At 42.2% G+C, this 144,179-nt stretch overlaps 3 protein-coding genes across 6 annotated transcripts in view; 1 reads left to right on the top strand and 2 right to left on the bottom strand.

Annotated features, from left to right (window-relative positions):
- The window catches only part of URI1 (URI1 prefoldin like chaperone), a 59,521-nt gene extending 55,320 nt beyond the window's left edge, over positions 1-4,201 (bottom strand). The window contains exon 1 of one of the 2 annotated variants that reach the window (XM_039503204.1): positions 3,817-4,201. In XM_039503204.1, coding sequence (XP_039359138.1) covers positions 3,817-3,888 — 72 coding nt within the window. In that variant the 5' untranslated portion in view covers positions 3,889-4,201. The remainder of the gene's footprint in view (positions 1-3,816) is intronic. The other variant, XM_039503202.1, reaches the window with a different exon arrangement.
- A 77,653-nt stretch (positions 4,202-81,854) lies between these two features.
- On the bottom strand, positions 81,855-95,981 carry CCNE1 (cyclin E1). Its single transcript, XM_039502530.1, has 12 exons — positions 95,781-95,981; positions 95,412-95,462; positions 95,191-95,281; positions 94,815-94,883; positions 88,033-88,175; positions 87,812-87,947; positions 86,245-86,391; positions 84,838-84,933; positions 84,350-84,484; positions 84,135-84,246; positions 83,896-84,053; positions 81,855-82,537 (listed from the first exon to the last, which is right to left on the bottom strand). The coding sequence occupies exons 2-12, from the start codon at positions 95,423-95,425 to the stop codon at positions 82,415-82,417; spliced, it is 1,224 nt and encodes a 407-aa protein (XP_039358464.1). The 5' UTR covers positions 95,426-95,462; positions 95,781-95,981; the 3' UTR covers positions 81,855-82,414.
- Positions 95,982-96,196: 215 nt separating this feature from the next.
- On the top strand, positions 96,197-140,410 carry LOC120384609 (uncharacterized protein F13E9.13, mitochondrial-like). 3 transcript variants are annotated; one of them, XM_039503574.1, is made up of 8 exons: positions 96,197-96,302; positions 96,609-96,684; positions 98,408-98,490; positions 111,130-111,310; positions 125,283-125,433; positions 127,709-127,836; positions 135,899-136,072; positions 140,360-140,410. In XM_039503574.1, the coding sequence occupies exons 2-8, from the start codon at positions 96,612-96,614 to the stop codon at positions 140,371-140,373; spliced, it is 804 nt and encodes a 267-aa protein (XP_039359508.1). In that variant the 5' UTR covers positions 96,197-96,302; positions 96,609-96,611; the 3' UTR covers positions 140,374-140,410. The 3 variants fall into 3 exon arrangements, with proteins under 3 accessions (XP_039359508.1, XP_039359506.1, XP_039359507.1); XM_039503572.1 differs by lacking the exon at positions 140,360-140,410 and adding an exon at positions 138,620-140,320; XM_039503573.1 differs by lacking the exon at positions 140,360-140,410 and having other exon boundaries at positions 135,899-136,256.
- The last annotated feature ends 3,769 nt before the right edge of the window (positions 140,411-144,179 follow it).

Raw genomic sequence — 144,179 nt, 5'->3', positions numbered from 1 at the left:
ACAGCTCACTTCTTCAGATGGATAGAATGGAATGAACAGACAGGAGATATTTATACATACAGAGAACATGAAAAGGTGGAAGTATGCATACCAACAGGAAGAGTCTAATCAATTGAGATGAGCTATCATCAGCAGGAGAAAAAAAACCTTTTGAAGTGATAATTAAGATGACCCATAGAAGGTGTGAGGAGAACTTAACATAGGGAAATAGATTCAATTAGTGTAATGACCCAACCATTCCCAGTCTCTGACAACAAAAATTACTACACAACCGGGTGGGGGAGAGATGGGGACGACCAAGCCCCACTGTCCCAGACGGGGAAGCCAAAGCTGAAGCCTGAGCCTCACCGCCCAGGGCTTTAGCCCCAGGTAGGGGGCCTGTAAGCTGATCCCCACCATCCAGAGCTGATGGGTGGACTTTGGCTCTGGGCAGTGGGGGTTGGGCTTTGGCCCTGGGCCCCAGCAAGTCTAAGCCAGCCCTGGCGACCCCATTAAAATGGGCTCGCAACCCACTTTGGGGTCCAAACTCACAGTTTGAGAACCGTTGCTCTAGAGCATGAGATTCTGCCTCTTTAAATATCTGTATTGTACTTCCTACACTTACAAGCAGTGGTTTTAACATAGTATTTCCAGCTAACAGGTAGCAATCAGTGATACATGAGCTATATTTTTTTACACTAACACTCAAAACTTTAAGCAGACATGATGCTTTCAGTGACAGTCTTTATCATGAAAATTACTAGATATTCTTCAATAATTTATCCCCAAGATACACATTCTAAGACATGTTTTTCTACCAAATACCTTTAGTAGATGTCCTGAAAATTGCTTTTAACATTTTCGCCTGATTATCACTACAAACTAACAAGATGAAAACCATTCAACAGGCAAATTGCTATTCTAACCAAGAATTAAAATCATTCTCCAACGGAGTTCCTAAACTGGGATGTTGCAGCCCCAAGCAGTTGTCATGAACTTCCTGCTCTTTCTACATTGATAAATAGGAGAGAGGTCCTAGGCAGATGAAAGGGGACTCCTGTTATTGAGAAAATTGAGAACTACTCACTACACTTTAAAAGTCAAAACTCATGCCTAAATCAGTAAAAGAATGCAACACGTATCCACTTTAGCAGAGCACAATGCATACTAAAAATCAATCCTGATTCAAATAAAAATATTTCTATGTCAGCAGGTAATTAATAGTGTATTTCATTATTTCAAAGCCTAGAGGGAAAAAGGAAACAATATGGTATAAGCTTCAGTCTAGTGGGACTAAAGCTAAATAATTTCTTTTTACTCAACCAAGGTTCAGTCCTAAAAGGGGCATATCTGGATAAACGGGGGGCAGAGAGGGGGTGGTGCATTTGTGTAAATCTAAGCATATCAGAACGAGAGTCAAAGCTGGGTGAAAATAAAAATATATCAATTAAATATTTTTTTAAAGTGAGAAATTTTCAAGTTATTTGACAAATATTATTTGACCACTTCTTTTGAGAATATATACAGAAAATGTTGTAGAGTATTAGAACACAGGCTGTGAAAGATATTTATGATGATGATTACTAGATTAACAAAAGCACTGTGCAAAATTTTATAGCAATAATATCTAATTTCAAGATTGCCTCCAAGTGGAGTTTGCTCAAATTTATGAAAACTATGAATATCTGAAAAGGAGGGTGATGGTAGAAATGAAATGGTCTCCTCAACCTTAAAATGTAATATTTTCATAATCAAAAACATTATTGTAATGCAATTATATACAGCTTCCAATTCTCTATTCCAGAGAGGCAGAGTCCACTATCTCTTCATCCTGACACTCCATTGTAACTAAGATATTTAGCTCCTCAGGATCATTTCATAATGAAGCTGAAGGGTTCAAATATTTTTAGCCAATCTGCAGAAATTATGTAAAGTTTCCTTATGATAAAATACAATTTTGGTACAGCAGCCTAACTGAGGCTTAATTAATGGCCTCTTGGGTCTCTTTTCCACTGGAGCAGATCTGTTTGAGAACAATCTTGAACTTGCTTACTGAAGGGCCTTGCCTTGAACTGGGAATAATTCTACATGCTCCTGACAGACATGCACTTACACTCCATGACCAATTGACACTAAAGCACCACAGAAGCGTAATTCTCCATCACAGTCAACTAGCCAGGAAAGTAACTGGACTGTGGAGAAGGGGAACAGTTTACTCTCATCTGATGTTCTTATAAAAAGAGACCACTCAGAGTATCCCACCAGATTATCCTAATTTTCATCCATGTTAACAACCCATCAATTTAGGTAGATCTTTTGGTAATTATGTGGGTCTTTTCCTCCAAAGCCAGACATCTTGTTTATACAATATTCCAGAAGATGCTCATCGTCTGTATCATGTATGCATTACTTAGGCTCCTTACCCTCAGTTAAAGTGATGTTGGTGGAAGCACCATACAGTAAAGGAACTACTAAGAGTTTTCTTTTATACCTAGGGAGCTACTTTTAAGATGCATACACAATTTTTAACCTTATGAAGAGACCAAGAGGACAACTGAAAAGGTATGCAGATTATTGGCATAAAATACTCATGCTGATGGTATGCTAAATATGGCTCTGATCATGCAATTAATTTCATGTAGGTAGACACCTGTACCTACGCAGAGCTAATCGCAGGATAGGGACCTATCAGCCCAAAAATCACATCAATCACCTAATAAGTGGATATGACTAATCTTAAAACCGAGAGATCTCCAGTTTTGCACTAAACCCATATATAGTATGGAGTAAGAGAAGGCATTCAGTATTCTAAGGCAGGAAACTTTTTTAACTTTTTAAAAATAGCTTGGCTATTTTAAATACAACTCTAAAGTAATCAATCTTTAAAAGAAGGTTCATGACTGATTAGTCCCTAATGCCCTACCTAGGCAAGTTGGTTCACATGGGCAGAGACCCTATGGCCCACATAAAGCTCCACTGAACTCAGTGGGGCTCTGTGTGGCCCAACTTGCAGACCTAAAAGCATAATCACCTCTCCTATTAAAAAAGATTAAGCATCTGAGAGAATAATAATTTGAAAAACTGGTACTACTATGCATGTACATTTACACCCTGACATAAAACCTTAAGGATGTTTGTTACACATTAAGCAAGTATTTACACAACGGATTGCAATGACCCCTAGGGAGCCCCACATGGTGCATCAGTAAACACATGGGTATCTTCCAACTTTTCTAAAAGGTATGACTTGAATTTAGAAGAAAGGATGGTATCTGAGTAACATGGCTGCGCCACAGGGCCAGAAGCCAGGACACTAAGCCTTAGGGCTGACAGATCATCTTTAACCAGTCTGCTGGGTTACACCAGGTTAAGCAGAGCTAGCACATTGACACTGTTTATTTCAGCTCCACTCCACAAGCTGGGACAGGGTCCCTTTCTGAAGCAGCCCTGTGTTAAAGCACCCACACGCCTCTACCCTGGGCCACAACCGGCTTTGGGGCTCAGCCTTTTTACCCCCAGCCCCGGTGTTGCTGGGGGGCCGATGACGTCAGTGGCACTACGGGGGGCGGGGGCGCACCCATGCTCCAGCCCGGGCCTGCCTGGGGCCGGGCTCCGGCCTGAGGCGACTCCAGACGCTCAGCGGGCGGCGGCCACCCCCCAGCTCCGCGGTGCCTGACGCGCCGGGGTGAGGCGCTCCCCGCAGGCGCGAACAACCGTTACAGGCCCCACGGCCCGGGCCTCCCCGGGCCCCTGCCCCGCTTCCCCCCAGCCGGGCCCGGCGCTCCGTGCCTCGCTGCGGAGCGGCCCAAGCCCCCGGCGCTGCTGCTCGGCCTTTACCTTTCCCTGCTCCTCCCGCAGGCGGCCCACCTGGGCGGCGCTGAGCGGCGAGGCTGTGCCGGGGGCCTGCATGGCGCGGGCCGGGGCCGGGGCTGGAGCCGGAGCCGGGGCCGGGCCGCTCTCCTCAGCAGGGCGAATGAGTCCTATAGAAATGTTTGTGCAGCGTGAAGCGCCGGCTCCGGAGCCGCATCCACGCGGGGACCGCCGCCGCCTGGGCCCGGGGAGCCGCTGCCGGGGGAAGCATCTCACACTCGCATTCTGGGCCGCGCCGCCGCCTGCGCCCGGGACCAGCTGCGCCGAGGGGCCGCGGAGCACGAGCAGACCGAGCCCAGCCGCTGCCGCGCCGCCTCCTCCCGCTGCCTGCTGCACTCTGGGTAGCCAGCCACAGCGCCCGCCGCAGGCTCCGCGCCGAGCGAGCGAGCGGAAAGGCGGGTGCTGCCCACCCCCTGCGCTTCGCCGGGGCTCCAAACACGAGCCCAGCTCCCAAAGCCCCGGGACCCCATCGCCATGGGCCCACACAGCCCCTGCCCCCGGGACCCCATCGCCATGGGCCCACACAGCCCCTGGACCCCATCGCCATGGGCCCACACAGCCCCTGCCCCCGGGACCCCATCGCCATGGGCCCACACAGACCCTGCCCCCGGGACCCCATCGCCATGGGCCCACACAGACCCTGGATCCCATCGCCATGGGCCCACACAGACCCTGTCCCCTGGACCCCATCGCCATGGGCCCACACAGACCCTGGACCCCATCGCCATGGGCCCACACAGACCCTGCCCCCTGGACCCCATCGCCATGGGACCACACAGCCCCTGGACCCCATCGCCATGGGACCACACAGCCTCTGCCCCCTGGACCCTATCGCCATGGGACCACACAGTCTCTGCCCCCTGGACCCCATCGCCATGGGACCACACAGCCCCTGGATCCCATCGCCATGGAACCACACAGCCCCTGCCCCCTGGACCCCAGCTCCCAAAGCACCTAGCCCCTGGATGCCATTGCCATGACCCCACACAGCCTCTGCCCCCTGGACCCCATCACCATGGGACCACACAGCCCCTGGATCCCATCGCCATGGGACCACACAGCCCCTGCCCCCTGGACCCCAGCTCCCAAAGCACCTAGCCCCTGACTCCCATCGACATGGGACCACACAGCCTCTGCCCCCTGGACCCCATCGCCATGGCCCACATAGCCCCTGCCCCCTGGACCCCATCGCCATGGGACCACACCCTCTGCCCCCTGGACCCCATCGCCATGGGCCCACACAGCCCCTGCCCCCTAGATCCCAGCTCCCAAAGCACCCAGCCCCTGGACCCCATCACCATGGGCCTACACAGCCCCTGCCCCCTGGACCCCAGTTCCTAAAGGACCCAGTCCCTGGACCCCATCGCCATGGGACCACACAGCCTCTGGACCCCAGCTCCTAAAAGACCCAGTCCCTGGACCCCATCGCCATAGGACCACACAGCTCCTGCCCCCTGGGTCCCATCGCCAGGGGACCACACAGCACCCACTCCCTCAATCCCAGCTGCTGGAGCACACAGCCCCTGGATCCCATTGCCATGGGATCATACAACACCCAGTCCCTGGATCCCACCTCCCAAAGCACACAGCTTTGGATCCCATTGCCATGGGATCACACAGCCACTGGAATCCATAGCCATCAGATCACAAAGCATAGAGCCACTTGAACCAAGCTCCCAAAGCACAAAGACAATGGATCCCATAGTCATGGGCTCCCAAAGCTCAGAGCCACTGAATCCGAACGCCCAAAGCACTTAGCCAATGAATCACATCGCCATCAGGTCACAACTCACATGGACCCTAGATCGTATAGCCATGGGACCACAAAGCATTGAGACACTAGATCCAATTGCCATTACAGCACAAAGCCACAATCCCATAGGTCTCAGATCACAAATTCCAGGTTCACTGGATTCCATGGCCATCAAATCCCTCAGCACAGACTCACTTGCTTCCATAACCATCAGATCACAAAGCACAGACCAATTGGATTCAATACTCAGATTCAAAATGCCTCACTGTATTTCAGGCCCATTAGTTGTCAAAATACAGAACCATCAGAACCTCCTGCCTCTGAGAGCCATCAGATTCAAAGTCTCAGACCCCAAACACAGAATCACTAGATCCTATACCTGCAGCATCCCAAATTACAGATCCATTAGATACCAGAACACAGACCCAATAGGGTTCAAATCTTACATCCTGTAAGATTATAAATCACAAACCCACTTGATCCTACAATGACAACAGCCCAAATAATGACTATTTGGGCTCCAGGCCTACTGGATTCTACATCAGAAACTTGCTTTGTGGATATAGACAAATGGGGGCTTGCAAGGGCTTTAGCCTCCTCTCCCCAACAGACAAATTTAGGTATTTCATTAATAAAGGAAACACTGACTTGGGAACAGCGATTCATTTATCTCACTTTGTTAAAAATGAATAAATTTAGTCACAGTACCAAACTATTCACTGAAGCAATATTCAACAGCTATTACTTTATTATTTTTTAGCCTGCCTGCCCCCACACCTAAAAAAAGTTGTCTACACCACTACACTGGATTCATAATAGATGTTCTAGTAATAGAAAAATAAGAATCTAGTTTTATTAATTTCAGATCCACAGTATCGTGGTATAGTGCCCACGATAAATCCCTTATACTACACCATAGATTAATTAGATCCCAGATCAGAGACTCATTAGATCAGTTATTCTACATGTTTTTCATTCTGCAGTTCACTTTTTAAGCAAAATATCGATTAATGGGCCCAATTCTTTCTAATGCCCAAATCTACACTTTGGTTCTTAAACATTGCATTGTATGGACCACCAGGAAGAGCTCTTGCAGATCACAGTTTGAGAAACACTGCATTACATTATTCACTCCAGTCCCCTAAACAACCCCTACAGGTTTCTTTAGTTTCTTATCCCCCACCCTGCCCTCTCTCTCTCTCAATCTCTCTATATCATGCATAGACATATGCACATACAGCTTTTGCACTTAATTATTGTAAAAGACAAAACAGCGTGTCTCTAAAGAGACTTGAGGGATTTTGATATAATAATACTATCTTCCATGTATACATTGTTATGTGTGTTTTATCCTATCTGTGCACAGTGCTTTACACCAGGTATATCATGCTCAACACCACCAACAAAATCAGAATTCCTACCCAGTGGGAGTTTTGGCACTGACATGAATGGGGCCCAAATTTCAACCTCCGTAAATTAAAAAGTGTGGCTATTATGGCCCAAAGCAGCACAACACATTTTACAAATCCACTGGGATCATTTAATCCACCGCTGAAACAAAGTCACCTGTTGCTAATAGGATGGGGTGGCAGTTCAGCAGCCCACAATAGCACTACACAGCCGTTGAAGAATAGTGTAACCATTTATCTGAAATGGAATTTGGCCAAAACACCGGGATTAACCCCCACCCTTATTTTTATTGTAATCTCACATTCTGTGCTATACACGCTCCATAGCTGGAGGACTCAATAACATAGCTACATGCTCTTTCAATTTTCATGCTTGGGATGGTCTTAAGTTAGATTATTAATGTGTTTTTAACATTTTTAAAAATTCATTTTCCTTGCTATTCTATTTTTCTAACATGCATATTTTGAAGTGCATTCTGGAGCCAGCACAGCTCTTTTATTTATTTTTACATTGTTTAGCTTTTCCAGGCATTCTGTAGTGTGTTTGTTCCATATTACGTATCCTACAGTGTTTCATTTGCCTTTTTTTAAAATTAGTGAATTATTTAGTAAGATTTTTAAATAGACATCCATAGTATATCAATAAGACTAAAAGCCACAGCTTCATTTGCAAGGATAAAATCATGAGGGCTATCCTATACCTTGCTCAGGGAACCAGTGAGTAAAAGGGCAAGATCTTCATTATTTTACAAGCAGATGACAAAGGGCTTTCATCGCAATTTTTCCCCCCTTAGGCTCAGTGGCTGACTCCCCTTTTGCCGTTTCTTTTTTGTAATGGGTGTCAACTGGCTCTAGCTTCTCGACCATCTTCTGATTCTGAACCACAGTCAAGCCAAGCATTTGCATCACTTCCATTTCTGCCCCTTTTCCCTTCCCAAAAGTCTTGTTGTTCCTCTCCTTTGGCTCCTCTCAGATGCTGTCACACAGCAAGGAAGTTTGGAAACACCACAAGAGCTTCACAAGAAGGGAGCTAACTTTGGATATCCCATGAAGCAACAATTTTTAGGAATGTGTTCCATTACTATGTTTGGTTGGTAGGTTTGGTTTTCATTTTAGTTTGTTTACAGTAAGCTTTTATTGTGTTTTATTTAGATTGCTGAAGTGCCAAACATGTGCTAGGCCCTGGGTTCTTAACCTGGGGCTTGCAATCACTTTCTCTCTTTTTTTTTTATGTGTAGATGAGAAGAGGGTCCAAAACTTGTTTCTGTTGTTACATGAGGTACGGAAAAGATTGAGAACCAATGTAGTAGGAACATTCCAAACACAGAGGAAGACACTGTTCCTGCCCAAAGAACATACAATTTAAAAACAGATTATTCCCAAGAATATGGATCAACATTTTCCTGTTCTAGATATGCAGAATTTAAAATAATTATTCAGGAGGAAAACCTCAATTTTTATCCAGGAAGACCTCAATTTATTTTTTGGCCTCCAGTATTCCAAGTGCAATCAGATAATTGGAATTCTAAAAGGGTTGAGCTCACAGTATGGAAGGCCACTTGAAATTTAGGCTGGAACCTACATATATTTTGGCAGCTATGGATGGATTTCTTGGAGCCCCTTGAATGACCATGATGCTTACATACATAGTCTTCAGAAAGCAGCTCAGTAGCAAAAAGATCTGTTCTTTCTAGTTTTAAATACTTTATGTAAATCTTGTATCCTTTCTAAATGCTCATACTAAATAGCTTCCTTTTAATCTGTTTAGTACCTCTCTTGAACGTTATTAGAAATATCCCAATTAAGTAATCAACATTCTCATCAGGGGCTCACTGATACACAACACAAAAAAACTATGGATATGGACAATTTTTAAATTCCTAAGAAAGATCCCTTTTTATTTCACAACTTAAGGCAAACCAGAGCATTACAACATTTCTAAAATATAACATTTCAATCTTTCTTCAGTCATAATAGAGAACAAAAGCAGCATGAAGTAAGCAGAGGAGCCACAGAATGGGAAATGTATGTCACCAAACACCATTTTACATCTGTTAAATACAGTGAAAAAGCATGCAAACAGCTCCATGTGTGCCAATTATGCAGACTTTTTACTAGTAGGTGTGCCATTAATCCATTGTTTAGAGTCCTCAAAATGTATTGCATTGAATGGTTTTGGCAACTGGGCCAATTAAAAGGGCATGTCACTTGTCAGAGTAGTAACTACACAGATTCTATTGTATTAACTGAAATGTGGGATGGTTTGCTGGACCCTTTTGCATTTTGCATTTCATATGCCAAAGAAAAATGTTTTAATAGTGACAAACAGATGGTATGCATCATTTGCCAAAGAGGAACAAGAAACATGTCTCTGGGCCAAACTCTGTGTGGATTTATAAGCTGTGCAAAACCACTGTCATCAGTGGGACTGCATGGGGTATAATATAAGCACTCTAATTGCAGAATCTCTGTTACTGATGACTCGGGTCAAGTCTTTTGGGGGTTGCCTTCACTGCATTGTTAGCGCAAGCAGTAACTCCCATCCACACACCAAAATGTTTAGCTCGAGTTAAGTGGTGATTTAAACTCAGTCTAGCTGGTCCATTTATGTGGTAGGTTGAAGTCTGAATGCTGCTGGTGTTAACACCAGTAATGCGGTTGGAATGTAGCAAGTTACAAACACTCATCAACTGCTAAACCAATCCCTCTGTGCTACTAATCCAGTCATTGTGTAACTGGAGTGCTTTTCCACATCAAATTGAAATGAATATGTCTTAACATTGTGCTGCAAGATCCCAAACACAACAGCTTACATGCTCACAATGGCTTCTATCAAATTAAGCAAGAGATTTCCACATGCCTCTCTTCACATAATTAGGCCCCAATCTCACAAAGATTTATGTGTATGATCAATTTTACATGCTATGAGTAGTCCCAGTCGTACTCAGTGAGTAAAGTTAATACAGAATATAGAAGTCAAAATAATGCTGTTCCTTAGGGTATGTCTACACTACAATACTATTTCGAATCAACTTAAGTCGAATTTGTGGAATCGACCTTATGAAGTCGAATTTGTGTATCCACACTAAATACACTAATTTGACTGTGTGAGTCCACAGTAATGGGGCAAGCGTCGACTTTGGCAAGCACTGTGGGAAGCTATCCCACAGTTCCCACACTCCCCACTGCCCATTGGAATTCTGGGATTTCCCCCCAATGCATGCTGGGGGAAAAAATGTGTTGAGGGTGGTTTTGGGTAACTGTCATCATTGAACCGTCAATCACGCCCTCCCTCCCTCCCTCCCTCCCCGAAAGCGCCTGCAGGCAATCTGTTCGTGCACTTTTCTGCTCAGTGACAGCGCGGGCGCCACATCACTGCGAGCACGGAGCCCCGCTGCAGTTATGTCCGTTGTCAACTCCTCGCACCTTATCGTTCACCTCTTCCACAGTCAGCTGCTGAGAAATAGGGCTACTTTTCAATGGTGCTGCAAGCACTGGTGGACCATGGGGGACGTTTTACCAACAGCAACGTCGGGTGGCCAGGCAAAGTTCATGACGCGCGTGTTTTCAGGAACTCTGCTCTGTTTAGACGCCTGCAGGAAGGTAGTTTCTTCCCAGACCACAAAATAACTCTTGGGGATGTGCAGATGCCTATAGTGATCCTCGGGGACCCAGCCTACCCGCTAATGCCCTGGCTCGTGAAGCCCTATGCAGGCGCCTTGCACAGCGACAAGGAACTCTTCAAGTACCAGCGAGCAGCGAGCAGCGTGACCTGTGACTGTTCAGTTTCTTTACAGAGAAGCTGAACCTGCCCCTGTTTTTTTACCAAGTTACTGTTGACTAGCATCTGCAGTTACATACCCCGTCCACCCCGCTTCCCCCACTTCCAACACACGTTTAAAAATAAAATACATGTTCCACTGTAACTTTACAAAGGTTTCTTTATTGATGACTTTGCATTAAAGGGTTGAAACTGGGACGCAGACTGTGCTGGGTAGGGTGTGCGGTGATGTAAAGACCGCCTCTAAACTTGAGGAATGACAGGCTCCTGCTCCCAGAGTGGTCTGCAGTGCCGGACTGGTTGTTTTCAACGGAGCCTGCCATCCCTCCTTTTTGGGACTCTGTGTGCGGGGGCCAAGTGGCCTTGTGGCGGGGGAGGAAGGATACAGATTCCTCTGCTGCGTGGCTCTGTGGTCCAGGACAGGGACCGTTGCATGAGATCTGTAACCCCCCTCCCCCGCTACAAAGTCACGTACCCCCCCACCCACACAGAACCTGCAAACCACCTCCCATACCGACCAGGGTGCCTACTGACTGCACTGTGTGTGTGACCTGCTGCTGATCCTGCCCCCGTCTCTGTACCCTGCTAAAGGTGTCGTCCCATGTCTTTTTCTTTCGCCGCCTAATCTTTGCCAGCCTCTGTGAGGGGGATGCTGTGGCAGGTCTGGAGACAGTCGAAGCTGTGTGATGGGAGAAAGGGAGTGAATTCCTTGCAAAGATACATTTTTGCGAACAATTAACACAGTCTATTCTGTGTCTGTGAACAACACCATGCACAGCACCTATCTTGTCCGCACTCCTGCAGCAGGCAATCCTGAAAGCATAAACTCTGCCCCTGTTCTACCCCATCGCAGTGTCCCCCGACCCTTGCACTTCTGGGTTGAGATCCCAGTGCCTGATGGTGCAAATTTCATTGTCGCGGGTGGTTCTGGGTAAATGTAGTCAGTCATTCCTTCCTCCGGGAAAGCAACGCCAGACAATCATTTCGAGCCCGTTTTCCCTGGATTGCCCTGGCATACGCCATAGCGTGGCAACCATGGAGCATGTTTTGCCTTTTGTCACTGTCACCGTATGTGTACTAGATGCCGCGTACAGAGGCGATTCAGCAGCGCTACACAGCAGCATTCATTTGCTCTTGCATGACAGCAGAGATGGTTATCAGCCATACTGTACCATCTACCATGCCATTGTAAATTGGCAAGGTGATGATGGTTACCAGTCGTATTGCATTATACCTTCTATTGCTGTCATAGGTGCCCCTGGCCGAGATCAGCCGGGGGCGCAAAAGACAAAACTGGGAATGACTCCCCGAGTCAATTCCTCCTTTATGGTATCTAAAAATAGAATAATTCCTGCATAGAATATGGGGCTAGTGTAGTAGAGATCCAGTGTTTCAGAGAACCAGAGAGCACAGCCGCTCTGTGTCAGATTATTCAGGAATGATGAGCTGCATAGCATTCACAGGGGGTGCTCCTGCAACAACCCCACCTGTTGCTTCCCTCCTCCCCCAGCCTTCCCGGGCTACCATTGCAGTGTCCCCTGATTTGTGTGCTGAAGTAATACAGAATGCAGGAATAAGAAACAGTGACTTGTTACTGAAATGAAATAAGGGGAAGGCAGCCTCCAGCTGCTATGATTGTCCAGACAGGACATTAAGCAGTGTGTGGGAGAGGAAAACAGCATCCTGCTGCTATGACAGTCCAGGCAGTACAGAATCTTTTCTTTACACATGAAGGGCGGGGGCTGATGGAGCTCAGCCCCCTGTTACTATGATGAAGACGGTTAGCAGGCCGTCTACTTATGGGCTGATGACGAGGACGGGTACCAGTCGTATTGCACTTCACCATCTACAGCAAGGCTGATGATGATGACGACGGATATCAGTCATACTGCACCATCAGCCACCCATGAGGCGGGGGGGACGAGAGGATGCTACAGTACAGTGCTGCAGCATCGCGTCTACCAGCAGCATTCAGTACACATAGGGTGACATTTAAAAGAGTCAAGAGACGATTTTTTTTCCTTTTCCTTCTGGGGGTGCGGGAGGGGGGTACATTGATGAGCTATGCCCTGAACTGCCGCGGACAATGTGTTTGACCTTACAGGTATTGGGAGATCAGCCAAGAATGCAAATGCTTTTCGGAGACTGCAGGAACTGTGGGATACCTTGCGTCCTCAGTCCCCCCTCCCTCCATGAGCGTCCATTTGATTCTTTGGCTTTCCGTTATGCTTGTCACGCAGCAGCATGCTGAGTCTCTGCTACGCCGTCTGTCCGGAGATTTTTTTAAAATACTTTGGACCAGGCGTAACATTACAGTAATTCCCCTAATTAGATGCAGGAGTCTCCGAGCGAGATCACCCTGAGGACGGTCACTGAAGGAGATAGAGAGCGCATGCTGCGTGAAAGCCAGCACAAACCAGGGCCCTATGCAGCCGCGCTCGGGGAGGCAATGCTCCCTGAGTACCTCATGAAAGCCTGCCACGGAAAAGTGTGCTACCACGGAGCACCCAATAAGGCAGCTCTCCCCAAGAACCTCCTGCGGAGGCTTTTTGATTACCTCCAGGAGAGCTTCGTGGAGATCTCCCAGGAGGATTTCTGTTCTATCCCCATATATATAGAGACCTCCTTTTCACATACTTCAGATTCCTGTTATATTAAGAATAAAAGTTTACATGTTTAAAGCACTTACCGACTGCTCCTTCCCCTGATTCAGGGTCCGGGTTAACGGCCGGGGAGGGTTGGTAGGGGATCTCCGTGACGGTGATGAAGAGATCCTGGCTGTCGGGGAAACCAGCGTTGTAAGCGCTGTCGCCTGCCTCGTCCTCCACAAACCCTTCTTCATCTTCCCCGTCCGTGAACATCGCCGAGGAACTGTCCGTCGACACTGTCCCATCGTCAGAGTCCATGGTCACTGGTGGGGCAGTGGTGGCAGGCTCCATAGCGTCCGTTTGCCCCTTTGATTTTTTGGTAGCCTTGTCTGTGGTCCTTGATTTTCACGCGGCACTGCGTTGCATCCCGGCTGTATCCTCTGTCTCTCATGGCTTTGGAGACCTTCTCGTAGGTCTTTGCATTCCGTTTTTTGGAGCGCAGCTCCGAAAGCGCAGACTCCTCGCCCCACACACCGATCAGATCCAAGACTTTCTGGTCAGTCTATGCTGGGTCCCTCTTTCTATTCAGAGATTACATGAACTCCTCTGCTGGAGAGCTCTGCATTGCTGCCGGTGCTGCTGAGCTCGCCCCGATGTCCAACCACGAAATGAGATTCAAACTGTCCAGACAGGAAAAGGAATTCAAATTTTCCCAGAGCTTTTCCTGTGTGGCTGGTCAGAATATCGAAGCTCGGACTGCTGTCCAGAGCATCAACAGAGTGGTGCACTGTGGGATAGCTCCCGGAGCTACTAAGTTCGATTTGCATCCACACCTAGCCTAATTCGACATAGCCATGTCGTATTTAGCGCTACTCCCCTCATCGGGGAGGAGTACAGAATTCAAACTAAAGAGCCCTCTATGTCGAATTAAATGGCTTCCTGGTGTGGACGGGTGCACGGTTAATTCGAATTAACGCTGCTAAATTCGAATTAAAGTCCTAGTGTAGACCAGGCCTTAGGTCCAGCTCTGAATTCTGCAAAAGTGCCTCTTGTTTCATGTTTCTTTAAACATTACCACTGCCACATATTCCATTTCTATCTAGGTAGTAGATATTGTAGTAGATACTGACTGCAGTATCCTAACTTTGCACTGATTTTAAGTGGAATGAAGAACCAGTACCTAAAGGGTTACAGCTGTCTCACAATTGAGATTGGTCATCAGACTCACTGTGACCCAGAATCTTAATCGTATTCTGGTGTTAGCTCTTCTAATGAGGCCTCTTTTTGACCTCTTAAGGAGATTCTCTTGGTGGTTTTACTACTTTAAAAAAAATCTTCCTAGTTGCTGTTACATGCTAGAAGAGTCAGTGAACTGGTATACTTTGTAAAAATAACTGCCGTAGCTTTGCTAACAGTTACAGGATTTCTCCCCAACCCTCTCAGTTTCACTTTATAACATATTATTCTCTCTCCTTTCTGTCCTTCTTCTGAGAATCCTAAGGGTCTCAAATGGCACAACTTGGGTTTGAGATCAATCCTAAAGGGCCACCGTCAAGTTTGTTCATTCTAAAAATTTGGCCTACCTTGGGAGTGGCCACATAGTGAATGTTCCTACTCTTAGGATTCCAGGAATGTGCTTTCTCTATTCTACTTCCCCCGTGACTACTTATGTGTGTGAAGTTACCCATGCGTGCTTGAGTGTTTTCAGGATTGAGGCCTAGATTTGTATCTCCTTCAACTTTTCCTTATTGTAGCTGTCAATATTTTTGCCATGTTTGTGGGATGACAGTAGAATGGGACTACTCAGGAAGCTTCCATTGACCAGGAGTCTCTAGGCAATAAATGATCAAGTGGTCATCATATAGAAGAAGAAAAGGGAACTGAAGCATCAACACATAATGTTGTCATTGGCACATTCAGTGCTGCCCTTTAAAGCCCTTTGTGCTCCTTCTGTCCCACGTCTCTGTCACTAAAGGAACATATGAGACTTCAGAGGCAACACCAACATGCTGATTCTTCTTCAGACTGTAATTACTATTGAAGTGTTCAGTTATAGAGGGTGACAAGATATTTGCTCAGTGTTTCCTTATCTTCTGTCCCATGTTTGTTACCATGATATCTAAGCACCATCAAAATGGTCAATCCTTAGAATCAGTGCGTTAGTACGAACAATTATTAAGGTAAATCTGTGTTTATTTGTTTCTCTCAAGCAGGGGAAACAATGGGCCTGATTCTCACTTAAACTACGGCTCCTTTTTGCAACTCTGGCAATGTAAAGCGGCCTTAAAGTGGATGTAAGTGTAATTTGTGGCCCATTTGCGCCCACCAGAATGATGTAAAGGAGTTTGAATCTGACTGAGAGTCAGGCTCGCAGTCAGGTTATGGGAGAAAACAGAGAAATTAAAAACTCCATTTTTTGACCAGCTATTTAAAAATAATTGGATAGACTACATGCTTTTCTAGTGAAAGGCACCTCTAAGATTTCTATATTCTTTTCCAACAAGCATCTATAGAAGAATATCTGAAAGTGAAGCTAGCCCACTGTTAATGTGTATTATATTTTAATCTTATTATACGTTTCCTAATAATACATTAATATAATTTATTTTTATGGCACTGATATGTGATAATGCTCTAGGAACCTCACAAAAAACATAGTTGCCTATATCTTAGTTCTTACACTATGTATGCTGTCCTGGTTGGTTTAGGATATGAAATTTGGATGGTTTATTTGTATGCTTTGTAGGTTCTTCTGCCACCTTTGATTTGTGTTGCCTGGAAATTCCAGATTTTCTGCATGTAGTCACACCCAAGAGGAAAGCCTCATTCAAAAAAGATTAGCTTCACTTTGCCTTTTTCCTTATCTTTTCTCTGTAAAGGAGGAGAACTTTCTGATCATGTCAGTAGATTAGCAAAGATAGTCCAGATAGCTGATTTTAAGGGCCTGAATCTCCTCTCACTTCTTCCAACTTTAATGCTGGTATAACTTCATTGACTTCAGTGATGATTTATACCTGTATAAGTGAGAGAAGAATCAGACCCCAAGGCTTTTACTAGGGATAATATTATGTTTGTGCTCCTTTTTAGCACCTGACATATAAGGTGCCAAATTCATCACTCTAATATGTTTCCATTCAAGTCAAGAAAGTTACATCCGGGATGAATTTGGCCCACACTTACTGTATTCATTTGCTCAGGTAATTATGAAGATGCCTGTGATAGTGTTAATGGTGAAATTATACAGACACATGGCACTAGTTTTTTAAGAGTCCTCTAAAACTTCTCTTGCAATTTTGCAAATGAACTTTTTAACATTAGCACACACAAGCTGCTTGTGTGCACGCAGCCTAAGTAGACATCTAACCATCTAATTTAATCTAAACATAAAGGCAGTTTTCATGTACAAATCAAAGTACTTGTGGATGTAAAAAGTGTGTGAAAAATTGCATTTTGAATTTTACAAGCCCAATTGAGGCCCTTTGGGAGTTTGACCCATTAGGTATATAGGATCATGTGGTTAGGGTGTCATATTTAGTAACCTCTGTTGATTCAGTGAAGTTGAAGTGTTCAGATCTCTGATGATAGACTTATAGCCAGAAAGGGCTCTGAGTTGAGGGTGGAATTGTTGGGTGCTCTGTTACTTGGTAAATGTTTCTGCTAATTATTGACCAAGTGTAGGTTATGCTTTGTGTTATTTTTGCTATACCTGAGCCAGGCTGACACTGTTAGGCTTGTACAAAGCTCCCCCTTTGTTTTTCACTTTAAATGCTCCTTCGCTTAATGGCCATTAAGGAGGTGAGCCCGCTAATTTGTATTTCACACGCTCTTGTTTCAAAATTATAAAAGTGACGTGTTTTCCGTAAGTAGTACCATTCTCTTCATACATTATGATGATCCAGTCCTCTGAATCACCTTAATCTACCATAGCCTTAAAATGTACTCTAACCTCTCACCTGAGTTTCTGGAGCTGATATTTCCCTTGTGTTTAATTCACCAAGGTTGGTGTGCTTTTAGCCCTTCAATATTAATTTTAAAAACTCTTCCTATCCTTTTACTTGCAAATTTTCCATCTCTTCAGACAATTAAGTGAATTATAGTATGCACATTTATCATTTCACTTTACTAATACATTAATCTGAAAACTGCATGTTTTTCCTGCTAAAATTATGCATATTTCTCTACTATCACTTCTTTTAGTTCATTCACCTTTTCTCGTTTCTTGCCATCTATTCTGCTCTAACATACTATACTCTGTTGCCCAAGGCATTGTCTATTTACCGACTCCCTAGCAGTTTTGTTTAATTCCTCTCAGTCAAATTCCAAACACTATGGAGTATTACATTAATCTTTATTAAAAGCAAAAACTGTGGTAAGGCTATGGGGGAAAAAAAAAACCCTGAGAGAAGCCAGAAAATGTGTCCTTAATTTGTGCTACTGCAGAAACAAAGAAAATGTTAGGGCTCAATCCTGCAAACCCTTACTCAGACAAGTAATCCTGTTTAGATGAAAAGTCCTATTGATTGATATCAATGGAATGATTAAGGACTTCTCATGCAAGTAAAGATTGCAAGATTGGGCTGTAGGTAAGATCATCTCCTGGGGGACTAGCTGACTTAGGAAAGTTGGAGCAAGATGCTCTTTAAGTCACCTGTTCAAATCTGGTCGGTCAATAAAGACAGATCATCTGAGTCCTAATCAGTGGCGTATGTAAAAGGGGTTGAGTGGTCTCAGTATCATTCTTGTTGACGAAGACTCCATCTCAGGTAAACCAGTATCACAGCTGACACTTAGAATGAATGTCTCCAGTCCCAGTAATGTAAATCTAGAAACTTTCACTGATATTAAATTCACCTAAACTTTTAAAAAAGAAAAATCAAACCCACAAACAGAATATCATAACTTTATATTTTGGGGGTGTGGTGGCTCTGTGTTAAACCTTATCATTAATTAAACATAAAATTGAATTTTATAAAAGCAAGTATTTTTCATGGAATGTTATAAAACATGCATAATTCAGCAAAGATGACTCAAGGCATTTAGCTAGGCTTCCATTGGACCCAAGAGATTAGAATGGCTCCAACGATGCCATTTTGATCCCATGGCCAAACATATAAAAATAGATTTTTATAAAATAAATCAGGTCTGCTTAGACTATTTCCAGGCAGAGGTATAAGAAGGTATTTTTACATGTTTTAACATGTTAAGCATTATTGATGTAGTTGATTATTAGTTTGTGAGACATTCTAATCATTCTTATCAATCTGCCTTGAGGGCTTAATCAATTTACAGAATAGATCATTAAAGTGTAAACACAGACATATTTATTGGCTTACGGTGCAAAAAACATACTGCCTGCACATGTTGTTAAGTAGGCCACTTTTATTTTTACAGTAGTATGAAGACCTAGTCCATATTGCCACAGCTGTGATCAGCAGAGGTGCTTGAACTGGAGTCCCCATGGCATAAAACCTGCCTGCAGATCATTAACCACAAGGGACCCTAAACTTTGGAATTGACATCACTATCCCTTGATCCAAAATAGCCTGAAAGTATTGACCATCAGGACAAGCCCATCTATTAAACCAAATCTGGGGGAAGGGAAAGACAGAATAAGGCACCACTGTTTGTGTTTAAGGGGATACTGATTAATATAGTTTAGGAATGATATTAATGTGATTGGTTGATTTTCTGCATTGGGGGTGAGAAGCAGATGCTGCTTTTTTTATTTGATTATATTTTGAATTTTTGGTAAAAACATCTTGAGTTTAGGATATATATATATGAATCAAAATAAATAAACATGACAGAGTGAGGACTTGAACATATTCAGTATTAAATATCTGACCATTTTAAGTCATAGGAGCATACACAAGAAAGTATAAGGCCTCAATCCAGCTATGCTTAACTTTAAAACCCACTGATATCATACATTGCTGATCAGGGCACAATAATGGTAAGTTTCTAGGGCTAAAACCTGAACTGAATTCTACAGATGCAGATGTCTTAAAAAGGGAACAATGTGTGTATGTGGAAAGCACGCCTCCAGACATGCATCCCTGATAACTTGTATTCATGTTCACAAACTCAGTCAAAAGCATGAATATTTGTTACTGCCCAAAACAGAAATATGATCTCTGCCTGAAAGAACTTACAATCTAATTTTAGACAAGACATGATGATTGGGGGCAAACAAATGGGGAAGGTATTGGGTGGGGAAGGCTGAGAGCTGCAGTAGTAAGCTCTCAGTTAATGTAGACTTATGCACTTTGTGGTTAAAAGTTAACTTTTACCTCAATTAAAAGTTCTAAATTTAGAAAAGTACTTTTTGTGGCAACAATAATCATCACAAACAGAACAAGAATCCTAATGGGCAATGCTCCACAAACCACACTGAAGAGCTCCAGTGAAATCCTGGCCCCACTGAAGCCGATGTTTTCCTATTGACTTCAGTGGGGCCAAGATTTCATGGTGAGCTTCTCCATTCCCACCTGTGTGTCCCAGAAAGAGAGTAGACATGAATGTTCTTTCTTTGGACCCTGTATTGACATTTATACATTTGCACCATGAGTGTAAACATCCAATCAGAATTCTCCACTCACATTGGCCAGTGTAAATGATTATTCAGCATGCAAAGCAGTTAGGCCCCTGTTTTGCCTGTGGTCTGTGTGCTCTCTCGAACGCTTTTCCCCTGCTTAGTTTCTAAGAAGCCCATTTACCATGCTAAAATCTGTAAGCAGAGCAAGGGACAGCACTACAAAATATAGCTCCTTCCCTTCTTCACTGTCCCCAAAATCTGTAGCACTCTCTCTAGGCAGAACCCAAACAGAAGGGCATCCATGTAAAGCCAGCATGTGGAAATGTTGCCATGGAAGTGGCACTCTCCCTCCATGCAGAAAATAGAGAACTCTCTCTTGGCAGACAGCCCTCTCTGCAAACAAACCAATGGGAATCTATGTAAACTATTGTGACCAACTCTCACTGACCAACTTCCTCTCCAGAAAGAATTCATTTTGTGTGCTCCTGCCTCTCAATAATGAGAAGAAACATATTTGAAAACTGGGGTAGTAGCTCTGATCTGAAACAGCAAAGAGCAAGTTTTGAGGCAGTCAGGGTCTGATTATTATTTCTGGATAAACGACCAGTGAAATAAATCATGGAACAAAGGATGATATGCAGCATTCTTTCAAAGAAGCACTGACTCTCTTCTGCAATCTGCTATGGTGACTCAGCACTGTGCTGAGTATTCTACAGCATTGTGTGAGCACTTTATTTCCTTCTTTAATAACAAAATTCAGAAGATTTGAGCTTCTTTGTTCCTCTGGTACTTTGGAGTTGCTTCAGGGAAAATTGGAATAATGCAATAGTGAACTGTTTGTTGATGCACTAGATATTGATAGAGCAATACATAAGATTATACTATGTTAATGTTTCTGTAATACCATGGATCTTGTGTTCTCCGTAAATGTGCAGGATTCCCACCAACATCAATTTGCACATATAGCAGAATGTCTGAAAGCAAGATAATGGAGTCAAGATCTATCACACGAATCTGAGCATAGGATGTTCCTCTAAACTGCAAAAATTTAACAACTTACTGCAAAGTGATAGCAGATAAGGATAAACCCCCTTCCACTCTCCATCCCTTATGACCACTTGAAGCTGTAGTTGAAGATGGAGTAAGGCATTGGTGAATGAGCCTTACAATGTCAAGGTATCATCTACTCTGTCAAAAAAAATTACAGAAAGATTATTCCAACAGTTAAATATTGGTAGTGCTGGACAGATAATCATTTTCAACTACATGGTTGACTCAGACTCCATAGTTCATCCAACACTGCAGTTCCCAAAGAGTATATTAGAAACCCCCTGCCTACCAAGAAGGAAGATGTTAAACCTCGAAAAGGTGCATGATGGTGCATGTTTTAATTAAGGCTCTGAGCCTGCATTGAGCTCCAAGTGGGCAAACCCCTGTGACCACACAGAACCCCATTGACTTCCCACGTAGAGCTCAGTGCAGGATCTTGACCTTATTTTCATTACCATCTCCAGGTTATTTTGATACAGAGTTTTTATTTAAATGTATTTGTTAAGTGTTGATATTCTGCTGAAATCCTGTGATCAACTCAAATCCAGTGTATGTATGTTTGCCATTGCAACTGAGCCTGCTCTGAAGAATATAACCAGAATGTGAGAGTGCAGCTCACCCACATCAGTACCATGTGGATTTCATAGAATAGTACAGGAGCTCTTCATTTTCAACAGAGTTACAGTCGACTCTGACCTAGCATCTGCTAATAAACTTGAATCAGTTGGCCGTGACCCACATTATTTCTAGTACAACCCTATAGAAAACTTGGATTAAATTTGTTTTTCTCAAAGGGTTACTGTGTATGTAGGATCTGATTTGTTCACTGTTAGCGATGGTCAGATTTTCAACAAATGTAGGCTACAACTGTGCCTGCAAAACCTGACTGCCGTTGTGTGCTTAATTTGCCATACTCTTATTATGGATTTTAAAATGCAGGCAGAAGCATTAAGTTCCTCTTGGAGTGAGCTCTATGAAAAAGAAGTATGGGCCAGTTTTCAAAGGGCACTCAACCTCTTCAGTCTCTTTTTCTGGGCACAAATAATAGAATTTATTATTAATTACCTGATTATGTTTTGCATCTGCAGATCAAGTAGATGTCTCAACGTGATCATTTGTTTCCTCAGCTCATGGTGGACGCATAATAACTTCAAACACAAAATATGATGCTGTATTTATATGCTTAGTATGATTCAGGTCCATTGAAATTAGTGCTAGTTTTTGATAGGGCAGTTCTTCTTTCAAAGGTATTTTCCTTTCCAAGAGCAAGATCATGGTTGGCCCTTATGCAGGGCAGGAAAGAGCATTTGGAAAGTCTCTTGCCACTTGCACATTAGCGCCTGTCATAGTCCTTGTGCTCATGGGATCACAGGGACTGCTTCTTCCTAGTACCCCCAGGAGTGCATGGACAATGCCCTGGAATGAGTTATCTGTGAGGGCTGAACCTGGGAATCTCTGGATTAAAAAAAAATCAGACTCCATCGCTTGAGCTAGAAGACCAGGTCCATTTGCTTGCAGACAGAAGCAGACTCAAAGCTGTGGTCTAGCAGCCAGCCTCACTGAGTTAGCATGGACACACACTGCCCTCGGCTAGGGAATCTTGTCCCGAGTGTCAGCAGTTCAAACCCTGTACAGGCCACTAGCTGCAATAACATCCCTGACAGGTCTTCTGCAGGAACTGACACTAAGTCCTTTGGGTCTAAACACATAAACCTCTTCTGTTTGAGCTAAAGAACCAGCCCAGTTGGGCTGGAGGCAATAGTGCACTCTTAAATCTCTACACATGGTCTCGCCTCTAGAGAGCAACAGATAACTGCATGGAGGTAACACGTGTTATACACACATCACCCCAAAAGGGGAGGGGGAAGAGGTAGTGCCATGGGCCTGCTTCCCCTTTGACCCTACTCATTGAAGTGGTCCTGTACACAAGGTATAGTATGCAGCACTCCTTGAAGGGGAGTGGCAGGGGGTGCACTCACTCTCTGTACCAGAAAACATTCCACCGGTAACTCCCCCATCTCGAGAAGTGCAGTTTCACATCCCTCCTACACAGGTCTGTGCATAAATGGCATGACTGAGCCAAGAATGATCATCACTTTTATGAGAAAAATGCTATAGGTTCTTAGACACACAAAACAATTTTTGTTGTCAATGGAACTGCAAACCCTGTCAAAGGTTCTCTGGCATTAAAAATCATACTTATGATTTATGGAAAACAAACTATAAATTATCACTGAAAATATACTTATATATGAAAGTACAAGTAGAGGTTATAAATACTCTGTCATTATTTAGATAAACTAAATTTTAGAAATTCTTATGGCTGCAATTTCAGTAGTCTTTCAAAACAAACAAAGGACACACCATTAGCTTCTATGACCCCTTTAGTGTGTGATTTTTTTTTTTATAGAGCAGAAACTCTTAAAGTAAGATAATTACCAAAGTAGGAGCTACAGTGGCCTAGTTAGTCAATGGAAAGCCACCCACAATATCAGTACGTAATTGAACCTGTTTTGGTTTCCATCAAGTTCAGCTTAAAGTTAACCACATGCTTAAGTCTTTACAGGATCAGGGCCAATATAAATGTGTACATGCAAATACCCAGCTTGTGCATACAATCATGATAATCACTTACACAAATTAGGCATGCAATACTATGTTCATTTTTGTATTCCCATATTTGAAAGCCAGGGCCTATCTACCTTTCTATCCTACTAATTATGTGCCCATCACCATAAAATCAGTGCACTGTTTATATGTTCAGATATCAGGAATGCCAATTCTAATACAATGGGACAAGTTCCTTTGTCTTCTAGCATAGCTCATTTTCTCTGAAATGACTTGTCTTAGATTTTCAGATTAAAAATAACGAGTATATAATTCATAAATACCACATAAATTTTATATTAAAATTTTAAAAACCATACCTACAGTATTTTAGTACCTGACTTGTATATTTATGTGACTATTGTTAGAAGTGACTAATTGGGTTTGATTAGCTTCATCATTAATATTCTGTCCATAATTTAACATGCTTCAATAAAATACCCTAAAGCAGTATAATGATTAGATTTCAGGAATATGTGTTTTGCAATTAAGTTGCTCTTGATTTTGATATGCAGATTAAGAAATGGTGGTCTCATTTAAAAAAAAAGCTGCCCTTATTAACTCAGCAGTATACTCTGAAGATTAGGTAAGAAATCCAAGATTTTTTCTTTGTATATGCTAGTTAAAATGTATTTCAATCAAGCATATGTGGGCAAATCAGATTTGATTAGTTTAAGTTCATAGTCATTCTATCTAAATGAATAATGTGTCACCTAACATTGCAGAAATTTGATTAATAGTTTATCAGTTAATTAAAAATGGGGTTTAATTTTTCTTTTTTTAGGAAAATGCAAGGTAGATGTTCCTTGTATTCATCATAAATGCAAATTATTTCAGCTTGAATCTATTGTTCCTTGTTCGCTTCTTAGCCAACTGGCAAGAAAATAAAGCTTTTAGAATGATCTCTTTTAGAAAGAAGTAGTAAAACTTTGTTTGCTTACACATATGGCAGCCAGTTGTCTAACTTCACGTGGGAGAGCTGAGGATTTTTATTTTCTGCATGCATCCCACAAAGCCTCTAATTCTCCCCCACCTTCTGTATGTGGACTTTTTTGAAAAGGCCCCTAACCATTACATTATTCTATTTCACACCTTTACAGAGATAACAACCATGTGTTAACCCGAACACACTTTACTAGTAAAAGCTAGAAATTAGTCCAGGGATGGCCTGCTAGGGAACTAATGAGGTATACAGAAGGACTTGTGGCCATTGCCATAGATTAAACAAAACACAGGACAGGAAAGGATCTGCAGTTGTGGCCAATCCTTTGTTTGCTGAGCACAACAGCCATGTACGATATTTGTAACCCCCAGTCTTTTAACTCTGGGTTTAGCTAAAGTCTGAAGTATTCTATTTAACACTCTCTCTCTCTCGCTCTCTCTCTTATAATTTATAGGCTATGTAGGTTGCAACACCTATAGTTAAGACTCCCAGACACTTTCCATTATGAGACCCTATTTTCAGTTGCTTATAACTTTGCCAACTTTAACCATTTACTCTGAAATTTTCCATGATGGGTGTCTGCTCAGGTGGATTTTTTTTTTTAAACAGTTCAGCTGTTTCTCAGCGGGAAAGAGGTTGTTTTGCTCATGTTAATTTAAAAAAAAACATTTTGTGGAGAAGCTCTAGAAGCTGCATGCTTTGGAGCAGGAACTTGAAATTTGGCAGGGGGATCAGGCTGGTGTTAAGGATGTGTCTTTTGTTGTCCTTATGAAAAACCTGCCCAAATTTGACCAAGATATGAGCCTCTGAAAATCTCAGTTTGTACACGTTCAATAGAGATTTGTTAGACTTTGGTATACTTCGAAGATTCCATTTGTACTGAACACACGGAGGTTGAGAAGGACTTTCCCAGCAATTGCTTCTCCTGGCGGTCACTGGCCACTGTGGTACCAGGCACCAGAACTAACAGCAGGAAGACTGTCTCTCCTGTGCTCTCAATGCTTCCCACTTCTGGTGCCCTGTCAGCAAGGAGAAGGAGGTGGAAACAGCCTGACTAACATGTAGAGGGGTGAGGAATTGAGCCTTGGGGCTGGTTAAGGGGAAGACTGAGATAGTGGGTCAAATGGTGGGGGATGGGGATAAGGAGCCAACAGGGGGATTGGAACTGGGGACTAGGATGAGGAGACAAGGCATGTTCAGGGTGAGGGATTGGTAAGTGGAGCAGAGGGGTGGGGACTAGAGCATAGAGCTGATGGAAGGGACACTGGGATGAGGAGCTAAGGGAGGACTAGGGAGGAGAGTGAGACAAGGCCAGATTGGAGGGGCCAAGGGCAGAAAAGATCAGATGGGCAGAAGTGTCTGTAACCACAAGAGGACATGCAAACCTCAGGAATGATTTCTAACTCTCAATATTCCTCTGCTGTCAGCAAAGAGCTGTGAAACCCTCTTGCACGTGTGCCTCATTTCCCTCATGACCCACACAGACAATGACAACCTACTTCTTCTATCAGCTACTCTGTCAGCTGAAGTGACTCAGATCTTTGCAGTGGATCTATAGGTTCTAACCCTGCTGAGTCAATATGGTTCTACAAGATGGAATTTCTGTTTTTGCAGTTTCCTTTTTTAGTAACTTATGGAATTATACACCAGAAATTATATTAAAGGAACATGAAGGTTGCAAACTCAAGCACTCAGATTTAGAAATTGAGGTTGCCTGTGCTACCTTAGTTCAGCCCCCTTGTGTGTGTGCGCATTAAGATATAGTCTTTAATTGCATTATCATACTGGTTTTTCCACAAGAGCCCTGCTTCAGTCAGTGCACAAGATGAACAGTGCTCACTGAATGAGCAGCTATTCAATATTTATATATATACATGCATGCATTTAACTATTGTGAAACTTGATAAAGATGCCCTCTTTAAAGATGCCTTGACTGACCATCATTCAATATTCAGGGCTATTTAATAGCCTATGAAAAATGGATTGGTGGTTTTAGCATAGTACCTGTGGACCGATGTACACATAATAGAAAATACCCTCACAAATGGTGCTCCTGTTGGCATTCTCAGAGTCAGTCAAATGTTGAATGAGCATGGAGAGTGACCTATTCTCTCACCCCCAGGTATGGTCCTTCAGTGGAAATCTGGATGGGACTTCAAGGATGATAGGGTGGAGGTTTCTACTGCCACAGCTCATGCTGTTGTGTAGCTATTTAGAGGACTTCAGTTTCCCTTGTCCAGACAATATCTCTGAGTTACTTTGTCTGTTTTGTACATGTTCATTATAATAGTTTAAAAAGTAATCCCAAATGCCCAATAAACTATTCCTTTTGTAACATGTCCAGGCTGGTATTAGTGATATGCTCATGCTGGTTCCCCCTTTTCACTTTTCCCATTCTCTGTCACTATAGACATCACCACCATTCACCTTGGTGCTCAAGCCTGTAATGTGGGCTCCTTAATCTCAAATGCATATCCAGGCTGTGCCCACATTTCTAAGAGCTGTCACTCAGCTTATCTATTCTGCAATTAGACGTGTGGCTGGCCCCTGCCATCTGACTCGGGCTTGCGGGGCTCAGGCTAACAGGCTGTTTAATTGCCTTGTAGACATTTGTACTTGGGCTCCCACCTTGAAGGGGCCTAGACTGCGGGCTCCAGACCCAACCTGAATGTCTACACTGCAATTAAACAGCCCCTTAGCCCCAGTCCTGTGAGCCCAAAACAGCTGGTACGGGCCAGCCGCAGGTTTTTCATTGCAATGTAGACATACCCATTTTCTCTCCATCCACAAATTCAAAACTCTCATCCAGGCCTTCCTCATCTACCATTTTGTCAGTTTCTTACACAAATCTCTCCACACTTTCTTCTGTGTTATCCCTTCTGCATGGCTCACCCTCCCTGAACTGATCCAGAAGGCCACTACCCTCTCTGTGCCTTCAAATCTTTCCTCAGAAAGACCCACTGTTGCCACAATGTCTGCCAGAAATCAGTTGGTTAATGACAGCTTGTGGGGCAGATAGGGATAGCTGGCACTTAACCTATTTATAATAATCATTTAAAAATGGCAAATGTATATACGTCTGTAAATACATGTGTTTAGTTTTACCCCTCTCTCCTCCCACTTTTAACGCCACTTTTTTTATGGCCTGATTTTTCAGAAGTGCTAAGCACGTACAGCTCCAGCCAAAGCAAATGGGAACAAGAAGGCACTTAGTATCTCTGAAAATCAGGCTGTTGGACTGTAAATTCTTTGCATGTGTGTGTACAACACCTACCACCTACCCAGTTCTGACATCAGCCTCTGGGCACAACAACAATATAGATATTAATAGTAATAATAGCAAAGCTATAAATATATTGGGCTAAATTCCGTTCTTGGTTGGTTTCAATGGGGTTGTGGACATATGATTAAGAGCAGAATTTGTCCCATGCAATTTTATTTCTGTTCTAGTCTCTCATATTTTAATTAATAATCTGGGGGTGGGGGTAGAGGAAAATAGACCATATTTGCATGTGAAAACTGCTGCACATAACATATCTTGATTTTTGCATAATACTACCACTTGCAAGAAATATAGAAATCACATATAAATATTAATGAAAAGCTGCAAAAGTTGGACATGCAGAGACACAGGGAATCCTGAAATACCATGATTTCCTGGCATCAGTGGTTCCTTTTGGCTTTATAGACCATCCTATGGTTGCTTGATTGGGGAACTGTAAAGAGAAATAAAAGTATTATTTAATTATTCATTGGATAAGAATAAAAAGCAGCTAGTAATTAAACATAAAACATCCAAGTACGTAGTAGAAATATACAATTATAGTTACATGCTCAAAGATTATATTACAGAGAGTGCTACGGGTAACCCTGAATAATGGATCCATCAGAAAAGACTATTGGCTTCAACTGGAGCTGAGAGTACTCAGATTTCTAATGACTAAAACCTAGCTAGTAGTATCCCTAAGATAGAAACTAATTGCTCATGGATAATAATGTACCATACTTGCCATCCAATATTAATACATAACTGTATTAATATATCATAGCATGGTAACATGGTATGACTAAGATCTATATCAAATGATTATGTCAGTGGCCCATTAAGCAAATAGTATATTAAACCAAAAGAACAGCATATCATATTTGCGCCATATAACAGTAGGTTTAGATCTTAACTAGACTCTCCAATGAATAGAACTATACATTAGCTGCAGATTAGCAACAAACTTGCTTTATTTAGTTGATTTCTACGTAGAAGCAGACATGGTGACTGTTGCTATCTCAAGGTTTTTAAGGGAGCCGACTAATATAAAATATTCATTCTGTAACAAACTATACAAAAACATTCCAATCTTTCACCTCAAGCAGGAATATTACTGTGAAAACTGGTCAATATTTTTTCATCAGAATATTTCCTCAACAAAAAAAATAGCTTTTCAACTAATAGTAATAATAAAATACAAAATCTATGCAGAAAATTTCAGCTTAGTTTAGATTTTTGAGAACCAAAACTTGGTGTTGAAAACCAAAATTTTTACCAAAAACATTTTCAGAAACTTATGTTCCAGTTTTTAGCTTCAGTTTTTCACAGAAAAAAAATATTTTCATGGAAAATTCTGAATTTATTATTTAAAAATTGGCATATGTCAACCAGATATAATGACCATTAACTAGAAAGTGAGCACAGACTTGCTTGAATTTTGTCCTAGTACACATATTAATTCTGCTCTCAAATATGAGTATTGCCTCTAACAACTGTATATTCAAACAGTTGGGATGGAGGACTTCTGACTGATGATCAAATTATGTTTTGCTTTATTAGAAATGGATCTTTCCTTCCGGCATGGTCTATGTGAAACTAATGTCATGACAAAATCCATTACAATACTGGCATGGAAACAAGAGTTGACAGAGAAACATCACATGACACAGATAACTGAGACAACTCCAAAATGGTTTATACTCTACATAAAGTGCTTCATCCATAATCATTGTTATTATTTTGGTAGCACTTAAAGGGCCCAGCTGAGACGTTAGCTAATTTATCAAATGAAGATATCAAACCTCTTGCTAAAGTTGATCAACATATTGGGACCCAGGGATATCTTGGTGCCAATGGGCAGAGAACACAAGGGGGTACATAGAGTTTTACAGGGATCCCTTGGATCAGATACCTGCATAATAATTCACTAAACGTGAATAACGTCTCTACCGAGGGCCACTAGCCCACTGGTCATCGTAATCATGGATAATATTTAAGGACTTATGTGTCTATACTGAAAAATTATCTTCTTAAGGCAGATAACCAGGAAGTAACGTGTCGCAGACAGGTTGCTTTCAAGAAGGAGGTAACCAATGCCTCTCTCTCTGCCTAGTAATGTGTGTATTGAGCACTGTATGTTTCACAATGGATGCCTGTTTGTGTACTGAGCCATATGCTAATTAAGAGATTGTGAAATCTTCAAGAGAATAAATTTACATGAAGAAATAAGCAGAAGGAAATCCTGTTTACAAGTAAAGACAATGGATTGTTGGGATATATGTGGGGGTGCAGAATACCCTAGGTCTTTTGCTGAGGAGGCAAGCTGACAGCATGACTTGTCTCATAAATGGAAGATCACAGCCAAGCCTGGATGTATAACACTGGTGAGAAATACTTTATGTCTGAGTGTATCTTGTTACTTAAGTCTAGGCTCTAGAATGAATGTTAGGATTTTATTTTACAGGTCACCATTTGTTTCCAATATTTTCTATTTGCTATCACTTGAATCTCTATTCTTTGTTAAATAAACTTTTACTTGTTTTCCCTATAAACATATCTAAGGGCTTGTCTACACTTACAGCGCTGCAGTGGCACCACTGTAGCACTTAGTAAAGACTCGTCTGTGTAGGTGCTCCACCTCCCTCAGGGAAATAGTTATATTGACATAAGTTCGTACTGTAGATGAGGCAGTGTCAAGGGCATCACCACAGGGAGAGAACATGGTTGTCTTGTCCATACTAAAACATAGACAAGCTGCTGCTGTTCAACATCTCATTTGTACTAAAAAAGTACATACAAATCACTTCTATCCACATATATGTCCATTAGTTCCCAATTCACGTATGTAAAGATTCACCAAAAGATTGTCCTCCTTGTTTTCAAAACTATTCATGAACTTGCTCCAAACTACATCACAGACCTGGGGCCTGATTCTCCACTTCATGTAGTCATTTCATCTGTTCAAAGTGGGTGTAAAATGCTATTATCCTGCTTTAGTCCAGGGCCGCCCAGAGGGGGGGGCAAAGGGGGCAATTTGCCCCGGGCTCCGCAGGGGCCCCCAAGAGAACAGCGGAGGCTCCCGCCTCCGCCCCTCTCCTGGAGCCTCAGCGCATCAAGCGGCGTGTCTCAGCCGGGGCCCCTGAGCCCCGCCCCGCGCCGCGTGGGGAGGGGGCGGGGCTGGGAACTCCAGGCTGAGCTCTGCTCCCTCCGCTGGGCCCGGAGCTCCCCGCCCTGCCCCCTCCCCACGCGGCTCTAAGCGGGACGGAGCTCAGGCCCCGCCGGAGACACGCTGCGGCTGTTCAGTGAGGTGCTGAGGCTGCGCGTGAGGAGGGAGCCGGGGGTAAGAGGCTGGGGCCGGGGGGGTTGGCTAAAGGGCAGGGAGCCCTGGGGACAGTCAGGGCCGAGGTTGGGGGAGGGGGCAGGGAATGGGCGGGGACGGGGTTGGATTGTGGGTGTTCTGGGAGGGTGGATAGGGTCAGGGCCGCCCAGAGGGGGCGGGGCAAGAGGGCGCAGGAGCGTCTTCGCTCCCGGTCTTCGCCGGCGGGGGGTCCTTCTGCTCCGGAAGGACCCCCCCACTGGCAAATTACCGCCGAAGCGGGACCCGCCACCGACGTGCAGCCCGGTCTTCGGCGGTAATTCGGCGGCGGGGGGCCCTTCCGTTCCGGGACCCGCCGCCGAAGTGCCCCGAAGACCCGCGGCGGGGGGCCCCCCACCGCCGAATTACCGCTGAAGACCGGGCTGCACGTCGGCGGCGGGTCCCGCTTCGGCGGTAATTCGCGCGGGGGCTCCCACCGCTGGTCTTCGGGCACTTCGGCGGCGGGTCCCGGAACGGAAAGGCCCCCCGCCGCCGAAGACCCCGGGCCCCCGGAATCCTCTGGGCGGCCCTTCTTTAGTCGCGTTTCACATACTCTTTGCATTGATTTTGCCCAAGTGTAAATTACTAGACAAGATGCAAGGTAGTGAAAAATAAGCTCCAGGTCTTTTCCCCTCATTCATGTCTGCCAATATCCTTTAAAAAAATACAAAATAGAAAAATGTGCATAAATTAAGGCAAAAACATCAGAAGCCCGTACCTAACTAACTTAGCAAAATCCCTGTGAGGGTAGCTAATTGCATTTATGGGATGGCTAGAGACTATATACTATACTATATATATATAGTATACAAATACCATCAAATACTAGCCATCTCATGAATGCAATTCCATGCAATTAGATATGCACAGAAATACCATAAACATAATAATAAATAAGTTATCTTGCATATCAATATTATTTTGCTTCATGGCAATAAGTTTTAAGGATAGGGTGGGGAGAGGGAAGCCATTTGCAGCACCTCTGTACTGAGGTGTTTAGAAGAATTAGTAACACTTTTATATTTTTATTGTAAAAAATAAGGCTCCAAAAACATATTTCCATTTTTATACAAAAGCGTTAATTCCTTTACCTCAGGGAACAACCTATAAGTTTTCTAAGTAACCCTGAGAAGATCTGATAGCACATTTTAAACCCGAACAATAATAAGTGAGAATTCTGGCAAATGTGTGTATTAAAAAAATAAAGAAAGGTAGAAATATTTGCTTAGAAGTTTATCTTGTGAAAGAGTCTGAGGTATCTCGATTTGTATAATCTAGATTATGAGAGAAATAAAGGAAACAGAAGATGACTTTGAAACATTTTAGTGCATTTTAGTGTTAACAGCACAAATCACTCTGATTTCATATGAAACCCTCCTGTACGCAGCACTGAGCCAATCACCAGAAAAAAACAGCAGATTGTTCAAGTTTCCCTTCAGACCTATAGAAAAGCAGTGGGAAAACAGTAAGACTTGTCAAGTCTGCTCACTGACTCCATCTCTTTTCAAATCTCATCTTAAAAGACACATCTTTTCTCCCTTGCCTCTGCCTATAAATGTCCTTCTGCTCTCTATTATTAGCCTTAAGAATTAATATTTTAATTTGCCATACAATAGTCCAAATTCAACCTGGTGAAAGTGGTGTATGCCACAGAGTTGTATTTGTTTAGACAAGATCTGAATTTGGCCCAAAATCTTTATATCACAGTTTTCTGTAATAATAACCCCACTACTACCACCTTGCACTTATATAATGCCCTTCCATTTGAGGATGACAGGGTCAAAAAAGAGGCTTAAAAACATAATGCCAGCCTCAGAGAATCCTTCAGGGGGAAATTTTCAAAAGTGGTTTCTGATTTTGGGTGCTCAGTTTATGAGTGCCTACCTGAGACACCTACAGTCTGATTTTCAGAGATGCTGAGACCCCACCACTCCAAGATAAGTTAATGGAAACTGAGGGGGAGCAATACCTCAGAAAACCAGGACACAGCTGTCTAATGTCTGGCCTTAAAAATGGAAGCACCCAGAATTAGAGGCCACTTTTGCAAATTTGAGCCTCTGTTGCTAAAGTCACACAAGAAGTTTTCGGATTTCCTGGCTCACAATCCTGTGCCTCAACAAGAAATCTATTCTCTTTACCCTACCACATAATCTTTGGCTACTCTAAGCCACCAGATTTGTGTTTGGAGCAACCCCAACCTTCCTTATGGCAATGGCTGGTGCATTGAGGACAGGAAGATGTTGGTAGCACAACACCAGAGAAAGCCATGAGGGCAGGTGACACAAAGAGGCTGGGAAAGTAATACAGACGGGACAACCTCTCTGCACTTGCTGTAGCCCCTTGGAACTCAGAACATCTGTGGGGCAAGAGGGTTGTACCCACACCATAGCAAGCCCCTCACATCTCCCTCTAGCCATAGAAATTCTGGGCAGAAATGTGATTTTTCTGAGATCTTTAGTCCTGCTGTAGGTTCTTCTGCCAGAAGACATACTTGGCCCTTGGCTAGCTACAATACCTTAAACTTGCAGCATTTGCCCACAGACAACTAATTACCAAGCAGTAAACTTTAATGACAGCTAGTAAGTTTTAAAAGGAGAGAAAAATATTGCTGCTTATAGACTTAAAAACAAAAATACAAGAATAAAAAGGAACAAAGTAAAATAAATAACCACTTTTCTGCAATAGCTGTAAAATATATAAATAGCATTGAGATAATGAAGTCAGCAGTTAGCCAGAATATAAATAACAGAAACTACCACAAATAGACCAGGTCATAAAAAAGTTATAGATAAACTAAAGAGGAGCAGTACACTAGAAAAATATGATTTCAAATCAAGTTCATAGAAGCTTCTTTCTAATGTTCTATAACTCAGAGCTTAGAATATTTTTTCCCGCTGTAAGAACTTATACAAAAATGACAAAGAGGGAAAAATATATAAAAAGCCAAGAAATAATGACTTTTTAATCTTTGATGATATCTACTCAAAGGGTAACTATCTGTGAGGACTGCAAAATTTAACCTATCATTTTCATAGTGACAACAGAATTTATAGTTTAAAGATTTATAGATTTTAAACATTTGGAACTGAACCATCTGGCTCTGAGATAGCCAGTCCCAGCCTCAGTGCTTCAATAGCTAGATCTTTTCTAAGTGAACAAAAGCCAAACCTCAAGTCATCAGCAGCATCTGGCTCCGATAAAGCCTTTATCCATTATACAGTATTCAGAAATATACTACTAAATTAGCAGGATGTGTCTGAGAAATAGAGCTACATAAATGAACAGAGGGAACCTCACTGTATTTCCTTTGAGAAAGTTCGAACAAGGTATTGAATCTGTGTCTCTCTCTAGATCATGAAGTGACTGATTAAAACTGTATACATGTAAATTAATTTTTTTAAAATCTGTTCAAATAACATTAAAGGGTCAATTCCAACCCTGACTGGTGTTGTGACAGTTGTGTCCTATTGGCCAGGAAAAGATTTCCAGAAGTGGCCTGATGGTGCAATGGTGCAATGTCTTCGCTGCTGCTCTAAATGGGAGACGCATATGCTCCCACCTAGCATAGGGAGAGAGGCCTGACTGTCATGGCTCTTTTACAGGAGTGGGTGGGTGAGGTTCTGTGGCCTGCAATGTGCAGGTCAGACTAGATGATCATGATGGCCCCTTCTGGCTTTATAGTCTATGAGACGGTAGTGTGCCATTGAACAGGCTGGAAATGGTTTCTGCCTATCAGAATACACCCATGCCTTCCCTTCTAGCATTGGGGAGCGATCCTGCCCTTCTGCTCTTGCAGGTGAGAAAGAGGCACCCGACACTCAGCAAACTGGAGCCGATGAGGGACAAATCACCCACATCTCCCAGATGGGAATTCAAGACTCAAAAAGCAGTGGAACCACTGTGGTTCTCCTATGCGAGGAACCAGTAGGAGTCTGTAGATAAACCATGCAGCAGCATGGTGGATGAACTGGGAGAGAGATATTGGGTGGTCAGCAGGAGCACAAGCTATGAGGATCTACTGGCCAAGACCTCTGAATATGACGTATGCCACAGGTTGCCACCAACTGCTGAATCCCAAAGAAAGTCCACTTATCCAGGCTTTGGAAGCAAGAATTTAGCCTTAAGTGTTTAACAAAATCAAATCTATTCACCATACCTCAACCTGCTGTGCATCAGTATAGTAGGAGTTTCAGAATAGTGGGTGATCTCACATCTTATAAAAACACAGGCATAATTGGGTGAATTAAGGACGGAGCTGTATTTTCAGTTCTGAATTTTCTTGTTTTACTGGATTTAGGCTTCACCCTTAGGCATGGGCAGCCGGTGACCCGGCTGTTTGGGGAAGCTAGCCCCCAGCTCCTCCCCTTGTGCCCGAGGTGCCACCCCTCCCCTTCCTTTTCTGCCCCCCACTGTCCCCACAGGAGCCCAGAGAACCCCCACATAGCCCCCACCCCCAGGTGGCCAGGCAGCACGGTCGCAGCGCCCCCAGCCCTGGTGCACCAGGCAGCCAGGCAGCACAGCCACAGCACTCTCAGCCCCGGAGCACCAGGTGGGCAGCGCGGCCCCAGTGCCAGCAACCCTGAGTCCTCACAGCAGGCCAGCCAGCCCCAGCCCCAGCCAGCCTGGGCCAGGGCAGAGCGCCAGGAACTGCAGCAGGACGGGGCGTGAGAGCAGAGCATGGGCGAGGCCACACCAGGCTGTTTGGGGTTACCTGGGACTTCTTGTGACTTTCCACTGTGAGGGAAGGGGGGTCAAACTAGGAAACAAAGAGCTCCTGCCTTATGAAAATCCTATTTAAGGGTGGGGAGTGAGGTAATCCAGGTTTTGAGTTCTCCCCTGCTACCCCACCCAAGATGACTGCTGGAAACAACTAAGACTGAACGGGGGAAAGAACTGGGCCCCGGCTGGAAGGGTGTCTGGCCTGTGAAGAAGGTTATTAGAACCACATTTCAGGTGAGAACTCACATGTAACCAGTTTCTTTAGTGTATTAAGCTTCGTTTGCGTGCTCTGTTTTATTTTCTTAGTAATCTGCCTTGTTCTGTCTGCTACCTTCTTAACTACTTAAAATACACCTGTTACTGTTAATACATTTATTTCTGGTTTATAATACAACCCAGTTTATGTGATTTCTAACTGGGGGACAGAGAGGTGAGAAATTCTGCATACCCTCTTCCACATTGAGGGAGGGGGCGAATATAATATATCTTTGGGTCTGCACTCCAAGGGAGGTGGACATCTGAGTACTGGAGTAAGTCCCTTAAGCTGAGTCTTCCCAGAGCTGATCTGCAGCTGGGTGTGGCCCTGCCTGTGTGTGTGCTGAAGGAGGTTTTAAGATCCTGGCTCAGCAAGACAGGTTAAAGGGCGCCCATGCTGGAAGAACAGGTAGACTCAGTGGTATCTCAGCACATCAGGTGGCTTCCCAAGGGGTCCAACCCATCACAGGTCTATTGCGTGAAAACACTACATAGTCCTTCATGGTTGGAAGTCTCAGCTCAAATGGGCCAGGATTATACTGGCATGGTTACAATGGAGACATATTGACTGAACTATGTGAGAACCTTCCTAACAATTGTCTGTCCTATGCCTGTGGCTCTAGCCATTGTTTTCATAAGCACCGGATTCACATACAGTATTTTTTTTTAATGAAGAAAGGCATCAGATCTTCAAACCTGTAGACTTAAAGTTCTTTGGAAAAATCAGAAAATAAAAGCTTAATATTAAGGGGAGAAAAACAGAGAAATATGTGCCTGAACCAACTAATAAAGTTTTGTGTCAACCAAGACATAAGTTGGTAGAGATTTGCTGGGCTTTAGTAATAACTGAAGTAGCAAGAGTTTCCTTATAATATGCTCTTAAGAAAAACTCCAGAGTTCAATGTATCTGAACAGCATGCTTTAGGTTCAGTTTACTGAAGTCTTTTGTGCCATTTATGGACCATTTCTGCACGTAAAGCAGGAAATTAGTGCACTAAAAATGACTGATGCACCAAATTAGTCTGTTTTCATACTCACAAAATCCCAAAGCAGCTGTATTTAACTTTGACCCAAGCATTCACCTCAGGGGTGAATTACCTAGAGAAGCTGGAATCGGATGGAAAAGTACTCACAGCTCTAGGAAGTATATTTTGTATATTCACCAATAACTTTTTTTCTTCCAAAAACATAGGTCCCACATGCCCTGTGTAAGGACCCTACGTGGCCATAACAATCACTGGAGCACTGAATCCATACAGTACTGCTCCACCTCAATACCTGGTCATTTTTATTCTTTCCATCACTGAGGTGTATCTTAGAAATTCATTCCAGTTAAAAAATTATGCTATTTAAAAAATGTTTTGCTTTGTCCTCCTATCTCGCTTAGTGCATTTCAATCTAATTAAAGCAGTGACAATATTTTTTCTCAAAACCATCCCTATTAATAACCACTACATATCTGTATCTCTGCTTCTACCTTACCTGAAGTATTTGAGTGGTAGCGCCCAAGATTTAAAGGAAGGCCCTACCCTCACAACTTCAAGGCATAAAGTGAGGGAAACAGAGTGGTAGAGAACACATGGAAGATCCATGCCTGCATGGGGCATGATAGTTCAGGGGGGTTCTGGAGTCAACAAGCTCCACATAACACATGTGCTCTCCTTGGGGCCTGCTGTCAACAGGGTTGAAGGTCTGACCAACCATTCAAGTCAGTGACCACACCCCTTGGTGTCATGCAGCACCTCTGAGCATGTTAGCCAGTCTCCCAGACTAGCATAGAGAACAAATGATCTTCCCTTGTAGGATTTCTGAATCTCCAGGTATCATACAGAGTTCAAAGTTGTTCTGGAGGAAGCGCTTCCAGGTTAGCCACTGTCAGGATCCTGGGTGAAGGTACGCAGGACTAGTGGCAGGAGTTTGGAAGCCATGAACTGAAGCCAGGAGTCAGAGCCAGTATCATGCCCAAAGCGTCTGCCAGAAGCTCAAGCTGGAGTCAGAGTCAGGAATCAGGCTGAGGTATCAGGGGCCATGTGGGGATCCCAGGGTCAATCAGGAGTCAAAATCCAAGTCAGAGGAAAAGTCAATACCAAGAAATGAGAAGCAGGATAATCATAGTAGCTAACCAAGGACCTGCGTTGTTTCCTGGACCCAGTTACTGGTATGTCCCATGGGCTTATATAAGATCAAGGAGCCAATAAGCAATCGTTAGAGCTCTTGAGGCAGAACTTCCTGTGGCGTGCAATCTCTGTGGCTTGTGGGTCACAGGGAGCAGCCAGGATACAGCTGCTGCTGGGTGATAGTGTGGGAGTGTTAGTTACCTTGCAGGCTGGGTTCAAATCCCGATGAACCTTAAAACCAATAAAATAGGGTTGAATTGTGTTGAAGTCCCTATTCAAAACTAGGGGAACCCTTCATGTCCACTAAATTGTACAGTTAGGCCTTGTCTACACTACAGGGTTCTGTCTACACATGTTATGCCGACACAGCCATCACTGTAATTAAACCAGTATTGCATGTTCACACTATGCTCCTTGTGTCGGTGGAGTGCACCCACAATAGCAGCTCTTGCATCAACACAGAGAGCAGTGCACTGTGGGTAGCTATCCCACTGTGCAACTGGCCGCAAGGTGCTTTGGGAAGGGTTTGCAATGCCTCATGGGGGCAGGTACAGTGTCACATGATGAAGGTTTCTCATGGGCATCCTACTAGATTGCCAGCCGCTTTTCAACTGCCTTGGTAACCTGCAACCCAGCAATCTCTGGAAGCATGGATCCTGCACTGCTGTTCAGGATTGTGCAGTGTGTTATGAACACAAGGCTATAAGAGGAGCCAAACAAAGGGCTATTCAGCTGGGGGATGCCTTGAAGGAGCATATTAACAATGAGCCATAGTAATGTGTGTTGCTGGAGTGTGCTGAGCCTGGTATTATTTTCTTGTTCCGTGCTATGAACCTTGTAATGATTGCTGTGTGTGCCCAAAAAGTAACACATTTTAAATCACCTTTTAAAGTAGTACTTGGTACAAACATTGCTGAGAAGCCCATAGAAGTGTGTGTGTGTGTGTGTGTGTGTGTGTGTGTGTGTGTAAGAGAAAGAGAGACAGATATGGTTGCCAACCCTCCAGGATTGGCCTGGAGTCTCCCGGAACCGGCATTGACCTTGTGGTGACTATTGAAAGCAATCTGGGAGATTTTAATAGGATATCTTAAGAAAATGACATTCTGTCATGGGCGGTGGGAATCTCCCAGAATAGCTTCAGTCAGAGTTGGCAACCCTAGAGACAGACAGTTGGGGGAGAGTGAGTGTGTCGGCACACTGTCCCTTTAAGTTCAGACAGCAGCTGGAAGCAACGAATCCTGTGGCAGAAGATGGTTCACGACAGCTGGTGTCCCTCTGTCCTTCCACCCAGCTCAGCGGAGACTGGTACACTGGCACGAGGAGGGGGACACCCTGACATTAGCCCCTCACTTCACTCCCCAGCTCTGCACAGCACAGCAGTCTGCCCCACCCTCAATACCCCCCCGCCACCCTGCAAAAGCAGCCTGCCCTGCCTGCCTGCCTGCTGCTGTGGTCCTGTGCCAGGGAGAGCAGGATTCCGTGTTAATGTTTCGATTCCCTGATTCCCTCCGAGTTCTCCCAAAGCCTCCTCTCCCCACAGACCAAGGAGATCCAGCCCCTCCCCTGTAGTCCAGGCAGGAGTGCATTCATCAGCTGGGCAGTAGCTATGTGAGCTCTCCACACTGAACAGTTTCAAAACTTCTTGGAGCTTTGAAAGGGGAGGGGCCTGTAGCTGGATGCAGGGAAGCAGAGTTCTAAGCAGTGAACAGAGCAGTCACGATGGGCATTGTGGGATACTTGGAGGCCAATTACGGCGACGTAAGGAACGCAGTGTCTACACTGATGCTTTGTCGAACTAACTTTGCTGCTACACCTACAAGCTCTACACCTCTCATTGAGGTAGTTTTATTCTGTCAGCAAAGCAGGACAGTTTTGTCGGCAGAAGGAGCATTGTAGTGTGTACAGCTCCACTGTTTTGTCGACAAAAGCTGTCTTTTGCTGACAAAACTGGGTAGTGTAGACAAGGCCTAAATGTGGGAAAGAAATAGAATCCTCCTTGTTTGCGCTGGAGACATTGCTCGGCCTCATTATGAAATCACTTCTTAACTCTCCTAATTACTACACAGCTCTCCTCAACTCTTTTTGTTTATCGAAGTTTGACTCACAGGGCCTGATTCTCCTTTTCACTAAAGCCCTCTAGCAGTGTAATCAATTATATTTACATCTACTTTAAGGCTCATTTACACCTCCAATGCAATGAAAGAGGGCCTTTGTGTAAATAAGAATCAAATGTTTTTTGTGGAATAAAATATACACCCTGTAATCGTGGAGGAGAAAATACTGGATACTGCCACTCTGTTTGTGTCAGAGTCAGATAAATGGAATTCTTTTTAAAAAAATGATTATGTGTTCTCATGTTTGCTTTATTTTCCCCCAACTGAATCTTTTTTTTAAGTTTAAGATTATTTAGCCCTCTTCCATTCCAAGTCACCAATTTTAATAGTTTAGTCCTAACTGGTGGTAAATTGTATATAGACTGAAGGACGTCCCTCTACAGGCTTAAGAAGGCCAGACTAAGCATACAAAGATAACGAGCTGGGTGCCGTGTACATCACTGCCTTGTCAAAATCCACATCAAGCTCCCAATCCAATTCTCAGCACAGGAGCCCACAGAGATGAAGATATAGGGTCAATGCATCCACTGCACATGGCTATACGGTTCAGTATGTGAGTCCTTAGTACCAACTGAAATAGGGACAAATGATGAAAGGGGAAGAACGGGGGGGAAGTATTCTGCACACTACCGTTCCACATTCATAGGCCTGCAAAGGTGACTGAGGTGCGTAAGCTGAAGAGAAGAGAGAAGAACACAAGTCCAAGTTCAAGAGGGTTCTCTTAAAGTTATCAGAGAGTTAGCTGAGAAATGTGACTGGCAGAATCTTCCTGCATCAGAGTCACACTGCTATCCTCAACAAAGAAAGATAGGCCTCGAGGGAAGGGAGACAAATAACTGTTCTTTACACAGAAGAAATTCATGAGTCATTTATGTTTCTCTAAGTTAAGAGTGTCCCCTTGTAATGGGAACTTTCAATATGATATGATGAGGTGCCGCATCTAGCCGTAGATGAGGTCCACAAACATAGGCTAGTTCCCTTAGAGCAGGTCTACACTTAAAACACTGCATCGTAGCTCTTAAGTGAATATGCTCCTATGCTGACGGGAGAGCTTCTCCATTGGCATAGTTAATCCACCTCCCAGAGAGGCAGTAGACGCTCTCCCGTCGACATAGCACTGTCTACACAGGGGGTTATCATAGAATCATAAAAGGTCAGGGTTGGAAGAGACCTCAGGAGGTCATCTAGTCCAACCTCCTGCTCTAAGCAGGGCCAATCCCAAGTAAATCTTCCCAACCAGGGCTTTGTCAAGCCGGGCCTTAAAAACCTCTAAGGATGGAGATTCCATCACCACCCTAGGTAACCCATTCCAGTGCTTCACCGCCCTCCTAGTGAAATAGTGTTTCCTAATATCCAATCTAGACCCCGCCCCCTCATTGATTCTTGTTTTGTCATCTGCCACCACTGAGAACAGCCGAGCTCCATCCTCTTTGGAACCCCACTTCAGGTAGTTGATGGCTGCTATCAAATCCTCCCCCACTCTTCTCTTCTTCAGACTAAATAAGCCCTGTTCCCACAGCCTCTCCTTGTAGGTCATGTGCCCCAGCCCCCTAATCATTTTTGTTGTCCTCCGCTGGACTCTCTCTAATTTGTCCACATCCTTTCTGGAGTGGGGGGCCCAAAACTGGACACAATACTCCAGATGTGGCCTCAACAGTGCCGAATAGAGGGGAATAATCACTTCCCTCGATCTGCTGGCAATCCTCCTGCTAATGCAGCCCAATATGCCGTTAGCCCTCTTGGCAACAAGGGCACACTGTTGACTCATATCCAGCGTCTTGTCCACTGTAATCCCCAGGTCCTTATCTGCAGAACTGCCACTTTGCCAGTCGGTCCCCAGCCTGTAGCAGTGCATGGGATTCTTCCGTTCTAAGTGCAGGACCCTGCACTTGTCCTTGTTGAACGTCATCAGATTCCTCCAATTTGTCTAGGTCACTCTGGACCATATCCCTACCCTCCAGCGTATCTACCTCTCCCCACATCTTAGTGTCATCAGAGAGCTTGCTGAGGGTGCAATCCATCCCATCAACCAGATCATTAATGAAGATGTTGAACAAAACTGGCCCCAGGACTGACCCCTGGGGCACTCTGCTTGATACCGGCTGCCAGTTAGACATCGAGCCATTGATCATTACGCGTTGAGCCCGACGATCTAGCCAGCTTTCTATCCACCTTATAGTCCATGCATCCAATCCATACTTTTTTAATTTGCTGGCAAGAATACTGTGGGAGACTGTATCAAAAGCTTTGCTAAAGTCAAGATATATCACGTCCACCGCTTTCCCCATATCTACAGAGCCAGTTATCTCATCATACAAGGCAATCAGGTTGGTCAGGCATCACTTGCCCTTGGTGAATCCATGTTAACTGTTCCTGATCACTTTCCTCTCCTTGAAGTGCTTCAAAATGGATTCCTTGAGGACCTGCTCGATGATCTTTCCAGGCACTGACGTGAGGCTGACCGGTCTGTAGTTCCCCAGTTTCTCCTTCTTCTCTTTTTTAGGTTGGTTCTGATAGAGTTAGGTTGGTATAACTATGTTGCTCAGGGGGGTAGATTTTTTACACTCTAGAGTGATATAGTTATACCGATAAAGGTCTGTAGTGTAGACCTGGCCTGAGTCAGAACCTTATACCCTCATGCTGACAAGACAATTTAAGGAACGGAAAAAGATGGAAAAAACCCACAATTTGGAGAATAAACCTAATTTTGTTAATCTGAGAATTTTCCAAATCCTTTAAAATTAGATCCACTATAGCACAGTAAAACCTCTAGACATAATGGACATAAGGTGTTCTAAATGTCTATAAATGGGGCTCCCAGGAAGAGGCCATGCCTCGCTGTGAGGCTGCCATATCATCATAATTCTTTATCGTTTGAATGAACTGAAATATGTAGAGAGCTGGACAAGAAACATCAGGAATAGAGCACAGGAGTCCCAATTCCTAACTACTAACCTTTAATGCAAAGTGACCATAAAAGGCAAACAGACCAGGCAAATTCTGCTCTCTGTTATACCAAATGGGGCTTCCATGGGTGAATACCAGACCTTCATTTTTAAAAGCTCAGTTTTTCTTTTACTTATTCACATTGGGGAACAATGAAAGACAGGAGATATCACTGAGCAGTCTGATTTTTAAAAGATTATACTACAAGCTGAATTCATGTACAATAACATTTGCTTACATTTTAGCAGGTTTTGCAAGTCAGTGAGTAGATACCCACAAAGTCAGAGATGGGCCAAAACAAAGTCTTCAGCTTGAGCCCCTTTGAATTTCTGGCTCATTTGGAAATGGATCCCTAGATCCTAGATACAATCCAACACTGAACAGGCCTATCTGTCCAGTTTCAGTTTAGAAATGACCAAAATCTCAAGGGAACAGCTTGCAAAAATTTCAGCACTGTCAAATCCAGACCTCAAGTCCTATCCCCGGTTCTTCCTCAAACCATGAATCTAAACTGGAGCCAAATGTCATTTCTTCAGCCCAGCTGTATTTAGCATGAATGAAAATTACAAAATGCACAGAGAATATTAACATGTCTCTTATATCTCAGAGAAAACGTTCCGTTACTGATCTCTGAAAAGAGCAGAGTTCTCAAAACCCTCCCATTCCTGCCACACAGTGGATCATGTGCCCTCAGCATTAAAGGGGAGTAAACACTCCTTAATATGCAGTGAAATCCACCCTCCCCTATTGTCATCAATCGAGTAATAAAATTCACACAGCTAAGTGAGAGATTGTTGTTAATTATTTTATACGGTCATTCCCAGTTCATTCTCTCTTGTGCAACACTGAGGTCGGTTAAGTGCCAAAGCTTGCTCAATACTTCACCCACAAAATCATGCACGTGCAGAGCAGAGAAGGACAGACTGAGAGGTGGATTTCTTCAGGCCACACCAAGCAGGGCACGTTTGCCAATTGATTACTAAAGCTAGCAGAGATCAGACAGCTGAGATTGAGGAGAACGAGATATTGTAGCATGCAGCAAGTACTGAGGCTAATTCCAGACCAAAGGGGAAGTAGGATAAGAGGAAATTTATGAGTAAGCTCTTGAAGTAATGAAACGAAAGTAATGTTGATTGGCCTCATTTACAGAAGTTCAAATGCAGATGTCACCACTGCAGTGGTGAAGGATCAACTGACAATCATTTCTACTACAGAGAAACAGGAGTTACCTTAAACTGGTTGAGAGATAAGCTCTTCCTAGGCCTTCTGGTGACAGCATGGCCTAGCAGTGTGAGCACATGACTAGAAGGCTAGTTCTGGCTCTGTGACTGGCCCTGGGCACGTCATGTAGCAGAGCTTAGCACACAGAGGCCAAAGTTACGGGTCCCTTACAATGCTTAATAACAACAGTGACAATAATAAGCTCACTGCCTCACTTTCTCCCTCTGTAGTATGAGGAGAGTAACAGCCACAGGAGCGGTGAGAAGAATAGCTGGTTAGTATATGGAAAGTTCACCTGAAGATAAAAAGCACAATATAAGCGCTAAGTGTTGCTATTATCACATTTAAACTAAGTCAAATGTTTGCGGAGGCAACTATTGTTTCTCCCTTAAGAAATGTAAACAGAGAGATCTGTCACATCACACAAAGTGAATTATTTAAATTAATGCCTCTCATCTGCATGTGGCCAGCTAGGGCCCAACGCTGCTCCCACTCCGACAGCTGGGCGCCCACCACACAGAACCATGTACACCAACACTGGTGCCCTTCCCCACAAACCCATCCACCCACCACTTAATGGAGATCATGTCTATTCCACCTCTTCTGGGGCTCTCAGCACCCTCTAAATGCACCCACTTTCTGCACTCTCGGGTTCTCCGGCTTCTGGATCTTTCATGTGCCCTCATGACTTCCACCTGAGTATCTCAGCCTCTGGGTTCCCAACAGCGACGTTCTGGGTCCCTCAGCCTCCCCCTCCCCATTCCCTGCCCCAGATCTCTCAGAATCCCTCTTGGCCCCTTGTGGCCCAATCCCCTCTTTTTGGATCTCTCAGGGGGACCCTCAGTTATCCCTTATGGGTCCCCCCCGTGTCCCCATCTAACTCTTTCATGTCCCCCCTCTACTCACTCTGTCTCTCTTCCTGAGGTGGCTGCAGGGGGAGAAGTAGAGTTGGGGACCTGGAGGGCCTCTCTGATCTGCCTCCCCTGTTCACAGAGCCCTCCAGTCCCCCCCAGTCTCCTCCAGTCCCCTTCAGCCTGTGCTAGCACCACAGGGGCTGGGATGTGGCAGAAACTTTGGTGGCTGGTGCAGGGGATGGGGCCAGAGAGTGAGGGTGGGGAGAAGAGGTGGGAAGAAGTTACGGGGAGGAACAGCATGAGCCACAAGAGTGTGGCTGCTCCCCAACGAAAGGGCTGGAGCGCTGCAGGAGGAGAGGAATGGAGAAGGAACCGCATATGACATGTGATGTCTCATGAAAGTGCTCAGACTTTGTAGCGAGGGTAGCCCTAGGCATTTTGCCAGCCAAGGTGGAAAACATTTCTGATGCCCCCCCCCCATGCATCCGCCCCACACCCCGAAGAAAAACCACAAAAAACAAAACAAAGCAAAACCAACAAACAGCTTAGTAGCACACAGTGGTATGGCACCTCCTTTCCCCCCCGGACGTTGGCCCCCACTGTGACCGCCCTGATCTCCTGCCCCTAGAACTGGCCCTTGTGAAGGGCACAGTATAAGAATCTGAACAGAATGGAATAGGCCTTTATTTGCACTGGCTGCAGGTAGGCCCAGTGGGCACTCGCCTATGAAGCCACCCTTAATATCCACCCAAGCTTCCCTGAGGTCTAGTTAGGCACGAGCATGCACCATAGACACTGAGAAATGAACATGGCCAATTGACTTTAATGGGAGCAGGACTGGGCCCATAACTTTCAAATAGTCTCAAAGTTATGAGCTTCACTGAGTCTCAACTCCCACTTTGAGTAACAGACATATCCTGCAGCTGGTTCATCTTCTCCCAAGCACAGCATACCTAAAGTCTTCAGAGAGCTGCTAACACAAACCTTTGGATGCTGCCCTCTGATGCAAGGCTGGTGTTACACTTTAGCAGAATCACATGACCAAGACCATATGATCACCATTCTCCTATCCCAGTCTGAGTAAGAAAGACCGTTCTAAATTACAGCAGCTGATAAAACCAACAAATCAAAATAAAACCTAGTGCATCACGTTTATTCTGTCAGTGGTCTCAAACTTTTGTACTGGTGACCCCTTTTATACAGCAAGCCTCTGAATGTGACCCCCCCCTTATAAATTAAAACATGTTTTTTATATTTAATACTATTATAAATGCTGGAGGTGAAGTGGGGTTTGGGGGTGGAGGCTGACAGGTCGTGACCCCCCATGTAATAACCTCGCAACCCCCTGGCCCCCATTTGAGAACCCCGGTTCTAGATCCTATTTTTAGAATGGAGGACAACTGTCTCCCAGATACTGTGTAATACACTAATCCAGAAGCAAGAGAGAGGGAAATAATGCCACTAGGTCGAATTGATCACTATTGTAATTCCAGTGAAGCCACTGAATTTGCCCTATTATGTTTATACATTTGAATGTCATTATGTTCAACTATTTGGAAAACATTTGCTACTTTTGAGTTTGAACATAGCCATCAAACCATAGTTTGCTCAGAAACGTTCATAGTCAAATACCAGATAGTACTCAGGTCTGTGAAATCTTTTGTCTCTTCCAGGCTGATGTATCATGTTGTGACTAATTTTGCAGGTCACACTGCATTATGTCCCAAGCTGTAATCAAAGTAGCATGCCTGATAAAATCACATATGATCCCATGCAGCACAGTACATAAGATTTGAAATTATGGATGGGGAAATGGTAATTTCCACATAAATACTGACTTAATTGAGAATGAAACAAAAATTCACTCTGTGTAAACACTTGTTGTTCAAGAATGCAGTATTGTAGCTGAATTCCTACACCTGAAAAAGTAGGTTTATTCTTTAAGGTTTAAATTTTAAAATTAAAAACAGATTTTTTAAATTAATCCTAATCTACAAATTATGACACAATCGGTTTATAATAATAATATAGCCAGGCTTATGGAAATTAGTGATTTCCTGTGTAGATCCCCATCAGTAAGCAAAATGAAGGCTAGAGCTATGCAATACTTGCTGATTTTACTTCGCTGACCATTGTTTTGTTCAGTTCATGTGGGTTCGTTCCTTTAGTGTTTTACTTTGAGTTTCAGGTTCTAGCAAACCACAACACTCAAAATGAAATCCAGCTGAAATGACCAAGATTTGCCTGTGCTCGTGTCAAAACCATCCCAAGACAAAAGGAGTCAATCACCTCAAAGGTGGCACTCAAAGTTTTGCAGGATTGGACCCTTAGATTGTAAATTCTTTAAGGTAGAAACCAGTCATTTTTATTTGTCTGCAAAGCACCATGCACATATATGGTGCCATATATACAATACCTAATAAGAATATTCAGAATATGGATGATGTTCTGCTCCAATCTGTTATATTTGCATAAGTATATACTTATCCACAAGATGGCAGTAGAATCTTTGAAATATCCTAGCTAGGTGATCAATACCTACATGCATTTTTAAATAAATGGAAGTACAACTGTTTGATCGCGAATTATAACATTTAATATTGTAAGGTGAAAGTAAATTTAGTCTGAAACCAGCACAGTAAAGCTAAACATGTTTGGAACATTCTTTCACCCACTTCTTTTAATGAACAAAGAACAAATCTAAATAATGTCATGGGCTGGTTATAAATCGCAATTGATTAATCAGAGCTTTTCATTCCCAAATTCCCAAACACTCCCCTCTTGATAACTGTCATCCCACCCAGCACATCCACACATGCTCCCTGTTTCCCTAATGTAGGTTTAGAAATCAGGCACATGGGACTGATACTACATGCAGATCAGTTTTTTAAAAATGAAATAAAAATAACTAACGAGCAACAGTAAAGCTGTAAAGTGGTCTTCGAATTCCACTGCTCCTGTAGAAGTGTTTGCTAGTTCATTGCATATAAAATAATAACTAAGTTACCCAGAGATAAAGTTCTCTTTTCCTTCACTGTATTGATGCTAGAGACTGGTCCAAAGCAGCCCAGCACCTCCTAACTATAGGAAAGGTTCAAAATTGATCTAGAACTGGGTCTCAGCTTTGTGACTCAGATCCACCTCTGAGGGATGCTAGGACCTTGGGATAGTACAGTTCACTCAATAATACCCTTACCTTATATATTCACACTGAAGGTAAAAGTCCAGAGATTGCCTGTGTAATGAATCTCCCTCAGTGGGATCTTATATCGAAGTAGGATATCCCTTTTTATCATCTCTCTAGAGGGGATTATAGAACACAATGAAAGTATCTCTAGAAGGTAGCTTAGTTCAGCCTGACTCCCTGGGTTTAGACCTGATAGGCGAGAGACCAGGCGAAAGCAGAATCATTATAACCGCTATCTTTATAACAACATCACTTTCTTCACCTTATCAGGCTCTAACAGTCTCGCCATATTAAGTGCAGCTTGTTGTGACTCCAGCTTACAAAGGCTGGAGACTTGAATACTTGAAATGTTGTTACCATAATAAAAGGAGAAACCTTTTTCTTAAATATTTTTACAAAACGGCATACGCCCCCATCCAGTCACAGAGGAAATGCAATAAATCACTTGTAAGCAAGTAATATTCCTGGAGCACCAGGGCACAAAAGTTTTTAGGGACCCTTTCCCCATCAAACATGCTAGACATTAGGTTTGGGGAGAAGTTTCTTCCCTCCCCAGGCTTGGGAAAATCAAGTCACTTATTAAGGTGCCTAAATATGGACTCAAGGGCCTAACTTTAGAAACCCACTTTTGAAACATTGAATGAGACTTGGGCCTTACGTGATTTCATAATCAAAAGCTGAGTCAGGCTGGACAGGCCTTGACTTGCAATGAATGGGCCATGGCTGATGCTGCCAGCACAACGGACTGGCCAGGCATGACATGAGGCACTAGACAAGCCAGCCAGTGCTTAGATGTAATCACAAGGCATAATCACTGACCCACTTTCAAATACGATACCATAAAAATTCAACCTACGTTAAATAAATCTTGGAGGGTTAAGGGGTTTTTCCATCCTAAGGTTGAAAATATTAACACAGAAGCTCTGTTCACACTGTGATTTTTTTCCAGACAGCTCATCCACTAATAGAGGCTGCTATACATCTCTTCAATTAAGCAGTCAAGGCATTCTGAATAATAAATGAGCACAGGAAGGACTCAGTGATGCAACTAGAACCCAAATCCCCCGCTTACCCTTGCAAGTGCTCTGCCAGTTGAGTTAGTGGAACAGTTCTGCAAGCTCAAGATAGCAGAAAATACTCCAGCTTTACAGTGCCTTTCTGTACTCACCCCATCTGGGCAAGCGAAATATTTTAGGATGAGGGCTTTCTAGACATCCCATGTGGCCTTTCACTTGCTCTACCCTCCCAGCCACTGCACAGCCCAAAGGGGCTGATGATTAAAGGACGCAGTTCAGTAAAAACTGAGACATGTTCATATAAACATCCAAACCCCCACTCTTGGCTGCCTCTCTTCCTTCTGCTCACAAAAGCAGTCAGTTCCTTGCCAGCTGAGGGAATAGTCTTTAGGATGGCTGGTAGAAAAGCACTGAAAACAGATCCCTGAAAAGTCAGCAAGGACAGTCAGCAAGAATAAGGTGAATGTGGCAAGTTTAATAACCTCCTCCTGTGCTCCCTTTGTAATGTAACAATCCTTTTTATTTTAACAGTGAAATACGGGGGAAGAAATAAAAAAGGAAAGAGAATCAACTTAGTTAATGCATCTGTAAAGGACTGTGCCATCTTATGTGCCTGCATGCAGCATGTCATCACATGCACCATGTGAACCTGACTGGGGCCTTTGGACACTGCTATACTACTAATTAACTTCCAGCTAGATCGGTGCAAAACAAGCTGTGCTTTTTGCTAGAGAGATTGTCAGAGAACAGCTACCAGAAAGAAAGTTTGTTTAACTTTCATTTTTTATTGAGTAGCAAAAACCAGATAGACTACTGCCTATTGTACATGCACCTTAGGGCAAAGGGCGAGATAACTATACAGTTTACATATTAACCTTATTAATGAAGCTATAACCTGATAGATCCTATTAGTGTGCATTTAATGCATAAATAAGGCTAACGTAAATGTCAGGAAGGACAATCCATGAACATCAAACAAGATAAATTTTTTGTTTACAAGAAATGATGGGTCTCCCCCATTTGGGATAGAAGCAGCAAAGAATCCTGTGGCACCTTATAGACTAACAAACGTTTTGCAGCATGAGCTTTCGTGGGTGAATACCCACGTCTTCGGATCCATTTGGGATGTTTTCTCATCATTTACACCTGCAAAGTGGATGTAATGGTATAATTTTACACCCACTTTGGGTAACATTTTACACTTGCTTAATATACTACAGAATGTGCAGCAGAGTGGAGACCCAGGCCCAATGACTACATATACACCTCTACCTCGATATAACGCTGTCCTTGGGAGCCAAAACATCTTACCACGTTATATCGAACTTGCTTTGACCCACCGGAGTGAGCAGCCCTTCTCCCCCGGAGCACAGCTTTACTGCGTTATATCCAAATTCGTGTTATATCGGGTGGCATTATATCGAGGTAGTGGTGTATTTAGAACAGTGTTATCAAACAGTTCATTGTCTGGGTGGGTGAAGGGACAATAAGCAAATCCAAAACATTGGCTCTCGGGAACCTGTAGAAGTAGCTAAACCCAGCAACTAGTCAACTAACTGTTTCATGATAAATGCAAATGTACTTAAAGTAAAACATCACTGTACCTTGCGGGGGGGGGGGGGGAGCCCACTTTTCAAAATTCAAGTTTGGTACCTACATTTATAGTTTCATAATTAAGTGCTAAATACAGGTATCTACTCATGGTGCCTAAATTAAAAATGTTGGTGACTCTGATGTAGGTGCCTAACATTAAGTATCCAAATATGAAAGTTTAATCTGGGTAATTTAGAAACAGGAAAGTTTAGAATGTTTGCAAATAATTCTTCTAACCAGTGTGAACTCTGCATGCCACAGGTAGCACAAGGACTATGTGATGTGGTAGCTTCTCATTTTTTGCTTCAGTAGACTCATTTTTTATTGAATAGCCGAGTAAATATTTAAGTAAAACTAGTGTAAACTGTTGGCAGGTATGCCAGGCTAAGTAGCAGTCATTTACTTTTAAATAATTAAAAGTCAATATACAAGCCCAGCATTCTTGTTTCAGTGCAGAATACAGCACTGCAGCTCTGTCTAGTCTATGTGCTCTTTCAGAGCCTGATTTACTAGCACAACATTTAGCCCAGCTTATTTTACAAAAAAAGTTGCTTTTAAAATTCGCCTACTTTATGGAATGATTTTAAGTGTTTTGGCTGAACAGACCCATTATTTCTAGGTAATGCTAAATTCACGCTACTTGATAAAAAGGGCCCTGATTTCCTTTGCATTATGCATAATGGAGGTGTCCGGATGACTTTGATGGTATTTAATTCAATATTTGGCCGTGTTTAATTAATTAAATATTTAAACATTAAATACTAAATATGATGTGATATCTGCTTGGTGGACATTATGTCTCAATAGCCATTAGTCATTTAATAGAACTCAAATTGGCCCTACAAGGCTTCCCCCAGCTAAGTGAGGCCTTAAGTACAGGCACTTTTGGATCCTCATTAATAAGTAACTGAGGCTGGATTCACACTAAGTAGCCACACAGATATCCCTATTAACTGAAATGTTAATGTCTCTAGCTGAGAGGAGGCTCTCCAGTCCAGACAGCTGAGGATGTACTGAGAATAAACTAATGAGATGCGCTGCTTTTTACAGTGATTTAGACCACAGCAAACTCCCTCCCCCGCGCGCCCCCGCTGCATTGTTAAAAATAGTAACACAAATGCTCGTCCGCATCACACATTTGTGGCACTCCTTGCTAACCCAGCATCAGCAGGGACCTGCTGGACACCAGATGCACCATGGAAACCATCTGCATGATTCATAAGGAAAAAGGTCCTTGTTACAAGCTCTTCAGTGCCACCTGCTGGGCTCTAGCTGAAAGAACCATGGTTGGAGGACTCTTGCTTTTCACATGAAAGAGTGGGAGCTCGTGAGCAGAGAACAAAGGTGTAAAGTTGTGTAGATGCCTGTGGTCTCCCAGCACATACAAATAAAATATCTTGCCTATTTTTAGGTTAGCTTCAGGGAATTTTACACCAGTAACCTGGTTCAGAATTCAGGTACATTTACACCCATTGCCAGAGCCATGTAAAGTGGCTATTGTGTAAATGAGAATCCGGCTCTCTATTCCCACCACCTGCCATATTCTCCATAACCATTCATTATGGCTTTAATTTATCAAAACACTGATGCATGGGCCTAGCTTTAAGCATAGGAGTAGTCCCATAGAAGTCAACAGAACTGCTCAAGTACTTAAAGTGAAGCAGGTGGTCAAACGCCTTGCTGAATCAAGGCATATCAAAAGTGACCCAGGCTTTCAAACTTTTATGATGTTCCCCTGCTAGAAATAATATTTTAAAGGCTTCTGTGGTCTTGCATTTCCTATTTCATTATTGTCTATTCCCAAGACAATCACCTGTGGGGAGGATTTAATATTTTTTCATCCCAGTGATATTTGTGGTAACATTTATTATTTTTTACCACTAAATCTGTATATTGGGCAACAATATCAAATTATATATTTTCTGTTTCCTTCCTCATTGCAATTTCATCAACACTGCGCGGCAATAATTTCACGAACGACTCATCTGGCATGGGGGAATCCCGTCTCTATACCATCCCTGCCTTCTGATCACAGCATAAAGAATGTGTTGGGCCAAGTGGGTAGCCCCTGCCAGCTGTGCTCCAGCAATCCCAAGCCAGCATAATGGCCTTTGGGGTACCCACTATAAACTAGTGTAATTTAGAACAGCCCGGAGATGGTTCCGAGTGACACTGCCCCCTAGACCTATTCCCAGCAACACCAGGAACTGGGGAGGTGAGAGCACAGAAGTGGCTTAAAGTCACCTTTGCCCCCATCCCCTTCAGCAGCTTTTAAAGGTATATTCCTTTTGGGTGAAGTGTGGTCCTGTGCCTAGGCCTTATGAAGGTCCTTTGTACAGGAGCAAATTAAACTCTTAAGGAGGGAGCCATATACCAAGAAATTCGCTCCTGGAGGCACTCACCTGTGTTCTAAACTTGGGACCAAATCCATATTGTTGTCTTCCATTAGGGAATCCTGTCTGGTCTCTGTGTAGCAATTGTTTGATTATAGTCTCCTCTTTGCTGCCAGCATTTAGCATAAGTGTTAATTTCTACATTTTAAAAGGAAATTGATTTGTAGGATCCACAATTATCTCTGGATTCACCCTCCTTAGAATCAGTGCAATTAACAGTAGCTTGTTGCATGCTTTCCAGGAAACTACACTTTTCTAAAATTTCAGCAAAGACTCAACTTAATAAGGGAATAAGTTCTTGCCTAAAAGTTGTTAAGAACTTGGCTCCCTAGACTTCCAGCCTTGGGTTTCTCCCAGACTTTGCTGTTTATAGTCCTTCACTCTCCACCAACATATGTGCTCCTCTAATCTAATTGCATCTCTCTCTCCTAGAACTGGCAGTTTTGATTTGTTTTAAATACTGTTGTGTCTGCTTCTGGGATTTGCACATTTTGATGTACATAAATTTGTATAGAAATCAGATCCAGGTCTTCCATTGCAAAGATCTCCTTGATGGAGTTATTTATGAAAGAAAGGGTATCTCCTCCTCCCTCTCCTGCTGTAAGACTCACAAACCTCAGATTCAATTTTCTTTCTTCAGCCCCTGCCAGTTTCTCCTGGATCTTGGCAATCTCAGTTTAATTTTTACTGATCAAAGCTTGGGCTGCAGATCCTCTGCTGTCAATGCTCTCGGTCTAGTACTCTGCTCCTGAGATTCTCTCCTCCTTCATACCAGGTTTAATATCATTTACTGTTTTCTGCACAGACATCATTTGGCCAGTAAGGAGAATATAATTCTAGAATATTTTTATTTGTTGCTTCAGAGTTTCCAACACCTGATGTCCTGCCCTATGTCTGGCCCTAGAGGGTCTGATTCTAGATCAGAGTCAGCTGGTGAATCAGTCATTTTACCTTTGTATTTCATCCCTGCCAGCTTCCTGGGGTTCTTAGAAGTTGCCATCTCAATACTTTGGCGGGGGATAAATCAATCCTGGTGGTGGATTTCTGTGGAGGTAGATCAACCCTCTGCCATCTTGGTCCATCTTGGTGACCTCTAGTTGCATCCATTTCCATTTCAAGAAATTGAAACAGTGCCTGGAGCCATTGGGTTAGGCCCTTTAAAGTAATCTAAAGAATATAAACCGTCAAACATTAAGCAGCACATTCACTTTCCAAATTACTAGCTAACTGTGCAGTGTGGATTTACTTTTCAATTTTAGTGCATCTTGTTTTGCAATGTCAAGCTGTCAGAAGACACAGCCTAAAGAATACAAAACAAATAGAAGTGCCACACTTACTAATCATTCAAGCAACTAGCTCCTCTGTCCCATATTATCTGCACAGCCCACAGTGGGGTGAGTGGGTCTGAATTGCTCACAATCTGGTCCGCTCCCCTGGATTACTGCTATCCCAGTTCTTTCTTGTGGTAGTTTTGTATGCTTGTTGCTTGCTGTTAAAGGGCTTTTCATTTTTTGACAATTTATAAATATGTATTGGAACTGAAGGATGCGGGTGAAACAACTGCTGTTTCTTTTTTAAAAGAAAATTAAACACGCCAAACTTAGTTATTCATGCAAACCATCAGCCTGTTATCTCTGATTATGCAGGTGAATATGAGTGAATGAGTGCATTCATTAAAGTAAACTGTCAGAGGCAGGAACACAGTTTTAACCTACCCTTACCTATTTTCTTTTGTACTTATATTTCATTATCTTCAGTTGCCTAATACTGAGAGTACCTATTTCTCTACAAGTGTATTTTAAGGGGCTTAATCAACCTTGAGAAATTGGTGGAGAAAATCTGCACTTACCTATCTATTGCTTTAAAGCATTGCTTCATCAAGCTATTTTAAGCGCGCAGTCCGGAACATATGGTATTTCAAGAACAGAAGCTGAAAGCACAGTACATATGTATTCCTTCACACATGTATTCCTTCACGCAGAGAGCATTCAGAGTTTAAGTATTTTGGTAAGCCTCTATATGTGTACATATATATGTATGTGTGGAAAAAATAAGCAGAAATAAACTTCATGCAGAGAAATAAATGACACAGATTTATTTTCATCTCTGCTCCAACCTGCCCCATAGCAACAGTGAAAGCTTGGGATATGTAAACTTGAGAAAACAAGAAATATTTTATCAAATCATCTGAATTTATGGAAAGTGCCAAAGTTTACTCTCATTTTTTAATCAAGAAAATCCATTCCAGCTGGTAGTAAGGCATGGATTTAGCTCAGGATGGTGACCCGTTCCAGCTTTTGGCATTAATGCAACTCTCATTTCAACAGGAGGCAGCTACAGGCCATGAGACATGGCGGAGGGCATTTTGGCAGTGGCTTGTCACCCTGAGAAGGAAGAGGAAGCAGACTTTGGTTAGAAAATCTTGCAAGCTGCATGCAGACATGATGGAGAGGATACAGCTAATGCAGGTTTTAATAGCTGTAGAGTCCCCTGAGCTGACTGGTTCTAGAGCAGGGCCGTAAGCACAGAGTGGTGTGATCATATTGTCCTATAGACCTAGAATGACCAGCAGTGGCTCCAGAACTTCCATATGAAAGACACTGTCACGGAGCAGTGTGAGGAGCTTGCCCTGACCCTGCAGCACCAGTACACGCAGATGAGAGGCCATACGCATCCAGAAGTGGGTTGCTATTGCCATCTGGAAGCTGGCTCAGTTCAGTGGCTAATCAATTTGGAGTTGAAAAGTCAACTGTGGTGCTATGGGGATGGAGATTTTTGAGGTAATTACTGCTGTAGTTTAGCCACAAATGGTGAAAATTCCTAAGATCCAGAAAATGTTATCTGGCTTTAAGAGAATAGGGTTCCCAATTTGTGCTGGGGCTATTGTTGGCACACATCTGCCCATTGTTTACTCACCTTCAAGATGCCCATAAGTATGTCAGAGAAAGGATACTATCTCGTTTGTTATGCAGAGCTTGATTGACCACAGAAGGAGGTTCAGAAACACTAATGTCAGATGCACCTGCAGTGCATGACACTAGGATGGTCAGAGGATCAGGCTTTTAACTTTTTTGGACTAGAAGGGACTTTATTCACTCCTGATAAAATGGATATCAACAGGTGTCTGTGCTCACTAGGGACTCAGCTTATCCTCTACTGCCCTGGCTAATGCAGCTGTATCCTGATTTCAGAGCACCTGGGCAGAAGGAGGTTTAATTACACACTGAGTAGTTGCAGCATGGTGATAGAATGTGTATTTGACTGACTGAAGGCAAGATGGCGCTGCCTACAAATGGCTCAGCTGCAAGTGTGTATAATGCCATTCATGTTGCTGGTACCTGCTATGGTAAACTACACCAGTGGTTCTTAACCAGGGGTACACGTACCCCTGGGAGTACACAGAGGTCTTCCAGGGGATACATCAACTCATCTAGATATTTGCCTAGTTTTACAACAGGCTACATAAAAAGCACTAGCAAAGTCAGTACAAATTAAAATTTCATGGACAATGATTTGTTTATACTGCTCTATATACTATACACTGAAATGTAAGTACAATATTTATATTCTAATTGATTTATTTTATAATTTTATGGTAAAAATGAGAAATTCAGCAATTTTTCAGTAATAGTGAGCTGGGACATTTTTGTATTTTTATGTCTGATTTTGTAAGTTTTTAAGTGAGGTGAAACTTGGTGGTACACAAGACAAATCAGACTTCTGAAAGGGGTACAGTAGTCTGGAAAGGTTGAGAGCTTCTGAACTACACAACATATGTGACCATAAGGGAGAGAATGTGAACCAGGAAAGGGTGCATGTCTGTGCTTGTTTATGGGCCAAATAGAGGTAAGCAGGAAGAGCACCTTTGATCACTGAAGCTGGGCCCAGTAGACTGAGGGAAGAAAAGGATTACTTGTATGCTCACATCCTTGCTTTACAGGGGGCATGCATGGGGAAATGTGGTGATGTGGGATAATGTCATTCACCCACAGTACACATATCAATTTATCTAGTGTTGTTTTGAAACTCTATTAAAAGCTTTGGTTTAATCTTCCTGCCTCTTTATTGTTTCCCAAGCACTCATGCACCAATGGATTGTGTACCCAAATACTTACATAAGAACAAAACAGGCGGCCTAGCTGCCATTCCACAGAGAGTGCAAATGTTAATAGGAGTGGAAAGTACAAAGTTAACCAACAAACAATAAAGCAACATCACTGGTAATGGAACTGCACATCACCACTGCACTTGTTCTCCTTCCCCTACCATTGCATGGAATCGAGTGAACAGGAAACATCTGCCCACGCACACTTACATACTTCCATTCCAGGGGTGCATAGACTGGCTCATTGCCCACCCACAATTATCCAGTGGCTGCAGGATGTAGTAACGTGGAGCAGTGTCCATTGGAGATTGCTGCACCAGAGCAGTCAGTGTGCAGAGGCAGGTACTGGAATCTGCTGCCTTCTGGCCCTCAGGCTAAGCAGCCTCTCGAACAGTTCCCTCTGCTGTTGTTGGTCCTGCTCCTTCATCATCCTGTCATTTTCAGTGTATTTCACCTCATTCTCTCCTCCCTCTCCAGCATTTCTTTCTGCACTTCTATGTGATACTCTGATCTGTGGCCAAAGTCCTTCTGCGTGTCCTGCAGCCAGTCATCCCTGAGCCTTTTCCAAGAGATATTTCACTGCCTGGTGACTCATCAGCAAATTACTGGAGAGTAGAACTGGCCAAAACTTGTGATTTTTGGTTCATGAGAAATTTTGTTTTTTGGAATTTGGGTTCATTCCACATCAAAACTAAAGCAAATTTGCCCAAAGTCTCTCAGAATCAACAATTTTGTTTAGGAAACACTGAAACATTGCCTTTCCAAAATGAAATGTGGAACTGACATTCCTGAGTCTGTGGCTCAGGAACAGCTTGTTCCCAAAACTGCCTCACTCTAATAAAAGCCTGCCTGTGGTTTGATAAAGGTCTTGTCAAATCTGTAATAGATTTGGTGAAACATTTTGCTCTGGTGAATTGCCATTTTCTGATGAAATTCAGAACTTCAACCAGCTCTTCTAGCAAAGATGTCTAGTAAGCTAGATAGGGGGTAATGGAAAGTTTGCCCTGCCCAGTAATCTCAGACCATCTTGAATTTCTCTTCTATGAAGCTCTCAAGCATCATCAACCAGGGGTGGACTAAAATTTGGAGGAATGATAAACAGGATGCTGAACTAGGATGCAATCACTTCATTACAACAGATGTGGCTTTTCAAATCACCCTGCACGGACAGCAGACTGGCAGTTACCAGGAGAATTTAAACTGCTCTGCACTTAAGACAGCTGCAGGTCATACAGTGGGACATACAATCTAGGCTATTTTATACAATACTTCAATGCTAGTGGCACTGTGAGAATAAACAGATTGCAGTATGTATATGAATATGCATATATGCTTATGCTGCATGTGTCCCTGCATCTGCCGGCATTGCTCAGTTTAAGATCCCAGCTTTGCACACATGTAATACAATAAATCAGTAGTTGCATGTTTACATTTCTTTTCTCTGCTTGCATTCCATCTTGGATCATGTGTCCAGGAGGAAAGGAGAGGAAAGGGGGCCAGGAAATGATCTCATTTCCACCTCAACTGAAGCAAAGGCCATCCCACAGCGTAATATCCTCCATGGCAATAATCACATTGGTCATAAACCAGCAAACCCCTCCCACTTATGTTGTAATTTCTCCCCACACAATAATAAAGATGGCAGCGGTGACTTAATCAGCTGCAGTTGTGATGGTGCATCCTCCCTGCTGCGATCGCAAGCCCCTTCCCCAAGAGATCCATGGACTCCAGGCCATCATCGTTCTCCAGTCCCCCTGCACATGGGGTTTCCAGACCCTCTGCCACTAGGTCTCTTCTGGCCTCTCTGGTCCTCCTGGTCCCTTTCAAAAAATTAGCTCATTCAATGTCCAAAGCTCATCCAGCACAACTGTGGGCTCCATACGCAGCTCAGAGCTGAACACCCAGTCAAACTCCTTGTAGTCAGGTCAGGCTGAGGGGGACTTTCCTAACTTGCCGTTGGTGTTTTCTTCTTGCGGTATGAAGTCTTCAGGTTTTTAAATCTCTCCCTGCATTGAATTGCCATCCACTTAATCTCTTCCTCTGCCAGCCTCTTGGTGCTTCTATTGCCCTGGTGATGATTTCAGGGTACATCTCCCCAAACTGTGGACTTTACTGACCACACACTAGATGTCCCTCAGAACCTTGGTGGGAGCTCTGGCCAGCAAGAAGCGTGCTGGGAGGAGGATCTCCCACATCACATTTCTGTTCAAGTACTGTTTGAGTGCTGTGCAGAAAAGGAGCAGGCACATGGAATGTGGGGTTTAAACACCAATTAGCTACATATCAACTGGTAGGTGACTTCTGGTGCAGACGAAGGGAGTTGGTAGAAAGGCAGGAACATACAGTCCTTGGGAACTGTGGAAGGGCATTGAAGGACTATCAGCACCCAAGTTTTGTAACCTGGGTTAGAGCCTTCATCCACACTGCAAAGTAGGTGGGTTAGAGCCCAAATTAAATAGCAAAACTCAGGCTCTTACCTATAAGAACATCGATACTGGGACAGACCAAAGGTCCATCTAGCCCAGTATCCTGTCTTCCATCAGTGGCCCATGCCAGCTGCCCCAGAGGGAATGAATAGAACAGGTAATCACAAGTGATCCATCCCCTGTTGCTCATTCCCAGCTTCTGGCAAACAGAGGTTGGGGACACCATCCCTGCCCATCCTGGCTAATAGCCATTGATGGACCTATCCTCCATGAACCTATCTAGTTCTTTTTGAACCCTGTTATAGTCTTGGCCTTCACAAGACTTGGCTTACCCCCAGCTGGGTAAGCTAGTCTGGTTTCAAAGCACATATTAACCCAGGTAAAAGGTTTGTTGTGTGCGTGGACAGTACAGGGGAGGAGGAGAGAGCGGTTAAAGCTAAAACACAGGTAAGAGCCTGGGTTAACTCTGAAGTGAAGACACACCCTGTATGGGGGAGGTGCTCTTATCTCAATCTTTGTCCTAGGGGGCATCTGGAAAGGATGATCCCCTCCCCTTTCAGATGTTTTGGAAATACATGCTCGTGACCAGGGCTGGTCCTAGAAGAGGTCTAATTGGCACTGCTCTGCATTTGGAGAGGCCCCAAGCACTGAGAGCCCTCCTGTGAGCTCCTGTCCATGACTTGATTATCTCCTCCCACACAGGAACCCAGGGATCCAAATCCAGAGGGACCCAGGGACCCTCAAACTGTTAAAATGAGAATTGCCCAGTCCATTTTGAGTAACAGCATTTGGAAAGAGGGGTCTTAGTCTGAGCCCAACAGGAGGGGAAAGCAGGAGGCAGAACATAGCTAAGTAGTACCTGTCACAGTGTCAGGGTAACCTCACCTGCACTCTCCCCCCCACAACCCCTGGAATGGACCATTCCAGGAGTGCCTAGTCAGGTATCCTAGCATCACCTGTCTCTGGGCAGGGACCCTTGTCCCACTCCCTTCTGACCAGGGGTTCTAAGGCTGCACAGCTCCCAGCCTTACACTGTGATAGCTCCAGCGTCTGTGTTGCTTTCTCTCCGAGGGCAACGAACTATGTTGTGCCCACAGTTACAAGTTACCACACAGCTCTTTCTAAGCAAGCACATTTATTTTAAAGTATACAGAGAAATATATTTTTTAAATGTTCCTATACTCATGCAAAAAGCTTACCAGCCATCAGCAGTTGGCCTCATGGGGCCATAGTAGGTCGAAGTCTTTCCAATTCTCCTGCAGAGGTTGGGACCCCCTTGGATAGAAGGTCCTGTCAATTTGCTGGATCAAAAAGGCGGCCCTGGATCAGTACAAATGCAGCCTTTTTATACCCAAACCCCTTTCTTTGTTTCCTACTCCCTGGAAACACAGCTTGAATCAGTATATGCAAACCACTCCAGGAGCTGGTACTTCTCTAGAGTTGTTTAGTCTCAGTGACTCGCCTTAATCATCTTCCACTGCTTTTAGTTCCGGTAGGATCTGTGGTAATCCTTCTCCATGAAGTAAAACACAGTCATTCACAAACCATTCATAAATTTCATACAAAGCCCTGTAAGATACTGCATGGGGTTGCCATGTCTGTCACGGTACCCTCCACATTACTTTTCACAGGGCCTTTTGACAGCTGGGACTGACCCTGTGGCAGGGAAAGGGGGATTGATGGCCTAGGTAATGCAGGAGAAAATAGGCTTGATGGGCTACCCTTGGTCCCTCCAAGTCAGAGTGGAATCAGATTGACAGTGCAGCATGTGGGGAGTGTGTAGTGCTTCTGTCTGTGCCCTACTTTTTCTGTGGAGAGCTCTGAAGAGAATTACAGTCTCCAAGGTCCTGCCCCAGAACCACAGACAGATTTTCTATTCTTATGCATTAATCTTGTGTCATGTACATTTTATATTTCAGCTCCTTTATAAAAAAAGTCACTCAATCTGCCCCTGAAAGACCTTTGACCTCTCCCTAAATACCTCAAAGTTACACATGTGAGTCAATGAAAACAGATGGCCTGGCCTCCATTTCATTTCTTATTTGTGTCCTATACATTTTTAACTGAATCTGAGGCTAGCACAGTCAATGCTTTTTATTGTGCATCGCACTCTCTGGCTGGTTTCATCAATGTCCACGTTAAAGGAGACTCAGCACAGGATAGAATTATTTCAAGCACACTTGTTTTAAATAACTGACCAGGCAAAAATAACATTTAGGCAAAAAGTCAATGTACCATAATGCCTAACTGGCAAGAACGTAAGTGATTTGCCCAGCCGTTTCTGCCTGAACTGTAACAGCTTGCAACAGAAACCAAGCTAGAGTACATGATCATAATAAGAGGCCTATACCACCCTGGCTGTGAGCGTGTAACTCCCATTAATGTTTTTTAATACCTTTGTCTTTATCTCAGGGTGCACACACACACTGGGAAGGGCTGATTACTGTTTAATGTGACACACTTGGATCATCTGTGCAAAATTTGCAAGTTAATTAATTGGTTACAAATCTTTTTTTGAAGAACATTAACGTTGTATTGAAAAGTACTTCCTGCTTGGGTAATGTCAGGAGGCTGTTGACGCCTTCCTGCCTCCCACTGTCTCATGCCTTGCGGGCATCGCTTTCACCATTGATTTAGCTCATTTTGGTGGAAGCAGAAGAGTAGAATTTTAAATCTTCAGTGGCACTCACAGTAAGCCACTGTCCCTGCTGTGCTGTTGAAGGCATGCGATGCATGAGGAGTGTAATTGGCCAGGCACTTTCAGGGTGGAGTGGAGGGGAAGGAGGACTGTTTGCAATAGAAAAACCTCACTGTAATACAATATGATTTTTGGCATTGGAAAAAATCCACACTATTATACCGTCCATGATATACACACTGGCTGAGGCAGTTTGACAGTGAGATTATTTAATGTTACCCTCCTCGCCCATTGTTGCAATGATTTGAACACTGCATATGTATTCACAGTTTCCTTTCCATTCAAGTCCTCTTTCTGACCTTCTTCTCTGACTCATTTCCAAGGTGCCCACTAACCTTCATGCTAATTTATGATTACTAATAAATAAGGATAATGTGACTTCTGATCTGTACTTTTGTGTGCACTGTACTACTTGATTGGCATATTCTGCATTTCTCGACTGGACTGAGATCATTTGAAATTAAAGCAGATCCTGGTAGACAACTTTCAAAGCTTTCAAAGTGCCAATGAGTGTTTAGAATTGCACTTTAAACATGGCAAGCCACTGCAACATTCTATACACCTGTGAACGAAGCAGACTGAAAAACACACATCACCCCTTTTTACCACAGACATATGCTACACATGTCTCTTATTAGCTATTATGATTAGCCTTAATAGTATCACAGTGTACTTAAGCATACTGTTGATACAGTAATTCTTTACATATTGCATCTGATACAAGGACCTCACAGCACTTTACAGACATCCACTAATTAACCCGCACAACCCCTGTAGCATATGTTTGTGGTGAAAAGGAGTCCTATTTTGAGCTAGGCCCCGGACTCTCTGGATAGCTTTTGAGAAGTCAATTTAAATTTTTTTGACTCAGTGGGTAACATTAATCTGGTAATCTGAGTCACTAAGAATTAAAATGAGTTTTTAAAAGCTAGCCAGAGTCAGCGGCATAATTCAGAATAGAACTCAGGAGTCCCAGTCCTCATTCACCTGCTCTAACTATCAGAAAATACTACCTCTCTATGATTCAGTAATAATGAACAGCATATTTCATACACAAATGGATTATTTTTGGAATCTCATAGATGAAGCCATTCATCTTTTAAGGCCCTTGGGAATTTGAGTAGTTGACACATATCAAGACACAGAGAGAGAGACAATAGCAAACATGCAACACAAAGACATGGTGAGCAGAGTCATGTACAGAAATGTCAAGAGGGAGAGAGGTTAAATGGAGAAGTAACTCCTTACCTGACACACAGTTCTTTATCATTCCGAAGATGTGTGTACCACTATATGTTCTAAGCCAGTTTTTCAAATACCTTAAGAACACAGGGTGAGATTTTCAAAAATACGCTAGCGAGTTAAATAGCTAACTCCCATTGACTTTCAATTGCTTTTGAAAATCCCAACAATACACAGTGTCCACTTTGGTTATTTGCATGCATAATTATCTGATTTGCATGCACAATGGCAGCAATATTATTTGTAAATTAGGCACACAATTGCACAAGGATTTTGGACACACAGTTGCATACCTAAATTATTTGAACATCTGGCACTATAGGCTTTTGCAATGATTGAAGGGAAGAGCAATATTCTTTAGGCTTCATATCTAGTAAGTACTCTGGTACCACCATGACGGGTACAATATAAAGACCTGATTAGGATATAATAGAAAATCAATAATGAAATAAATAAAGTTGGGTCCCACATCTTAGTGTACGCATACTCCTTTTACAAGTGTTCTGCAGTGGGTTGCTGTATGAAGGTTGTGTGAGGCTCACAGCTGGACAGAATACAAAGCACCATGTGAACTTTTATACAGAAATTGGCAACAGGCAGTAGTAACTGGTTATTCCTTTCATTCTGAACAGATCATCACTCTACCATCTTATTTAGTCACTGGTTCTTTTCCCAGAGTGACAGATAATATAACTGGCATCAGTCAGGCAATCATTGTACAGACCTTGACACAATTACAGTTTTCATGTCATTAGATTAGAAAATACCAATAAAAGTGACCAGAGTTTTTTTCAAAGTGTAGTTGGAAATGCTGACTGCATGTATATGGAGCGATTAGGTGTGTCCACATACACACAAAAAAGTGGGATAAGGGGGCGCAGTTGGAACACATGGCCAGCACACACTCAAAAAAAGTTTCAGAGTATGAATATGCAACTTATCATAGCAAAATAAGACAATCTTCAGCAGCGATGCCAAACATGCCGATTAATGATAATGCTTCTGTGAAAATGAACTTGCTGACTCAAAACACGTTGTTACGAGATGCCAGATTTTGTAAGTAAGCAAAAATGTTGAGCTGTCTGTTTGCTTTAAACAATTATGTCAGCTCTGCAAGTAAAATACATTCCCTCAATTGACCTCTCCACAACAGCTAGGTGGAGCAGCCTCTCACTGTCTCTTGGGCTATGTCTACACTACAGCTTATGTCGGCAGAACTTATGTTTCTCAGGGGTGTGAATAAACTACTGAGGAACATAAGTTACACTGACTTAAGCGCCGGTGTGGACAGCACTATGTCAGCGGAAGAGCTTCTCCCACCGACATACTTCTGCCACTTGCAGAGGTGGTTTTATTATGCTGATTGGAGAGCTCTCTCTCATTGACATAGAGCATCTTCACCATTGATGCAGCTGCCCTGCTGCAGCACTGTATGTGTAGACATGCCCTTAGTTTAATACAGATACCCTGGGGGCAGCTGGAGATTTCCAGCAGGGAAGGAAGGGAGAGTGCAGCAGTACAGGGGTGAAGGATATGGATCCACCTGGGATGCTACTGGATTATTGCAGTAAAGAATTATTAAATTAAAGATTTAAAGATTATAGCAAGAAAGCCTACAAGGCATGTTATTAATTTGTATTACACTGGCACCCAAGGTCTCAAGAAAGGCCAGAGCCCGTTTGTGTTAGGTACTGTACATAACACACAGTAAGAGACAGCCTCTGCCCAGAACAGCTTGCAACTGAAAGGCCAGATTTTCAGACCTGTTCAGCATTTAGTAGTTCCCATTGTTCCCAATAGAATCTTCAGCACGTTTGAAAATCTGGCATCTTTATAAAGACCCTGATTACAATAGGAAAATTCACACTGGTGTAATTACCTCAGTATAGTTACATGGCGGGAAGTTTCTCTGATGTAGACAGGGTCTTTGGTGCCCAAAAGAGAGCTGAGCTATTTTGAAACTGTGGCCACTTACACAGGTGCCTAAATGGGAGCTGAGGTCTTTGGAAAATCTAGTCCTAAATAGACAATACAAAGGTTTGGTGAAAGAAGGTCATTACTATCCACTTCATAGGTAGGGTTCTTATGCAGAAAGAGATGAAATTAACTATCCACAGTCTAGGAAGTTTGTAGCAGAACTAAAAATTGAACCAACATCCAGAGGGTTGCAGTCCAGTACATTAAGCACAAAACCAACCTTCCACTCAATGGAAGAAAATTAAAAGGTAGGAGAAATAGTCTGAGACATTGAAGCAGACTATCAACATTTGTTAGAACTTGTCAACTTGCATCACCATGATGCTGTCTAAAGAAATGTCTGCTGTCAATCACAGCAGCAAGTTTATATTTTAGGTATCCAAGACAAAAACCCCACCACTTTCTAAGGACTCTCCTCTGGATTTACCCAGAACAGCCCAGGGCCAATCTTCACATAAGGATCTTTATATTAAGCCTAAACTATTTTTACAATGGCATGACAGACATGCAGGAATAAATGTTTACATGGGGGAGTTATACCAGTATACAATAGTGGTGTAATTATGCTGGTAAAATTTGGCTGGTAAATTTCCACATGCAGACAAACCCTAAGAGCTTCTAAAGCAGGGGTTGGCAACCTTTGGCACGCAGCACATCAGGGTAATCAGCTAGCGGGCTGTGTGACACATTTTCTTTACGTTGACTGTCCACAGCCACGGCCTCCCACAGCTCCCAGTGGCCAGGAATGGTGAACCACAGCCACTGGGAACTGCTGGGGGCCGTGCCTGCGGATGGTCAACATAAACAAAATGTCTTGTGCGGCCTTCCAGCAGATTACCCTGATGGGCCACGTGCCGAACGTTGCCGACCCCTGTAAAGTATCTTTTACCTTGAGCTAACTGAATCATCATTTGTAGTTTACCTCTTAGGCTGATCCTTGATCCCTAGGCTAAACCATAACATTTCTAACCTGGCACAAATCTTTGGGGCATGTTCAAACAAGCCTTTAGAAACGTGATAACTACATTGAGTAAGCTGGCAAAATTAGAGGGAAACTTTAGCATAGACATACCTTAAATATTCCATTGTCATTATCTTCACAGCCATTTAAACAATATGGTTGCATGTGGCAGATCACACTGGGTGCAAAATGACTAGAATGCAAGAAGCCTCATGCCAAAAGGACTGATTATGGCATAAAACCTTTATGAAACCGAGCAAGTAGTGGAGAAAGGTTTCTTCATTTCCATCACACCACAGCATCTGCAAAGTTCTGATGAGGAGCAAGAAAATAGGGAGCCAAGGCTGTTTGTATCTGCTGACAGAAGTAAGTATTTCTCATTGTGAGTTTTCAAGTTTCTTTGCAGACCTCAACCTCAGACTAAGCTGCCTATATCATGGTAGGAGAGCCATGTAGGTTGTGTGGAGAAACTAAATATTGGACAGGGAAAGTTTAGAGTTTTAACTTTTTATGACAACACCTTGCAGCATGCTAGTAAAGGTCTTTCTGACAGGGTGCTCTACTTCACTGCTAGGATGGCACCTCCTCTTGGTTGCTCTAGGGAATAGCTCCTGAGGTTGACACCCCTACCCACAGTTGCACGCCATCCTCTGCCTCTCTCTCTCTCAGTCTGCAGTCCCTCTCTTGCTCCAGGCGCTGCTATGGTCTCTTTGTGACTCAGCCCTCCGGCCAGGTTGCTGTACATGTTTCCTCCTTCTGGGATACCAAAGTCTCCTTCAACGATCCTGGGCAGTCTTCCTGTTCACTGCCTCTTAGTGCCACTCTTGCACTGGCTGGCAGCGGAACCCAGTCCCGCCCTGTACTCCGGGTTCTGGCTCAGGGCCCCTCTAGCAGTCAAGGTCAGTTCCCTTCTAGATCTTACTGCCTTTCCCTGAGCCCTGTCCTACCTTCCTGGCTTCCCTTCCTCCTCCTCCTCCCCGGATTTGTCAGCACAACCGCACCTCCCTTCCCTCAGGGAGTGACTGCAGACATTCCCAGCCACCCCTTCTGTTTCCATTTTCCTGTCTTTTATAGAAGCCCTGCCTGTCTCTCGCAGGTGAGCTTCTCTCTAACTAGCTGCCTCCAGCCTGTTTGCAGGCTAACTAGCTAATTGGACCCACCTGGTCCAACTCAGCTCTTGCAGGGCCATAGTGTATTTTACAAAAGTACTGAGGTCTTAGTAACACAAGACCTCACTGCACCATTCTGCTAACTATAATAGAATGCGCTTCTCATACTGCAACTGTACATAAAGCCAATGGTCATTTAAGTTCAACCCAGAAAAAAAATGTGCATACATGGATATACAGGGATTACTTAGAACATTTCCAGTGCTATGTTCAGGTAAAGAGAGAACACCGAGAACATTACATAACAAACACCAAAATTTTGATAATCCTTTAACTTCTGGTATTTCAACCTCCCAACTATGATCAGGTAAGAGGGAAATATAGTTTGCCATTGCCAATCTTGAGCAAGTAGTACAGTTTAGCAGCATCCAAAAATCATTCATAATCATCATAGTCCAGGAATAGATCTAATTTGCTCAAAAATAATTTGGCAATTCACTGGGTAGAAAATTGCTATTTGTGCTCCAACATTGAATTCTGCTCTAGGAATTATTTTCAGAAAGTTCTACAGCCAGTGTAACACTGGAGCTCAGTTAGATGATCACGTTAGTCTCTTCTGGCCCTGGACTCTGAATGTAGAATTATTGTGAAAACAAAGCAAATTGAGCATTCAGTTCCACAAACCGAGTCACTAACCCGGACGTACGTGGCATTCCACTAAAGAGAATGGTATGTGACACAGGTACCAGGGGTCCATGCTAGTGAATATGTTTGCAAATTCAGAAACCTAGACAACAATGGAAGAGTGTCTTTACTCATAGATTAGTAAACGCGAAGGCATCCGTATACAGTGATTAGTCATCCTGTAGAATTCATCAGCTCAGAGCATTGACTCATTTCGTAAAGGATAACAAAATACTCTCCAAGGGCAACAATTTGCAATGTCTGGCTCAATTCAGTCCCAGTTAGAAACAGCTGAGAAGTAAAGGACTCCAAATACACACATACTGGTTGGGAGCTACATACCAAGGATTATCAATGCATTTTTAAAGATATACAAAGATGATAAATTAGCTGCTTTATACAGATTGTCTCCAGGAGTTTAGTGTCTCCTTTTTCAGTTCCTACTGGAATGTAATACCTTCACTGATCTGAATCAATAGCCTTAATAGGTAGTTTATAGTTACATGCAAGGTGCATCAACACTGATGAAAACTGGGTGCATAATTCTCTACAGGCGCAGTTCCATCAATGCAAACCAGAGTCGGAGCTATAACCCAGACATGGCCCACCCCCACCATCTGTGGATAGAAGAGGGCACTTGGGCTGTCCCAGTGTGGAGGAGTGGGAGGATACACTGATTGGTCCTCTGCGCATGTCTGGAAGAGAAAGGACACAGTGGGTTGGCTCACAGCTAATGTGTGTGGGCACAGAGGGCATGTGGGCTAAACACCTGTGTGAGTGTGCAGGGAGCCATGTGCATGTGGGCGAGGGGGCTATAAGAAACAGCTGTGTGTGTATGTTTGTGGGGGGTGGAATATGAGGATATGGAAAAGTGATGGATTCCTATCTCCCAAATATAAATCTCATAGCCTGCTTTATGGTTTTAAATGCATAGAATAGATTTCCCACTCCTGCAAGAAAAGACCTTATTCATTTCATCGGCCCAATACAAAATAAAGCTAATACCTCAAGGAACTATCTTGCAGACACACGGAGACATTCTGAAAACAAGGACAAGTGGCAACCCTACAATGATCTAACTAGCTGAAAACACTTCATGACTTTATACCGTAACATTATAATCGACAAGAGCAAGCCTCAAGCTAAGGCTCAGCACCCTTCTTCTCTTGAGCAGAGCTTTCTTGGCTTTTATTTTCTAATACAGACCTTTTCAAACCAATCCCTTCAAGCCCAGACCTTTATCTCCTTTATTTATGATCCCTGTCCGTCCACATTCAAAACTACTGCTGCTCTCCCCAGCCAGGATCTTTGCTGCAGTGACGGCCATTCCATCCACTAAAGACCCGCTCTGGCATCTGCTCTGACAATGTTCCACTGATACTGAATAAAAGATCACATTTAAATCAAACCAAACAATATCCCCCAATTAAGCTCTTTCAATATAAATCACAATTTAAAGCAGCCCCACATGTGAGCACACTGGAAACCCGTGCTGGCCAGCGTTCGAAGCCTCCAGCCTGTCCACGTTTCCCTTTGAAGCATGCCTGCTGGCTGCTCATTTGCAATTACAACTCTTTTCAGTTTCTCTCTCATTTCTTTTTTTTTTCATTTAAAAAGATTGAGAGGAATTTAAAAAAAAACCCTCATCCATCACATTTATCAAATACAATTTCAGAGGTAAAGTCAGCTGCAACTACACACTATGAGACAACACAGACAGCTGCAGCTATGAAAGGAACAGTTGTAATTCACAGCTGAGGTGCTCTGTCCTAAGTTTAAAGGCTCAATCCTACAATGAAGTCAATGGGGCTGCTCATATGCTTAAACGTAAGCACAAGCTTAAGTGCTTCGCTGGATCGGAGCCAAAGTGCTCGGCACCTCACAGGATCAAACCCTAATTGCACAGGTCTTGATCAGTAGATTTGGGGCTGAGTACGTGCTAGATTTGTTATTTGTGTGTGCATATCTTTCTCACAGTTCTTTAAATTAACCTGACATTATCATTGTTATTTATTATTTGCATTATTGTACCTATTGGGTTTCTGGGAACTGGGCGGAATGCTAAAGGATACCCCCCCAGCCTAAGGGGAGGATCTACAGGACCTCAGAAACCCACTGATTTTGGGGGACAACTAATAAAAGAACAGGGACAGGAGTGCGGTCAGAGGGTCATAAGAAGGGAGCCTGATGGGGACACCGAGCAACAGGCCTGTTAACTTTGTGTGAGGCTTGAATCTGACAGATTTTCTGCCCTTCTCCTTGGATAAGTTGGTAACTAAATAGCTAATAATAGAATAATATAAAACAAAAGATTGATTTTTTTTCCAAGGGAGGGGGATCCAGACAGAAAATAATAAATAATAATGACATTTGTGTGAGAAACCAATGTGTGTATGAGCAGCATGGGTACATCACTCTTCTGAGATAACAGTCATATGTCATTCAAGTTGTACAAAAGCTAGGATGAGAGTAAAGGACATAGGGTGAAATTCTGGTCCCACTGAAGTCAATGGCAAAACTCTCGTTAACTTCAATAGGGATCAAGATTTCACCCACTATGCCAATTTTTCCCCATAGAGAAAATGTCAACTACACAGCAGTTCTCTACTGTGGGTCGGGACCCCATTTTAGCGGGGTCGCCAGGGCTGGCTTAGATTTGCTGGGGCCTAGGGCTGAAGCCCGAACCCCACCACTCAGGGCCAAAGCCAAAGCTCAAGGGCTTCAGGTTACAGGTCCCCTGCCTGGGGATGAAGCCCTTGGGCTTCAGCTTTGACACACACACCTCCCTCCCCCAGTCCAGAGAGGCGGGGCTCAGGATTTGCCGCCCCCACTCAGGGAAGTGGGGTTCGGGTGAGCTCAGGCTTTGGTCTGCCCTCCTGGGGTCATGTAGTAATTTTTGTTGTCAGAAAGGGGCCACAGTGCAATGAGAACTCCTGAACTACAATATTGCAAAAACTCTGCAATACCATCTGAATACATAAGCGATTACACTATTACCCTCCTCCCAAACCCACTCCCACTACCAAAAAAATTGCTTATTTCTGAAGATATAATACTATAATTGCTGTGACAGTTCATTAACAGCACCCAAACACGACCATCTCTTTTTTTATATGAATGCTGGCACATTCCTAGTTTGGGTTTCTTCGTATGGTCCAGCACACATGAAAATGCTAATAAAAGACAAATGGGTGACATGCACGATTGTCAGAAGGTTTTTCCCCTAGTGGTACCCATCGGGTCGGCTGTGAAGCCCCCTGGAATGGTGCCTTCATGGCCGTGTATATAGGTCCCTGCAACCCGCCACCTCTTCAGTTCCTTCTTGCCGGATACTCCGACCGGGGAGGCAGGTGGGCCTTGGAATGGACATGAGCAACACATCTTGAAGAACAACAGTTATGAAAGGTAGGTAACCGTTTTTTCTTCTTCGAGTGATTGCTCATGTCAATTCCAAATAGGCGACTCCCAAGCAGTTTCTCTGAGTTCACCGAGTTGCAAACTGAAGCACAGCTCTACCAAATGTGGCATCATCCCTAGCCTGCTGTGTGATGGTATAGTGCGACATAAAGGTATGGATAGATGACCACGTTGCTGCCCTGAAGATGTCCTGAATGGGGACCTGCACCAAGAACGCTGCAGATGAAGCCTGCACTCTCATGGAGTGCACAGTCAACTCTGGGGCTGGAATCTTTGCCAGGTCATAGCACGTCCTGATGCTGGCCATGATCCGATATATCTTTTTTGAGATGGGGCGACCACATCTGCATGCAGTATTCAAGATGTGGGCATACCATGGATTTATATAGAGGCAATATGATATTTTCTGTCTTATTATCTATCCCTTTCTTAATGTTTCCCAACATTCTGTTGGCTTTTTTGACTGACATTTCACCTTGAGTGGATGCTTTCAGAGAACTATCCACAATGACTCCAAGATCTCTTTCTTGGGTGGTAATAGCTAGACCCCATTGTATTATATGTATAGTTGGGATTATGTTTTCCAATGTGCATTACTTTGCATTTATCAGCATTGAATTTCAGCTGCCATTTTGTTACCCAGTCATCCATTTTTGTGAGATCCTTTTGTAGCTCTTCACAGTCCACTGTGGACTTAATTATCTTGAGTAGTTTTGTATCATCTGCAAATTTTACCACTTCACTGCTTACCTCTTTTTCCAGATCATTTATGAATATGTTGAATAGGACTGGTCCCATTACAGACCCCTGGGGGACACCAATATGAAGCTCTCTGTTTTCTGAAAAGTGACCGTTTATTCCTACCCTTTGTTTCCTATCTTTTAACCTGATACTGATCTATGACAGGAACTTCCCTTTTATCTCATGACAGCTTACTTTGCTTTAGAGCCTTTGGTGAGGGACCTTGTCAAAGGCTTTCAGCCGTGTAAAGTTCTTCATGTTGCTCCCGCCAAGGCACATCTACTGTGACCTCTAGAGATCACCTTTATGGGAGCGGAACACCTGCCCATTCACTCCTTCCTGCTCAGACCTCCAAGAAGAGTGCCAACTGCCATATGGACACTTCTCCACAAGAAACTGAACTGTGTTGACCAACTTGTTTTGTACAGTATCAGAGGGGTAGCCGTGTTCGTCTGGATCTGTAAAAAGTGACAAAGAGTCCTGTGGTACCTTGTAGACTAACAGACGTATTGGAGCATAAGCTTTTGTGGGCGAATACCCACTTCGTCAGATGCATGTGGTGGAAATTTCCAGAGGCAGGTATGAATGTGCAGGCAAGAATCAGTCTAGAGATAACGATGTTAGTTCAGTCAGGGAGGATGAGGCCCTCTTCTAGCAACTGAGGTGTGAACACCAAGGGAGGAGAAACTGGTTTTGTAGTTGGCTAGCCATTCACAGTCTTTGTTTAATCCTGATGGTGTCAAATTTGCAAATGAACTGAAGCTCAGCAGTTTCTCTTTGAAGTCTGGTCCTGAAGTTTTTTTTGCTGCAGGATGGCTACCTTTAAATCTGCTATTGTGTGTCCAAGTAGATTGAAGTGTTCTCCTACAGGTTTTTGTATATTGCCATTCCTAATATCTGACTTGTGTCCATTTATCCTTTTACGTAGAGACTGTCCAGTTTGGCCGATGTACATAGTTTGGTTTGGTTTGTATAAGCTATCAAAGCTCTGTCAAATGGTAAAGATTTCCAGTCATTACTCACCAGAGCAAAGTCTGAAATAGCAAGCTAGCTAGAGCCACAAAATATTTTAGGTATTTGACAGTCCCCTGAGACATCCAAAACTCTTAATCTGCTGCTTTCAGTATGAACAACCTCTGCAAAGACAAAGTGTATTGGAATTAAACAATACTTCATTATCTTTTGCCTGTCTCTGAAAATGTGTGCAATTCTGAAGAAAATTCAGTTGTATTTAAATTCAGATTTATAATTATTTTTCATGCTTTAGCTACCACCAAGAGATCTTATAGGATTTATAGAGGTAATAACATATTTAAATAGTCAATTTGCTGAAAATTTAACCATAACAGTGGATTAATGGTCAATCTATTAATATTCAAATATATTATGTTACTTAAAATCTGGGCTTTGGACCGTTCATGGTATATTCTCTTCCTAATGCATTAACAAAATATATACTCTTTACTGTTGATATTTCCGACATTATCTTATTTGCTTTTCCTTTCATTATAAGCAAAAATGATGTTTGGCCACTGAGCCTTTTCCAGGACAAATGTCATAATTCGTGATGCAGAGGCAATGAAAAATTAAAGGAAATGATGTTAGATGCCAACATTAAATGTCAAAAAATGATTTTAAGTGATTACTAATATGCTGGTGTGTATGCATTTTATTCAGAACATCCCTTTTAAGCATATTCATCTGGGAATATTCAACTTATTATGTAGAACAATATAGCATTAACATGCTAGCTCCTATTTAATGCTTTGGTTCATAGCAAGAAAGATACCAATGGGAAATCATTAAACCAATATGTGATTTTTGCAGTATAATAGATCCATGTTTGGAACTATTGGAAAAACTCACTGAGCTCAAACTGACAGAAAAATTGCAATGATCAGGCAAAGTACAGCAACATTGTAAGTATTAACAGATTTCAGAAAGTGATTTTATGTTAATTCAAATGTTAATGTTGTTCACAGCAGTTGAAAGGAATGCAAGTCTGCGAGACGAGATAGATAGCGTAGTCAATAAGAAAGCAAAGGGCACACAAAAGGCTAGCTTTTTGGTGCGGGATGGTGAGTTTTATTAATTATATTTCCTTTAGAAATGTAACAATAACATGTCAGTAATCTACACAGAATGTATTTAATTGATGTTAATGATTTCACTGTTCCATTGTTTTTGCTGGTGGAATCTCTCCATGCCCACTCCGGCCAAAATTTGGCTAGATGAGTCCTGAAAATCCTTGCCTTTTAACACTCTTCTCTCTTAGGGCCTTATCATGCTCCCAGTTAAGTCATTGAGAGTTTTGCCATCAAGCCTATAATACTCATACCATCTCCATACTCCCGTCTTTCATCCAAGTCCTCCCACACAGCTATCTCCTCCAACCGGCTTTCTGAATCTGTTAAAATCACTCACTAACCATTCAGCAGAGGCCACAAAGGATTGATGGGTTTGCCTTTTCTCCCTCTTCTCCAACCCAAAGGACTAAGCACACAGACCCTGCAGACTTGGGAAGGGAAATAAAGGCAATAATCAAATCTGTCTTCTAGTTTAGAGTGAAAAATGCTACTCTACTGTCTGTAATACATATAACAGACTGATGGGTGCAGATGCGCACACATACACCTGAACACCAAAATGTTTGTGCTCCAACATCCAAGATTTTTTATGTATAAATCCAAAGTCGAATGGGCTCAGTAAGTATAAAGGGCCAGCTCACCCTGTGACAAAAACAAAACCAGACATGCAAATCTGAAGGCTATATGGAGGCATAAGTGCTAGAACTATGGGTGTGGGGGGGTGCTGCAGGACCCCCTGACTTGAAGTGTTTTTCATTATATACAGGGTTCAGAGTTTGGTTCAATGGCTCTCAGCAGCCCCACTATACAAATTGTTCCAGGACCCCTGGCTTGAGGTCCCTTAGAAAACATAACCCTTAGAGTACTTGTCCCTTTAAGCCTTTCCAGTCTCTCAGCTCCATTCACAGAACACCAGGAAGTAACATGTTACTCTGAGTAGTAATATGTACTGTGTGCACACTCATTTCATATTATCCAGGGCGCAGCCACTCCAACACCTCAAACCCAAGTAACCTGGCTTTAAGAAAATGATCTGTAGGGATGTTCTGAGACAAAATCCATTTTGCAACATGAGGCCTGGACAGAGAGCTGTAGCACAACCATATACAGGCTACAGTAGCAGCCACTACATCACTTGCATGAGCTCTCAGGACACTGTGTGGCCTTAAACAGCCCTGTGGATGCATGCTTCTATGTAGTTTGACTATTTAGTGTGGTCCTAGACTGCATACAGCTTGTGGTGCTCACAAGGATAATGTGTTTTAGCTGCATAAAATAGGTGGCTTCTTTTTGTCATTTAACAAATAGATCTTTCACACCTTCCTAGTGTAATTTGAAACATAGGATAGCAAATGATGTGTAGAAAATAAACCTCTTCTTTGGTACCTATCTTGTCTTCTTGTCATAATGAACTCAGGGATAATCCAATAGGATCCTTTGATGGCCTGAATTTTGTACCATTTCCCTGTAGAACAGAGGTGGCCCAGGCAGCAAAACATTTATTAAATTATTCTGTTGTCATTGGTGAGGGGAAAATATGTTTAAATATAACAAAATGAATATTGAGAATTCTCAGGGATATTTTGTTATGTTAATAACTGTTTCCAAGTGTCCGCTTTATGTTAAAGGATTGACTCATTTTCAGTTTGGGTGAGAAGACGATTTGCTTTTACCTCGCAGCCCTTTTGCACTCTCCCAAACTACTCATGTGAAAATACTTTAATATGAAAAAAACATTGTCTGGAGCAATTATTAATCTACAATTTGAAGCACAGAATACTAATAAAACAACTAAGGATAAACCAACCATTTCTCATTCTGCAAGATTTAGGCCAAAATTAATACCTGTGTCTCTGACTGATTTCCCACTTCACAAATTTTGATTTAAAACAGAAGTTTTATTTTTTCCTTCACTTTGCTAAAACTATGTTCCAGTATGTGTGTAACCGGGCTTGTGGGAGACATCCCTAGAAATGTTAAACATTGAAAAAATAGACAATGCACAATCAACATTTTGCAGAGTTGGTTGAGAGGACAAAGGAACTTGCCTCCTTTGAGTGGCCTCAAAAGGATGTCTCACAACTGGACCTTACTGAGAGCTCAAAAATATTACTGGTAAGTACTTGGAAGGTTAATGTTATATGAAAGAACTATTGCCTATTGAACTCATCACTCCCAATAATTATTAGCGTACACAAATGTTGACTGAAGGAACACCCGTTTGCAGCAACTATAGCCGCTAGAATAAAGAATCCAATTAAAAAAGCAACAGCTGAGTATGAGGGTTATTAAAATACTGTACTGTAGTGGTACTCAACCTTTCCAGACTACTGTACCCCTTTCAGGAGGCTGATTTTTCTTGTGTACCCCAAGTTTCACCTCACTAAAAAACTACTTGCTTACAAAAATCAGACAATACAAAAGTGTCACAGTACACTATTACTGAAAAATTGCTTATTTTCTCATTTTTATCATATAATTACAAAATAAATCAATTGGAATATAAATATTGTACTTACATTTCAGTGTATAGTATATAGAGTGGTATAAACAAGTCATTGTATGAAATTTTAATTTATACTGACTTCATTAGTGCATTTATTATAGCCCGTTGTAAAACTAGGCAAATATCTAGACAAGTCGATGTACCCCCTGGCAGACCTCTACATACCCCTGGCTGAGAACCACTGGTGTACTGTATTACTCATTTTGCTTTTCTTTTTGATGACGTAACTCTAGGACTCAGCTGAGAAATACTTTTTTCATACTATTCATTCTAGTTACCTGATCAGTATGTATTAAGCACACACAAGTGGAATCAGACCACAATAACTGTAGACCTGGCAAGGCACAGCTGTTGTTGCGTCTCAATTTTATAAACACATGGAAAAAAAAGAGAAGTACTTCCTGCAGTTTTACTGGTTCTATACAGTCATTGCAGTGGGTGCTTAACTTCCAGCCAACTTCCTGTATTTTTGGTTCATTAGTCTTCTCGCATGCACATTAGAGTTACTGGCCCAGATTCAGAGTTCAACTGATTTACTCTAGAAGGGGCTGCAAAAACTTAAAACTTGTGCAAGTAACACACTTATTCCAGCTAATACGTTGCAGTTTCAATTTTTCAGCTTTCATTTCCTTGCACTACCATGAGGAGTCAGTTGGCTAATGAACATTCTTATTTGTGAAAGAAAGTAATTTTGATGGGGGGAAGGGGGAACAGGAGGGAAGGAAGGGAGACAAGTCTTGGAATATTTAAGTTTTTCTTCTATTTACACTAACTAAAATAATCAGTTTCTAATATAGAAAAATGCATGTGATGTTGAGCCGTGTGTACATAGTCTTTGCTTTTCATACTGGGGGCCTAATTTCTGTAATAATGCTAATTTCTTGGAATACTTTCCTTTTTTGGGATGAATAAAACATTTCATGTGGTTAATTAAGGGTTTCTTTCTATGTTGGTAAAACAGACTCAAGGCTGCAAGCACAATTTACTTCTTAACCAAGATGTGGTGTAGTTTCAGTATCAAGGTTGTCTTTTTAATCTCACTTTGTACAAATACCCAGGCCATTTTATTATACTTTTGAAGTTCAAAAGACAACTCATTTTTGGCCCACTATTTAGGTGGCATTTAAAAAAAAAAGACTTTTTTATAAAAGCTAAGACCCCTTGAAATTTGTTTTTTTAATTGCAGTGGAAGGTATTTTTAAACAATTCAACATTCCCCTACTGTATGTGAAACAGGCACTAGAACAAAAAAAAATTGCGGATTGCAATTACAAACCTCAGTTCTTTTGTGAGCCCTATAGCCACACTTGAACAAATTTATCCAAGCAAGCTTGAAATATATGGGAAGGGAAAATCCTAAGCAAAAGTCATTGTGGATAGTTGTCTGAAAACATCCACTCAATGTGCAGTGGCAGTCAAAACAGCAAACAGAATGTTGGGAATCGTTAAGGGATAGATAATAGGACAGAAAATATGTTGCCTCTATATAAATCCATGGTATGCCCACATCTTGACTACTCTGTGCAGGTGTGGTCACCCCATTTCAAAAAAGATGTATTGGAATTGGAAGAGGTTCAGAAAAGGGCAACAAAAATTTTTAGGATATGGAACAGCTTCCGTTTGAAGAAAGCTTAATAAGACTGGGACTTTTCAGCTTGGAAAAAAGACGGCTAATGGGAGATATGATTGAGGTCTATAAAATTATGACTGGTGTAGAGAAAGTAGATAAGGAAGTGTTGTTTACTACTACTTATAACAAAAGAACTAAGGGTCACCATGTGAAATTAATAGGCCGCAGGTTTAAAACAAATAAAAGGAAGTATTTCTTCACATAATGCACAGTCAACCTGTGGAATTCCTTGCCAGAGGATGTTGTGAAGGCCAAGACCATAACAGGATTCAAAAAAAGAACTAGATAAGTTCATGAAGGATAGGTCCATCAATAGCTATTAGCCAGGATGGGCAGGAATGGTGTCCATAGCCTCTGTTTGCCAGAAGCTGGGAATGAGCAACAAGGGATGGATCATTGATGATTACCTGTTCATTCCCTCTGGTGCACCTGGCACTGGCCCCTGTCAGGAGACAGGTTACTGGGCTAGATGGACCTTTGGTCTGACCAAGCAGGGCCTTTCTTATGTAACATTTACTGTTTTGTGCTTGCCAAAGTTCTTTGAGAATTAAATGGATATTTCAAGAGATTGACTGGTGACATTTAAAAATGGTGCAAGTTCCAGCAGAAGCAGATGTTAATTTAAAACCTGAAAGGAGCAATTACATGCAAAGTGAAGCAAATATTTAATTCAGACTGTTTGGTGACTAGATCATTCAGCACACTATGTGGAATTCATCAGCAAAGTTATACTATGCAAGAACCTAAAAGAGTTAAGGTTAAAAGTGTGTTTTTATGGGCACTTTACATAGTATAAAAGTTCTACAACTTTTAGAAATCCCAAGTGAAAGGATTCCTCAATCACACTCACTCCATCCAGCCTACTCCTCCCTCCCAGACAATGTTGCACTTTGAAATCTGAAGAAACATATTTCCATTTCCTATTCAAACAATCATTTAATAGAAATCTACTGTTATTTTAACTTGTTATTCACAGAGCTTTCCATTCTGAGACAATGTAACATAACTCATTACCACTCACTACATTGGCTCCCATCTTCTACCCCTCTCTACATATAATCCATGCCCAAGTCAAATGAATTCAAAACACATTCCAAAAAATTTAAACTCTGCTTTGTCTAACTCATGAAAACAGCTGTGTATTAGTGTGGCCTCGGCTGTGGTGGCAGATAATTAGAGGGGTTTAGGGAGGGTTATGATTAAGTGTACTCTGAACACAAGTCTCCGTTCCTCAGAAATAAGGCATTTTAAACTTTTTTCAAAGTTACCATCACTTATATACTCATCCTACTTTAGATTCTAACTATAAGTCAGGATTCATTTTGGCTAGAGCTCATTGAAATTGAGTTCCAGGAGGTACAACTTAGTTCTATCCAGATATCTTTCCACAGGGGTATGGAACACTTGCATTTATTCTCAAACATTAGGATGTCAAACCAGAAACATCTTTTTTTCTAATTGAAACTGAAAATTAGTGCGTCACATTTGCTGTGTTTGTTACTGTCTTCAATTTTTCACAATTGGAGAAGGCAGACTATTAAGGTCCTAAATTAAAGTGTAACATCCCATTATAAGCAGTCAAATGGGGGGTTTGTATGTGGTACTCATTATTTAATACTGAAGCTTTTATAGAAAGCATTAGAAATAATGACAGCAAGGTTTGCATTAAAAACTGATTTCTCATCAATTACAAGGTATGCCTAGACTACTCTTTAATGAAGCAATTCTGAAATACTTTTGCTCAGGTTTTAAATGAGCATGAGGATATTTAAGAGTAGTACTAAGCTACATGAATGTTAGAAATGCTCATGAGTGGTGGAAATACCTTTCAACAGAATCCATGTCTCACTGTTAGTCATAGCTGCTGCCAGAAGTAAGAACTTCCAGTTGGTAGCTGCCAACTTGTTCTGCTGACATTTACACTTGTTCCTTTAATGTCCAATTTACAACCTTTCAGAGGATCTTTCAAGAGACTGAACAGCATCATGAAGATAAAAATGAATTGTTTAACCATTAGTAGCATTAGCTAACACTTGATCAAGTCTATGGGTTTTTTTTTCCAATGTGTTGGGGCTTTAGATTTTGTCAGATTTCCCCCCCACTCCATGCACTAAATTACTTCCAAACACTATAGTTACCATCCGAAGAAGTGAGCTGAAGCTCACGAAAGCTCATGCTTAAATAAATTTGTTAGTCTTTAAGGTGCCACAAGTACTCCTGTTTTTTTTATAGTTACCAGCAAGCTTTAGTTTGAACACCAGAAATTTAATGAAAATACAAAACAACTTGTATTCCATTCCTCGGTTTCATGCTGCTAATGCTTAGTTTATGGGAAACTAGCATGAGTAATGCTGAAAGCCTCCCAGAATTTTCAGCATTGCATTTGCAGTAGAAACTGCTCACTGACATTTTGAAAAACAAGTGCAACGACGAACTGAAAAGCTGTTTTACATCTCCTCCTCTCTGCAATACGTGGAGGTGGAATATCAATTTCCAGACGTAGTCATTCAAAATATTTGGAAAAAAAACACAAATGAATAGTCCCTGTTTTCAGTTGCATTAACAGCTTCATTCTCTGGATGTTCACATTTCTGTATCCAAGAAGAGACTTAGTTCGCAGCGAAGCAGTTGATGGTAACAGAAGATATCCTTACTTAACTCCCCCACAGCCCCATGTTTTCTGCTTTGAAACATCTACCATTACCACACTGATACAACAAATACACATAAAACCAGCTGTCTAGGACAGCATTTTTATTTAAAAATTGATATACAGAGACATAGCAGCATTTACATAAAGGGTTTTTAAAAAGTCATCAAGTTGTAAGCCAATAGCTTGTAAAGAGGCTCTAAAATGTAGTCTTCCACAGCATTCTCAAGCCCATTTGCCCTCACAAGGTTAAATGATCCCAGGATATCCAAAGACCGACTGACAGACAGACACACGGACACAAACACAGTTGCAGTTTTCAACTTCAAGCCTTTTTTTTTTTTTTGAACAGTTGGTCACATCAAGTATCACCTTCCTTAGCAGCATTTGGAGCACTCTTCGGCGTTCTTTTAAGTGGCTGGTGTACTTGATCCATTTATTTAAAATATCAATAGTTAATAAAAATTTTCATATAGAAGATTCTTCTGTCACAAAAAAAATGCAAGTTTCCTTTTTAGAATCCATAAAAGCTTATAAACTTCACTGGCAGCATTTCCATAATGGAGCAGGATTCAGAAACAGCAAAAACAGGCACTTCAGCTAAATTGTCTCTGATGTAGACAGTTTGCAGTCATATCAGCTTCAGCCCAGTGGACTGTTTCTTACTACTCTGGGGTGGTGTGAGGACACCACTGGGTAAAGGAGAAGTCCTATTTTGCTCAGCCAACATGGCCTGTTCTGCTTGAGCTTTGTCCTGAACAAGTAAAAAAGGTAACGTTTAAGTTAGTGTGTGTTAAAAAAATCAACTTTGATATTCCAGCCACACATATTAATAAAAGATGCAAAAGACGTGAGGTATTACTTAAATGCCCATTATGTTTCCAAAGCTATCATTTACACATTTAAAACTCTCTAGTTTGTTCTCACCAGCCTGTTATCCCATTTTAAAATTCTTACACCATATCACTGAAATTTCTTCAAAGCTAAGACTGCCTCTGAACAATCAGCTGATAGCAGAATAAGTCTGAGAGTAACAACGCACTGCTAATTCTTCAATTTAGGTTATTTTCCAGTGTGCAGCTATGCCTTAAAAGTATTACCGATGTGAGTCCAGAGTGCAATTTGGCAAGTTTCTATATCTACATTCTACTTGAATTATATTTTTGACCTACCAAACAACTTTACTGTAGTAAGATACATGTATTATATCGCTAGTCAGACACTGTAAATCATGATAGATCAAAGTTAGCAGCATTTTGAATTCTCTTCATCAGTATTAGATATAGCCCTTACAAGTGTATAAGAAAACAGAATTTCAGTTGCTACTAAGCTTTAGAGGTGTTTTTATAATCTACTACATTTTAATCAAAATCATTTTAATATAAAAGAATTAGCGAATAAAAGTTAACTCCAGTTTATGATACATGGAGCTATAATTGCATCAAGCAAATATATTCTGACCCTTAAAACATTATTGCTTGATTTACTCAACTAGTCAATTGCTAGCAAACCTTGGGACCATAAGATATTGATCTTACTGGCCTATAGTGAGAATTTAGTCACTGGCAGAGGAAAAAAAGCAGTCATCCAAATTGGGGACGTGTTTTCTTTCCTAAAATTAGACTATTCTATCTTTCCAAACATAATGAGGATGCTCCATGTTCTATAATCCTTGTGAAGCATCCCAAAGTTGATACCAAGTTAGGGGAAAATCAAGCCAGAGGGGTTTTGTTTATTTCTTTGACAAGTATCTGCAAGATGACAGTATGTTTCTGACATAATCTATACAAATAACTATCAAGTGCTCAGTGTATTATGCCATCACCATGAGCCCACAATCTGAAGAGTGGCCCTTTTGTGCTAGGCATGGCGCAAAAGACGACAGTCTCCGCCCAAAAGAACTTGCAACTTAAGATCAAGTTTGTCATCAGCTGCACTCTTAAGTATAGGTCCTTAAATATGTACTGTGTATCACTTCTTAGAGCAAATTCAGAAACTAAATGCCTTTATCAGGTCACAAATTTAAAAGCCTTGTTATTCCTATACTCTACAAGAGAATATAGTTTTTGCCTCTAGAGATTACATAAAGATTAAAAAAAGAAAAAAGCATACCAGCAAATCCAAGCTGTTTATATGTGTTTGTATATTGTGCAAATCTTCAGAAGCTATGCCTCTGAAGTGTTTTAGTTTGGAGCTTCCTGCTTCCCTGATAGCAATAGCAAATGGAACCATCCATTTTACACACTCTTCTATGTCATACCATTCATAACCTGGAAGGTAAAGATACTTAGGTGAGCCTTAGGTTAACCTACTTGTCAGACAAACATTTGCAACTAGAAAGTGTTAATTACCCGAAACCTTCTGCATCAGTTCAGATGAGGAGAAGTGGTACAAAGCAGAAGCGGCAAGTACTCCATATGTATATTCCAAGCAGCCAATATCGAGCACACAGAGATCCAAAAGCTACACAGGGAGAAGACAGACTCCTAACATGTGACAATCTCATATTACAAATGACAGGTCTTAGCATGAGCTGCATGGTGTTTGGGGATGAAGTTACCCTTACCTCTGCTATCTGTACAAAGATTTGCTGGGGATATTGTGGCAGCAACACCTCATAAAGCTCATTTAGATATGCAACTTGCATGTAAATATTTAGCCATGATACAACTGTCAGTGGATTTAAGTTCCAATTAAGAGCCTAAAAAAAGATACATATAAGGTTGACAAAAATGTTATTAGAATATGCGGCTTACTCTTTACATCATTACCTAGTGTTGGTGGGAGACTGCATTCCCATCTATGGTAGCAGTGCAAAGAAAACAATGTTCTTTTTCCGAGTGAAACTGAACTTTCCCATGTAAAAAAACCTAACTAAACCATCTTATCTGTAACCTTTGAGAAGTATGCAATTACTATATCTTATAGGGCACTAGTTTTAACTACAGGAAAATATTACTCTACCAGAATATTACAACAGTAGCTCTCTGCTGTAGTCAACCACACAATGTTTTGGTCCTTACAGAAACGTAAACGATACTATTTTATTACTACCTTCATAATGATCAGTTCCATGCTGAGGATTTCATCTTCTGCACAAGCTCCGTCTGTAACATAAGCAAACTGGTGCAACTTTGGTGGATAGATTTCCTGAAAGATAAAAGATCAAAAATAGAATTCAAGTAGAATGTAGATATTCCACATGTAAAAACTGAACATTTAAAGTTGTTTAAAACTAAAATCTCATGGGAGCCCATGTCTTTGTTGACGCTCATGAATCATGGTAGTGATAAAAAATGGCTTCACAAATAGCAAATTTCTTGTTCATAGTCTTCGTTTTCCATTTTTGTTTAATTAGTACAAGTACAAAATAGAGTTTGACTGCAAGGGATACAATGCATGTTCTTATAGCTCATTATCAAGATCTTCATGTCAGTTATTCCACCACCTCACAAATTTGCCTCTGTATACTCCTCCTGCATACATGGAGAGATAACACCTGCATATTCCTAAAAAATGTTTTAATAAAGGCTGAATATTGTGCCACCACATTTTCTAGGGGCCAGGTTCCAATCTTAGCATGGGGGTCTATTTTTGTGTCACATTACAAAAGGATTAGCCCTCTAAAAGAAATATCATTATTAGGAACAGCATGGTCAATGACCTATTCTAATTTCCCAAATGTAGGATTATAAACCTGGTGTCCAATGCAGATGTGGTATGAGGATGTATCTCTGGAGGTTATGGGATATGTCTGGTCTAAATTTGGCTTGCTAAAAGAGGCAGTGGGGAGAGGAAGAAACAGACATTAGCCCCAATTTAGCTCAACAATTTAAATGCTCTTTTAACATATCTGTTTTTTCAGACAAGTTGGCTTCCTCAACCCTTCCACTCAATTGACCGGTGTAAGCTTTACCTTACACACACTTTAAAAAAAAAATCTGATGAGGCGTTATGATTTAGAAACAGAGCAAGGATGTGTGCCAAAGAATACCTTAAAGAATCAAATACATTCCAGAGATTTCTACTCATCTTCCCCTTTAACCGTTAAAACCAGGGAAAGTCACTTATTTTAATAGTCGAGTTATTCAAACAATTGAGAGATAACTCTGGAGTTATGTCATCTAGTTCCAATGTCAGTTATGCTCTTTATTGGTAGAGTACTTAGAAGTGGTCTCTGGATACAGAGGCCAACCTTAAAACTCAAGGTAACTAACTTGACCTCAGTTTTTGTATTTCCTAGGAGTACAAAGCAATGGCAGATTCCGATGTAACCTTATATAGAGTAAAACGGGTCAGAGGGGGGACTGTAACAAGAGTTGAGTCTTCTTTCTTCCCATAAACCCCTCCAAAACTTATTTTCCCCTTAATGACGTCCATAAAACAAAGATATGCCTAGCACACAACAGAAGCAAGCATTTCCTTGCCACTCATGTTTAGGTAGAAGCTAAAGACTTTTACCTCAAGCTTTGCAGCTATGAATAAAGATGAAATGCCAATAAGCTGCAACAGTGTTTTTACAACATTTTGTTGTGTTGCCATAAACCGATCAAAGAAATCTTGTGCCAAGTAAAAAGTCTGTCTGTGAAGCTTGTAGACCTCACAAACCTGCAAGAGATAAAGAGTAATGCATATTCATAAGGAAAGCACAGAGTATATACAAGTTCTTTTAGGTATCAAACCAATTCATGTACCTACAATGGCGGTTCTGTCTCAAGCAGCATATAACATTTAATAAGACAAATCTAGGGATATTTTTCATACAGTAGCTTTTAATATAAAGAGCTGAAATCAAATATGGGGTAAGAAGAGTGGTGGCATGTCCTATGGTAGGTCAACTTGCAGCCGCCACAGTAATGTCTTTCCAGGGGACATCTATGACCCTTCAGTCCTAGTAATTACTGCAGTGACTGATGACAACTGAAGAGGAGCAGCATGAGGGGCTTAGAGCCAGGCTCTCAGCTCCACACAGCTCTCGGCTAGGAGCCCAGCTGCCCCCCAGGCTCTTGCCTCCCTGCTCCCAGTCAGGAGCGGAGGAGCAGCTACCCGGGCTTCTCAGCTCCCTAAGCAGGGAGCCTCTGGGCAGTAGCCCAACTGGTAGCAGGGAGCTGGAGGCAGCTGGGCGCTAACTGCCTGACTGTCTTGTCAATTTTCACATCATGTCTGCACAGACACTGCATTACCCTAACTACACTAACATAAGCCCAGTAGAAGCGCTCTCATGAAAGTGGAGTTATGTCAGTGTAGAACGGCACTTACATCAGTGGGACAAGGCTATCATGTGTAAAACAAAAAAAAAACCCACACGTTGGAAAGCATGTATGTTACAAGACCAGAGCATCAGGTCTTCATTTTAAAAAATATGTAGCCTCTCCACAGTTCATAATGGAAAAAAGAATTCTCACAAGTTGGTTGTGACTGAGACAGAACTCTTCAGTCCTCTAAGCCAGTAGGTGGCCAACAGGAAGATACTGTGCAACAAGAATGTTTAAAAATAGCATCTTTTCAATTCTAAGATTATCATGTTAGAAACAGTTGTATATCATGTCGTATATGCTGAAACTATTAGAATTATGGAACATTAGGCATTACAGCAGGGTTCCTAACTTCTCTACACACACCGTCACTTCCCCTCCACCATAATTTCATCTTCATTTGTTTTGCTTTAGCCTAGAACACAAAATGCTGCAATAAAACATTTTATGCAAGTTCCAGGCAGAAGTAATCATTCACATTCATGGAGTACACGTTTGATAAACTATCCTTATATTAGATATGAAATTATCAAATTGCACACTTGAAACTTGGAACCATTAAGTTCTACTTATTTGGTTCTAACACTCTAGTAAAATTTCTTAGCTGTGCATTGAGTAAACAAGTTCCACTAATATTCTAGTGCTTTATGCATTACGTAAAGTTCATGAAAATGCAGATCATACTAGGTATTTAGAAAAATCCATGTTATTCAGGACATCTCTACACCTACCTACAGCATGCTTAAAGTGTTAGCAAGAACAGCAAAACTCACCTCCATTAGCCAGTCTAGAAGAATTGTTCGCATTTTAGGTTGCAAGAGAGGGTGCTTTTGCATATAATGTTTATCTCTCACATATGTCTGTTCTTTGTTTAGCATGTTTTTCCATACATCATCTCTATTTGCCCAGCTAAGGAAAAAATATAAACACGTTAAGTATCAACTGTTAAGTTGTGAATGGAACAGACAAAGAAGGGGGAATGAAATACAATTACCCCAGAATTGGTAGCGGTGAAGTTCTAGCTGGACTAAGTCTGAGGTCTACAAAATGAGAGAAGCCAATATTAACTGGCTCATCTTTATCTGGTGTGGGAATCAGCATATGGGGACTTTTCTGGACATCCTTATTCCAAGATGGCTATTAAAGGAAAGAAAAAAATGTTGCACTATAACTGGTTTTTTTTAAGTTTCTAGGGCTATTAATGCACACAGACTCCACAAGACACATTACATCAGAGGTGATCACTCCTGTAGGCAGCTAAAATTCAGAACAAGTTTAAAGGTGCATTTTCACACTAAAAGACTTTCAATTGCTGATCTTAAACAAGTCATTTACTTTCCATGTTTTGGGATTGAAGGGTTGCAGATGTCCCACAGAAAGACAAGTGTTCTATAAAGAGAGAGTTCTGTCGCTATGTTTCAGATGGAAGGAATTTTGCATGAAAGTAGGACTTGTCTGGGAATAAGCATCTGCTTATTCCCCACCTGAAATTCTAATCCCTTGGTTTATGGCATCACAATCCCAGCCAGCTTTCCTGGCCTGGGCCAGGCACTAATGATCCAACACCAGCAGACCAAATTCAGTGACGAATGCTGGTCACATGCCACATGAGGCATGTTGCACATATGCTAAAAAGACAATTAAGGATTAGGACTTAGGTGAGGAATAAGCAAATGGGATTCCCAGACAGAGCCTGCTTTTGTGCAAAATGTCCTTGGTAATGAACACAGAAGAGGAATGCTGATTTTGTTTTGTCTTTCAAGATTCAGAGGTTATTGACTGCTCATCTTGTAAAGTTGGTTAAGCACAAAGCTAACACTTTGTTATCACTTCAGACATATGAAAATGACTTTGTATACGTTTTATTTGCCCAAGGATGTTCCCTCTTAGAAAAAGAGTGAACAAACTCATAACAACTAGTCCATTCATATACAGAATAGATACTAACAAATCTGCAAATGTTAGACACCTGACATTCCAGCTATTATAGCTTGTTATTTATGTATTTGGAACAGTACACAGACCTAACGCTTTAGCCTTCCTTTAAAGAAGGCTTATCCTGGCAAACTAGATTTTTTAAAAAGCAAGACATTGGTATAAAGTTATTATCCCAGTTCCTAAAGAAAGATAGAACCCATTTTGCTTAGCCCAATGTTCTGAAAGTTCACAAAGTAAGAAAATCCTATGACCACGAATAAGCACATTTATTTTTATTTTAACTAAAACTTGGCATTTGCGCCTAGTACTGGAGACAGCCATCTTACAAATTACATCCCTTTTTCAGTATCAGTGGCAGGGTCAAAAAGCTCCAGCAAGTCCCCAACCTGCTTTAAATAGAAGACACTTGTTTTACAAGTTAAAAATAAAGACTTATGAATCAGTTTCCAAACCTGGGGTTTTCGTCTGCCTTTGTCACAACTGACAACGCTTTCCAGCACTAGGTTCAGAATGCTCATAACCACATTTTGGTTTATTCATAATGAAAATTGCTTTGTACTATTTGAGCCACTGCCTGAAAAAGCTAGGCAGTTTTCCTCTTTAAAAAGAGGTCTCCAAATTGTGCATGCAAATCTATCACAGCCATGTGCCCAGCTGTGTCCAAGATCCCAATGCTGTTTGTGTTACCATTCAACTGGGGGGACGGGAAAGATGTATTCATTCTGAGTGAGATGACAGTAGATTCCCTATGAACTGAAAGTTTGAAGTGTCACATCGGCACTTAAGTTAATTTTTGCCCTTCCTCTAAGTTAGATTTTAGTCACACCTTGTTCTCCAATTACATGGAAGGTATAGATGACAGTCCTTTGAGCACAGTTAATCAAACAGACTGTGCTGGATAAGAGCTGTAAGGAAAGAGAATTATATTCTTTCTGTATAATATGGCACATGCTCAGCACCTCAGAAAGACAAGGTCCCTGCCCCAAAGAGCTCACAATCTAAACATGGAGACAAAACGAGGGCAAAGGGGAACAACAAAAGGCAATGCAATTCATCAGTGCACTAAAGTACAGTGGGTGTTTTTAAATAAAAAAGTAAACAAACCTCAACAGGATTGGAATGGGAGGACATGCTAGGGTTTAAGAGCAAAATGCTGTTTAAAAGTGAAATGATAGGTGAGGGGCTAGGTGTGGTCAGAGCAGTAAGCAAGGTAGATTATCTTTAGAGGCAGCATTTTAGATAGGCTAAAGAGAAGCAAGATGGCTATCTAGCAAGTTAGTGAGGAGGAAGAGGCTATAGTCATTGAAGTGAGGGATTATTATTGCTTAGATAAGGGTTTTTGCAGGGGAGATGGAGACAGCTACAGATTTTGTGACAGCACCAATTTCAGATGAGGAAATGTATCAGAAGAGTTGTATTACATCAACTGAGAGGATTATCAGGTTGCCATTTGTGAAAAAAAAAAAAGGGTAATGGCTTAGGTGGAAAAACTAGTTCAATTTTTGCCAAGCTTAGTTTAGGTTTGTATAAAGTTAACTAGTCCCCAAATCCTGGAGCTGCAATCAGCTCCTCTGCAGGGATCCCCCCTTGTCCAGGATGGCAGGTGCAGCTGAAAATCTTGGCAGCATAGCAAAGGAAATTCTATGGTTCGTGGGCTCCTCCAAAGGCACTCTGCAATGGTAGAGCAGGAGCCGAAGTAGGATGTAAGTCAAGACCATGATTCAGCAAGAAAGGGAAGCCAAAGAATCTAGTGTGGAAGAGGAGTGGTTTTATATGTGAGGTCCATGGAGTTCTTTGGCAAGGCTCAGATACTGCTATGATGGCTAAGGTAAAAAAAAACCTGTATTTTATTTATATGCTACCTATATCAACAGAAAGGAGAGATGGAGAATTCAAGAAAGTTAATGGCTTGGCAGTCATAGGACCAAAAAAAGGCAGAAGGCAGATGACGAATGAAGAAATCTATCCATGAGTGAACAAGCAGCAATGCACAGCTCCGAATAAAGTCCAGACCATGGCTGTATGTAGGAGGTTGACTCAGAACTACTGAGGAACAGAGGAAATAAGAAGCAGAAGATTAGATGGATCATCAGCATGGAAGCTGAAGTTACCAAACATGAAGGTGGGATCAGAAGAGAAAGAGGGATATATACTTAGCCCTTCCCCGCACCAAACCCAGCATGTGCTAGCAACTAGTGCCTTAAGCCAAGTTTTAGGAATAATGCTGTTTACATGTCACTTTCTGTAGGCAAATTGCAGGAAATGTAATTCTAGTTAGTTTCATTCACTGAAGGCACTAGGCCGTGGCTCTCAACCAGCAGGCCCGTGGACCGCTTGCAACCCAATCGGCTTACAGCTGCTGCCCATGTGACATCCTCAGAGCCATACAGGCAGTACTGGATGTGGCCCACAACGATAAGTAGGTTGAGAACCACTGCACTAGAGACAAGTATTATGGCACAGGAAAGAGATACAACGCAGTTCTACCAGCCAGCTTCAAGAAGTGAAGAGAAATGTTAAAGAAGTCAGACAAGGGAAGGGATCATTGTGATTAACGCTTCAATTCCCAACCCTAAATTTGATAATCCACATAATTTATATCAAAGATTACGTTGGCTACTAAACTCACCATCCGGGTCTCCCTTTGGTATGTTTTGTGAAAAAATAATCCCAGTTTAAAGGACTTTTGTTTCACAAGACATCCTGCTAATGTATCAACACTCATGTTGGGTATGATGAAAATTAGACTGAGAATTGCGAACAGTGCCTGTTCTTTTACTTCAAAACCAAATACAGAATTTCTGCAGTACTCTGCTTCCATCAGCCTAATATAACCACCCTTTCATCACATAAAGGCTAACTGCCTCCTAATTAAAAGCTCAGGCCTTATGTTCAGCAGAAACACACTAATGAATCGGGTATTAACATGCCACAAGTGGGATGTGACAGTGCTACTTTACACATGGAGCCAAATGGAGCTTCAACTAGTATACAATAATTTATTTAATGCAAAAAGCCACACAGTGTATGTTGCACAGGATTTATGGCTACTTGCACATTGAAGTTTGCTATGCTATTATTGTGCACCATCTTGCTTTCTCACTAGAAATCATACAAGCTTGCTCTACTCCTGGTGGAACTGCACACAGTCTCATTAGTGGCCTATGGCAATTTATATCAGAGAATAGCTTGTGTCACACACAGGCTGAAGAGCTGCTGCTGTGCAACCAAATGTTAGCTTCCTGGATTTGTCAAAGGATAACTGTTATAACAAAGTATCCACAGAATCTTCTCAATGTACAGACTGATATTCAGGTACCTCTTTTATTTATGAACTACAGAGTTGCAGGGCCTTATCATCAGTGCCAAGTGGGTTTACAGAAAGCTAAGTCTTTAATTTACACTTCAGGAATTGGTGCTTTAACTGTATTTCAATATACCAATCATTCATGAAGGAATTGCCCCAGAATCTATTTTAAAAAATCTGATTTTCATGTTAAAACAGGACTGTAATTCCATTTCTAGTTCTGGAATAGAGGAATTACAGTAAGTGCATTTTATGCTAAACATTTCAACTTTATTTCTACTGCCATTTTGGGGAGAGGGGATAAATACCTGGCTACATGTTATTAGAGTTTATTTTAGTAAGTAGCTACTCTGTAATATTAAAAAACAAACAAACCAAAAAAACCAACCACACACCCCCCAAATTGAGAGACGCTTTTTGGGAGAATGAAGAAAAGGAATTGTAATGAAGGACAGACAGCTCCCCCTTGTCAAAAGCGAGAAAGTAGTTTAAAATATTCATAAAAGGAAGACAGACGGGAAGGAGAGATCCCCTCATTAAACGCTCACCATTTGAGCCCTGCTTAATATGTTGAGTGATAACTAGTATATGCAGTTGCAACAAGCAGAGACCATTCCAAACAATGATGTCCATCTGCTATGTAGCACTTCAGTCTTCAAATCTGCAGTTACCACTTATGCATAATGTGGTACATCTAACCAGAAGTATTCACAGTCCATTTTGGTCAATTTCAGAGTCATGGGATTTTAAAAATCATAAATTTCATGATTTCAGCTATTTAAATCCGAAATTTCACGGTGTTGTAATTGCAGGGGTCCTGACCCAAAAAGAAGTTGTGTGTGTGTGGGGGGGGGAGGAGTCGCAAGGTTATTATAGGGAGGATTGCACTACTTCTACCTTTACTTCTGCACTGCTGCTGGAAGCGGTGCTGCCTTCAGAGCTTGGCAGCTGGAGAGAGGCGGTTGCTGGCCTGGAGCCTAGCTCTGAAGGCAGAGCCACTGCCAGCACTAGCGCAGGAGTAAGGATGGCATGAGATAGTATTGCCATCATTACTTCTGCACGCCTGGCCACCCAGCTCCGAAGACAGTAGCACAGAAGTAAATGATGGCACGGTAAGGGATTGCCACCCTTACTTCTGTGCTGCTGCTGGCAGGGTGCTGCATTCAGAGCTGGGTGCCCGGCTAACAGCCAACATTCTCCGGCTGCCCTGCTCTGAAAAGCACAGAAGTAAGGGTGGCAATACCGCAACCACCCTAAAATAGCCTTGTGACCCCCCCTCCCTTTTGTGTCAGGACCCCCAATTTGAGAAACGCTGGTCTCCCCAGTGCAATCTGTATAGTATAGGGTAAAAGCACATAAAAAGACCAGATTTCACAGTCTGCGACGTGTTTTTCATGGCCGTGAATTTGGTAGGTCCCTATGCATAAGTAACCCTATTACTGAATGAACAGGGTACTGTATTCCCTACCTATGACTTTTGTAGCTTAAATATCCTCCTACATGTGCATTAATTAGCTGAAGTCCTAACAAGAAAGAGCATGTATGTATATTCTATTTCTTTGTGCCTCAGCCAAATTTAATCTGCACGTACCTTAAAGGTGTACGGCAAGTGCAACCTCACAAACTCAGTACACATCTCATATTGTGTATGAAAGTGTGGGGCATTAACTGATAGCATACCCAAGTTTGTGGAACAAAAGAAGAATAGAAGTGGAATGGAAGAAGTTTCGAATACCACTGTTTCAAAATCAAAATTAAGTTATCTTAATATTATCACAGGGAGATTTAAAAAGCTAGAACTGCCTGCTAAGGATATTGTTTCTCCTCCCCATCTGCACTCCTCCTAGGCCAGTTAGTGCTGTCTATCTGAACAACCCCTAGTGCCTTTATAGGGATTACTATGCCTTACCTAAAAGCTTCAGTCCCAGCAATGCCACTGAAGTGTACACCCCCTAGGCCTAGTATATAACATAAAATTTCCAAATCTTAACTGTGCACCTTCTGATTTTTTGGCACTCAGACAACATTCAGTGCCACAGCAACAACAAATCATTAATGGGCTGGAGGAGGAATACAAATGTCCTCTTTTCCACATTCATATTTAAAGTAGGGAGACAGCTGCAAGAGGGTCCAGACTGTCAATTATATGGAAGTGGCTAGGACATATGTCCTAGGCTTCAGTCCTGCAGTGTACAACTCTTTAATGAGGTAAATGGGGTTCTGTGCAGCTCTCTACCCATGCAGGCCACATGAAGGCCATGCAAACCCAGGACATTTAGTCATGCTAGAGTTCACAAGAATTCAGACAGACCTCATCTGTTTTATGAGAATGTTAAAGATCCCATGTCACCTTGTGTAAATTGAGGGGGTTTCTCTTAGTGTTCCTGGCCAAAAGTCTCCCCTCCCCCATTACCATGCAGCATGTTAGTGGTGGTGTAGGTATAGAGTTGGTGAAAGTTCCAAGAAAACTGTATAAATTAAAAATACTGCAGTAATATCAGTAACTATGTATCCACAGCCAAATCAATTACCTGGCTTTCATATTGCTTTTTCTTGTTCATTTCCCTTTTAGCAATTTCTTCATCAGGATCCTGTAAGAACTACAGTGGGGAGAAAAGAAAAGAGAGCCATGTGCTAACAAGAATACAGACTCCAGGCCAAACTCTGCCACTCTGAGTCACACGGGTGTAAATCCAGTTGTTACTCCCAGCACATTACGCTGGTGCGACAGAGCACAGCACTTGACCCAGTTACTGTACACTCACAATGCCACATGGACATTCACAATCCAGCAAGGGCACAAGAGGCCATGGTCCAAATATTTCAGCAGAGAGAATCCACATTTACACTGGAATGACAGAGCAGGACTGGGCCCTAGAGGATCAAAGTGAGCCATTTTGTACTTACAGTGGCCACATCAGCTTTCCTCTTGCGGGCTCGCATGGCAAGATCAGCAGCACCCTCACCCTTGGAGGGAACCTTCTCATCCACGTAGTCACTGCCAAGAAAGAGAGATACAGGGCCATAAACCCCTCGAGGGAGTCTCCTCTGGGATCTGCCTAATGGAGACCGTGGCCTACCCCACATCCACCCCCACACGCCCTGCAGGGGGCTGGGGAGAGACTCACCTCTCCCTGCGCATGGTGCCTGGATGGGACGGGGTGAGGCTGGCTCCGACCCTAGGAGGAGGGAAAGGCAGAGGGTTAGGGGGGGCAGGTCACCTCCTCACAAAGGCGAAGGCGGCAGCAGCTGCAGCTCCCCAGCCCCACAAAGGGCTCCGGGCGCGCGCGGTGGGGGCGGGGGTGGCCCTCATCGCCGGGCGGGGGCACCTGAGCGGAGTCCGCCGGGGTGGGATGCGGGGTGCGTGGGGGGAGGGGGGATCGGATGGGGCCGGGACCTCCCCCTCCCCTGCCCCCTAACTGGGGCACCTCCAGGAAATGGCCGAGGGGGAGCCCCGGGCTCAGGCACCCGCCCCTCACCGCCCACCCCCGCCTTACCCGGGGAGAGGGTGCCCGGGACGGGCGAGCCCTGTGCGAGGCGCTGCCCGGCGGCTGCGGACGGGGCGCGGGGCAGGGCGGGCGGGGAGCGAGGCGCGGGCGGGCTCCGCTGGGCGCCTCCTGCCTCACAGCGCGGTCGCTCCCGTCCCTGCGCAGAGAGCGGCCCCGGCCGAGCGGGACATTTAAATTAGAGGGCGCGGGGCCTCCTCCCTGCCCGGCCCGCACACGTGGCCCCGCGCGGGGCACCGCCGGCACCCGGCCGGGGCGGGGTCTGCGCGGGGAGGCGGCGGGGCGCAGGGGGCTGGGCCCGGGGGCCGGAGGAGAGGCGCGGGGGCCAGGCTGCGCGGCCACCCGGCTCGGCGGGCAGCCGGCTCGGGCGGGGCCTGCGGGCGCGGGGGCGGAGCCGGCGGCCCAGACGCGGAAGCGGGAGGAAGCAGCGTGGCTTCCCCTGGATGTAAACAGGGCGGCAGGGCTGGGCCGAGGGGGTCGCGCCGCGGGGCTTCTCCGAGAGACCCCGCCCAGGTAACGGGGAGCGGCCGGGGCAGGGCTGCCTTGGGAGGGGAAGAGCCCGGGGGGAGCTGAGTGGGGCAGGCGGCCCGGCCGAGCTTCGTAGCGCCTGCCTGGGCGGGCTGTTTGCCTGCCCGGGGTCTGTACATCCCGATTTCCCACGTTGGGAAGCGCCTGGGCTTTAAATCGCATCTCTTCCCTTGCCATGGATTGCCGCAGTCACCCTGGGCTGTGCCTCTCCGTAATGAACCACATGAGTGTTCAGAGCTTGCCCCCCGAGACTGACCGACTGACTGACACCCCCGGTCTGTTTTTCCATAGGTCATGAAGTTTCTGAAGCTCTTTGGGCGATTAAAATCAGTTGTCATTGGGATGGTGCACGTGGGGGCATTGCCAGGTAAAAAAAAAAAAAGAGTTTTTATATTGATTGCAGCTCAGATAAACCTGTGTCCAGTGAGTCTGATTTAAGAACTACCTCACTGACCCATGCTTGCTATTTCTCAACATCCAAGAAGGCACAGAAGAGACGTGGGGAGGAGCTAGCATATTGACATTCTTCCACACTGTCCACCTTGCTGCCTCTTGCCTACCTCCATATGTCTGTAATCTAGCAAGGTAGAAATGCACTATGCACCATATGATCACAACACAGCAGGTGCTGTTATGTGTAACCAGATCCAGTCTTTGCGTAGGAGTGTGCTCCCTGAACTTTACTTAAGTTGCACAAGTTTGTTGGCTGGATTTGCTCTGCTGTCCAAAACGTTAGAGTAGGTGACATTTTATGAGATCCCCATGCGGCCCTGGCCGAGTGGGACATTTAAGCTTCCACACCTTGAGCCCTTGGGAAGGGAGCCAGAGGAACTGCAGTCCCTGTTGTTGTTGTGTGGGGTTTTTTGTTTGTTTGTTTTTGTTGTTGTTTTGTTTTTAGGGAAGATTGGAAGTTAACCTTGTTGCTGAGCTCACCATTCCCATGGAGGGAAGGTGATGGAGAGTGACTGGGGGGAAGTGAGAATTTACAGGAGGGAGTGGGAGACAAAAGATCAGGGTTTCTTGTCAGGATACAGTGACAGTGACTTAGCTGGAAGCTCAATAGCTGAGATGAGCATGCAGGTTTTTCACTGAGACATTTGCCCTTGACTTCACAATGGAGCATCTGTAATATTAGCTAGTCAGTGTCAGGCAAATTCCTGCCCAGAGTGATCTTATGGCTGTGGCAGACAGATTGAAGGTGAGCACGCACTAGGCTCAGTATTTTTAGAGTGGCTTCTGAGTTTGGTTGCCCAATTTGTGACACCTAGAGCCTGATTTTCAGAGATGCTGAGTGCCTCTTCTGTTGGCATTGTGAGTGTTCAGCACCTCTGAAAATAAAGCCTAAAGTTAGGCATGAAAATATCAGAGGACACTTGAAAGTTTTTGGACTCCATCTTATCTTTAGGGAGAACAGACAAAAAAACAGCAGACTTCGCTGCTTTTTGCCTGTTACTCATCAATGAGTTATTTTGCAACAGTTTACTATTGCAGTTGTATCTCCGTGTCTTGGATCCAGTCCTGTGTACTAAGAACCTTCCTTTAGCACTAATGCAGTCTTTAAATTTTCTCCAGTGCATCATTCCTGTTTGTGTGCCTCTGGGAAAATTGGCATGCAAGACTTAACCTCCACTTCTCATGAATCATTGGAGAATCCCTACCTGTCAATTTCTTTGGTCTTTGTATTAATTTCCCATCACCGGTGCAGAGTAGTTGCCTGTGACATTGTCACAGATTGAAATATATGCATTGTCACTGGTAAAGAATGAGGTATGATCACAATTACAGGCAAGAATTACAAGCTAGGTGCTGTTCTGCTTCAGTGTAAGGTTATGTTTGATATTCCTGAAGTATAAGGGCTTTTAAACCAGTTTTAGGAACTCAGTAGTAAAAGCATGTCAATCAAGTTCTACTAGGGACAAGATACCATTAAGGTATGAGACATTATGCAACAACCTACTACTCATTATTTACTCTGGCAATTTGTGCCTACTTTGGCATTTCTGTCAATACTTGCAATAATCTTAATCTAACTCTGACTTTGTTTTGATTTCTGCTTGTATCATGGCATATAAGATTATTGTTCTTTGCAGGGACACCACGGAGCAGTTTGCCATTGACCCAGATCACTGATAAAGCCTGTCATGAGGCTGAGATTTACAAGGATGCTGGAGTTGTAAGTTTCATTTTTCATCCTTCTATTTTAATTTTTGAATAAAGATATTGCTATGTCAGAATACAACAGATCTTGGTTCTGTGAAACTAATATTTTCCAGATCACATTTATATTAGCGTTCTTGCCAAAACCTGAATCCACACTGACATGCAGATTGTTAGAAAGTGTTTGAAATTCAGTCCTAGATCCACATTTTGCAGGTGGCCTCAATTTCTATAATAGTCTAGATCTCAGTATTCCTGAGCTTTGGAAGAATCTGGATCAGCACTTAAGAATATCTACAATCAACTGCTAGAAGAATCAGACCAGTTAAGGAAGTTAGATTGTCATCTCTTGTTTTGTGTTTGTACAGTGCCTACCACATGGGTTCCTATTCCATAAATAGGTCTCTTAGGCACTATGATAACATAAATATTAATTAATATGATAAAGAAAAGTTGATTATTGCCAAAAATCTAGTCAACTCTGTTCTTTGATAAAATTGCTTAACCGGTCTGATGTATTTGTTTGCCCTACATATCGTATTTTAATATAATTAAAATGCTCTGTTTTGTCGTCTCACTGGAGAATGGAGTATGTCCAGGCAGCAGATCAAGCACCTCCTTCCCCTCTAAGCAGATTCAACCTGTTCTGGTTGTGTCGGCCCCTTTGTAGTATATATTATGCAGGGTACAAAAAGCACCTGTGTCCGTTTCTGCTAAGTGTAACCCTTCCATGATATACCCCTGGCAGTAAGTGCTCTTCTACTTTGCATATCTAGAAGAGAAGATCTGAAAGGCCAGTCTCAGCCAAAGGCAACAAAATGCAGGTACTAGTGACTGAATTTCTATGGACCTCAGGTGTTGTAGTAATTTCCATAGTTCAGCAGATTTTTAACAGGGTGCATGTCCTTTTAAAAGGTCAGGGTATGTTTTAAACATTTCATTGCACTCTGTATCCATGTGTTGCTGCACTTTTTGCTTTGACTTGACTGGAGTGCAAGTTTCTGGCCTGGCAATAATGCAGGGTCTCAGTGACTGGGCTTTAAACAGGGCTTAAATGGATAAATAGTCACTCCTGTGAACTACTTTTATTTTCTGCTTAACGTTTTCATTATGTTTTATTTTTATATAGTATCATAAATTCATTAAATGGTACTTTACAGTCAGAGTAAGATTGAATCTAAGAGCGTAATCTTAAATTACAGAAAGCTAGAAATGAGACACAGAACAACATTTAATGTAAAGAAGAGCATGCAGAGTATTGGATGGATAAACTAGAAGGGGTCATGGTAAAAGTGGGGAAGGAGAGCAGGATGCATGAAAGTGAAAGAATGAGATGGAAAGGGAGTATTAAGAAGAAATCTGTGAGGAGTAGAAGACATGTCAGTTGTTAGTGGGCATGAGGTTATGTATGGCCTTGAAGGCAGAGACCCAAGTAGAATTTGAGATGTTAAAAACTTACGCCCAAACCATGTGAGCTGCTCCATGGAGGCAGACCTCTGTGCCTACAAAGAGGGCCATTGGCTTCACAGAGTTTACCCATGCAGAGTTTTCTGGACTGATGCCTCAGACTGTAAGATAGCTGAGGCAGGATCTATGGGTTTGGGGTTTTTTTTTTCTGTCTTCTACAGCAAGGGTTCTGAACCTTTTTCTCTCTGAGGCCCTCCAACATGCTATAAAAACTCCACAGCCCACCTGTGCCACAACTGTTTTTCTGCATATCTAGTAGATTAAAAGATGTATTAAATTGATAGTTATACAGTTAAACACACACATATATAATAAGGAAAAAGATAAAATAGGCACAAAAATAAAAAAACTGAATATTATTTTTGTTGTATTTACTTAGTGTAAATCTGGCAGGGTGCAGGCTTCGGCTTGAGGCCCAAGTGGCGGGACGAGGGCTTTGGCTCCTTAGTCTCTGCCCTGCACCCCAGTGAGTCTAGCACCGGCCCTGAAACCTGCTTGTGGACCCCCCAGTTGAGATCTGCCATTCTACAGCACAAACCACTCTGAGCACTTACTGAAAATATGACAGGAAGTAAGTGACAGAATTAAGGCAACTAGAGTGTGATGTGGTTAGAGTGGCAGGAGAGGAAAAAGACTAGCAGTAGGGCTTTGTGTAGAATGGCCGGGGTAGGGAAGCTAGAGATTAACATTGTGGTAGAGGGTTTGGGTACAAAGGTAATCTGTAGTTCTCTTAAAGCCACTGTCACACATTCCATTATTTGACTATGCTACTGGAGCTTAAATTAACATTTAGCAGGGGGAATTTTGTTTCCCTTATGTAAGGAGTTATATATTGAAGCCTTTAGGGACAAAACTGAAAAAGCATCAAAAATACATTTTAAAAAATCTGATGAAGAAAATGTATACACTTAAATATAACTCCCTTAGTTGGCCTCAGTTTTAGAACACCTTTAGCAATTTTAGATAAGTCACTAGTATTAATATATGAGTTTGTTAAAAAAATTTTTTTTTTACTTTTTGCCTTTCTTTGCTGGATCCTCAATTCCTCTTCTTCAATTAATGTAACAAATCCTGGACTGACTGGGCTGCCATACTTTACAGTATCAAAATTGCTAAGCTCTTCACTTGCAAGCTTTAAAACTCGCTCTGTAGATAGATGAAAGGTTAATGCAGTAATTTCTCTGCATATTAAATCTTATATTCACTCAAAGTAGAAGTAGGAGCACAAACATTCCGTGTAGCATTCACAAGCGCAGCAATAGGTTAATTCCAAAGTTGAACATCTGAGATAGACTTTACAGTTGAAACACCTTATTGCATTGTGATTGCAATACCAAACACATGAGAACTCTAAACAAACAATGAAAACCACACACCTACTTTTTTGATAATAAGGGTCAGAAATAACTGTGAATATCAATAAGGAGGTTGTTATCAAATTGTGCTGAGAACCCTGATAATGCTTTCCTTCTGCTACCCTATATCACTTGAACCATTTTCTTTAGCACTTTGAATGGTATCCTGGTTCTCATGATATCTCAAAGGATTCCTGGTTTCTGGATATTGAGAGAGCGCTCAACTCCTCCAAACTCAGCTTCCTCTGGGAAGGCAAGGAATCTATTGTCTCTCTCCCCCATGGGGACTTGGGGTGAATGGTTAGACTGCCTCTTCACTTCTCATGCCGGGTCCTGATGGTTCTCCTCTCCCTCTAGAAGATGGATGTTCTTTAGTGCCTCAGACACTGGGAGTGTTACTCAAATCTACCCAACTGCTGTCTGGCAACTACCTGTTGATAATTACTTGTTTACGTAGGCAGGAGTGCCCTGTGTACCCAAGCCAATTAAGAATTTAGTATCTATGGTTTAGAATCAGAAGTCCTGAACAATAGCTATGGGTCCTCATAAAAGGCCTTCCCCCTTTGATCCCCTACATCATTTGCATATAACTATTTCCTCCATGCTAAGAATCTTCACAATATTGTAATGTTTCTCTGGCTAAGTGAATTGGACATAACTGCTTTTAAGCTAGCTTGAAGCAGCACCATCTATCATAGGCATTCCTAACCTGCCCATTACCATGGTAGAAAATTGACAAGATCATCTGGCAGGCTTTACCACTGAAGTGACTCTTCCTCTTTTGGAAGAGGCGCTTACACAGCAACAATTCTAAGCCCCATCAGCCCTACTGCAGAAGTTGGATTTTAAGATTCATACTTTGGTCACCCACCAGGAAACACAGGATTTTACCACTATCGCTCATGAATTCTATCTACAATAGACCTTTTAGCGAGCATTTCTCACTAGAGCTATCACCGCTCCCATTGTAGATAAGGCTTTCCGTGACTTCAAGGCTGGGAATTGTTAAAATTGCTTAGTGTAGACAAAGCTACAGACAGCTTTAAATTTTCAAAGCACTCTGTATACACATCATTGATTAAAGGAAGTCCTGCATCTTTAGAAGGTGACTTGCCCAGTCCATTAGCAGTTTTTTAACATAATAAATATGAAGGATTTATAATGTTGGAGCACAATAATGAAAACAAGTGAGCACTCAGATAGGAGGCCATCTGTGCTGAAAAATATCAAATACCATGTTCTTGTATTGCCAAATAACCAGGTTGCCTACACAAGATTTTATAAGTGACAGATTCTAAGACTTTAAGGCCTCTGCAATTTTTCCAGTGTTCTGCTTTCATTTTAAGAAAGTGTTTATAGCAAAAATACAGGGTTCACAGTGTAAATCACTGGACCTACGTTAACTCAGCCTCACAGAAAGCTTCTACATTGAAACAACAAAGGTTCAAGTTTTCCTTCTTCACATCATTTACTTTCATAAACAGTTACTTTCATCACCTAGTTGAGACTATTTAAATACTAAAATGAAGTACAGGCAATTTAAAAATACAGCAAAATACTCAGCTAGCATGAGAACATTGCTAAAGAAACATGGACTATGTTGTCAATTTTTACCCATATAGTTTCCCAAACAAGTCTTCTTGTCGCACTGACTCCTTGTAAAGAATTTGAGGTTCTTCCTACCTCCTTTGTACTTGGAAAGTTTTACATCTATATGCCTAATTTGTATTAGTTTTTTGGCAGTGAAAAATGAGCACCTAGCCATATTTTTAACTGCTGTTAAAAGCTGCTGCATGGATATGGCAAGGAATTGTGGTTGGAGTCTTAGTGGAACCTGCACTTTAGCATGGAGAAAAGTCTTTGTAAGTATCCTTTACTTCTGAGGGAATTCTGAGCCCCTGCACACACACAATTCATGTCCCTCGCAGATTCCCCTTCCTATCTGATAGAAAATAGATTTTGCCAGGGAAGTGCTGCAATTACTCCTTTTGTCCACCAGAGACTGCTGTGGCACCAAAAGAAAGGGCAGATGGCTCTGGGACGAGCAGCCAGCCATGGAGAGAGAGACAGCAATGGCTGCCTTCCTCACAGTGCCCTGCCCACAGGGCCAGGTGAGGAGGCACAGGACATGGGGGAGGGGAACAGACCGAGGCACATGGTGTTGCTAGGGGGTCACCTGAACTGGGGTTCAGAAGGGCTAGTGGGGATCACAGGAGCTATTTGGGTGACACCATTGGTCGAGGGGCTGAACTGGAGTGGAGGTTCAGGGGCACATGGGGATGGGGGAGGAGGGGTGGCTGAGTGAGGGTTCGGGGACACATGAGGATGGGGGCAGCGGGCTGTCTGAGTGGGGGTGCAGGGACGTTACCGCTGACATCCCCAAGCCTTTGCACTGCTTCTGAGGGGTATGGGGAATACATTTCTGTATTGTAATTTAAATGAATTATTACTCAGAAGGCTATATTAATATGCCTAGTAAGAAATCTATTTGTCAAAAAACATTTCTGAATATTTTTTGTTTGTCTGTATTGTTACAGATATACTTGCTGACGGGTATTTTGAAATAAATTATCAAAATAATTGAAACTTGCATGATTATATTGTTGTTTTGACAAATAAAATATGCAGAATTTTAAAATATTGTGCACAGAATTTATTTTCCTTGCACTGGTCAGTTTCTTAAGTCCCATTCACACTACAGTGGGTGGAATCTTGCATAATTATTATCTGATATACCTTGATTTAGTAACAGAGTAGTACACAAAAGACCCCTTACTTTAGATAAAGAAGAAATCTTTTTGTTCAAGCAGAGCTTTTGAAGGAAAGCTGGTCTTGTGTTTAGGGTAGATTATTCCTACAAACAGAAAGTAGATCTTGTAAGACAGTGGTAGGACACACGATCACTTTTTGAATTTAAGTGCAACCCAAGATCTGCCCCACCCCTTCCCCAAGGCCCCGCTCCACTCAATCCATCCCTCCCCCCCAATCGCTCGCTCTCCCCCACCCTCCCTTTCACCTGGCTGGGGTAGGAGGTTGGGGTGTGGGCTCTGGACTGGGTCCGAGGGCTTCGGAGTGTGGGAGGGGGCTCCGGGCTGAGTCTGTGGCAGGGGTTGGGATGCAGGAGGGGTGGGGGATGCAAGTTCTGTGAGGAAGTTTGGGTGGAGGAGGGAGCTCTGGGCTGGGTCAGATTGTTGGGGTGCAAGAGGGGGTACAGGGTGCTGGCTCTGGGAGAGGGCTCAGGGCTAGGTAAGGGGGTTGGAGTGCCGGAGGCGGCTTGGGGTGTTGGCTCTGGGAAGAGGCTCAGCGTTGGAGCAGAGGGGTGTACGGGATGCTGGCTCCACGAGGGGGTTCAGGGCTGGGGGTGCGGGAGAGGTGTGGGCTCCCATCGGGTGGCATTTACCTTGGTCGACTACCGGTTGGCGGCACAGCGGGGCTAAGACAGGCTCCCTCCTGCTCCGGCCCCAGGCCGCTCCCAGAAGTGGCCAGCGCACCTCTGTGGCCCCTGGGGAGGGCACATGACTCCACACACTGCCTCTCTCTGCAGGCACCACCCCTGCAGCTCCCATTGACCTCAGTTCCCAGTTTCTGGCCTGTGGGAGCTGTTCTTGCAGGCAGGAGCAGTGCGCAAAGACTCCTGCACCCCTCAGCGTGCTGGCTGCTTCCAGGAACGGCATGGAGCCTGCCTTAGCCCTGCTGCGCCACCAGACTTTTAGCAGCTGAGGCTCCAGGATCAATTGACGGGTTGGTGACCACTGTTGTAGGATAATGTGCCAAGTGATTTCCTGTTCATAGGGGAGCGGCTGAGGCAGAGCTAGAGGCATTGATTTGTCCAGAACACACCTGAGTGCTGGAAAGGAGATATAAGCTGATGATTCCTAAGTGAAAGTTAATTTTCTACTAGACTGTTGTTTGTGTAACTATATCAGCATTAAGGGAAATGGTAGACTCCCCCTGTAGTCAGAAGAACAAATATCCAATAGCTAATTGTAACAAAAGGAGAGCTTTTTGTTGTTATAATATTGTGCACGTAATACATTTTAGACACATAAACACATCACTCAGAATGAAAGGGATTACAGGCAATATTTTATATGAGAAGGGAGGCAATTGTCTGAATAAGTAAGACATAAATAATCTTAATATTCAACTAAAAAGAAATGCTAGAGAAATAATTAGAAGAGTTTTATCTGTTCCTATCCAAATACATTCTGTTTTGGAATATGTAATACAGTAACTGTTGCCATAGATTTCTGCTCTATAAGCTTAAGTTCCAAGAACTTTAATGCAGCATAACTGTTTTCTCTCCACCATTTTAATTAGCTGTCTGATAATAATGAAATCTGTTTTATATACATATGAATTCAGTAAAAACACAAACATCTGTGGTAAGTGTTATAGTTTTGACACAAAAATAAGAAAGAAAGCTTTGAGTTAATATATCTGTAATTCAGCTCACTGTATTGCAGAACATTTGTTCTCTTTTTTTGATTAAACAAAACATGATGTGCAAAAGAACACAGTCCTATCTGATGGTACCCAAAGAATAACATGTTATTAAAGTAATGCCCAGAGCCTATGGAATTGCCCAGGGCTTAGAGGCACTCTGGCAGAGGAACAGATCTACTGAAGTGTCTGGCTATAGGTGGGTTAATGGGAAAGGTCAATTTTTGTGCATAACGGCATGTACGCTTTTGATTGGAGCTGATGTGCTTTAATATCTTGTGGCAGGAGCTGTTGTAATAATAAAATGCAAAGTCCTACGGATTTTGGTAATACCTCCATAAATAGTATACACAGGCTCATCAGAACGGTAATAGGAGAGGCTTTCATTTTTGGATTTTAATGAATAAATGACATACTGTGTTTTTTTTTAATGCTCATAGAAGAATTTCAGAAGTTTTCATAAATAATTTTAGTGATAATTTTCTATCTGGACAGTTATCAATATAAAATATTTGTATTCTCTGGATTACCTAATGTGCTGTATGTCTACAAACCACACAATCAAAGATTACCACTTGAGCCATTCAGTGTTTTTTTGTTTTTTTTCCCCCCATCATGAAGCACAGTGTGGACAGCATTAATTTGAGGCCTAGACATAGCCCTCTATGACTTCCCTCTCAAACTGTGGGTGAGCACATAGTCTGCTTCCTCTCTTCTCAGAAGCTGCTGTGAAATGCCACCTGTTACACAGTCCAGTCCCTCACGTCCGCTCTCTTCATCGGAACAGCCATAGACACTGTTCTTCCTGATTGTTTTATGGTTCATGAGAATGATCTTTTGGGGTGGATTGAGCTTGGTCAGTGCATACACAAAACAGTGCATCTTCCCAGGCTGTATGTTGGTGGCGGGTATATTGGTGAGACTGGCTAAGAGGGTGGAATTGAGAGAGGGAGAGGAGACACTGATGTTGGGCTCATTGAACTAATGCTTCTCTTCTTACTCCATGGCAGTGATCAGAACTTGGGAACCCTTCCTACCACAATAGCAATATGGGAGTGGAGGCTTCTCACCGTGGGAGAATAGGAATTCTAGCCCTTCTCCTGTAACCCTGCAGTGAAGAAGAGACTTGCCTGTAACTCTGGGGTGAAGAAGAGAATTCCCACCTCATGAGTTCTAAGAATCTATAATATAATAAACCCCCCCACAAACAACCACTGGCTAGGGTCCTTTTTGCCTCTCAAATGATGCATACACACACAATAAATCATTACTTTTACAGTTCTAGGGCTCTACTAGCTTCTATATCCTGTACGACAGTATAAACTCTTAACATAATTGGGGGTTGGTTTTTCCCTTTGAGTTGTAGGGTGTTCTGTATTAGTTATTCTTAAAACTGTGTGGACTTTTGCCCTCCTGCTGCTCAAGCAAATACAAATCTAATAGCATAATTTCTCCCTCCATGGTGATCATTTTTGTTGTGCCCAAGGTTCTGGCAGGTGACTTGAATCTCACAGTGGGCAGCCACCTCATTGCCTGTGATCCAGGAAAAGGCCTTCTGTGAGATTGGAGAGCTTGGAAACTGCTTGCCAAGGTGACTGACTTCCTCACCATTTTGGAGGGAGATATGATGCTGCCAGTGGAAGTAAGGAATCCTTCTATATTCTATCTGTTGGCCACCTTCTGGTTCCTCCTGGTGGCTGTTATCTGCTTGGTGATGGATCAGAGTTTAGGGCAAGGCTGCATTTCATGTTTGCAGATGATGCAGCCCTTGTGGCTCACAGTGTGGATACCCTACATCTTATTACTAAGTTCTCTGATTCGTGTAAAATCTTTGGGCTAGCAGTAAGCTTGAAGAAGACCTATCATGCACCAAGGCTCTTCAGAACCAATTCCAGATATCACCTTAAATGGTACTCATCTGGATGTTGTTGCCCAATTTTGCTATGTTGGCTCTACTGTTACCAGCAATGTAGATCTTGATGCTGAGCTGACTAGAAAAATTGGCAAAGCAGCCAGGAACTTTGGTCTTTTGCAAGACAGAGCCTGGTACAATAATAAATTGTCAACTAAAGTGAAAATCTGTATTTATGAGATGTGCTTTATGCACTCTTCTGTATGGCTCAGAAACATGGACAACTTGCGTCAAATGTATCAAAAGACTAAACAGCTTTCATATCAGATGCTTGTGTAAAATTCTTCGAATAAAATCACAAGACAGGCTGATAAATATGGAAGTGTTAAATTGTGCTGGTATGTCATTCATGGCAATGTTGATTAGTAAAAAAAAAGACACAGGTAGCTTGGACATGTCAACCGAATGCCGGATAACAGGATCCCAAAGTGTGCGCTGTACTCTGAAGATTGCAAAGGGTCTAAAAAGAGAGGCAGACTGCTGCATAGATTTCAGAGTGCTTGCAAGGATCATTTAGTATCCTTTGGAATCTCTGTGGATGATTGGGAAATGCTGTTCTGGTTGTCGGAGTCAGCTTGTCGATGGAATGAGGCATTGTGAGGCGGACTGGATTGAGCGTTGTGATGACCGACGTTAGAGGAGGAAATAATCTGCTGCTCTGATTCAGAGCATTGCTAGTGTGTAGGTGTGCCCTACCTGAGGATGGGACTGTCACTTGTGCATTGGACTGAGCAGCCATCAAAGAACTCAGAAGCATATACACCATGTTAAGTAAAGAGAGACCGTGCCAGTAGCATTTCAGTACAAGAGGTTTTTGTTTCATGCACAACACCCTTTCTGTCATGGCCATACTATTTAAATAAAATAAAAAGTAAACTGACCCATAGAGCTGGTCAGTTCTTCGATGGAACCTTTTTCAGTCAGAGAATTTCAATTTTGACAAATTGGCAAACTTTTTGCAGAAACTTTGACAAATTTGCAATGGAAATATTTCTGGCATCCTACCAACTCATCCACCCGGTTCTTCAGCAGCCCAGGCTCCTACTTTTTTCAGCAGCAGAGAGCCTGCAAGCATTGGGAGCCCCAGCTCCTAAACTCCCAGGCTCCTTGGTCCTTCCATAGCTTGCCTGGCAGAGTACCATAGAACGAGTCTTCTTAGGGTTTTCAACTCCCAACTTACAAGGTTCTTGGTTCAGCCAGGATCCCAGAGCTTTCAGGGTCTGCAGCTCTGGGGCAACCCACTGAGAGGACTGCCCAGAGTTGGGACTCCAGTCCATTTTGAAGAAAGTTGTGAAATTTGAATAAAACCAAATTTTGAAATATCTTAAATCCTCTGCAAAATGGAATTGCACAGCTCTACAAATCAGGAACTTCGGGACCAGGAAGAAATTCTGTCTTTTAAAGTAAATTGACATGAGTGTGTGAGAGAGAAGGGTGAGGGATATACCTTTCCTTTGACATCAGCTGGGTTCAGCAGGCTCTCTTGAATGAGTAGACTAGAGAACATTTGATCAAGTTGGAATTTCTGGAACAATTATTTGCTGCATCCCAGAGATTTTTATGAAATGTTTTTAATTGTGTAATTCTGAGAGTCATATATCGTGATTGATGGTTAGTCAGTCACTTTTATCCCAAAGTATGAGCACAGGATGAGAAGTGAAGGTGTTAAGCTGTTAAATTGTACAGTTGAATTGGACGTGATTAAGAACAGATTTGAGGTTTCTTTATCAATACCTGTACTGTTTCTCATAGTTGGGGGATCCTTGACTTGCAAAGCTGAGTCTTCCCAGTGAAGAAACATCAGACGGTGAATGGCTCCATTAATTGGTTTGAGCTTTAGGACTAGGTCCATTGCTGAATAACCATTTGTTAGCCAACTAATAAAACTGTGACCTGTTGCCTTTAAGGAGACGCGTCTCCTATTTATTTAGGTATTTAACTGTCAGCCACTTGGGGACATCAGCAGTATCCTGTTATGTTATTTTCTATAAAATTTATTTTAGTATGGTTCATGTATTTGGTTTTATCACACTGTTTCAAGAGACTGTTTAAATGCTCAAATTTGTTTTCCCATTCCTTCATTTTAGGTGTCTGTCTGTGATGTCAGATGCTTAGTCTTCAACTTGGTCATCATATGCTGGCTGCACATTTATGATATTGTATCTTTTGTTTCAGAAATAGCTTCTCCATTAAAAAATACTGTTAAAATGAAAAAAAGTACAAATGTAATGTTTCCTTAAAAATATTTGTCTTTCTTCCTGGTTCTACATTCTTAAATTACCATTAGCCGCACCATCATAAATTGTTTTTCACCTGTTATTGTCCCTATGGTAAAATTTTCTTTGTTGAAATGCTGTCTCTGATGCCTTCCAAACACATTTAGTTCAGTTAGGACACCCTTGAATAGGCTAAGTCCTCTTGGAACAATCTCACTTTTCCCTAATTATGGAGTTGTAAAGAAAATAGGAGTTATGTATTTTTTTCAAATTATTCCCTTCTGTACTTTTAGATTTAAGTGAAGATAGGTTAAGAAGTTCCAAATTCTTTTAAGAATCCTTATGTGAAGGCAAAACATTAGATTTGAATTGATCTTTCAAGGATATATGTTTAAACTTATTATTCCTGGACATAATTATATATGATTTTCAGCTACTGACAGTTTTCTAATGTATACCATACTGATGATTAAAAAAACAACCAATGTCCCATATAATGTACAAAGATGTTAAATAAATCACACAGGTTGAATCAGCAGAATAGTTTATAGCCACTCCATTGTTTACCAAATATGTGTTTCTACCAAATGAGACATAATAGTAGACAATAATTGGCAACATCCTCTGTTAAGCAATCTTGAATCCAAAATATGAGCAGTGTTGAAGCTTAATACCAAAGTTATAGGCACCTTAAAAATATTATAGATAGATATTTAATTCCTCCTCTTCTCCCTCAAATTTTAGTCATTTGAAAACATTTTCATTGATACAGTTTAAAAAAAAAAAGAAAGAAACCTTTGTTTATCCAAAATAAGTTTCGTCTCTTGATATTAATTAATTTGAAAATTTCCTTGATGATCTAAAAATGCAATTGTCCAAACTTACTCAGTATACTCTATTCCGTCTGAATAATTGAGGTTTGACTCTACAGTATATATTTTAAATTAGATTTATGATTTAACCTGTTCCTCTATAGTTCGCATTGTAGCACAAATTCAAAGGAAATCTAATTGACAAAATGTGTAATTGAAATCACATTTATTTCGTTTTGTGATTACAGATATCATGATGTTGATTAAAGCATTTTTGCAAGTGGGTATTTGCATGAACAATTTACTGTAGATAATCCCTTCTTTGAAGAAAAACCTTTAAATATAGTGTTTCTTTTCAATACAAGTCTTTGTCTAATATCAAAATAGCTATGATTTTTTTTAAATGGCTCTTCTCAGTTTAATCAGATTTCTCTATAATAATCTCCACAGGATGGCTTGATAGTGGAAAATATGCACGACCTTCCTTACACGGTTTATGTTGGGCCAGAAATAACTGCAGCAATGGCAGTCATTAGTGCTGCAGTGAAACACACCTGCCCACGTCTCCCATTGGGTATCCAGATTCTGTGTTCTGCAAATCAACAGGCTGTAGCTGTTGCTCTTGCTGCAGGTAATAGAAATGACTCATAATTTGGTACTGGTAATTGATGTAATATTTCCTCTCTGAAACTTGTGTGCTAACATAGACACCCTCAAGAAGGAGACAGGAGGGGCACAGATCCTTCAGTACTCTCTCTCGCCTGAAAAGGCAGAAAGAGAGTTGTACAAAAGATGCCGACTTCATATTAAGAGATGATCCCTATTCATTGCCCCAGTGAGAGGCAAATAAAGATTAATTTAATCCACAATGGTTAAACATCTGATTTCAGTTATATCTTGGGATACTCCTGTTAGCTACTGTAACTATCATTTCATTTTTGTAAATGAATGAAATGAATGTTTTGATGTGTCAAGTATCAGAGGGGTAGCCGTGTTAGTCTGGATCTGTATCCGACGAAGTGGGTATTCACCCACGATAGCTCATGCTCCAAAACGTCTGTTAGTCTATAAGGTGCCACAGGACTCTGTTTTGATGTGGTAATTAATAAGAAGATAGTCTTCTTCGAGTGATTGCTCATGTCCATTCAACTTAGGTGTGTGTGCTCGCCACATGCTCTGGCGCCCCCCTTGCGTGGCGCGCGTATGCCGCAACATATAGGGCACTGCCAGTCCCCTCCATTCTCAGTTCCTTCTTGCCGCCAGTGACGTTACATGGAACTGGTGCTGCTTCAGCTAGAGTTGTTGCTTTTCATTCGTTCAAACTCTTTTGCAAATATTACTGTATATAGTTTCCCTCTAGTTTAGCTCAACCTATTTACGTTAGAGACTTAATAGGTCCCTAAAGGGACTTCACCTCAGAATGGGGCATGCCTCGGTCCCCAGGATTTAAACCCTGCGATTGCTGTAAAAGGCCCATGCCCATTAGTGATCCATGTAATAATTGTTTACAGTGCTTGGGCGAAGGTCACATTAGTGATAAGTGCAAAATCTGCAAGTCCTTCAAGCCCAGGACAAAGAAGGAGCGTGACATTTGCTTGAAGGTGCTCCTGATGGAGTCTGCCCTTATGCCGATGCCAGAGCAGCACTTCGATTCAGCACCAAGCACTGTGACCTCGGTGTGCAGTGCACCGCCAGTACTGCCTACGAGCCTGCACCGGCCTCCTTCCATGGCTCCAGCCAAGAAGCCAAGGATGATGGGGCGAGGAACGTCTCCAGCTTCCCGCAAGGACAATCAAGAGGGACAAGGCACAGCTTGTCATGATTGCCCCGCCGTGGCCTCACCAGCACTGGTTTGGGACACTATCAAGCTTGTCAGTGATCCCTCCCTGGGCAATGCCGAAATGACCGGACCTGCTGTCACAGGATCATGGCCAACTTTTGCACCCCAACCTCACATCCCTCCACCTCATGGCGTGGATGTTGCATGGCTGAACCCGAATGAACGGACCTGTTCGGACAGGGTCCAGAAGGTCCTCGAGAGTAGAAAGCCCTGGACTAGGCAGACATACCTGGCATAGTGGGTGAGGTTCTCCCGCTGGTCGGCTGAGCGAGGCATCTCCCTTTCGCACTCTTCAGTGCAGTCGATCTTGGACTACCGGCTTCATTTAAGGAACCAGGGCTTGGCACACTGCTCTATCAGGGTGCACCTGGCGGCCCTTTTGCCCTTTCATCCGCCAATCCAGGGGCAGACTGTGTTCTCCCATGACATGACGGTCAGGTTCCTTAGAGGCCTCAAGAGGCTTGTTCCTCAAGTCCAGTCCCTGGTCCCACAGTGGGATCTCAACTTGGTTCTGTCCAGGCTCATGGGCCCGCCCTTTGAGGCTTTGGCCTCATGCTCTCTCTCTCACCTATCACGGAAGGCAGCTTTCCCGGTGGTGGTGATGTCGGCGAGGCAAGTCTCCAAGTTGCGAGCCCTGACCTCAGAACCAGCGTACATGGTCTTCTGTAAGGACAAGCTCCAGTTCCGGCCCCACCCGGCCTTCCTTCCCAAAGTGGTGTCTACTCTCCACATGAGCCAGGACATCTTTCTTCCGGTCTTCTGCCCTAAGCCCCATGAGACTAGTGAAGAGAGTCGCCTTCACGCTTTGGACATAGGAAGGGCTCTGGCTTTCTACCTAGATTGGACAAAGCCTTTCCGTAAATCGACTTAGCTTTTCCTCTCTACAGCTGATAGGATGAAGGGCCTCCCAGTGTTCACGCAAAGGATTTTTAACTGGATCACCTCTTGAATTTGGACCTGCTACGAGTTAGCAGGAGTCCCTCCACCGCCAATTGAGAGAGCCCACTCAACTACAGCGCAGGCATCCTCAGCGGCCTTCCTGGCACGCCTCCCAATCCAGGACATCTGTCGAGCCGCAACATGGTCCTCAGTACACACATTCGTGGCTCACTGTGCCATCACGCAGCAGGCCAGGGACGATGCTGGGTTTGGCAGAGCTGTATTGCAATCTATATGTCCCTGAACTCCTTACCTGCCTCCCTGGGTACTGCTCGGAGTCACCTTAGTTGAATGGACATGAGCAATCACTTGAAGAAAAAAAGACAGTTACCTTTTTCCGTAACTGGTGTTCTTCGAGATGTGTTGCTCATGGTTGTTCCACAATATGTCCTCCTTCCCCACGATCGGAGTTTCCGGCTAGAAGGAACTGAAGGTGGAGGGGGCCGGCAGTGCCCTATATGCTTGCAGCATACACGCACCACTCCAGGAGGCACCAGAGCTGGTCACCTACGGATACTGCTGAGGGAAAAACTTCCGGCACCAGTGCATGTGGCGAGCACAAACACCTCGGTTGAATGGACATGAGCAACACATCTTGAAGAACTGTCTTTACTCTTAACCAAAATATTAAGCAATTTAAATTGTGCTTAGAAAAGTTAAATATAAATTCAACTTCCCTTGCTACATGAATCCTATAAGAAACAGCAAGGCTAGCAAAGATTGTACTGTCTACTCCTCCCTGATGAAAGTTTGGTTAAAACAATTTGTGTTCCCCATGTTTGTTTCTTGGTTTAAAGCTGATGGCTGAATTAACACTGAAAGCTTGCATTTCCTATCATTACCTTTAAGTAGTGACAAACAAATCTCTGGTTATATTGGCATGCTCTTTTCTAGCTTGCAAGTATATTTTCCATGATCTATTTTATCTTCTTGCATTGCGGCATTGCCTTTTTCTTCCATGCTTCACAACCCACCCTGTTGCAGGTAAGTTCTCAGGCTTCTTTGAACCACTGTAATCTTTTAGCTATAGAGTCATGGTGAGTGGAGAGCAGATGCATCTTCTTATAATATCATACCATTTAAATGGTTGTTTTTACCAGCTTTTGTTTCTAATGCTTTTGTAATATTTTAGAAACTTTCCCCTAATGATTTTATCCCTTTTGTTGAGAAAACACTTTTCTTTTCTCTCTGTATTTTGAATGGAGTTCATCTGAATATCATTGTTTTAATTTTAATACAAATGACAGTAACTTTGATTACTAAGATTCTTGTCATATCAGAATATTTTTGTTGGTGATTGAGCTTCTCTGATTTTTTTAATTTTTTTTAAGCTCAACTCTGGAAATAATGTCTACTGCTGCAGAGCCAGGCAGGCACCATGTACCATTCCATGTCAATGAATTGTGTGCATGCAAAAATATGCGCACACGCTTTTTTTGATACATTTAAAATCACAGGACTCACACGTAAAGGACCATTTAAACTGCTCTGACTGGTAGGTGGCATGTGCATTTACCCAGATTGCCCATGCAATAGCAGTATATTCACATATTTTTGCATGTATAGTTCCAAAAACCTGGCACTTTCTTTTGTAAGACCCACAAAATTAAAAGATGTTTATTTTAACTTTGTGGTTTAAAAAAAATTAAAAACACCATTCAAAAAATGTAGGCTTGTCTATTAGAGTGGCAGCTGTAATTTGGTTGAATTTTTCTCTGAAAATCTTAATAGTCTATTTTTAAGGGAGTTTTTATTAATAGAAGTGTTTTGAACTGTGATTTATTTTTAACATTTTAAAAAATGAAAACTGAATTTTTGCTGTTGATCTGGTTGGTAAACTAGCAAGCTTAATCCATTTTCATTGCTGCCCTAAAGCCTATAGGAAAAGCTATGGCTGCAATAAAAATTAACTAACAAAATCCCGTTCTCTTCTAATTTTTAGGTACAGTTTCCATGTAAGGATACTTGATGTGCTTAAGTGCTTGCAAACACATCAGTTTATTGTATTTCAAAAAACCTGAACTGAATGCTTTAAGTTAACTGGGGTTCATTTAGGGACATGTTGCAGTACCAAAAGGAGAATATATTGAAGGAGCAATGTATTTCTACGACTTCTTAGTCATTATTAATGAGGGAGAGAATTCCTGAAGGTACTGTTAGAGTTTTGCACATCTCTGCTGCTGTTCTGCACTACTTGCTCTGTAACTGGGGGACTGGAGCTCTGAAGGACCTGTGTTTAATGCATTTCATTCAACTACTGCAAAAATGATTGTCTCAAGCTCAATGAACAGGAAAGCAAGAAGAAAGAGGGAATCACTGTAATCTGAAGAGCCCCTTTCAACAGCTCTTCATTAAAGTGAATGTTGCTTTGTAGATACCACATCTTTGATAAGTATTTCTGTAGTGATACAGTAGTGACTTGATTGTGTAATGCTGAAGTTTTAATGGTCAATAGAGGTGACTATTAATAAACAGAGCACTGCACATTTTAGTCCTTGTTACAAAAATACTTAAAGATGTGGTATTTGAAAAAGCAGATGCAGCTGTAGCAACATCTCCTGCTATTATGCAGGCATTTCATTCCCTTTGGGGAATGTGTCTGTCTACTCTCTGTCAGTAATAATACCTTGGAACAGAATTGTGCTGGAAACCAGCAGTTGGCTTCTCGGTGTATACAGTGGCATTACTGCCCCCTCTCCCCCTCAGAAATAAATATATATATATTTTATTTTTTTTTATTTTTTGAAAAAGTGGAAGGAAATCAGAAGAAGTACCAGCACTTTGTCACTCACACAAACATTTTGTATGTAGGTGAGGAATGAAGCGGAGATGAACTTCTCAATTTCCCCCCAATATTTTAACTCAAAGGAATTCTCAGATAAATCTGAAATTGGCAGTCATATGGTGCTATGTTTAAGAAAGTTAAAGGAAGGCACCTCCTCCTCTTTTTTTATTGTGTAAGAGTAACGGTCACAGAAAGGAACATGGACTAAAAGAAAAAAGCCTATCATAAATACACCCACTTGGTGGAACTTGGTTTCTTTACAGACCTATATATTTATTAATTCTACAGCTCTGTAAAAGAGAGATCAAGGTGCATGATAACATGCATCAGTTTCAAGCAGCCTCAAGAAAATGCAATGCAGTCTGCTGATTATGCAGAAAACAATAATGGTTAGGTAAATAACTGTGGACATCAGACATGCCAAACCCGTGAAAAAAATGCAGAAATTGGGCTTGGTTTTGGCTTAATTGGCTTGTGAGTTGCTTGTTGGCTAGTTTTTGGCTTGTAGCTTGTTTCTTTTCTTTTTTTTTTTTAAATATCGGCTTCCGGCAAAGAGGGACAAGCAGGGGCCAGTGCGGGGGTGGGAGCGAGGAAGAGAGCCAGGGATGCACAGTGGGCCCACCACAGTCCCAAACTATACACCAGGGGGATCTAATCACATAGAGTGTTGGGGTTCTTAGGGATTGGCTTGTTTTGGTCTTGTTTTGAAATGAGATTCGCTTGATTTTGGACTTATTGTGGAAGTCGAGGTGCTTATTTATCACGTGAAAGTTGGCAACTGTGGTGAACATCTGTTCTAAGAGGTCTCTGGAAAAATAACTGTAGTAGCAAAAGAAAGTGCTGTGTACTTCTATATGGCGTTGATAGTGCCACCTATAGCTAAGATTCTTGTTACAGGACCCTGTTCTCAGTTTCTTAAAATTTCCCAAACTTAAACCCTTCAGGCTGAAATTTTCTATGCTGAGCAATTACTTCAGGCTGAATTGTTTTGGAAAGTTTCAGCAAAAATGATTGAGCTATTTCCAAGAATGAGATTAGAAAAATACGTTTTTGCCATATTAACAAATTAGTTTTAAGAGTGTCTTTTTAGATGTTCTAGCATCTATGCTTTGGAGCAGGGACTCCCTTGTTAGGAGGGGTCGCCATTGTGTCAGGAATGTGCTTTTCACTGTTCCTGTGAAAAACTGCCCTAATTAGACCAATTTATTAGCCTCTTTTTAAAAAAAAAAAATCGCAGTTTGCACATGGCCAATAGAGAGTTGTTAGTTTCACTGGTAAATTCTCCAAAGATTATGTCTGTCGTGAGCATGCTCCAACCCTTCACAAGAGTTTGTGATCAGAGTGCATGTGTGCCATCTAGGGTGTCCAGATAGCAAGTGTAAAAAATCAGGATAGGGAGTAATAGGTGCCTATTTAAGAAAAAGCCCCAAAAATCAGGACTGTCCCTATAAAATTGGAACATCTAGTCACCCTCATGCCATCCTCAGAGAGTGACTAAGCATGGGGCTGGAGGGACTGAAGGATTTTCCCCACATTTGCTCTTCTGGACCACTCTGGCACTGAGCACCAAAACTGAAAGCAAGTAAACTGTCTTTCCTGTGCTCTCAGTGCCTCCCTGCTGGTGCCCAGGGAGTGGGGAGAAGGATGAAGAGTGAAGAATTGGCTATGGCTTGCAGGAGTTAACAGATGGGGAGAAGCAGAGGGCAGAGACAGTCGCTGGAAAGTAGTGAGGGGGAGCACTGAGTGATAGGAGTTGGGGAGAGCAGAGAGGGATGGGGAGGAGTTGGATAAAAGCAGAGTGGTGAAAAGATAGGAGCAGAGGCAGATGCAGTAGAAGGGTCTATGACGGTAGAGAACACTCTCTTCCAGAACCTGGAATTGAACTTTGGAGCCCTGAATCGCTATATTCCTCTTACCTCAGTAAATAGCTGTGAAATCCACTGGCAACATGTGTGTTTCATCCTCCTCCGGTACCTGATCCAGACGCAGCCTGCTATGACTATCATTTATTCTGTGAGCTCAAGTCTTGAGGTCTGTGCTGTGGATCTAAAGGTCCAAACTCTGCTGTTCACCCAACTTGAGGGTCAGTCAGTATGAATCTATGTGATGGAATATCTGAGAGTTTTTTTCATTAGGAAATTATATAAAAAAAAAAACTATGTAAAAACATTTTTTCCTGTTTAAAAAAAGTATGTGATCATGTAAATAAACAGATTGACAGAGCCAGAAGAGTACCCAGAAGTCACCTACTACAGGACAGGCCCAACAAAGAAGGTAACAGAACGCCACTAGCCGTCACCTTCAGCCCCCAACTAAAACCTCTCCAGCACATCATCGAGGATCTACAACCTATCCTGAAGGACGATCCATCACTCTCACAGATCTCGGGAGACAGGCCAGTCCTTGCTTACAGACAGCCCCCAAACCTGAAGCAAATACTCACCAGCAACCACACACCACACAACAAAAACACTAACCCAGGAACCTGTCCTTGCAACAAAGCCCGTTGCCAACTCTGTCCACATATATATTCAGGGGACACCATCATAGGACCTAATCACATCAGCCACACCATCAGGGGCTCGTTCACCTGCACATCTACCAATGTGATGTGTGCCAGCAATGTTCCTCTGCCATGTACATTGGCCAAATCGGACAGTCTCTACGTAAAAGAATAAATGGATACAAATTAGACGTCAAGAATTTTATAACATTCAGAAACCAGTTTGAGAACACTTCAGTCTCCCTAGCCATTTGATTACAGACCTAAAAGTCGCAATATTACAACAAAAAAACTTCAAAAACAGACTCCAACGAGAGACTGCTGAATTGTAATTAATTTGCAAATTGGACACCATCAAACTAGGCTTGAATAAGGACTGGGAGTGGATGGGCCATTACACAAAGTAAAATGATTTTCCCATGCTTATTTCCCCCTACCCCCCACCCCCACAGTTCCTCACATCTCCTTGTCAATTGCTGGAAATGGGCCGTTTTCATTACCACTACAAACAGTTCTTTTTCTCTCCTGCTGATAATAGCTCACCTTAACTGATCACTCTCCTTATAGTGTGTGGGTACGTCTACACTACGGGACTATTCCGAATTTGCATAAACCGGTTTTGTAAAACAGATTGTATAAAATCGAGTGCGCGCGGCCACACTAAACACATTAAATCGGTGGTGTGCGTCCACGGTCCGAGGCTAGCATCGACTTCTGGAGCGTTGCACTGTGGGTAGCTATTCCGTAGCTATCCCATAGTTCCCGCAGCCTCCCCCGCCCCTTGGAATTTCCGGGTTGAGATCCCAGTGCCTGATGGGGCAAAAATTGTCACGGGTGGTTCTGGATAAATGTCATCAGTCACTCCTTCCTCTGGGAAAGCAACGGCAGACAAGCATTTCGCACCTTTTTTCCCTGGATTGCCCTGGCAGATGCCATAGCATGGCAATCATGGAGCCTGTTTTGCCTTTTGTGACTGTCACCGTATGTGTACTAGATGCCGCTGACAGAGGCGATTCAGCAGCGCTACACAGCAGCATGCTTTTGCTTTTGCATGACAGCAGAGATGGTTACCAGCCATACTGCACCATCTACCAATCCATAAATTGGTAAAAAGATGAGCATGGCTACCAGTCGTTTTGCACCATTTGCTGCTGTCATAAGTGCCCCTGGCTGCTCTTAGCCAGGGGCAAAACAAAATTGGGAATGACTCCCAGAGTCAATCCCTCCTTTTGGTATCTAAAAATAGAATCAGTCCTGCCTAGAATATGGGCAAGTGTACTAGAGAACCACTGTATCAGAGAGCACAGCTGCTCTGTGTCAGATCCTGCAGAAATTATGAGCTGTATGCTATTCGCAGGGGGTGCTCCTGCAACAACCCCACCTGTTGATTCCGTTCTTCCCCCAGCCTTCCTGGGCTACTGTAGCATTGTCCCCCCACTTGTGTGATGAAGTAATAAAGAATGCAGGAATAAGACACAGTGACTTGTTAGTGAGAAATGAGTGGAAGGCAGCCTCCAGCTGCTATGATAGTCCAGACAGGACAGTAAGGAGTGTGGAGCAGAGGAGCCCAGCATCCCTCTGCTAGTCCAGGGGTAATTGAATCTTTTTTTTACACATGAAGGGTGGGGGCTGACAGAGCTCAGCCCCCTGTTGCTATGACGACGATGGTTATCAGCCATACTGCACCATCTACCAGGAAAAATTAGGGCCAGGCACCCTTGATAGACCTCACTGATGCTAGTCTGCATGGTTCCAGTCCTTTTGCACTGCCCCATGTGCCAATAGGCTGATGATGAGGACGGGTACCAGTCGTATTGCACCATCAGCCACCCATGGCGGGGGGGAGCAAGGATGTTGGTGTTGAGTGCTGCAGCATCGGGTCTATCTGCAGCATTCAGTAAAGATAGGGTGACATGTTAAAGAGTCAAGAGAGGATTGTTTTCCCTTTCACTTCTGGGGGTGGGTGGGGGGGTGCGTAAATTGCCGAGCTATGCCCTGACCCACCGCGGACACTGTGTTTGACCCTAGAAGCATTTGGAGCTCAGCCAAGAATGCAAATACTTTTCGGAGACTGCAGGAACTGTGGGATAGCTTGAGTCCTCCAGTCCATGAGCGTCCATTTGATTCTTTGGCTTTCCGTTACGTTTGTCACGCAGCAGTGCGCTGAGCTATGGCGTCTGTCTGGAGATTTTTTAAAAATGATTTTGAATTTTGTCTTCTGTAACGGAGCGCTGATAGAACAGATTTGCCTGTTCTATCAGCGATCACATCCGCATGGTCCATGCGGGAGCTCTTTCTTTATTTTGATTTTTAACTGCATCGCCACCCGTGCTGATCGGAGCTCCACGCTGGGCAAACAGGAAATGATATTCAAAAGTTCGCGGGGCTTTTCCTGTCTACCTGGCCACTGCATCCGAGTTCAGATTGCTGTCCAGAGCGGTCAGTGGTGCACTGTGGGATACCGCCCGGAGGCCAATACCGTCGATCTGCGGCCACACTAACCCTAATCTGATATGGTAATTCCGATACTAGCACTACTCCTCTCGTTAGGGAGGAGTACAGAAACCGGTTTAAAGAGCCCTTTATACCGATATAAAGGGCCTCTCAGTGTGGACGGGTGTGGCGTTAAATCGGTTTTTCGCTCCTAAAACCGGTTTAAACGCCTAGTGTAGACCAGGCCTGTATGGTAACACCCATTGTTTCACGTTCTGTGTGTGTGTGTGTGTGTGTGTGTGTGTGTATATATATATATCTTCCTACTATTATTTTCCACTGTATGCATCCGATGAAGTGGGCTGTAGCCCATGAAAGCTTATGCTCAAATACATTTGTTAATCTCTAAGGTGCCACAAGTACTCCTGTTCTTTTTGTGGATACAGACTAACACAACTACTACTCAGAAACATGTAAATAAAGGCTAACATAATCCATACATATGAGGAGGCCAAATTAAGATTGCTTGTGCAACCTTACTTCTGGCATATCCTAACTTGATTGCTTGACTTCTTCACTTTGCTTTAACATAGAATTTTTTTAAAATGTAAAATAGTAATATCTGTAAACAAACAACATAGGCCATAATACTTGGAGATAATATAATGTTGTGTAGTTCTCTGTTCATTTTCTTGTTTGGAGGATATCTTTATATCCAATGCATTTTCACATCATTAAAACACAACCTTGTAAGAATTATTTTAATACCCTCATCAGAACATCATGTCATCTTCATTCTATTCTGTTTTTATTAAACTTAAAATGCTTTTTGTGGAGAAACAAAGAACTTCTGTGTCTGAATTTGTTTGCTACAGTTCTCAATTGGTTCATTATTAACAGGTGTACCATGTATTCTTACCAGGGCTGGCTCCAGACCCCAGCGCGCCAAGCGCACGCTTGGGGCGGCATGCCGCGGGGGGCGCTCTGCCTGTCCCTCGGAGGGCGGCAGGCAGCTCCGGTGGACCTCCCGCAGGCATGCCTGCAGATGCTCCACCGGAGCCGCGGGACCAGCGGACCCTCCGCAGGCACGTCTGCGGGAGGTCCACCGGAGCCGCGGGACCGGCAACCACCAGAGCGCCCCCCGCGGCATGACGCCCTGCTTGGGGCGGCGAAATTGCTAGAGCCGCCCCTGATTCTTACCATGTTTTCCTGTTTGTACATCCGGATTTAATTAACTACATCTGATTGAGGCATACATAGAATGATGCATATAATCAGCTCTCAGGATCATTTGTGGAGGAGACAAAAATACATGTATTTTTGCCTCTTACTGATCAGCAAGCATCACTGGATATCTTTTTGTATGTGCTCAGGAATGTTCAGTACATGTTTGGATCAGCATGCTGTCAGCCTTTTCTAGATGGGCAATGTGCCTGGTTTCTTAAAGTTAACCATTGCACCTGTACCAATATCTGCTAGATTCCATAAGCTAGTGCTGTTCTTTGTTGTTGTGCTGTTCCTCATAGCATGGTTCGTAACTAGGGTTTTCTTTGCAAATTTACCAAAGAAACACCAAACATTTTTCAGAATGGAGCAGTTGCCATATCGGAGAGGAGGCCAGGCTCTTACTGTTAGCTAGAGGAATGATCAAAAGTAGAGCCAGCAATCTGAATTCACAACACACTTATTTTCTTTTTTTACTGGACTGGTGAAATATACTCCTCTCCCCTAATATTAATCAAGATTTTAGCCTTTGTGAAAGAGATGCTTGGTCAATATGCTGACAACACTAAACTGTTAAACAAACTGAGTCATCACTGTTACCAGAAGGCTGTTTCTATTTATTTAGAAAAAATAAAGGTGGATTAAAAACAGCTGACTCATGATTAATCCCGGGAAGATTAAGTTAATGCTGCAAAGGTTGAAGGAAGCAGTTTGAGAAGCTGCTGGAATATTAACATTGTCCTCTGCTGACGGTATCTGCCACTCATCATCCAGGAAGTAGAGAGTCTTATTTTGGACTCTTAACTGTTTAAAACATGCAGTTTGCAAAAGGGACTTGTCCTCTTTCACCTTCATCTAGCCAGGAAATTACCCTTTCCCATCTGATGAGCATGGTGCCCCTGAAGTTTGTGCAGTCATCACTGCAGAGAGAGACAACAGCAACTCATTCAACTTGGGGTGAAATTCACACAGAAATGTCAATTTGCATAACATGCAACTGGTAGTTTATTAAGCAGACCAATCATTGACTGATACCTAGACATTTCCAGAGGCAATTCCAAGGCCTAGTCCTTATCTACATGGCCTTTAATAGGCTAGGGCCTCACTGTTTTTAAGACAGTCTTTTCTGCTGCAACTCAACATGACTGCTTACTGCACAAGGATGATGCAGTCGATAGAACCCAGGGTGAGTCTCTGAGGGGCTGGGGACAACATTCTCGGTGTCAGATCCCTTCTGTGGAACTCCTGACCACAAGAGATGAGATTGAACCTGACAGTTTTCAGAAGACAAAACAGAAAGCAATGTCGTTTAGCCATTTTGTGCCTCAGTTCCCCATTTGTAAAATGGGGATGGGACAAAGTGCTCTGCCAACCACTGGATAGCACCATCTCCTGGCAGTTCTGGAGATTAGCTTGGTCAGGCCAACACCCCTTTCAGCAGTTATACCCAGTTAGCTTCTCCTCTGCAGCTCCTCTCTTGCTCTCAGGAGCCACAGCTGTCCTCCTGACTTAGCCCTCCAGCCAGGTCACTATCCTGGTTTCCCTTTCAGGTGGATGAATCAAGGGTCCTGCTCTCCAGCAGTCTCAAGCAGTCTTCTGTTTCATTTCCTCACAGTGCCACTACTGCAGTAGCTGGCAAAGGAACCCAGGCTCACCCTCTAGTTCAGGTTTCCCTCTACACAGCAGCTGAAGTCCAGTCCCTGTATCTTGCTGCTTTTCCCTGAGATGCTTCTATATCCCCTGGCCTTCCCCACTTCTCTGGGTTTGCCAGTCTCCTCACTCCCTCCTTCCAGGGAATAACTAGGCAACTTGCTTCTGCAGCCTCTCAAACACTTCTCCCTGCTACCCCTTGTGTTTCCATTTTCTTGTCTTTTATAGAAGCCCTGCCTGTCTCTCGCAGGTGAGCTTCTCTCTAATTAGCTATCCCCAGCCTAAAGCTCCCTAATTAGGGAGCCTAATTTTGCAGCCTAATTAGGTGATTTTCTCTACCTGGTCCAACTCAGCTCTTGCAGGGCCAATGTGGGGTGCACTCCCTATCACAGGAGATAATAGCACTTTCCTACATCACAGGAAAGATAAGCTAAAGATAGGGAGGTTCTCAGATACTACAGTGCAGGGAGCCATATAATTACCATAGATTCATCTTGTTCCTTTACTACCTATTGTTGCTTCTTCATAGACTCAAACACTATAGTTGATGCAAGGCAGATGTGAGTTTGGGATACTGGGAGGGGAGAGAATGTGAGGGAAAGGGAAAAATGAAAGTCATTGTCTTAAATAGTGCCCCACAGTGTGCAAAAGTTTGAGAACTGCCATTTTACTGGGTTAACCAGTAATGTTCTAAATTCACAACTGAAAATCATTTTTAATTGGGCCCAATTTTAATAGGGCATTCAACCTCTGTAAGGATTGCAGGTCCAGATCTCTAAACTTGACCAATTAAATAAAAACTGCAGAAAGTTTTAGAAATCGGTTTTAAAATTTGAAATTTGTACATCAAAATCCAAAGATTGTATCTTAGCTGCAATTAGGAGATATCTCACCATCCATCTTATGGATTTTATCTTGTAGTGGGCCTGGGAGGTACAAAGTGTGTGTGTGGGGGGCCTCTTTGTGGAAATTCAGTTTGTGTTGCTCTTGATGTATGCCCTGCACCCAAAGGCCACAGTGATGGGTTGCACTAAAAATCATTAACACATGTTTTAACTAGGCTTGACAAACTGCTTATCAGAAGAGACTTGCTTTTTGTGCCAATGTCTGAGAACCTCTCAACACTGTATCAGAATAGACGAAAATGTAATTACAGGATGAAATTTAGGAGAAATGTAATTTCTCTTTGCAGTTCAATTTCATCTTCAGATTTCAAATTTCTTTTCTAGGTCTTGATTTTATCCGAGTTGAAGGGTTTGTTTTTTCTCATGTTGCTGATGAAGGGATGATAAATGCCTGTGCAGGTGATCTGCTAAGATACCGAAAACAAATTGGAGCACAGCATGTTCAAATTTTTGCCGATATTAAAAAGAAACACAGGTAAATATGAGCACTGTTTACGTATGTGTTAATGTAAAAATGATCTGATGTTCATTTTACATTCATCTTATTAATTGCTCAGAAAGTGAATATTGGGAGAACTTTACTGCTCACACAGGGTCTTGCAAAACTATTAAACTTGCACCTATAAACTGCAGCTTTCTACATCTTTGGAATTTGCAGTTGTTTAACTTTCAGAATTTGTAAATGTCTTATGTGTGACATAACGTGATGCTTTATATCAGTTAGATGTATCTCCTTATTATGTTTACAAATAAATTAAGCATCTAAAATGGCTATTTCAAGTTATATGGGTGGCTACCAAATGTAACACATTTAAATCATGAGATTTTTGCCATGTTAAAAGTTCTTATCCCTTCCCCTCCATCTAATATTGGTTTCTTCAATTTTAAATCAATGCTGTATGTGGATATGGAGTATGTTTTATGATTATCAGACAGCAGCATCTTATGCCAGCTATGTGAATTCCAGCTGACATTTCATCACAATTGTCACACAGTCCTTTCCGTTATTGGATGTTTCTTTGAAATTTAATTCAGAAAAAGAGAGAACCAAAAAGCTGCGAATTGCATGTATCAAGTAGCTTGAATTCAAGGAAGATGTTTGTACAGAGTGTGGGAAAAGTCATGGAAATAGCTAGGTTTGGGGCATATTTAATATCTGATTTTAAAAAAAGAAACATTTCATTATAAGAAATGAAATGCATTTTCAACATAAGTTTAAAGGTTCCGTCAAAGCATTTTCTTTCTAGCTTCACTTCTGCATATTCTGAACATCCGCACAGTGATATTTCTTCTCCTGAGAAGTCCCAGAATGTGGTACTTTGTGCACGTATTCTCATCTTTGTCATATGAGATACTGATATTTAGAATGTACACTGAGTTGTTCGTCGTCTGATGCAATGTGGTGTTTGTTATTTGCTTAGTTAATAGTGGAAAGGAGAATGTGATCTAACCAGTTTATGGGAAACAAATATTCACAGGATTATTGAACTAGAGGGCAAGGGTTAAAGGGCTGTGGTGTTTTCCCTAACAACAACAACAACAACAAAATGCCCGGCACCAAGAATTAGCAGTATCCAATTCTCTAACTTGACAAACTGTTTCCCAGGTTATCCTCTGTTACTAGCTTCAGGGATTTCCGTTTCCTTTCACTCTGTTTTTTCCCTCCATATTTTTACATATGCACAACCTCATCAAGGCCCTGACATCACAATGACTTTCTTCTGGCTGGAAAAAGGAGTTTGATATTCTTTTTTTAGCACAGTCACACTACTGGAGAGGGTCATGGCAGAGTGAATATGCCGGAAGAGGCACCGCCTCTCAATATTAGTGAAGAAAGTTCCTTCTATTCCATTCCCAGATCTGGTTGGCCCAAAAAGAAAGACTCTAGTCCTAGGACTACTGGTCTTTTGTGGTTAGTGCTCAGTACTACCAGAACAGGGTATCAGGTTACTGTATAATATTGTCTTTCGTAACTATCGTATTTCCTGATTCTATAGTAGAAAAGATAAGGGAAAATTCTAAATGTAAAAGTTGATGTTTCAAAGGCTAAAACTTTCTCAAATTTTTGAAGCTGTCTAAAGCTGAAGTTGCCGTAGATAGATGTAGGTTTTGGAAAAAAAGGCTAGCTTACACATCTTACTGACAGTTACTGCTTAAAATTTGAATGGCACATCTTTGGATGCATGAAGCAAATACTGTTTGAAGATAGCTGCTCTCATTTTTTCTCTAAAGACAGATATCCAGGATATATAGTGCTTGCTAATGACTGAAAGTTAGTACTTTTTGTTGGCCTTTATGAAATGAGATGATGCTCTTAGTCCAGTTTCTAGAGGACAAGGACCTGATTTACAGAAGAGCCGAGCACCTACAACTCCACTTGAAATCAGTAGAGTTCAGCATCTATGAAAATTAGGCACTCAGTACAAAAGCTGCCAGCTCAGTTGGTACTCCGGGGTGACAGTCTAGCACATTTAGCAGTCACTGTGTAGACAGGGTGAGACCCAGACAGAGAGACAAATGGGTTTTGGGGGCTAGGATGGCAAAACTTTTATTTCTTCCTCACATTGTGTTTTTAATTTCAACTGTAAAAAAGGGCTCTTAACACTCAAAAAGCCAATCTTCCGTGGTTCTGACAACACGGAACTGAAATACAGTCATGAGTTGTGAGAAAAGCAGTCTAACATGAAACAAGGTGGATAGCAAGTGTGTATGCTGAAAGTAACAACAGGTTATGTTTCTGCTGTTTACAGTGCTCACGCTCTGACAGCAGATGTCAGTATATCAGAGACTGCTAAGGCTGCTGAGCTCTTCCTCGCTGATGGGATTGTATTGACTGGAACAGCTACTGGAATGCAGGCAGATCCTAAAGAATTGAAAGGTGAGAGCTGTCACACGAAGGTCGGGCAACAACCAGTGAATCATTTTCTGGATTAATATAGAGAGAAATCTATACGTTCTCTGTCCTAAAAACAGAGAAGCTTTCTTTCACTGTAGAGTTTGATTTGGTCTAGCACAAACCATAGCGATTTGGGTTCTGGTTGGATGTACAGTAGCATGTTTATAAAAAATTTTATAGCATAAAAGTTAAAATTATTGTAAATATTGAGAAAATATGCTTGGTAAAATTGTTACTCATATTGGCATCTTGTAAGAAAAGGAAGGCTCAATTTCTACATGATTATAATTTAAGAATGAGATTGTCCATAGCCTCCTTTAAAAAAAGGCTAATAACTAGGCTAACTAAAAATACTTAACTATTAACATGGAAAGAATATTTATAATTGGATTTCTCATTGTGAAAGTGATATTCCAGCAGGAAGAGAGGAATCTGCTGAGATTAAGGGCTTGGCTACACTTGCGAGTTACAGCGCATTAAAGGAGCCCCAGGCGCACTAGCTCACTACCCGTCCACACTGGCAAGGCACGTAGAGCGCTCTGACTCCAGGGCTAGAGCGCTCCTGGTGCTCCACCTCAAGCAGAATAACGGCAAGCAGAATAACGTTTGATGCGCCCCCGCTGGAGCGCCCCAGCGTCAGTGTGAACGAGGTGTTGCATTACTGCACTCTGATCAGCCTCCGGAAATGTCCCATAATCCCCTTAAGTCAAGTGGCCACTCTTGTCATTGTTTTGGATATGCCTTTTGAAAGCTCAGCTTGACAGCCGGCTGCTTATCTGCTCCGAGACAAAGCAACCATTACTGTGGAATGCTGTGTGTGAGAGAGAGAGGCGGGGGGGGGAAAGGGTGGGGGGGGGTCTGTTGCTGTCTGAACTTACAACACAGCTTGCTGACATGCTCTCAGCCTCCCAAAAACCCACTCTCTTCCCCCCCCCCATACACACAACACACTCCCTGTCACACTCCACCCCACCGCATTTGAAAAGCACCTTGTAGCCACTTGCATGCTGGGATAGCTACCACAATTTACTACTCTCTGTGGCCGTTGCAAGAACTGCTAATGTGGCCACGCCAGTGCGCTTGCAGCTGTCAGTGTGGACAGACTGCAGCGCTTTCCCTACTGCGCTCTACGAAGGCTGGTTTAACTCAAAGCGCTCTACAGCTGCAAGTGTAGCCATGCCCTTAGACATTTCAGTGCAGTAATACTAGGGGAAGTGTAGCCTTTAAGATTTGAAAAAGAATTCTCTTTCACTGATAAATGGAAAAGCGTGTGACATTTAAATTACTTTTAAATGGCGTATTTGTTTCTAAGGGGGAGCAACTTGACCCATGAATTCTGACCTGTGTAGATATCATATATGGTGCCTAATGTTACTATATTGGCACAGATTGGAATTGTCTTCAACAGATTGGATTGCTCCTTTGTTACAGTTGATTCTGTTAAGGACTGATATTCACATAGATGAATGGCTTGAATCTGAGAAATGCCACAACTTTCATTTGAAGTCAGCTCCCATCAACATGGCTGGTGTTCATCACCTCCCAGGATCAGGCTCTAAAAATAATCATGATATGCTCAACCAAGACAGGGAACATTTTTACCACCTTTTTAGCAAAAATCATTTGAAGAAACAAGAAGGCTGCTTTTATGGGTTCCATTCTTGCTGCTTTAAACATGGCTCTTTCTGGTCTAAAGACAGTCAGTCAGTCATCCTTCCTTATTACAATTCTAAAGAAGAAAAAGCAGTGAAAAACATACTACATGTTTTACATATTTAGCTGAGACCTGTGTATCAGACCACATTCAGAATGTTACATAGTTATTGGAAATTTCCAGTATTTATCCATATAATATAGGTTCAACACTATGTTGTTACAAGGCATATTAAACTTGTGAAAATAGGTTTTCAGATGCACATACAGAATTAAAACAAAGCCCTTGCCAAAGAATAGATGATAAATTACTACATTTTAGCCCATGATTAGGTAAACTGCAGTGGAAAGTTAACCTTCTATGAAGATAGGCCTCTTAATACTGAGAAAATCTATTACTTTAAACAAAAATTGTTTAATGAAACAGAACCTTCTGAAAACAATGTGAATATAAATTTGACAGACCTAATCTTTGTATCATCTACACCCTTAAATTAGTTTTTTGTTTCCCCCTTCTTCAATGGAAAAACCAAATGAGTCTCAAAAAGTCATAAAAACCAGAAGGCAAAATTCTGTTCTCGGATCTGTGCACATAGCTTCCCTTGACTTGAGAAATGACACAAAGTATACCCATTTGTGTGGCTTTCACTTTTGTGTCATGAATACAACAAACCTAGTATCCTGGGTTTGTTTTGGTTGGGTCACACAGCTAAGTGCTGAGATTTTGTGACCCTGTGGCAATCCCTCATTTAAGAGGGTCGGTAATTTTGAATTGTTAATTGGGGAGGAACCTCTTGAAAAATCAGTATTCTAGGGTAGGAAATGACAGTTTAAGCACATCAGTGTTGGTAATCTCTCTAAAGGAATCAGACCTACAGTACACAAAGTTGAGTGTTGGTGTGAGTGAAGTTTTGCATTTCACAAGTTTCTGTGTTGTTAGAAGTACTGTGTTACAATGAAGACTTTAAGTGTAGACAAAATTGGACACCTTTCATCATGTTACAAAATGTATAATTTAAAACATTTTATGCCAAATTAAGCTTTGATCTGATCTGCTGTCTCTTGAAAGCAGAACTGAAAGGGGAATTGAGATTTTGCCATATCCTTTTTCAGATTTGTTATGCAACAATACAGAAATGCGAGTGCCTTTGTCTCTGAAGTATTGAATTGACTGTGATTTGAGGTAGGAAAGAAGTGTTTCTGTCAAACAAGGAAACTGTGTGTAGGGGCTAGAATTTTGTTTTTAGTTTGTGTCGATACCTTAATTCAAGCCTCCTAATGTGGTGATACTTTGCCATGACCAGCCCTGACCAAAGGTCCTTTCACATGTTATCCTGAGGATCTCTCATGTATTAATCTTTTATAGATGACTACAGATATGTCGCTTTTCCTCTGTTTATGAGTGCAGGCAAGCAGGCTCCTCTGAGGCAACTACCAGTTCATTCCACACAGCAGCTGGCAGGCATTGCTTATACTGTCAGTGACTATTGGCCTCTCTGTAGTACCCAGCTACTTCGGTTCTACAAAGTACCTAAGCAGCACTAGTCTAGGAAGTGAGGGACCCAAAGTCCCTTGTGCTCTTGCATTCTGCCCCTGCGAGGCCATTAAGAAGCCTAGAATGCTGAGCATTTTATGTTGCACTTAATTTCTTAGCAGATTATATTTCTATTTGGGAATGTGTTTCTCTTTCGGATAGGCAAAATTATATTATAAAAACATCTATGGTGGGAGACTTGTCCAAGTCTAAATAGCTCAAGGTTTGCTTTTGGAGGATAGGTGCTTTCATCTTTAGATCTCCAGTCCATATCCAGTCCAGGTTGGAAGTGACTAAAAAGTTTTTACTATCTGATGACTGTTTGATGAACTGTGGGAAAATGAGTTAGTGGCTGTAGTCCAATAACCACTGGACAAGTGCCCATGTCACAAAAACCACCAGCGTAGATAGTAATAATTGCACCTTTGTTGGCATTGTTCACAGTGGGGACCTGGAGACCAATTTACCTTTCTGCACATAGGTGGTTCGCTTATGTTGGGGTAGAGGCACATTGCTGCTGCCTGTGCTGCACCTGTTCTATAGATAAAGAGACGACTCCTGTCTCTAATCTGCATCTTTTCCAAGCACTAAGCATAATGATGAAAAAAAGCCCTTTGAATTCAAATAACTAAAATGTGTTACAGTGCAGGATATACCATAAACACAGTGGTTTGTATGGTACAACGATTATTGCATATGAAAAAAAATGTTAAAGAAAAGTATTTGATCAAGTTATTGGGGCATTGTTTAGTTTTACCCTGTTTGCCTTTTTTTTAAAGCTATGAATTTTTGGCTTTTATTTCATGCAACTTGTGCATATCCTAGTTCAAAAGCTTTCATTATGCTTTGCAACTAAATCCTATTTCATCTGATTTTTATTAGACATGTATGCAGATATACTGTCACAAGAAAGAGCACAGTGCCCTCTAGTTCTAGTTTATTGAAGGAGAGGAATGTCTAAGTACAATTGTATAAACTTTGAGATCTCGTCACATAGAATACATAGTCACAAAATTATCTGAAAAAGTACAGTAGCTTGAGAAGAGTTGGCTGAAGACTTACAAACAAGGTTTTGAGTTTAGAGACAATTAACAAACATAATAATTGTTTAATTCTACTACGCAGAAACATCATACTGTATTGATTCCCTTAATGCTGTTGCCTATTTAAAAAATAAAAAGTTAGAATTTGGGCAGTGATATAGTGCGAGTCTTATTAAACAATACCAAAATGTAAACCATTTGATATGGATCAACATTATGTCTTACTGTGTGAAAGTATCTGTTTAAAATAATTTGAGTGACTTTACACTCAATTTGGTAACCAAATGTAATGCCAAAGTGGGCAGTAGGGATGATGTATGTTCCCTATTCTGGCACTTTCTGGCTGGTCCCACCTTCTGCACAGGAAGGGACAGATCTATGTGTGGAAGGTCTATTTCACACACGGATTACAGCAGGATGCTTGATCCTTTGTTATTTAAGGAACCCTTTGAAATAGCACATTTCAGTTTCTTTGCTTCTTAGAGCTTCTCTCAGGCCCATATGTCAGTTTAGATATTCTACTCTTCCTGCATGATCAGTTTACTTATTGACATAGTATAATTATATAGTGCCTGCAATGTGTCCTGTGCACTTTTCATAAAAACAAATACAGACTTGTGGCCAAATTCTCCTGGGAGAGCAGCTGAGTACTGCAACGCATATCTGTGAAAAGAATGTCATGTTAAATCTGTATTTGAGCCTAAGTAAAGCTGATATGGTACTCTTAATAGATAGGGCATTGTATAAATAAAATTCTGATTTTGTTTTTGTTTGATAATATAGTGGAAAGCTAATGAATATTATTGTGAGCAGGACTCCTGTCAGGATATAAAATAGGCATGAAAGGGGCTATAGCCGAACTCATCTGATGTGTCTAATTCAGGGCAAGGCTTTGCTTAAAATTGTCTTCCACTGTAGGATGGTCTTATTCTTCTGTGTTTACGTTATGTGACAGATGATGTTTGTTTTAGATGGAAGAATGCTAGCACATCTGACCTAGAGAAAGCTTCAGTAGCATTTGTATAGGTAGTTCTTCTCTTGGTGAAGCAGAATGGCAGTAAATAATTAGCCTTTCCTGTAGCATCATTAACAAGTTACACCATTTTCTTGCAGAGTTTCATATTTCACGTGTGTATCCTTTCCCTTAGCTCCCTGATGCTTTAACCACCTATGCCAGCTTGTTATCACCAAGTAAAGCAATTTTTATATGTCTGTAAAGGTCAGAAATAATGCTCTACTCCATTTTCTTTGAGGAAGCAAATAGAGCATCCAATCTTGCAAGGCACCGAGTCATTTTTGTGAGATCCAATTTGAAGTTAATAGTCATGAGGAAGTTCAGCACCTATTAGAATTGGGCCTTTATTTTTTCATAGCTAGATTCTGATTTGTGCCTTTCAGAGACTCCTGTTAATCATCTGTCCTTTCTCCATAAAAAAAACTAAACATAATAAATTTGTGATCTGAACAACAAACTACTTTCTCTGGGCCTTGTATCAATTTCTGTCATATAAAAAAAAACCCCAAACCTCAGAATGCTTACATCTCACAGTGAACACAGTCACTTGAATAAATCTGAGGGAAATTCACCCTTGTGCACAGGGACTGCACAAGGGCTGAAGAGGGACTTCAGTGTTGCATAAGCCTTGTCTTCTGCCCAGGGGTGAATTTCACCATATGCAACCTGGCGAAGATTCGACTTCTTAAGTGACGTGTTATTTCTAGGTAAAATAATGTGCTGCTTTTATGTCCCATTGCACTTTTAAAACAAAAACAATCTTTACTGGCACTGCCTTTGGCCTGCAAATAAAGTAGATGGAGTTATCCAAATAGTCCTCATGACCACTGTTTGCTTCTCTACTTCCCTTCCCCTAAATTAGAAGATCAACTAGAGAGCCTGTTCATTTTTCCTTTCATGGGGAATAACACTGTTTTGCTGCCTCTTCCCTGAAAATCTTGTTCTAGCCGTCTGTATAGCATGAATTCAGCAAAGAGACCTGGTAGAAATATACACTTCTCCAACTACCATTATTGTGATTTAAACTGATAACTAAAGAATTGTAATGAACACAGCACTATTGAATAGTTCTGCCATTTTAATAATCTCACCGCCTCCACCCAAAAAACCCCATCTGTGCTGACATAAATGGAAACAAGAATAACGTCGTCGTCTTGTTACTGTTACACTTTAATTATCATATAGAAAGATTTGTTTTTATTCTTTTCCTTTTGGGATGAGAGAGAAACTGATAACACAGTTAAGAATCCTTATTTTGATATTTAAGTAACTCCCATAGGAATAAATTCTGTCCCCAAGACACTGGGTTCCTACTTGAGTGATCTGGGTTCTATTTTAGGTGCTACGGCAATATAAATGACTGCCTCTTTCTATGTGTTTGTACAGCACCTAGCAAAATGAGGCTCTGATCTCATTTGGATGCTAGGTACTGATGTAATATTAGTAACAAGGGAATCCAAGATGCAGAAGAATCATTATACTTCTGCTGTGCAAGGGAGCTCCCTCAAAAGCTCAGGTCAGCAGAGACTTCTTGGTAGGGTTGCCAACTGCCTAATTGCACAAACCCAAACACCCTTGCCCTGCCCCCGTCCTGCCCCTTCCCTGAGGCCATGCTCCTCTCTTGCCTCTTCTCTGAGGCCCCGCCCCCACTCACTCCATCTCCCCTTCCTCTCTCTCCCCCACTAACTTTCACCAGGCTGGGGCAGGGGTTTGGGCTGGGACAGGGGATTGAGGTGTGGGAGGGGGTGCAGGATGCAGTCTCTGGGAGGGAGTTTGGGTGCAGGAGCGGGTGCGAGCTCTGGGAGGGAGTTTGGGTGTGGGCTCTGGGCTGGGGCAGGGGGTTGGGGTGCTGGAGGAGGTGAGGGGGACGGTGCTTACCTCGGCTGGCTCCCGAAAGCGACCAGCACATCACACTGGCAGTGGCTCCTAGGTGGGGGCAGCATACGGAGACACACACACACTCCTTGATCTCCCCCCAGGAGCCAGAGGGATGTGCCAGCCGCTTCCGGGAGCTGTGCGGAGCGAAGGCAGATAGGGAGCCTGCCTTAGCCCAGTTGTGCCGCCAGACTGTCAGTGCTTAAAATCTCTCCGTTTGGCTGCAGTAGCCTCCGGGAGACAGAGTGTGATTCCAGTAGATTCCCAGCAAAATCGGGAGGGTTGGCAACCCTACTTCTTGGGCATCTTTGTGCAGCCTGGTTTGTGGGGGCAGGAGAAGAAAGGGCTAGTGCAAGTGAGGCCAGTGGATTCACTCATTGCCCCATGTGGAGTGGGGGGTCACAAGAGTCACCATTAATTATTTCAGTCCCAGGCTTTGCCTCTTCCTCAGCACTGAAACTGCCGTGTGATGCATGGCCAATGGGGGTCTCGTGACCCCAACTCTCAGTTTCCTTTGCTTGAATAGTGCTATACAAAACAAATGCAGTTTTGTTAGTATGCAGTTTTGTTATAGCTATGTTGGTCCCAGAATATTAGAAAGACAATGTGGGTGAGGTAATAGCTTTTATTTATTCTCAGTTGGTGAGAGAGACAAGCTCGAAAGCTTACACAGAGCTCTTCTTTTGTTAGCAGTCATTACAAGTGGTTTCAATAGACAAGCCATGTAATTCTTTACCAGAGAAACCAAGACCATGTGTTGCTGACAATCAGTATCATTTTTTAGCAAAATATCAGTTGGAAATTGGATAAGTCAAGGCTGGTTAATTTCATCTCTATGATTTTAAGGGTGGGAGAAGGGAGAATGATTCTAGAGCAGGCTTAATCCTAATGTTGGATTTACATACGTGGTTTTCTTCACCTTAGAAGTTGAACATGCTGTGAAGATTCCAGTGCTGATTGGGTCTGGAGTGACGCTGGAGAATGCAAGGAGCTACTTGGATGCAAATGCTTTAATAATTGGTTCATATTTCAAGAAAGAAGGTTACTGGGCAAATAGTGTTGATCCTGATCGAGTAAAGAAATTTATGGATCATATAGGTAAACTGAGAGAATGAATTTATCATATAGTATTGTGTTTGTGCAGAATAAAATCTGGCCACAGGAGAACTTCTGTGGGGTTACCATACACATCCAGTATGATATACATTACCATGCACAAGTAACCTCCATTAGCATTCATGGGAGTTGCATAGGAATTGGAATTGGTTAATACAATATGAGGGGGGGGGGTGATCTTAAATGAGGGGGGGAAATCTTCTCCATGGCTAGCCAATAAATCAGGTGGCATTTTAAAGACAACAGTTGTTCTCAGTTTCATTTGTAGGCACATTTCTGCATCTCTACTCCCATATTTCAATACTAAATTATCTCTTAGAAGTTTTCAGGAATATATTCTTTACAACAGGTAAAGAATTTGTTCATCTTAAGAATTAGCTGAGTTTTGTTTTATGTGTGGAATATAATAGGACACCCTAAGATTGCAGCCACCAGAATTGTAAATTGGGCAGGTCAGTTAGCCTCTGTGTGCCTCAGTTTCTCCATCTGTAAAATCGGGATAATACCTATTTTAAAAAATGTTGTAGGACACAATGAATGAGTTTTTGTAAAGCAGTTTCTTCTAATAAAATAATAATCAAACTGTCAAAAAATACAGTAAAAATGCTATAAGTTAGTAAAGTCCATTTATTCATGTCTGAATACTGGTGACATCACAGCAGAATTTTTGGAAGTCTTGATCCATCACTAACTTCGGACACTCAGCAGCTGCCTCTCCCAGTTATGAGTGGCACCCCATCTATTTATCTCCTTGCTGGTCCTTTACTATGATGACCCATCATGAACTCCTTCCATGATAACTTTCTCAAGATTATTTCCATCTCTCTGGCTGATGTGAGCAAACTACATACGTTTGTGCCTGTTGATTTCCGAGAGCAGAGAGTCCTCTTTTCTCCAATAATATTTCAAACATAAGAGTCTATGCCAGCACCCCATTTCAAAGGCTTCAGTTTTCTTCTAGTCATCCACATTAGTTCCCTAAGATTCACCTCCATAAGTCGCTATGGAAAAAAATTAAACTTTTCACCAGTTGAACCTTTGTATGTTTTGAGAGGCCATGGTGTTTCCACACTCTTATAAAGGAGGCCATGGCTGAACAAGGCATCCCTAGTCGTCTTCTGATTTCTCTAGAATAGCTTTCTTGGTTGGAATATGTCTGATCCCAGGTAATTAAATTGATCTACTACCTCTACATCTTGACCATTAATCTTGATGTCTCCTGGCATCCTGATGATATTGATAGTGTCAAGATACATGCATTTTTATTTTTGCCTCTTTCAGGAATAGTCCATATTTCTCATTAACTGTTTTTAACAGACTCCAACATTTGTTGAATTCCATGGATGGTTGCAACAAAAAACATTTCTGAGTTCCTTCCACTTTATCAAAACTTTCAGGGCTTGTCTCAGAATAAATTCTGCATACATGTTAAAAAGACTTGGGGACAGAATGCTCCCTTGTCTCCCTTGTGCCAGTGGAAAACCTACTGCTGTTTGCACCATGGTCTGCTGACGGTGGAGACTTGTGATTAATTCAGTTAGATGCTTTGGAATCCCTATATGTGCCAGTATCCTCCAGAGGGTGCTATGATGGATGATATCAAATGCTTTGGCGTAGCCAGAGAAACGCCTAATCAGTGGATTGCTGGATATTCGCAGTTTGATCATATTTGTCTCGTCCCTCTCTGAAATCAACTTGTGGTGATGGTAGTTCTGCTTCTGGCATTTGCTTCATGCCATCCTGAATTATACAGAGGAACACTTTACTTGCATGCTATATCAGGGAGATGGTACGATTGTCACTGTACTGTTATATTTCCTTTCTTTGGTAAGAGCAGAAAAATTCCCTTTGTCCAATTATCCAGTCAATTTCTAGTAATTCATCCGTTGTTGCACATTTTCCCCATGAGATCAATACCACCATCACCAATCACTTTTAGCAATTCTGCTGGCACATTATCTACCCCTGGTGCTTTCCCAGGCTTCATTTTCATAAAAGCACGCACCACGTCCTCGCTCAGGATTGATGGCTCTGGCTCTGTACTCTCTTTTCTGTCATCCTGTATTGTAAGTGGCTCTGATGAGGCATAGAGGTTGGCACAGTAATCTCTCTCTGTTTGAAATCACCACCTTCAATAAAAACACTGCCATCACGATCTTTTATTATGCTTGGTTGCAGGGAAACCTTCTTACTAAAATGTCTGACCACTGTGAACATACCTTTTGATTTATTATTTTAATTCTCAAGTTCCTCACATTTTGCACTAATGTATTTGCTCTTGTCTCCTCTAGTCTGCCTTTCAATCTGTCTGCTCAGTTCCTTACAGTGTATTTTCTGTCCTGCATTCTTCAGTCTCCAAGCCACTCCCACTCTGCATAGTCATTTCGGCAGCTCAGTCACCTTCTCTGTTAATTATGGTGCGGTCCGACACTGGCTTTTTGGAATGTGTGCTTAGGCAGCTTCAAGCATGATAGTTTTCATTTTATCCCAAAATTCATTTGGGTTGTTCTTCTCTTTTACCTGTTCTAGTGACTCAAACCTGTTCTTGACATGCAGTTTTCAGGACAAGTGCAGACACAGCGGACCTGCCAAATGTCTTATCTTTTTATATTTTAAATTTATGTTTGAGGGTAACAGTTGATGGTCTGACCCACGGTGTGCACTCAGGGACATCTTTGTCCATTGGACACTTTATCCCCAGTGTCCCTGTATCATTACATAGTTGATCTGGTTCTTTGTCACACTGTCGGGTGACCTCCATATATGTAAACATATAGGATGTTGGGTGGAGATAGTGTTTGTAATGACCAGATGATTACAGTAACAGACATCGACTAAACATCTTCCTCTCATGTTGTAAACCCAGACCATTGTTTCCCTTTATTTCTTTAAGAGCTTACAGCTCCAACTTTTGTGTTCAGATCTCCAATTACAAGGGTGATGTCTTCACTTGGCGTTTTAATAAATGTCTCTTCAAATCATTCATAGAATGCCATAAATTGTTCGCTTGTCAGCTGCATCGAGGCATGAACCTGTATGATCAACATTTTAACTGACTTTGCTTGAAGGCGAATTGTAATGATTGTATTGCTGATTGGATTATATCCAAGCGCACACTTTGGTTCTCTTTAAATAAAATAAATGCAACCCCTGTTCCGATAATTCTTTTATGAAGGTTCAAGTTATTCTTTTCCTTGGTGCAAACATCAGGTACTGTACTTCCCAAAGGAGTTGGTACAGCACCATCTTAACTCTTGATGGCTGGAACCTCCTCCCTAGGATAATTTGATGAGCCTTTTGGCCTGGGAGGTATCTCACCATCCAGTGCCACACATGGATCATGTTGCCTTTGTTCTGCCATGATTGGTCTCATAGGAGAAAATACAGGGGGTGGTTTCCTATTGCCTTCCCTCTGGTTTGTGGTTGCCGTTTAATAACTCTTCTCCCTGTCGAATGCATTTCCTCCATTGGAGGTCCCAATATTCTCCACAGGAGTTCATCTGTCTGAAGCCATTAGTGTACTTCCTGAGGTTTCAGGCAGTTGTAGGTGGTACGGTCTACTGCCGTTACAGCATCAGGCTGACTTGAAAATGCTGTACCACCACCAAAATTTAAAAAAAAAAAAAAGGGAAATGGATTCACTTACTAAATGAATAGTAAGTGTAAATATTTAAATATATTTTAAATAGAGCTTCTGGGATTTTTTTTTGAAATTTTGACAAAATATTTTAATAAAAAACATTTGAAATGAAGATTTAATGCTGTTTCCAGACCAGTTAATACAGCTCTGCACCTCTCATAATTAGTATTAGTGATGTTGCAGACTGCCGAGATCCTTCCTAATACACACAGAAATAATTATGATGGAAGCTTTTCTTGTAGTACTGAGGGGTAAACACAGATTTTCATTTTATCACAAAGAATTCTTCATCATAGAAAACAATATTGAATAGATTCAACTATCTCTTAAAACTAAAATTATCACATATAAAAATGATTTTCCTTAGCCAAAAAAAGGTCTAGAAGTCATTGTGTGCTTATGTAAAATCAGAGAATGATAGAAGTACTAAAAGATTTAAAAAAAATCTTTTTTGTCATTTGGGTTCATAATGTGAAAATCTTGTGTGATGTTTTAGTGAGAATGGTGTGGACCCAGACATGTTCTACATGGATACATTTCAGAGAGGTGTTTTCATATGAGAACCCAAATGAAAGAGAAGAAATTGTGCACGATACTATGTTTATAATTATCTTTATTGTATTTTTCAGATTCATTGGGTTGATTTGGAATGTATTTACTTCATGAACTATGAAAAACAGTCAAATGAAAAAAAAATGACAATTTCTGATTATATTTTGAGAGATTTTACTCTTTCATTTTTGATAATTTGGCTCTAAAGGGGATAAAACCCAGAATCTGAAGTGTCATGAATGTATGTGTGTTTTCATTCTTTGGGACTGTGAGTGAAATCTGTCCACTGGGATCTCTCTCTTGACATCTGTGCGTAGCTTCCATTAATGCTAATGTAAATGATGTTGTGTATATCAAAGGATAAATGTGTAAACCCTTTGTAAGCTGGTGGAGTCTCCATCCATCTCCAAACAAATGCAGCACACTTATTGTAGAGCAAAAACATCATCTCCCAGAGGTTTTGTTTTGCAAAGATACAGGTAATTCCAAAAAACACAGCGTGAAATTCAACGTAAGCCTTCTCCCATGGTTCCTTCTCTCTGGACTTACCTGTCTGTCCCATGGTTCCACCAAAGGCTGTTGAGTCCTCTGACTTGCTGTGGTCTGTAGAAAGCACAGATGCTTCAGAAGCATGTGGGTATGGTTACAAATTTCTGTGTCTGCAGTAACTTGCACTCCTTCCCCTGCGATTTGGTGGGACTGGCTTGTCTATTCCCTCCAGAACTACAGAACATCTGCAGGGAAGAGTAGGTTATGTCCTAAAGATGATACTCTTACTTTTTCATACATCCCTAGCCCCCAAGCAGAGTCTGCATGCACAGGCTGTGTGCAGAAGTATTGGGAAGCATGGGGTCCTTCATATGTTAAATTATTTTTCACCCATTTATACTCTGCATATTGTAACATATTAATCTATATGCTACCAGGATGTTCACTTTGTTTATTTTTTAAGTCCTTAATACTAAATTATGAGACCCATATTATATAGTACTTGTCCTGTTTACAAAGGCACATGCTGTATAAAATTAAAAAGCAGTGTGTTTAGAATTCAGTAAAAACAACTGATTTCCATGTTTTAAAGTTAATAATGATTTTTTTCCCACCTGTGTGTTTCTGGGGAGGTTTCAAGCAATTCACAACTTGCATATATTTCCATACCTGATTGCACAGTAGATGAAGTTCTTCTTGTAGTGTCACACATTTTCTAGTGGAATTATCACCAACTTTGAAATTCATTGTTAAGAAAATGATGCAACTAGAAAGACTAGCATGTGAACAAAGAGCACCAGCTACTAATCAATCTAGTGTTGGAAACATTTTAAAGCAGTCAATCGGAAAGTGCAACAAATACATTGATAATGACTGTGCAGCGATGATTGTTTTTAAAGACACTGATTACAGTTGCTAAAAGTCACATTAATTACTGTGAAGGTGAAAATCTAATGTGTTACTGTAGTGTTACTAGAAACAAAGAAAAATAAAATTACTTGGCCTGATTTTCTGCTCACTTATACCATGTTAGTCAAGAGTAACTCTAATGACATCAGTGGAGTTACAAGATTAAAGAAGTGAGGGGATTAAGTGAGAGGAGAATCAGGCTCAATGTGTTTAATACCATTGCTGTGAACTAAGTGAGGAACACAACATGCCCTATTTCTGCAATAGCTATTCTTAGGAACCAAGGAATCTGCACGTTTTAGTAATGTCTATAAGGTCTAAAATGAAATAACATCAGGTACATCACAACCTTGTAAGAGAGAAACCTTCTAGTGAGTTTGTGCAATACTCTGAATATGCACTGAATGTTTCAGACAGAGCATCTCCACTCAGTGATTACTACAGCTCCACACCCCACTGTACTGCTCTTAAAAGAGGACCAAGACCATAATTTGGCCCTAAATTATTATATAAAAATGTAACTGCAGGATTTAGGGACCCTTGTCAAAGAAAAGCTGATTTTTAAAGCCTGAAAGGGTGATTGATCACCAACTCTTTATCATTCTTTCTGCTGAAAGTATTTGTCTAGCAGCATTAAGCATCTGCTTGTCTGTTGCACACAGATGCTGTAAATAGAATTTGACCTTTTTGTTTAGAAAATGCTTGAATATTTAATGTAAAAATATTAAGTTATCAGGAAGGCTGTCTCTTTTGGGAAGAATGCTCAATTTTACACAAGTTCTCGGAGTATTGCAGAGCATGAATAGCTTTACTGTAGAACAAAGCAGCCAGTGTTATGTGTAGAAGCTCTAGAAGTGAATAACAGCTGTTCAAGAAGACTTATATTAAATATGTATTAATTAATTTGAAGTGCATCACTTAAATATGTGAAGAGATTATCTTGTGTTAATTTACATTAAAACATTACAGCACTTGTTAGCTTCATTATAGTGTCCTAAAGTACTACCTCAGCCTACACTGGAGCATTTTGTTGTGTGTTGATTGTTTTCGATTTGCCCTTTTAAAATGTCAGTGGCCTCTTTCTTCTTGGATTTGTTCTTGCATAGATACTGCACTTTCTTCTGAGCATAGAATGGACACAAATAAGGAGCCAAACTGTTTGAAGAAACTTCAGACAAAGAGAACGTGAAAATATGGCTTTACACAGCCCTGTAAATGGGGTTCAAGGAGTTGATGTGACACTATAAGCATTGCAATTGTGAAACTTACAAAATTGGTTAATAGTACTTACTTTCTGTAGTTAAATCAATGTACAAACTTTGACTAATCCTCGTTAAATCTTTAGAGGTAAGAACATAAGAACGGCCATACTGGGTCAGACCAAAGGTCCATCTAGCTCAGTATCCTGTCTTCTGACAGCGGCCAATGCCAAGTTTCCAGAGGGAATGAACAGGTAATCCTCAAATGATCCATTCCCTGTCGCTCATGCCCAGCTTCTGGCAAGCAGAGGCTAGGGACACCATCCCTGCCCATCCAGGCTAATAGTCATTGATGGACCTATCCTCCATGCACTTATCTAGTTCTTTTTTTGAAGCCTGTTATAGTCTTGGCTTTCACAACATCCTCTGGCAAAGAGTTCCGCAGATTGACTTTTCATTGCATGAAGAAATACTTCCTTTTGTTTGTTTTAAACCTGATGCCTATTAATTTCATTTGGTGACGCCTAGTTCTTGTGTTATGAGAAGGAGTAAATAACACTTCCTATTTTCTTTCTCCACACCAGTCATAATTTTATAGACCTCAATCACATCCCCCTTAGTTTTCTCATTTCCAAGCTGAAAAGTCCCAGTCTTATTAATCTGTTCTCATATGGCAGCCAGTGCATACCCCTAAACATTTTTGTTGCTCTTTTCTGACCTTTTCCAAGTCCAACGTATCTGCACGCAATATTCAAGATGTGGACCTACCATGGATTTATATAGATGCAATATGATATTTTTTTATCTTATTATCTATCCCTTTCTTAATGTTTCCTCACATTCTGTTTGCTTTTTTGACTGCCGCTGCACATTGAGTGGATGTTTTGAGAGAATTATCCACAATAACTCCAAGATCTCTTTCTTGAGTGGTAACAGCTAATTTAAACCCCATTGTATTATATGTATAGTTGGGATTATGTTTTCCAATGTGCAATACTTTGCATTTATCAACATTGAATTTCATCTGCCATTTTGTTGCCCAGTCACCCAGTTTTGAGAGATCCTTTTGTAGCTTTTCGCAATCTGCCTGAGACTTAACTATCTTGAGTAGTTTTGTATCGCCTGCAAATTTTGCCACCTCACTGTTTGCCTCTTTTTCCAGATCATTTATGAATATGTTGAAGAGGACTGTTCCCAGTACAGACCTCTGGGGGACACCACTATTTACCTCTCTCCATTCTGAAAATTAACCATTTATTCCTACCCTTTGTTTCCTATCTTTTAACCAGTTACCAATGCA

This window comes from Mauremys reevesii, linkage group 16 (genome assembly GCF_016161935.1).
Source record: "Mauremys reevesii isolate NIE-2019 linkage group 16, ASM1616193v1, whole genome shotgun sequence".
Lineage (NCBI taxonomy): Eukaryota > Metazoa > Chordata > Testudines > Geoemydidae > Mauremys > Mauremys reevesii.
The sequence above is the reverse complement of the archived record's forward strand: the minus strand, read 5'-3'. Positions and strand labels throughout refer to the sequence as shown.

What these genes read in the sequence shown, in the direction of transcription:
- CCNE1 (XM_039502530.1), bottom strand. An exon ending in TCATAGCTGCAAAGCTTGAG is followed by an intron (nt 84,934 to 86,244) that starts GTAAAAGTCTTT and finishes TTTATCTTTCAG; the next exon opens with GAAATCTATCCACCAAAGTT. An exon ending in ACTGATGCAGAAGGTTTCGG is followed by an intron (nt 84,054 to 84,134) that starts GTAATTAACACT and finishes TTTACCTTCCAG; the next exon opens with GTTATGAATGGTATGACATA.
- LOC120384609 (XM_039503572.1), top strand. Translation starts at nt 96,612, where the DNA reads ATGAAGTTTCTGAAGCTCTTTGGGCGATTAAAATCAGTTGTCATTGGG. An exon ending in GCACGTGGGGGCATTGCCAG is followed by an intron (nt 96,685 to 98,407) that starts GTAAAAAAAAAA and finishes TGTTCTTTGCAG; the next exon opens with GGACACCACGGAGCAGTTTG. An exon ending in TTTACAAGGATGCTGGAGTT is followed by an intron (nt 98,491 to 111,129) that starts GTAAGTTTCATT and finishes TAATCTCCACAG; the next exon opens with GATGGCTTGATAGTGGAAAA.